This window comes from Ranitomeya imitator, chromosome 4 (genome assembly GCF_032444005.1).
Source record: "Ranitomeya imitator isolate aRanImi1 chromosome 4, aRanImi1.pri, whole genome shotgun sequence".
Lineage (NCBI taxonomy): Eukaryota > Metazoa > Chordata > Amphibia > Anura > Dendrobatidae > Ranitomeya > Ranitomeya imitator.
In genome coordinates this window covers 600,369,671-600,513,849 of record NC_091285.1, presented here as the reverse complement: position 1 = coordinate 600,513,849, position 144,179 = coordinate 600,369,671, and the positions used below count along the sequence as shown (strand labels likewise).

Here is a 144,179-nt window from a genome sequence, read left to right as displayed (position 1 = left end):
GCTGCCTGTTACAGAACCCCCCAGCACCAAGAATATGTTATGCTATATATATATATTATGTGTAATAGGTTCCATGTGAAATGCATCAGTCCACAGGCTGCATCCCTGGGCAGAGAGGACAAGATATGCCCCTTCTGTCCTCCCCCACCTTTGTAATTTCCCCAGTAAATACCAGTAGGCTCCGGCCCCCTGCAGCTATTATAATGTATGTCTGGCCTGTTTTTTCTATTGGCCTGCCCTGTGTCTCTGTGTTATATACTCTGTGTGCTGTAAATAAAGTGTGTTCTTTTAGGCCATGTTCACACAGTGCGTTTTTTACTGCGGAACCGCAGCGGTTTTGCCGCTGCGGTTCCGCAGCTGTTTTCCATGCAGGGTACATAACAATGTAACCCTATGGAAAACAGTCACTGCTGGGCACATGATCCGTAATTTCGTTTAAAAAGTCGCGCAGAATAGCTGCGGCAAAAAAGAAGGAGCATGTCACTTCTTTTTCCTGAACCGCAGCGGTTCTGCACCCATAGACCTCCATTGTGAGGTCAAAATCGCAGTAAAACCCGCAGATCAAAAATATATCTGCGGGTTTTACTGCGATTTGATGTGCAGAACCGCTGCAGCAGGAAGTGCGGGGGAGCGGGCGGAAGTGCGTGGGCGGAGTGTGGCTGCCCCCCCGTGCTCCGATCCCGCCCCCCCGTGCTCCGATGCCCCCCCCCCGTGCTCCGATGCCCCCCCGTGCTCCGATGCCCCCCCCCCAGTGCTCCGATGCCCCCCCCGTGCCCTAATCTCCCCCCCTTATACTTACCCGGTGTCCGTCCGGCCGTCTCCTCCCTGGGCGCCGCCATCTTGCAAAATGGCGGGCGCATGTGCAGTGCGCCCGCCGAATCTGCCGGCTGGCAGATTCGCTCCAAAGTGCATTTTGATCACTGAGATATAACCTATCTCAGTGATCAAAATAAAAAAATAGTAAATGACACCCCCCCCCACTTTGTCACCCCCATTGGTAGGGACAATAAAAAAATTAAGAATTTTTTTTTTTTTCACTAAGGTTAGAATAGGGGTAGGGGTAGGGTTAGGGTTAGGGTTAGGGTTAGGGTTAGGGTTAGGGGTAGGGTATTTTCAGCCATTTTAGCCCTAAAAAGCTTCCTAGGAAACACACAGTCTCTGCATAGAAAACTGCATAAAAAAAGGATAAAAAAATGCATCAAAAAACGCATCAAAAAAGGACAAAAAAAGGACCAAAAAAAGGACCTGCGTTTTCTGCCAAGAGCTGCAGTTTTTAAAAAAAACTGTCCTGAAAAAAAAAGGATGGAAATCCTGAACGTGTGAACATACCCTTAGACTGGAAATACCTGGAGTAGCAGTCAGCTTTTATATGCTCCCATGTTATCAAGAAATCCTAGCCAGCGTCCTTCATTCAGAATCCAGCAAAAGCAGAATGGACCTCCTGAAACACGGGGGGTGCTGAAAGAGGTACTACAGCACAGTAGACCCCGTTACACTGGTGGCAGACAGCGGGATGTGATACCCCTTCTACAGGAGGAAAGGAATGAATGGAAGACAACTACCAGAAGTTAAAGAGGACTACACTAAAAGATCTGGTGGAAGCCCGAGGGTTAATCGCCAGCAACAAAACAAAAGCAGATTTGATAGCAGCCATCATGTAACACGACAGTGCAGCGCCCCCCAATGTGAACGTGGAGGAGACTGAATTCCAGAGGGAGGTAAAGAACAGACTGGCATCCTATGGCCCAAACCCTGCAGTAGAGATCATACGAGAGGTGATGGCTGATGTGCGTACTGATCTGAAGGAAAAGATGGCCGAGCGGACCAGGATAGAGCTAGCCAAGATGGAGATGGCAGAGCGGACCAAAGTGGAGCTGGCCAAGATGGAGATGGCAGAGCGGAGAGAGGAGAGTCAGCGAGCAAGGGGAGCTCTGGCCCCCGACCAGGTACCTTCAACAGTAAGCCACAAAAAGATCCATTATAATGCCTTCCGACAGTTGGGGGAGGCAGAGGAAGACATTGATGGCTTTCTGCAGGACTTTGAGCGGCAGTGTGTCCTTCATCAAGTGAAGCCGGAGGAACGGGTTCAAATTCTGGCCAGCAAGCTGACAAGCCGGGCAGCGGACGCCTATCGCACGGTACCTGATGAGGACTGTATGGACTATGAGCGGATCAAAGAAGTGATCTTGGCCCGGTATGCACTGGCACCAGAGGCATACCACCAAAAGTTCCGCGGACTTATAAAACGAGTAACCGATACCCATGCTGAATGGGCCTGTAAATTACGGCGGTCACTGCTACAGTGGGTACAAGGGAGCCAAGCAACCACTAAGGAGAACGTCCTCCAGCTCTTCGTTAGAACGATTCTTTAATGGACTAAACCCCGAGACACAGGAATGGCTTCGGGACAGGCGGCCAATGACTCTTGAGGAAGCCACTCGTCTGGCCGATGAACATCATGACGCCAGGAGGCCTCAGTTGTCAGGATCAAAGATAGTCACTAGGGGTCCGCCCATGGACCTGGAGGGCCCCAAACCACCGAAGATTGTAGGGGGACCAGCTAGAAACCCGGCCTACCACAGTTCCCCTGGGGCGCGATGCCACACCTGCCGTCAGCTGGGCCACCTGCAAAGACAATGTCCCAACCGGACTCAGCATACCCAGTGGCCAAAGGCGGGAACAGCTACCTTCCGCCAGGCCGCTGTACACTGCTACCAAGGCGAAGCTGACCCGGCATTGGGGGCTACAACTAACCAAGGGGTGGAAGACATGGAGGAAGTGCTGCATGAAGTAGACCCCGTGCAGGCAGCACAGGCAGATAATCGACAACAGCATCGACAGGTCGTGTGGGTTAATGGGAAACGCATGCAGGGACTAAGAGATTCTGGAGCAACATTGACCCTTGTGAAGCCTCATCTCGTCCGGGACCAAGAGAAGACGGACCGGACAGTGGCAGTCCGTGTAGCAGGGGGAGCCATACATCGACTGCCCACTTCCAGGATTCACCTGAACTGGGGAGTTGGGGAGGGCCTTGTTGAGGTTGGCTTGATGGAGGATTTGCCTGCAGACGTTTTGCTGGGAAATGACTTGGGGCCCATGTTGTCTGCCTTCTCGGTTGCCCCTCTGGCTGAGACATATCCTGTGACCACCCGGAGACAAGCTCGAGCTGCGGAGGCGGAATCACACTCAGAGGAGGCCCAGGTAAGACATCCCAGCCCTACACATATTCCCATAGCCATACACATTTCTTGGGCCACCCCAGATGAATTTAAGAGGGAGTTACTTGAGGATCCTTCATTGGGGGGATATCGTGGGAAGGCACAGGAAGGGAGAGGGGTACTGGAAGGGGAACAGTTTATATGGAAGCATGGACTCCTCTGTCGGATCACAGAGCAGCACCACACAGGGACGAGCCCCACTATAAAACGACAGCTGGTAGTTCCCAAGAAGTATAGGCAGGAGTTACTGCGAATCTCTCATGACATACCCTTGGCCGGGCACTTCGGCGTCAGTCGCACCAGGCATCGTCTGACACAAAACTTCTTTTGGCCGGGGGTAACCTATGATGTCCGTCAATACTGCCAGACCTGTGACAGTTGCCAGCGCATTGGCAAGAGGGGAGATCGATGCAAGGCCAAATTACGCCCCCTCCCCATTGTGGAGGAACCATTTAGCCGAGTAGCGGTTGATCTGATAGGGCCGTTAGCCAAACCCAGTCCGTCAGGGAAAAGGTACAGTCATGGCCAAAATTTTTGAGAATGACACCAAAATTATATTTTCACATGATCTGCTGCCCTCTGGTTTTTATTAGTGTTTGTCTGATGTTTATATCACATACAGAAATATAATTGCAATCATATTATGAGTACCAATAGGTTATATTGACAGTTAGAATGAGTTAATGCAGCAAGTCAATATTTGCAGTGTTGACCCTTCTTCAAGACCTCTGCAATTCTCCCAGCATGCTCTCAATCAACTTCTGGACCAAATCCTGACTGATAGCAGTCCATTATTGCATAATCAATGCTTGCATTTTGCCAGAATTTGTTGGTTTTTGTTTGTCCACCCGTCTCTTGATGATTGACCACAAGTTCTCAATGGGATTAAGATCTGGGGGGTTTCTAGGCCATGGACCCAAAATCTCTATGTTTTGTTCCATGAGCCATTTAGTTATCACCTTTGCTTTATGGCAAGGTGCTCCATCATGCTGGAAAAGGCATTGTTGGGCACCAAACTACTCTTGGACGGTTGGGAGAAGTTGCTCTTGGAGGACATTCTGGTACCATTCTTTATTCATGGCTGTGTTTTTAGGCAAGACTGTGAGTGAGCCGATTCCCTTGGCTCAGAAGCAACCCCACACATGAATGGTTTCAGGATGCTTTACAGTTGGCATGAGACAAGACTGGTGGTAGCGCTCACCTCTTCTCCGAATAAGCTGTTTTCCAGGTGTCACAAACAATCGAAAAGGGGATTCATCAGAGAAAATGACTTTGCCCCAGTCCTCAGCAGTCCACTCCCTGTACCTTTTGCAGAATATCAGTCGGTCCCTGATGTTTTTTATGGAGAGAAATGGCTTCTTTGCTGCCCTCCTTGAAACCAGGCCTTGCTCAAAGAGTCTCCGCCTCACAGTGCGTGCAGAAGCACTCACACCAGCCTGCTGCCATTCCTGAGCAAGCTCAGCACTGCTGGTAGTCCGATCCCGCAGCTGAAACAGTTTTAAGATACGGTCCTGGCGCTTGCTGGTCTTTCTTGGGCGCCATGGAGCCTTTTTGACAACAATGCAAGCTCTCTCCTTGAAGTTCTTGATGATGCGATAGATTGTTGACTGAGGTGCAATCTTTGTAACTGCGATACTCTTCCCTGTTAGGCCATTTTTGTGCAGTGCAATGATGGCTGCACGTGTTTCTTTACAGATAACCATGGTTAAATGAAGAGAAACAATGATACCAAGCACCAGCCTCCTTTTAAAGTGTCAAGTGATGTAATTCTTACTTAATCATGACTGATTGATCGCCAGCCCTGTCCTCATCAACACCCACACCTGTGTTAATGAATCAATCACTAAAACGATGTTAGCTGCTCCTTTTAAAGCAGGACTGCAATGATGTTGAAATGTGTTTTGGGGGTTAACCCCTTAGCGACCGCCGATACGCCTTTTAACGGCGGCCGCTGAGAGTACTTAAACCACAGCGCCGTTAATTAAAAAGTGAATAGCGCCCCCCAGAGTCGGATTTTCTCCGGGGTCTCGGCTGCCGAGGGTAGCCGAGACCCCAGATAACATGATTCGGGGGTTTTTTAACCCACCCCGCATTTGCGATCGCCGGTAATTAACCGTTTACCGGCGATCGCAAAAAAAAAAAAAAAAAGCGATCTCTTTTTAATTTCTCTGTCCTCCGATGTGATCGCACATTGGAGGACAGAGAAAAGGGGTCCCAGGTGGCCCCCCAATACTTACCTAGCTCCCCCGGTGCTCCTCATGTCTCCCGGTGGGCGCCGCCATCTTCAAAATGGCGGGCGCATGCGCAGTGCGCCCGCCGGCCGGCCCCGCGAGAATCTTTGGGGTCTCGGCTGCCGGGGGTAGCCGAGACCCTAACTGTTTACCGGCGACCGCAAAAAAAAAGTGAAGTGTAATTCTCTGTCCTCTGATGTGATCGCACATCAGAGGACAGAGAAATAGGGGGATTCGGGGACCCTACAATACTCACCTGTGTCCATGGATCCTCTTGCTGCTCCTCCTGGCCGCCGGCAGAAGAAAATGGCGGGCGCATGCGCAGTGCGCCCGCCATCTGTCTCCATCTGCCGGCCGGCAGGAGAACAGCAGTTGGGGCTAAAAGTAGGGTTAGGGGTAGGGTTAGGGCTAGGGGTAGGGTTAGGGCTAGGGGTAGGGTTAGGGTTGGGGCTAAATTTAGGGTTAGGGTTGGGGCTAAATTTAGGGTTAGGCTTCTTTCACACTTACGTCGGTACGGGGCCGTCGCAATGCGTCGGCCCGACATACCGACGCACGTTGTGAAAATTGTGCACAACGTCGGCAGCAGCTGTAGTTTTTCAACGCATCCGCTGCCCAATCTATGTCCTGGGGAGGAGGGGGCGGAGTTACGGCCACGCATGCGCGGTCAGAAATGGCGGATGCGACGTAAAAAAAAACGTTTTATTGAACTTTTTTTTGTGCCGACGGTCCGCCAAAACACAACTGATCCAGTGCACGACGGACGCGACGTGTGGCCATCCGTCACGATCCGTCGGCAATACAAGTCTATGGGCAAAAAACGCATCCTGCGGGCACATTTGCAGGATCCGTTTCTTGTCCAAAACGACGGATTGCGACGGAATGCCAAGCGACGCAAGTGTGAAAGTAGCCTTAGGGCTAGGGTTAGGGTTGGGGCTAAAGTTAGGGCTAGGGTTGGGGCTAAAGTTAGGGTTAGAGTTGGGATTAGGGTTAGGGTTTGGATTAGGGTTGGTATTAGGGTTAGGGTTGGCATTAGGGTTACGCTTGGGATTAGGGTTAGGTTTGGGATTAGGGTTGAGATTAGGATTAGGGGTGTGTTGGATTTAGGGTTTTGATTAGGGTTATGGTTAGGGTTGACATTAGGGTTGTTTTGGGGTAAGGGTTGTGATTATGGTTAGGGTTAGTGATTAGGATTATGGATCAGGTTGGGATTACGGTTAGGGGTGTGTTGGGGTTAGGGTTGGAGCTAGAATTGGGGGGTTTCCACTGTTTAGGTACATCAGGGGGTCTCCAAACACGACAGCCAATTTTGCGCTCAAAAAGTCAAATGGTGCTCCCTCCCTTCTGAGCTCTGCCGTGCGCCCAAACAGTGGGTTACCCCCACATATGGGGCATCAGCGTACTTGGGATAAATTGGACAACAACTTCTGGGGTCCAATTTCTCTTGTTACCCTTGTGAAAATAAAAACTTGGGGGCTACAAAATCTTTTTTGTGGAAAAATATATATATATATTTTTTTTATGACTCTGCATTATAAACTTCTGTGAAGCACTTGGGCATTCAAAGTTCTCACCACACATCTATATAAGTTCCTTGGGGGGTCTAGTTTCCAAAACGGGGTCACTTGTGGGGGGTTACTACTGTTTAGGTACATCAGGGGCTCTGCAAACGCAACATAACGCCCACAGACCATTCTATCTAAGTCTGCATTCCAAAATGGCGCTCCTTCCCTTCCGAGCTCTGCCGTGCGCCCAAACAGTGGTTTACCCCCACATATAGGGCATCAGCATACTCAGGATAAATTGGACAACAACTTTAGTGGTCCAATTTCTCCTGTTACCCTTGTGAAAATAAAAACTTGGGGGCTACAATATCTTTTTTGTGAAAAAAAAAATATTTTTTATTTTCACGACTCTGCATTCTAAACTTCTGTGAAGCACTTGGGCATTCAAAGTTCTCACCACACATCTAGATAAGTTCCTTGGGGGGTCTAGTTTCCAAAATGGGGTCACTTGTGGGGGGTTACTACAGTTTAGGTACATCAGGGGCTCTGCAATCGCAACATAATGACCACAGACCATTCTATCAAAGTCTGCATTCCAAAAAGGCGCTCCTTCCCTTCCGAGCTCTGCCGTGCGCCCAAACAGTGGTTTACCCCCACATATGGGGCATCAGCATACTCAGGATAAATTGGACAACAACTTTAGTGGTCCAATTTCTCTTGTTACCCTTGTGAAAATAAAAACTTGGGGGCTAAAAAATCTTTTTTGTGGAAAACTTTTTTATTTTATTTTCACGACTCTGCATTATAAACTTCTGTGAAGCACTTGGGCATTCAAGGTTCTCACCACACATCTAGATAAGTTCCATGGGGGGTCTAGTTTCCAAAATGGGGTCACTTGTGGGGGATTTATACTGTTTAGGCACATCAGGGGCTCTCCAAACGCGACATGGCGTCCGATCTCAATTCCAGCCAATTCTACATTGAAAAAAGTAAAACGGCACTCTTTCTCTTCCAAGCTCTGCGGTGCGCTCAAACAGTGGTTTACCCCCACATATTGGGTATCGACGTACTCAGGAGAAATTGCACAACAACTTTAGTGGTCTAATTTCTCCTGTTACCCTTGTGAAAATAAAAATTTGTGGGCAAAAAGATCATTTTTGTAGAAAAAAATGCAATTTTTTTTTTCACGGCTCTACGTTATAAACTTCTGTGAAGCACATGGGGGTTCAAAGTGCTCGCCACACATCTAGATAAGTTCCTTAAGGGGTCTAGTTTCCAAAATGGGGTCACTTGTGGGGGGTTACTACAGTTTAGGTACATCAGGGGCTCTGCAATCGCAACATAACGCCCACAGACCATTCTATCTAAGTCTTTATTCCAAAATGGCGCTCCTTCCCTTCCGAGCTCTGCCGTGCGCCCAAACAGTGGTTTACCCCCACATATGGGGCATCAGCATACTCAGGATAAATTGGACAACAACTTTAGTGGTCCAACTTCTCTTGTTACCCTTGTGAAAATAAAAACTTGGGGGCTAAAAAATCTTTTTTGTGGAAAAATTTTTTATTTTATTTTCACGACTCTGCATTATAAACTTCTGTGAAGCACTTGGGCATTCAAGGTTCTCACCACACATCTAGATAAGTTCCATGGGGGGTCTAGTTTCCAAAATGGGGTCACTTGTGGGGGATTTATACTGTTTAGGCACATCAGGGGCTCTCCAAACGCGACATGGCGTCCGATCTCAATTCCAGCCAATTCTACATTGAAAAAAGTAAAACGGCACTCTTTCTCTTCCAAGCTCTGCGGTGCGCCCAAACAGTGGTTTACCCCCACATATTGGGTATCGACGTACTCAGGAGAAATTGCACAACAACTTTAGTGGTCTAATTTCTCCTGTTACCCTTGTGAAAATAAAAATTTGTGGGCAAAAAGATCATTTTTGTAGAAAAAATGCAATTTTTTTTTTTTCACGGCTCTACGTTATAAACTTCTGTGAAGCACATGGGGGTTCAAAGTGCTCGCCACACGTCTAGATAAGTTCCTTAAGGGGTCTAGTTTCCAAAATGGTGTCACTTGTGGGGGGTTTCCACTGTTTAGGCACATCAGGGGCTCTCCAAACGCGACATGGCGTCCAATCTCAATTCCAGCCAATTCTGCATTGAAAAAGTAAAACGGCACTCCTTCTCTTCCAAGCTCTGCAGTGCGCCCTAACAGTGGTTTACCCCCACATATTGGGTATCAGCGTACTCAGGAGAAATTGCACAACAACTTTTATGGTCTAATTTCTCCTGTTACCCTTGTGAAAATAAAAATTTGTGGGCAAAAAGATCATTTTTGTGTAAACAAAAGCGATTTTTTATTTTCACGGCTCTACGTTATAAACTTCTGTGAAGCACTTGGGGGTTCAGAGTGCTCACCACACATCTAGATAAGTTCCTTAAGGAGTCTAGTTTCCAAAATGGTGTCACTTGAGGGGTTTCCACTGTTTAGGCACATCAGGGGCTCTCTAAACGTGACATGGCGTCCGATCTCAATTCCAGCCAATTCTGCATTGAAAAAGTCAAACGGCGCTCCTTCACTTCTAAGTTCTGCGGTGCGCCCAAAAAGTGGTTTACCCCCACATATGGGGTATTGGCGTATTCAGGAGAAATTGAATAACAAAATTTATGGTTACATTTCTGTTTTTACACTTGTGAAAATAAAAAAAATGGTTCTGAATTAAGATGTTTGCAAAAAAAAGTTAAATGTTCATTTTTTCCTTCCACATTGTTTCAGTTCCTGTGAAGCACGTAAAGGGTTAATAAACTTCTTGAATGTGGTTTTGAGAACCTTGAGGGGTGTAGTTTTTAGAATGGTGTCACACTTCATTATTTTCTATCATATAGACCCCTCAAAATGACTTCAAATGTGATGTGGTCCCTAAAAAAAAATGGTGTTGTAAAAATGAGAAATTGCTGGTCAACTTTTAACCCTTATAACTCCCTAACAAAAAAAAAAATTTGTTTCCAAAATTGTGCTGATGTAAAGTAGACATGTGAGAAATGTTATTTATTAACTATTTTTCGTGACATATCTCTCTGATTTAAGGGCATAAAAATTTCCGTTTTTTTCATAAATAATCGCAAGTAACATAGTAACATAGTAACATAGTTAGTAAGGCCGAAAAAAGACATTTGTCCATCCAGTTCAGCCTATATTCCATCATAATAAATTCCCAGATCTACGTCCTTCTACAGAACCTAATTGTATGATACAATATTGTTCTGCTCCAGGAAGACATCCAGGCCTCTCTTGAACCCCTCGACTGAGTTCGCCATCACCACCTCCTCAGGCAAGCAATTCCAGATTCTCACTGCCCTAACAGTAAAGAATCCTCTTCTATGTTGGTGGAAAAACCTTCTCTCCTCCAGACGCAAAGAATGCCCCCTTGTGCCCGTCACCTTCCTTGGTATAAACAGATCCTCAGCGAGATATTTGTATTGTCCCCTTATATACTTATACATGGTTATTAGATCGCCCCTCAGTCGTCTTTTTTCTAGACTAAATAATCCTAATTTCGCTAATCTATCTGGGTATTGTAGTTCTCCCATCCCCTTTATTAATTTTGTTGCCCTCCTTTGTACTCTCTCTAGTTCCATTATATCCTTCCTGAGCATCGGTGCCCAAAACTGGACACAGTACTCCATGTGCGGTCTAACTAGGGATTTGTACAGAGGCAGTATAATGCTCTCATCATGTGTATCCAGACCTCTTTTAATGCACCCCATGATCCTGTTTGCCTTGGCAGCTGCTGCCTGGCACTGGCTGCTCCAGGTAAGTTTATCATTAACTAGGATCCCCAAGTCCTTCTCCCTGTCAGATTTACCCAGTGGTTTCCCATTCGGTGTGTAATGGTGACATTGATTCCTTCTTCCCATGTGTATAACCTTACATTTATCATTGTTAAACCTCATCTGCCACCTTTCAGCCCAAGTTTCCAACTTATCCAGATCCATCTGTAGCAGAATACTATCTTCTCTTGTATTAACTGCTTTACATAGTTTTGTATCATCTGCAAATATCGATATTTTACTGTGTAAACCTTCTACCAGATCATTAATGAATATGTTGAAAAGAACAGGTCCCAATACTGACCCCTGCGGTACCCCACTGGTCACAGCGACCCAGTTAGAGACTATACCATTTATAACCACCATACCATTTTTGTGCTGACCGCAAAGCTATCTTTCCTATCCTCGGTCTATTGAGTAAGTCGGGCCTCACTTTGCTAAATCTATTTCATATCTGTGTTTGTATTTCATCTTTACTCACAGTCATTATATGTGGGGGGCTGCCTTTTCCTTTGGGGAATTTCTCTGAGGCAAGGTAGGCTTATTTTTCTATCTTCAGGGCTATTTAGTTTCTCAGGCTGTGCCGAGTTGCATAGGGAGCGTTAGGCGCAATCCACGGCTACCTCTAGTGTGGTGTGTTAGGATTAGGGATTGCGGTCAGCAGAGTTTCCACGTCTCAGAGCTTGTCCTATGTTTTTGGTAAATGTCAGGTCACCTTGTGTGCTCTGAACTTCAAGGTCCATTGTGGTTCTGAATTACCTGTTCATAACAGCCTACAGGAGCTGACCCAGGCTGTACGTGGGAATATGCAGGCGGCCCAGCGGCGCCAGCGCGTATGGTACGATCGGAGGGCCAGAGAGCGCACCTTGGAAATAGGGCAGAAGGTCCTGATGTTAGAGCCCACTAGGCAGAACAAGTTCCAAGCTGCTTGGCAGGGGCCCTACCAGGTAGTGGGGAAAATAGCCGACACCACCTATAATGTCGCCGATTGTGACGACCCCAGGGTTATCCGCATGTTCCACGTGAATATGCTGAAGCCCTATCGGGAGCGCCCTGAAGAGGTAGTGGCCATCTGTGCACCTGAAGCAGAGGATTTAGCCGGACTTCCCTTGCCTGATGTCTTTGGGGAGAGGACTCAGTCTAAAACATGGGACCAGGTACACTGGGGTGAAGACTTAGGTCCCCGGGAGAGACAGCAGGCGGAGGAGTTGTTGAGGCAGCGACAGAGGATGTTTTCGCGGAAACCCGGGTACACTCACCTGGCACAACACAAAGTTGAAACCCAGGATCAGACCCCCCTGCGACAACCCCCCTTCCGCGTCCCTGAGTCTGTACGAGAAGGGATGCGACAAGAGATACAAGAGATGTTGCATTTAGGGGTCATTGAAGAGTCAGATAGTCCCTGGGCATCCCCCATAGTGTTAGTGCCCAAGAAGGATGGGACTACATGGTTTTGTGTAGACTATCGTAAGCTCAATGAGAAAACAGTGACGGATGCGTATCCCATGTCGCGTGTGGATGACTTGTTAGACCGGCTGGCGGGGGCAAAGTATTTGACCACCATCGATCTATGCAAAGGCTACTGGCAGATTCCCCTTAGTCCTGATGCTATTCCCAAGTCGGCATTTGTCACCCCGTTTGGCTTATTCCAGTTTCGAGTTATGCCATTCGGGATGAAGACTGCCCCGGCGACCTTCCAGAGGCTGGCTGACCGGCTTCTGGATGGTCTCCAGGACTATGCGTGTGCCTACCTGGATGACATCGCCATCTACAGTGTGACATGGGAAGAGCATCTAAATCACCTAGAGACAGTATTAGACAGGATCCACCAGGCCGGAATCACCCTGAACCCAAACAAGTGTCACGTGGGCAAAGCAGAGGTTCAGTATTTAGGGCATTGGGTGGGAAGTGGGAAACAGAGACCAGAACCAGCCAAGATTGAGGCCATAGCCAAATGGCCCACCCCACGCACTAAAACACAGGTCATGGTGTTTCTAGGGACAGCGGGGTATTACAGGAAATTCGTTCCCAATTACAGCAGCGTGGCCAAGCCCCTCACTGATCTGACCCGTAAGAACCAACCCCACCAGGTAACCTGGACCCCAGAGTGTTCCGCCAGCTAAAGGACGCACTCACCAATACCCTTGTATTGGCCGCACCCGATCCAACTAAACGGTTCCTTGTTCACACAGACACTTCTATGTTTGGATTGGGGGCAGTACTAAGCCAAGTCAGGCCGGATGGCCAAGAACACCCGGTAGCTTACCTGAGTCGGAAACTACTGCCCCGTGAAGTGAGCTATGCGGCCATCGAGAAGGAGTGCCTGGCAATAGTAAGGGCACTCAAAAAGTTGCAACCATATTTGTATGGACGACAGTTTTCCCTCCTAACGGACCATAATCCCCTAGTCTGGCTTAATCGGGTCTCCGGAGACAACGCCAGATTACTGCGGTGGAGTTTAGCCCTACAACCTCTGGACTTCACCATCCACTACAGACCCGGCAAACAAAACGGTAATGCCGATGGACTAAGTCGACAAACGGAACTTGTACCAACCCCATAAACTTCGGTCATCCCCAAACCGATCCGTTAAGGATCAGACTGTGTATGCCGATTGCGTCGCTGAAAAGGGGAGCCGTGTTACAGAACCCCCAGCACCAAGAATATGTTATGCTATATATATATTATGTGTAATAGGTTCCATGTGAAATGCATCAATCCACAGGATGCATCCCTGGGCAGAGAGGACAAGATATGCCCCTTCTGTCCTCCCCCCACCTTTCTAATTTCCCCAGTAAATACCAGCAGGCTCCGGCCCCCTGTACCTATTGTAATGTAGGTATGGCCTGTTTTTTCTATTGGCCTGCCCTGTGTCTCTGTGTTATATACTCTGTGTGCTGTAAATAAAGTGTGTTCTTTTAGACTGGAAATACCTGGAGTAGCAATCAGCTTTTATATGCTCCCATGTAATCAAGAAATCCTAGCCAGCATCCTTCATTCAGAATCCAGCAAAAGCAGAATGGACCTCCTGAAACACAGGGGGTGCTGAAAGAGGTACTATAGCACAGTAGACCCCGTTACACTGCCGAACTGGGATCACTATCCTTGTGACCAGGGCACTTCAGATAGTCCAGACCCACAGACGGAACTGTAGCTTCCCCAACACAGTAATGGAGTGGCCAGTGCAGTCACCAGATCTGAACCCCATTGAGCTGTTGGAGCAGCTTGACCGTATGGTACGCAAAACTGCCAGGATAAGGCATTATCCAAGCATGCTCGTGTGCTAACCAAGTATCTTCAGTGTGCTAAAAAATATGTTCACGTCCTTGCGGCAGTTCGATAGCCACGACGCTTGCAAGGATAGCCTGTTTGTTAGGTAATCCCTGCATGTGTTGCTTCTGCATAATAGCCGCGAGCCATGCAGGTGCAGGGCCTCAAACCTATTAGAGCACGCCGAAGTCACTCAGCACCTGACCATGCTCGGATAACACCTTATTCACCTTATTCTCGCCTACTGTATTCTCACCCATCCCTTGTAGATTGTGAGCCTTCGCGGGCAGGGTCCTCTCTCCTCCTGTACCAGTTATGACTTGTATTGCTTAAGATTATTGTACTTGTTTCACTAGTAGGCAATACACGAAGAGCCACAGGTGGGAGAGAACGGGAATCATGTGCTTCCAACTTTGTTAATGAGTTTTCTGGGAGATCCCCTGATGTTATTGGAATTAAAAAATTTTGTGCTCAATGTTAATATAATGAAGCTGTTTTTCCACTAGTCAACTTATGGTGAGCCTGTACACACAGATATATATATGTATATATATATATATTTTTTCCTTCTTGGCTCATTGAACTTGAGTGGTATTTTCTTCTGTTGTAACCCATTCACTTTGATTTACTGAGGAATATAGACAAGATATATCCACTGTCTCGCCATTCTTCTTCTGAACAAACATTAGGAGCGAAGTGTGATCATAGAGTTTGTGGAAAATAAAAACCCAAATCAACCCATTTTACCTTAGCAGAGTTATACAAGAGGTTCACAGAGAAAAAGGGGACCCTGCTGAAAACCAGAACTAACCCTTGATTGGGTAAATCAGCATTTCCCCCTCAACTTCTCAAATCAATGGCGTAAAGTTTGAAAATTGCAAAATTTTAAAAATTTTCGCCATATTTCCGTTTTTTTCATAAATAATCGCAAGTAACATAGTAACATAGTAACATAGTTAGTAAGGCCGAAAAAAGACATTTGTCCATCCAGTTCAGCCTATATTCCATCATAATAAATTCCCAGATCTACGTCCTTCTACAGAACCTAATTGTATGATACAATATTGTTCTGCTCCAGGAAGACATCCAGGCCTCTCTTGAACCCCTCGACTGAGTTCGCCATCACCACCTCCTCAGGCAAGCAATTCCAGATTCTCACTGCCCTCACAGTAAAGAATCCTCTTCTATGTTGGTGGAAAAACCTTCTCTCCTCCAGACGCAAAGAATGCCCCCTTGTGCCCGTCACCTTCCTTGGTATAAACAGATCCTCAGCGAGATATTTGTATTGTCCCCTTATATACTTATACATGGTTATTAGATCGCCCCTCAGTCGTCTTTTTTCTAGACTAAATAATCCTAATTTCGCTAATCTATCTGGGTATTGTAGTTCTCCCATCCCCTTTATTAATTTTGTTGCCCTCCTTTGTACTCTCTCTAGTTCCATTATATCCTTCCTGAGCACCGGTGCCCAAAACTGGACACAGTACTCCATGTGCGGTCTAACTAGGGATTTGTACAGAGGCAGTATAATGCTCTCATCATGTGTATCCAGACCTCTTTTAATGCACCCCATGATCCTGTTTGCCTTGGCAGCTGCTGCCTGGCACTGGCTGCTCCAGGTAAGTTTATCATTAACTAGGATCCCCAAGTCCTTCTCCCTGTCAGATTTACCCAGTGGTTTCCCATTCAGTGTGTAATGGTGACATTGATTCCTTCTTCCCATGTGTACAACCTTACATTTATCATTGTTAAACCTCATCTGCCACCTTTCAGCCCAAGTTTCCAACTTATCCAGATCCATCTGTAGCAGAATACTATCTTCTCTTGTATTAACTGCTTTACATAGTTTTGTATCATCTGCAAATATCGATATTTTACTGTGTAAACCTTCTACCAGATCATTAATGAATATGTTGAAGAGAACAGGTCCCAATACTGACCCCTGCGGTACCCCACTGGTCACAGCGACCCAGTTAGAGACTATACCATTTATAACCACCCTCTGCTTTCTATCACTAAGCCAGTTACTAACCCATTTACACACAATTTCCCCCAGACCAAGCATTCTCATTTTGTGTACCAACCTCTTGTGCGGCACGGTATCAAACGCTTTGGAAAAATCGAGATATACCATGTCCAATGACTCACCGTGGCAGAAGTAATATCGAAGAAATGTTACCACTAACATGAAGTCCAATATGTCACGAAAAAACAGTCTCAGAATCAGCGGGATCCGTTGAAGCGTTCCAGAGTTATAACCTCATAAAGTGACAGTGGTCAGAATTGCAAAAATTGGCCTGGTCATTAAGTACCAAATTGGCTCTGTCACTAAGGGGTTAAAGTTCATTTTCTGGGCAAATATTGACTTTGCAAGTACAGTAATTGCTGTTAAGCTGATCACTCTGACATTCAGGAGTATATGCAAATTGCCTTTAGAAAAAATGAAGCAGTAGACTTTGGAAAAATTAATATTTGTCTCATTCTCAAATTTTTTGTCCATAACTGTATATATTGACAGTGGTAGATTATGCCACACGGTATCCAGGGGCGGTTGCGTTACCTAACATACTGGCAGAGACGGTGGCGGCTGCCCTGCTCCAGGTTTTCTCACGGGTTGGATTTCCCCGGGAGATTATCTCAGACCAGGGTACCCAGTTTACAGCAGAGGTGACCAACCAACTGTGGAAGCTGTGCGGCGTAAAGTCCATTAGAAGCGCCCCGTACCACCCGCAAACCAATGGGTTGTGTGAACGCTTTAACGGGACGTTAAAACAACTCATTGGGACTTTTACCAGGACCTACAGGGACTGGGAGAAATTCTTGCCTCACCTCCTGTTTGCATATCGAGAGGTGCCCCAAGAATCCACGGGGTTCTCCCCATTCGAACTGGTATACGGGAGACGGGTAAGGGGACACCTAGGCTTAGTGCTAGAACACTGGGAAGGGGAGGGCATCATAGAAGGGGTTCCTATTGTACCCTATGTGCTGGAATTCCGGGACCGCCTACTGTTGTGAATTCTGTGGCCAAGCTCCCTCCTGTGGTCGTGAGTGGTACTGCGGCTGGTTCTGTCTATGAGCTTCCTTTGGTGGATGAGAGTGGTACTGCGGCGTCTGAGTTTCCTTCCTCAGGTGATGAGGTTAGGTCGTTAGGTGCTGCTCTATTTAACTCCACCTGGTGCTTTGATCCTGGCCTCCAGTCAATGTTCTAGTATTGGTCTTGCTTCCTCCTGGATCGTTCCTGTGGCCTCTCTTTCCTGCATAAGCTAAGTTCTGCTTGTGTTATTTTTGCTTGCTATATTTTCTGTCCAGCTTGCTATATTGGTTTTTTCTTGCTTGCTGGAAGCTCTGAGACGCAGAGGGAGCACCTCCGTACCGTTAGTCGGTGCGGAGGGTCTTTTTGCCCCTCTGCGTGGTTGTTTGTAGGTTTTTGTGCTGACCGCAAAGCTATCTTTCCTATCCTCGGTCTATTGAGTAAGTCGGGCCTCACTTTGCTAAATCTATTTCATATCTGTGTTTGTATTTCATCTTTACTCACAGTCATATGTGGGGGGCTGCCTTTTCCTTTGGGGAATTTCTCTGAGGCAAGGTAGGCTTATTTTTCTATCTTCAGGGCTAGTTAGTTTCTCAGGCTGTGCCGAGTTGCATAGGGAGCGTTAGGCGCAATCCATGGCTACCTCTAGTGTGGTGTGTTAGGATTAGGGATTGCGGTCAGCAGAGTTTCCACGTCTCAGAGCTTGTCCTATGTTTTTGGTAAATGTCAGGTCACCTTGTGTGCTCTGAACTTCAAGGTCCATTGTGGTTCTGAATTACCTGTTCATAACAGCCTACAGGAGCTGACCCAGGCTGTACGTGGCAATATGCAGGCGACCCAGCGGCGCCAGCGCGTATGGTACGATCGGAGGGCCAGAGAGCGCACCTTGGAAATAGGGCAGAAGGTCCTGATGTTAGAGCCCACTAGGCAGAACAAGTTCCAAGCTGCTTGGCAGGGGCCATACCAGGTAGTGGGGAAAATAGCCGACACCACCTATAATGTCGCCGATTGTGACGACCCCAGGGTTATCCGCATGTTCCACGTGAATATGCTGAAGCCCTATCGGGAGCGCCCTGAAGAGGTAGTGGCCATCTGTGCACCTGAAGCAGAGGATTTAGCCGGACTTCCCTTGCCTGATGTCTTTGGGGAGAGGACTCAGTCTAAAACATGGGACCAGGTACACTGGGGTGAAGACTTAGGTCCCCGGGAGAGACAGCAGGCGGAGGAGTTGTTGAGGCAGCGACAGAGGATGTTTTCGCGGAAACCCGGGTACACTCACCTGGCACAACACAAAGTTGAAACCCAGGATCAGACCCCCCTGCGACAACCCCCCTTCCGCGTCCCTGAGTCTGTACGAGAAGGGATGCGACAAGAGATACAAGAGATGTTGCATTTAGGGGTCATTGAAGAGTCAGATAGTCCCTGGGCATCCCCCATAGTGTTAGTGCCCAAGAAGGATGGGACTACATGGTTTTGTGTAGACTATCGTAAGCTCAATGAGAAAACAGTGACGGATGCGTATCCCATGTCGCGTGTGGATGACTTGTTAGACCGGCTGGCGGGGGCAAAGTATTTGACCACCATCGATCTATGCAAAGGCTACTGGCAGATTCCCCTTAGTCCTGATGCTATTCCCAAGTCGGCATTTGTCACCCCGTTTGGCTTATTCCAGTTTCGAGTTATGCCATTCGGGATGAAGACTGCCCCGGCGACCTTCCAGAGGCTGGCTGACCGGCTTCTGGATGGTCTCCAGGACTATGCGTGTGCCTACCTGGATGACATCGCCATCTACAGTGTGACATGGGAAGAGCATCTAAATCACCTAGAGACAGTATTAGACAGGATCCACCAGGCCGGAATCACCCTGAACCCAAACAAGTGTCACGTGGGCAAAGCAGAGGTTCAGTATTTAGGGCATTGGGTGGGAAGTGGGAAACAGAGACCAGAACCAGCCAAGATTGAGGTCATAGCCAAATGGCCCACCCCACGCACTAAAACACAGGTCATGGTGTTTCTAGGGACAGCGGGGTATTACAGGAAATTCGTTCCCAATTACAGCAGCGTGGCCAAGCCCCTCACTGATCTGACCCGTAAGAACCAACCCCACCAGGTAACCTGGACCCCAGAGTGTTCCGCCAGCTAAAGGACGCACTCACCAATACCCCTGTATTGGCCGCACCCGATCCAACTAAACGGTTCCTTGTTCACACAGACACTTCTATGTTTGGATTGGGGGCAGTACTAAGCCAAGTCAGGCCGGATGGCCAAGAACACCCGGTAGCTTACCTGAGTCGGAAACTACTGCCCCGTGAAGTGAGCTATGCGGCCATCGAGAAGGAGTGCCTGGCAATAGTAAGGGCACTCAAAAAGTTGCAACCATATTTGTATGGACGACAGTTTTCCCTCCTAACGGACCATAATCCCCTAGTCTGGCTTAATCGGGTCTCCGGAGACAACGCCAGATTACTGCGGTGGAGTTTAGCCCTACAACCTCTGGACTTCACCATCCACTACAGACCCAGCAAACAAAACGGTAATGCCGATGGACTAAGTCGACAAACGGAACTTGTACCAACCCCATAAACTTCGGTCATCCCCAAACCGATCCGTTAAGGATCAGACTGTGTATGCTGATTGCGTCGCTGAAAAGGGGAGCCGTGTTACAGAACCCCCAGCACCAAGAATATGTTATGCTATATATATATTATGTGTAATAGGTTCCATGTGAAATGCATCAATCCACAGGATGCATCCCTGGGCAGAGAGGACAAGATATGCCCCTTCTGTCCTCCCCCCACCTTTGTAATTTCCCCAGTAAATACCAGCAGGCTCCGGCCCCCTGCACCTATTGTAATGTAGGTATGGCCTGTTTTTTCTATTGGCCTGCCCTGTGTCTCTGTGTTATATACTCTGTGTGCTGTAAATAAAGTGTGTTCTTTTAGACTGGAAATACCTGGAGTAGCAATCAGCTTTTATATGCTCCCATGTAATCAAGAAATCCTAGCCAGCATCCTTCATTCAGAATCCAGCAAAAGCAGAATGGACCTCCTGAAACACAGGGGGTGCTGAAAGAGGTACTATAGCACAGTAGACCCCGTTACACTGCCGAACTGGGATCACTATCCTTGTGACCAGGGCACTTCAGATAGTCCAGACCCACAGACGGAACTGTAGCTTCCCCAACACAGTAATGGAGTGGCCAGTGCAGTCACCAGATCTGAATCCCATTGAGCTGTTGGAGCAGCTTGACCGTACGGTACGCAAAACTGCCAGGATAAGGCATTATCCAAGCATGCTCGTGTGCTAACCAAGTATCTTCAGTGTGCTAAAAAATATGTTCACGTCCTTGCGGCAGTTCGATAGCCACGACGCTTGCAAGGATAGCCTGTTTGTTAGGTAATCCCTGCATGTGTTGCTTCTGCATAATAGCCGCGAGCCATGCAGGTGCAGGGCCTCAAACCTATTAGAGCACGCCGAAGTCACTCAGCACCTGACCATGCTCGGATAACACCTTATTCACCTTATTCTCGCCTACTGTATTCTCACCCATCCCTTGTAGATTGTGAGCCTTCGCGGGCAGGGTCCTCTCTCCTCCTGTACCAGTTATGACTTGTATTGCTTAAGATTATTGTACTTGTTTCACTAGTAGGCAATACACGAAGAGCCACAGGTGGGAGAGAACGGGAATCATGTGCTTCCAACTTTGTTAATGAATTTTCTGGGAGATCCCCTGATGTTATTGGAATTAAAAAATTTTGTGCTCAATGTTAATATAATGAAGCTGTTTTTCCACTAGTCAACTTATGGTGAGCCTGTACACACAGATATATATATGTATATATATATATATTTTTTCCTTCTTGGCTCATTGAACTTGAGTGGTATTTTCTTCTGTTGTAACCCATTCACTTTGATTTACTGAGGAATATAGACAAGATATATCCACTGTCTCGCCATTCTTCTTCTGAACAAACATTAGGAGCGAAGTGTGATCATAGAGTTTGTGGAAAATAAAAACCCAAATCAACCCATTTTACCTTAGCAGAGTTATACAAGAGGTTCACAGAGAAAAAGGGGACCCTGCTGAAAACCAGAACTAACCCTTGATTGGGTAAATCAGCATTTCCCCCTCAACTTCTCAAATCAATGGCGTAAACTAGCAGGGACTGGTGGTCATGTATCCAGAATGCCAGGGAGCTGCCACCGGAGACTATGCCTTGACCGGTATCTTTAAACAAAGTCAAGGACACTACAAATTAGTCTAAAACCATTGCTCCCTTTCAGTTGTTGGATTCTGAACAGTTCAGAAGTTGGCCATTGGGGTGCAAGGGCGTAAAATAGTAACTCTACAAATTTCCTCTAGTTCTGGGTTCCAAGAAGGTGAAATGTCTCTATGGCTGGTAGACCATTGCGATTCTATATAGGGTAGTTGTAAAGACATTACAGAAGAGTACACCAAAAGCTACAAAATTGTCATGTGTCTTGTGTGTTAAATCAAAACGCAGAGTTTGAGTGCAAAAAATAAATATAAAATTTATTGAAACACCCACAATATTTTAGTTATCAGGAATAATACATTTCACAAACCGGTTGCTTGTGAAAATTATAATAACATAATAAAAAAAAAATATTCATACTTGGAATTTTTTTTTTAGGCATCCTAAAATAAAATAAAAAAAAATTACAGAACACAATAATGGGAGCAAAAGTCAAGAAAAAAAAATACAAACGAAATGGAAAAAAATATACAAAATAAAATTATCAGCATCAATTTACCGTACTAATCATATCCGCAGTTTAATACACATTAATCCTAGAGCCTTCAGATATCGTAAAATCTACCATTCATCAGATCAACCCCCAAAAGAAACTGAAATTTTCAAGTAACCACAGTCACAAGTTGCGATATATTCAAGTGTGGCCTACAAGCCTAGCTCCATTGGAGAACGGTGTAGCCAGTGAATTTAAAGACATGAAATCAAATACATCAAACATCTATTTTCTAGCTAACTATACTGCATTCATTTCAAGAGGGTTTTTTTTTGTGTTTTTTATTCCCCCTATTCTGTTTAACCCTTTCCTGCCGAACAGATTCAAACACTGGAAAGAATGAATGCAAATACATAAATATAAAAAGCTGACAGAGTCATATCTAAAATGTACAAGTTTTCCATTTGACATTTATGCAGAATAAAAGGACAAACTTATTAAAAGCTGAATGCCTGTATCTGTAGAATGGTGTCTGGAGATGAATCCCTGAACTACTAGACTGTAATGGTGGCAAAAATCTATGTTCATAGTATTCCTGATAAGGTCACTGAAAAAGAAAAATAACTCCCAAGATGCATTTTGAACGCTACCAAGTAATACCCACATTTAAGATTTTTCATCGGTCCAACTAAGACGTGTACATCAACTGGTAATTATAGACTTAACAAAAATTTTCTAAGCACCATAAGCGTGACAGACATTAAAAGGGCAGTTTTTGTTCTTATTGGATTCCTGTTGTTCCCCTAATATATTAGAATTTTTTAAAATTATTATTTTAATTCCACCATAAGTTGCAATTAAAATAAAAAAATACATAAAAAATACAATATATAATTTATTATAAATATATAAATATATTTATATTATAATTTTTCATTGCTATTTTTTTTTAATATTTTAATTCCACCACATGTTGCCAGAGATATAGAAACTATATTGTGCCATTTTTTTTAATGATCCTTACAAGGGGGCGTGGCTCACAATTTTCTCTGGGGGCGGGTCTTCAGGCTGTTCTGCATTGTTATCCTGTAAACCACTCCCCCTTGGTGAAGATCAAAATAAATTGGCACTAAATAAAAAAGGCCCATATCTCTGGAACTGTACGGCAGGTAATAAAAGCAGAATACTCTGGGGAGGAGTGGGAATAAAATAAGAAAATGTGAACACCAAATTTTACTTTTTGTTATATGTGAATTGAATCATTAAAAATAAAAATGTTTCAAGCCATTAAAATAAGAGCGACTCAGGTCAAAAACTGTAATATCTGTTATAGGCAAAAAATAAATAAAATTGTAGCTCTATTGTAGGCAACTATGGCATGGAAATTGACATTCTCTTACTGAATATCACAGGGTTACATGCACTCATCATTGGGCTACTTGTAGCTTTTATGCACAAACTGCAGTGAGGTATATTTCAGAAAAACAAAAAAGATTATAGTAATTTCCTTGGAAAAAAAAATAGTCATTACAAATAAATTATGTGCACCCTTTTTCCTCCCAAAAATAAAACAAATAGCACCATATATAAAAAGAAAAAAATATTTATCACCAGAAGTCCAAACCCTATATTACTTAAGCATTATAACCAAATCGAGGAACATGACACTAATGATATTGTATTATAGAAAAAGATAAAAAGACAATGTGATACTCATACCAGTAAAAAAAAATCCATATCACTGTTAATGTACTGTACCTGAAATTACCGATTTTGCCTATTCACCAGTGCTGCAAATCTGTCCACCGTCACTAAAGCTGGCCAAACAATAAGAGCCATCTGAACCCATTAATATTGGTGAAGATGGCAGACAAAATAATATGCACGATTCCTCTCGACTGTCCTGACGGCAAACATTGGGGTTAAAAGAAAAAAGGATTAGGCATGTTGTGTTTCATCATACCCGATCCTTTGTTTCAGTGAGAGACAGGCCACAGCCAGAGCAGTCTCATGTCCGCTTATTGCTCTTATTCCATTAAAATAAACGTAAAAGAAACCAAATTGATTACCCAGTTATTAGACCATGATCTTGTGTGTATGACCAGCTGTACTGCAACAAAACTGGCAATTTAGTCCTGGAATTAGATGGCTTTTATTGCTCGACTCAAGGCATAAAATGTCATAAAAGTCAGTGGGGGGCACTAAAATGAAGAGGCAGAGGGGCTCAGATGAGTGCTGCTCTCCTCCCAGACTGGAGCCAGGGTTCTATATGTTTTATGGAGTCCTTCTTCAGTCTCAGATGAGAGCAGCAATGAGCTTAACTTTTCTGTCCCTCCGTTTTAGTAATCACTGCAGATATCAACACCCGGATTCCCACCTAACGCAAATTCTGAAATGTGGAAAGTTTTGTGACGCTGTAATTACATTTTAAATATCTTCACTTTTACATTTAAACTTTTAAAAACGAAATAATAAAATAAAAACCAAAAGACTAAAATTTGCTAACGCAATCTGAGAGTTGATTTAAAAAGATCCTTTGTTGAACAACTGCCACCTTGTCTCAATGAGAGTCTGTAGATACCAACAAAACCATCTGATGTGACTACTGAGGCCGGAGTCACATGCGAGAAACACATCCGGGTCTCGCATGTGAAAACCAAGCTCTGGCGCCGGCACTTCGGAGAGGAGCGTGCGGCCGCATAGCAACACATGGAGCCGCATGCTCCGCTCCCAAGTGCCGGCGCCAGAGCTTGCTTTTCACATGCGAGACACGGACGTGTTTCTCGCATGTGTGATTCCGGCCTCACTCGAAGAGCAAATAGTTCTAAAGGAATGGGATTGTAAGTTGCGTTCACACATCTACATGTCGCTGTCTGGGAAACACGGACCAATCAGGGGTCTCCTGACCCTAGCTCAACAGACAAATAGCCTGTCAAGTTTGGGTCAGGAGACCCGTGACCGATCTGTGAATCAGACCGCGACACCCTCATGTGAGAGTCCTACCTAAATCTGAAATACCAATGGAATTTGATATCAGGCCCATTCATACTGTGCGAAAACTTGGAGAAGTCTAGAAACAAAAATAAGATTTCTACCAGATTCTACTCCATATTGGCATTAAAAAAAAGAAACTTAAGGCCTAATGCGGTCAGTATTTTTGGTGTAAAGGGTTTGTACCAAGTTTGGACCACTGGGATCCCCATTGATCTCGAGAACAGGGCTTTTCACATCAACTCCATTTGATCACTATGGGACTGCCATAGATAGCTAAGCACAGCACTCATTTATCTCCAGCAGTCCAATAAAGGTGTGAATATGCTCAGCCTCTTACTTTCAGATGGGGCTCCCCAGAGTTCTCTTCTGAATCTGTGGGGATTCAATGGTCAGATCCCAGATATTGAGATGTTATCCCCCATCTTTGCAAAGTGGGTAATTTCCAAACTTGGTATAAAGCCTTCAAGAATGATCTATTACTGTGCAGTTAATATGGTCACTACAATATCGTTGTCCATTATCAGAGTAACTGAATAGAACTGGAGAGGACCATTCTGACATATGGAAGCCAACAAGTGTTCGAGTGGTTTGTCACACTAGACCTTAGAGAGTACATAGTTTACAACATCAAAGGGTCTAACTTGTTTGAGACATAAATGGAAGCAATGTCTGACAATTGTATTTACGTGAAATAAACTGGGGCAGAAATATAAAACCTAAACTTAAAACCTTAAAATGGCCTTATTGGATATAGTAAAGAAGAGCTATGACCACAAGTGTAACCTTAACCCACAAATCTCTAATTGTGCCCCAAACTGTCAATGCCTCAATTATAGGTCAGGTCAGAAGGACCTTTTGTGACGAATTCAAGATACAATGTCCAAGGACAACTGCTGTCTGCACCTCCGATCGCTATACCTCTGGATTTTTCATTAGCTAAATTTCTGCTAATCCAAATGTCTTGTTATGTCAAAAATATGAATGAATCAGAGAAAAACATTTGAGAAAAATTTCCCTTCCACCTTTTCTGTTCCCAATTTTGAGGACAGAAAAAACCCCAAAAGGTATGCTTGTATCACCTGAGAATGCAAGCTAGAAATTAAACGTGAGCGCTAATTGATACCATTCATTATCCAAGTGATAATTCAAAAAAATATTCCCGGTGACAGACAATTATAACTTAAAATTTGTTCTAGTCACTTTTTTTTTTTTTTATTTTAATTTAATTTTTTTTGTCCACTGACCTACATAATTCATACGGTGCTCCAATTTCACAAATAATTTACATTTGTAGATATATATTTTTATTAGATTAATTATAGGGCATCAAACACATGACGAGAGTGCTGACCAAAGAATTAGATTAACCAAATTTAGTGCAACCACCAACAAAATACAGACAGAAACATGACTAATTAGGATAGATTTAATACCGAAGACACGAGTGAAAGCAAAACTCCCAGCAGTTTCTCTCCAGACATTATTACAGTTACAGAGTCCAACCTTGAAGCATTACACTTATACAAAATGGATATCTATAGTCAACACGATATGGGTTTATTCATGTATATATTATATACATCATTGCATGCAAACAGTAGTTTGCCAGTGCTTTGAATTAGGGTTGGGGTAGGTGGGGCGGGATTGGAGGGGGGGGGGGGGGGGTCACATACATTATACATAGAATTCATAACACTATGAAGGTCCATTAGAAAGTTGTTTTTTTTCCATTTGCAGAATTGGGAAAATGCTGATTAGTAAAGAATATTTATAAAGTTGAGCTGCCAAGTTATGCATAGCACAGAGTATGATGTAGGCAGAGTCAACCCCGACCACATCCAGAACAATGGTCCTTCTCTGGTAGGAAAGGGTCAAAGCAAAGGCTGAGGTAGGACAGATGTAGTGTAATACACAGCCACAATATTTTTATATATATTTTTTTTTCCTGATCCAAAAATACGTACAATCTCAGTTTTTGTTCAAGTCTCTCTTGTCACTATGCATTAAAATCTTCAATGTTCGCTAGTAAGAAAAACTACAAGTGAAAGTCCTATGATTTTTATTTTATTTTATCTTATCATCAGGTATCGATTGACTTCAGCACCAGTGGAAAATGGGGGAAAATTAAAAAATACAGAGCTATATTTAGTAAAATAGGACAAAAAATACATCATAGACATATACAAGTGCATTACAGCACTAAATAAGCATCTTCCTCCACAGAAAGACGGCTCTTCCATACATTAGAAGTCTACATCTGCCGAGACCCCTAGCTGGCCACTTCATCAACCCGTTATTTATCAAGACATATAGTTATAATTAAGGCTGATCGCAGACGAGGTGTACAGTAGTACAGGCCATGTGGATTCAGTTACCAGTCTTTACATTAGGTGGTCATCAACAGATTCTTTTTATTCTAGAAAGGTATAAAAGGGAATCTGTCACCAGGTTGTTGCTATCCAATCTCAAAGCAGCATGATGTAGTGACAGAGACTCCGATTCCAGCGATGTATCACTTACTGGGTTGCTTCCTGCAGTTTTGATAAAATCACAGTTTTCTCTGCTGCAGATCTAGCAGTTCTCTGAATGCTGAGCTCTGTATAACCCCGCCCACACCACTGATTGGCAGCTGTGTACACAGTGCATAGACAGAACACTGCCAATCAGTGGTGGGGGCGGGGTTACACAGCACTCATGACTACAGAGAACAACATGGCAGCAGGTTTACTAGCCCTCTAGCGATAATCTCTTTTTGATAAAATCACTACCCGAGGCTGCTTAGTAACGGACATCGCCGAAATCAGGGGCCCTCTCTACATTATGCTGCTCTCAGAATAGGTGGCAAATACCTGGTAACAGATTCTCTTTAAATCCTAGAAATACATCGGGAGACACAAGTATAAGAAAACCCCTCTTATTCCGTTTTACCAATTTCATCAGGACAAATATATAGGCTTCACACAAAAAAAAGCTTTGGTGTAATGTTTTGCCATTATATATTTAAAGTTACAATTAACCTATGTACAGTTTACTGTCTCTTGTAATATAGACTGAATTAAAAAACACATGGGTTATTGCACAGCCGTACCGAATAAGAATTGTTGGTTATAAAATACATAATTTAATTTTTTACACAAGTCCATTTCATGGATAAGCAAGATTACATTCCAGATGAATAGCCCAGTAGTTAAAATAGCACCAAAATATTTCAAGCAGATTTGTTAGGTCTCATCATGAGGCCTGAAATAGGATATAGGGGGATAAATGCTGAGCTCAGAAATGTATACTTTTCTGATTGATTAGGTATTTTAAAAGGTAAATAGCTATTTAAATTCTGCCACGACTAGGCCCTGCGTGCACTCCCTGCTTCTAGACAAAGAATGAGTCCTCGTTCCCAGACCGATACAGAGAAAGCTTGCGAGTCCTGCTTCCCTCAAACACTGAAAGAAAGTTTCCTCCACCTACACAGAGAGAGTCCAGCTTCCTCCACCAACAGAGAGAGAGTCCGGCTTCCTCCACCAACACAGAGAGAGTCCGGCTTCCTCCACCAACACAGAGAGAGTCTGGCTTCCTCCACCTACACAGAGCGAGTCCGGCTTCTTCCACCTACACAGAGCGAGTCCGGCTTCCTCCACCTACACAAAGCGAGTTGAGCGTCCTCCACCTACACAGAGAGAGTCCGGCTTCCTCCACCTACACAGAGAGAGTCCGGCTTCCCCCACCTACACAGAGAGAGTCCAGCTTCCCCTACCTACACAGAGAGAGTCCGGCTTCCTCCACCTACACAGAGAGAGTCTGGCTTCCTCCACCTACACAGAGAGAGTCCGGCTTCTTCCACCTACACAGAGCGAGTCCGGCTTCTTCCACCTACACAGAGCGAGTCCGGCTTCCTCCACCTACACAAAGCGAGTTGAGCGTCCTCCACCTACACAGAGAGTCCGGCTTCCCCCACGTACACAGAGAGAGTCTGGCTTCCCCTACCTACACAGAGCGAGTCCGGCTTCCTCCACCTACAGAAAGCGAGTCCGGCTTCCTCCACCTACACAGAGAGAGTCTGGCTTCTTTCACCTACACAGAGCGAGTCCGGCTTCCTCCACCTACAGAAAGCAAGTCCGGCTTCCTCAACCTACAGAAAGCGAGTCCGGCTTCCTCCACCTACAGAAAGCGAGTCCGGCTTCCTCCACTCACACAGAGCGAGTCTGGCTTCCTCCACCTATACAGATTGAGTCCAGCTTCCCCCACCTACAAAGAAGAAGAGTCCGGTGTCTCCCACCCATACCCATTGACAGTTTTTCTGTAGGAGTTTTTAAAAAACGGGAAGAACAGTCAATCACTGCACAATTAGCTTCCTGTTCAGTTAGTATTTTAAAATAAAAATCTTTCTAAATGTTGGTGTGACTTACAAATCCTCAGAATATGGATTTCCTCACTTACTTATATACAAAGCCTGCGAGTCCTGCCCTCCCCGCCCGCTTAGCGAAAGGCTGTAAATCCAGCTTACCCCACTCAGACACCGTGATTTACCGCTCTCCCCATATATAAACTCACACAGAAAAATCTGCCAATCACTGAGCCGAGAAAACAGGACTCAAATGTAATTGGCCAAAGTTAAAGGGGTATTCCCATCTTGTACATATAGGGCATAACCACCAATCCCCGCATGGGAGATGCATATAACTAAAGAGTAGGGGGACCTGGTCACTTGCTGCTGTCAGTGAAGAGGTGGTCCAAGAACCCACACAATTTAATGTCAATTCTGACCACCTCTTGAGATGGCAGCATTAGTCAGGACCTCCTTGATCCCATCGATTGGATCTACATTTACTATATATTCATGCCATATTTTGTGGCTATGTACATGAATGTACAAGGTGGCAATATCAATTGAATAGCTTTTTACCTGAAAATAAGGAATCACGTTATAGAGAATGATAATCTGCTAGCTCAGTGCCTCCCCTTCTATCCTTTCTTCAGATCTTTGACCTGGCAAATCTTCTTTAAGAAACCTTTAACAAACAGTTCAATTAAGAATGCCTCTTTCATGACTGTTGGTAAAACTAGTGCACAGATACATGCCAAACGTGACCGCCACATTTCTACGACCGCATTTGATGCGGATACTACTGTTATAAAGAATATCGAAGACAGAGTTCGACATGTCTCTCTCTACAAAGTGTCTGTAGACCCGAACGCTTCCATTTTATGGCTACGTATATCCCTCCATCTTTACAGAGAGTCTCCTATCGTATCAGCATCCCCTTCCAAAAAGCGATACTCACAGGGATTAACAATTTCTTGGCACATGGGTATTTTATAAGGGCTATCTTGAATTTAAGAATAGAGTTCAAGTCTTGTGCACAGGTTGTGTCTAATATGGCGGGTAATCTGTTCATATGACTAGGGCCGAGATTCTATACCAGATACAGCCCATCGTCAGGAGAAGGCGCTATTGCTGTGAAATCCACATACCTTTTTTTCAAAATCTGGGCAAACCCAATAAGTTGTAGTAAAATGTTCTACTGAACTGTCCTATCCTAGTATCCGAAAAAAAGATTACTACATTATATGTTCATTTCATTAGGTGAAAATTTTATTAATTTCTTGTCCTTGCAATTCCTGGCTATAATTTTTCCCTATGTCTAATTATTGGATCAAACAGTGGATATTCTAAAGACATTTTGAATTTTTTTTTCCAAAAATAAAAACAAGAATAAATGACTTTTCTACCCAGATGAAAAGTGAAGAGTTTATTTTATACTGCAGTTGTCAAAAGGTAAAATTTATACAAGGTAAAAATGCAATGCAAAATTTCAAAAATGGAACCGATTGAATTTGGTCTTCCTCAACAAATACGTCTTGTGATGTCAGATTGTGTTGATAGACTTTACCTTTGTCCCCGGCCTGTGAAAAATGTACAATTATTCAATAACCTTAATATAGAGCTGCCCGGGAATATTGTGGGGGTAGAGTGGCATTCTCGTCTTTTTCTAATGGCTGCTCTAGACTGTAAAAACAGCGACAATTCTGTAGGTTACAAATTACAACTAAAATTATATATATATATATATATCATATATATATAAAAGCAGATATAGTAATTGGTAGGACGGCCACTTTGCATTAAATATTTTACGTCTATATACAATTCTCCCATAATTTTATGTATTTGCAGCAGGATAAAAAGTGCTTTAAAATCAAAATATAAAACGGGTGAAAAAAAAAAAAAAAAAGCTATTTACACACTGATGAATTTCAAAAATCTTACTACATGGAGTATAAGCTCCCATGCGTTATAACCTAATGTAATACGTGAAAAAAAAAATGACATAAAATATTAAACATTGAGTTAGATCTGAATTTACATTCCGCATGGAATTAACCGCCCGGTAGTTGAGGCAGTCAATAAAATAGGTGCAACTTTTTTTTTATTTATTTTTTTTTTAAATTCTCTCCGACATGACTTTGCAACGTTCATCCAATCTAGAGACTAATAATACATTTACCCTCTAAAAATCTAAATAGTCTTAATTCCACTACTTTCATAAAAATACTTTTTTTATTTTTATTATTTATTCATTCTTTTTAGCACCTGCTTTCTTCAGGCCAAAAAAATAGGTGTTGTGGTCATAGATATTCTATGTTGCAATCATTGTCCGCTTTGTAAGGAGATAAAAGCACCAAACAAACTCTTCTCAAACCCCCCAAAATATATATACCGTATATATATATATATATTAAAACACATTAAAAAAAAATTAAATTACAAAACCTGATTCAACACATTTACAGTAAAATAAAATAAAAAATAAATTTGGTGAGAATTTTTTAAAATAAAAACAATTCCTGGATTTTTGTGGTCTGCACGGCAGTGTTAGAATGATAAAAAAAAAATGAAAGAGAGAATGCCCAGAGCCTACCAGCACCATGTATGCCATCAAGTACAGACAAGAATGGTAGAATATTCACAGTTTTCATTGGACGCAAGATACAGCAGCCCTTTTGTCTACAACTACATTTTTACACTACTAAAACCTTTAAAAATTTTAATAGGAAGCTCTAAAAGAGGAAAAAAGGACCAGATGTGCTGCGATAAAAGACTCAAAAAACTCCAATTGTTATTCATTTTACTTATGGTGCAAAAAGTAGCAGCAAAAAGATTGTTAAAATCATAAAAAAGGTATTTTAAAAACAGGCTACGTCCCCCAATGGTCAAAAATAATGGGATTAAATAATAATTTTGAAGATTTAATTAAATATGGTTTCATATATATCACAAGGGTGGAGAGTTTACTTTAAATATATTTATAAAAAAAAAAGAATAATTTTAAAATGTTACATAAAAATGCTGCTTTAAATAATATATTGATTTCATATATTAAGTATTAAGCAGTCATCTTCTCCAACACATCTGTATTATGCTCTGTTCACGCTCACGTCGTGCTTTCTGGTCAACACAGAGCCATGTCGGCTACACCAGGGCCATTCTCAGATCCGTCAAAATGCCAGAAAGCCCGTCGGATGGATCCTATCAAGACTAGTGTGAACAGAGTCATGTACGGGGCCAAAATACGACTTCTGCTCGGCCGAGCAGAAGTTACGTCTAGATGCCAATGGTCTCCAATATTTCATGCCAAAAGGGTTACTGTATCTGTGGTGTAGCCCGCTGCTGTAGATACATCATGATTATCTCCTACGAGAGAGCTAGAAAAATCACTAGCGAGCATACTTTTTGGTGGCAAGTCAGCTATGATTTTTAGTAGCTTAGAAAACCTTTGCAGATGTGATTCAGCTATAAATTTTGCACCATTATTGTTCTATAAAATCCAATAAATAGATGTATGAATGCAAGTAAAAATCTTTCTTTTTTCTTTTCTTATTTTCGTGTATGTGTTCTAAAAGGATGCCAAGATATTCCTGTCATTTGTTTGTACAATTGTAGGTTAAAAAAATGCAGATATAAATCTTTAAGATTAATTGAAAAAAAAAAAATACAGTAATAGTTCTCTTGCGGATCAGTTCCTGGGAGATGTGTATAGATACAGGATCTCCCCTGTGGAACACAGGAGAAATAAAAGCACCAAAATAGCACCATATATTACAGTGCTGTCAAATAGCTGAGGTACAATGGCCACGATGGTAGCGGTTTTAATCTCATATCCAGCGACTGTATGGTCCCGTAACCTTGGTATAGGCGTAGGAAGATGAAGTGGTAAAAGAGTTTGTCAGAATAGGAGCTGCTTGTCGAGTTGGAATAGCATCCGTCTTTTCGACAGGTGGGGTCTCTGTAGTAGCAGCAGCACCACCCCACTTTCTTTTCTTGCCAAATCCTTTGACTTCCTGTTTAATCCCCAATCTAGCAGCTTCCTCCTGCCTTAGTCGTGCTCTTTCTGCCAATAGCTTCATTTTGGCTTCCCAAAGTGCCAGTCCGTGGTTAGGCTGGTTTAAGTTCTTGTGTTGGTAAAACACCAAGGAAATGCGGGTTGGATGACAGCGATTGGGCTTCTTTAGAGGTGTAGTGGCATGAAGCTCTCTCCGTGCACATTCTATAAGGACGGAGCCATGGGCCGGTGCTACAGCAACTCCTCCGATATTTTCATCGAGGAAATTGTGCTCACTGTCGGACCACACTTCTTCTTCATCCTCCTCTTTCTTTATTGGGGTATCATCTAGGTTATCATCTAGACTAAATGGATCCCAGGTATCTGTTTTCAAGGGGGTTGACGGAGTGGCTGGAGAAGCAAACATACTCCACGGCTTTCCTTGCATACTAGCACTAGGTGTCACGCTGCATCCATCACTACCAGCAACTGAATTCCAGAGCTTTTCCTGGAACATCTGGGTCTCCTTCATGGCACGTCCACCATTCCAGTTCTTCTCCTGAGTGTTTGCACAACCTTCACTGAGCTTGCATGAGCTCCAGACTTTTCCCGGAGTGTCAGAATCACGCTGAGTCCGAGTATCGATCCCATATATACCCCATTGCTTATTTGGTCCATGTAGGTTCTTCAAACCCAGGCTGCTTGATTGGACACCGTAATAATCTCTCTTATCCAGACCATTTGTTAAGCCGCTTTTCTCACTATTCATAAACAAATTTTGAAGACCTTCTGAATTTGTTCTATCAGAAGGCAGCAATGCCCCATTTGCTTTATACGGGATAGTCTGATCATTTTTCGGCATGGAAAGATTCAAAGCGGGACTCTGAGAAAGAGAATGGACACTAGGGGATCTCTGGAATGAATCGTGGTGCAGAAAGTCATTCATGGGTTCCTTCTTTATTACTTTGTTAAAACAGGAAGAATAGGGAGTGTTATCAATTGGAGCAGGTGTAGTCCGGTGGGGAGTATTTGCTGATTTTTGACTGTTTGCGTTATGGAGGTTGTACTGCTGCGCCATGTCTCCAGATCGCAAATAACTATGCTCAGATGACTCATTTCCATAAGCATGGTTCACACTTTCTGCTGTTGGTTGTATTTCAGATTTTTTGTCAAACACATTGCTCAGCCACCCAGCTGTTCTTGTGTCGTTGGAACCATAATTCATAAACTGAGAAGGGACCACAGGATTGTTGGATAAGCCATAATATCCAAAGGGAGGAAGAGCAAAATTTGAGTGATAGCCGTTTATAGAAGGCAAGTTAGGTGCTTGTGCATAGAAAGAATGGTAGGAGTAAACACTATTCATGCTGTAGGGATCAGAAGGTCTGCAGCTGCCCAGCACGGAGTAACTCTCAACAACGCCGTTTGCATTATACTTGTAGCTATTGTAGTGATTTGTTGGCTCCACTTTTATACAAGGCTTTACCTGTGGTTGCGGTGTACCTGTGGATGAATAAGTAATCACGTTAGTACGTTCTAGATAGAACCAAGTACTACTCATCAACGACTAGAATATTAAAATGTAGTTTACTGACATAGTCTGCAGCTCAAGTGTTCATGCTAACAGCAGTATTATAGGTCCAAAATATAAGGAACTGTCACATAGCACCCAAGGAGTCTGTATGGCCATACATTATGCCTTCATATGACATTTAAATTATAAAGTTTTTTGTGTCAAATTTATATGAAATCCAGCAGAAAAAAAATGTACAATAAGATCCATCTTAGAGGATTGGCCCACTACATTACCCGTGCCAACAAGCTAACCCAGGTGAAGATTGAGAAGATCCAAACAGCGTCAACTTGACCCATGAACACATGTGGTTAAAGGAGTTTTCCAACACGGATAGTTACGATTTATCTCAGGCTCAGACTCCATTTACAGCCATTGTTAATACTGCAGATCATTATTTGAATAGGAACTGATCTGCAGAACCGGCAGTGGCCACCACACAGCGTATGGAGCCTTGCTGTTCTGCGACATACACGGTTTACACCTGACCTAAGTGGGGGTGCCATGAGTCAGACCCTTAGTGATGGATATTGATGACGTATCCCAAGTATAGATCATCAATATCAAAGTGGTGGAAAATCCATTTAACTCATTTTTGACTTAAGATGTAATAGTACATCCTGTGTTGGGTCCCTGTGTACGAAGTGGGCTCAGGAGCTGAGCCCGCACCATACCAGGCAGATGCCAGCTGTGTTACATATTACTGCAACCTGTAGCTTGTAGTTTCACAACTTCAATGCTGCTGGTGGATATCAAGATCAGAGACAGTTAAATGATGAATACTAGTGATGAGCGAGTATACTCTTTGCTCGGGTTTTCCCGAGCACGCTCGGGTGATCTCCGAGCATTTGTTTAGTGTTGAGATTTAGTTTTTGTCACCTCAGCTGAATGATTTACAGCTACTAGCCAGCCTAAGTACATGTGGGGGTTGCCTGGTTGCTAGGGAATCCCCACATGTATTCAAGCTGGCTAATAGCTGTAAATCATTCAGCTGAGGTGAAGAAAACAATCTCCGAACACTAACAAATACTCGGAGGTCACCCGAGCGTGCTCGGGAAAACCCGAGCAACAAGTATTATGAATACCATAATGAATACCAATTTAGGGGGGACTGTTTCATTACCATGGCAACTTAGAGACCTGCTAAAGACCCCCGTAACTGGCATCTTGGTCCTCCACAGGATAAACTCCATAGGAGAAATGCAGAGTTGCTGATTCAAGGACTAAACAAATACAGTAAAAATACAAAAAAAATTCTAAATATATAGTGGACTCACTTATATACAGCACAGTCCCTTAGTATATAGTGTACTCAATTATATATAGCACAGTCCCTTAGTACATAGCATACTCACTTATGTATAGCACAGTCCCTTAGTATATTGTGTACTCACTTATGAATAGCAGTCCCTTAGTAAATAGTGTACTCACTTATGTATAGCACAGTCTCTTAGTACACAGTGCATAGTGTACTCACTTATGTATAGCACAGTCCCTTAGTATATAGTCTACTCACTTATGTATAGCACAGTCCCTTAGTATATCGTGTACCCACTTATTATGAATAGCATAGTCCCTTAATATATAGTGTATTCACTTTTTATGTATAGCACTGTCCCTCGTTGCATAGTTTCCTCTTTCATTTTGTATAACCCTGTCCTTCATTACGTACCTTCCTATAGTTATATATGGTTGTATATGGTTATATAGCTTCCTCTGCTGTTATGTACAGTGCTGGCTCATAGTGTATTCGTGTTATTTTTGTTATTCACAGCGCCCTCTTATTACCTAGTCCCCTCTCTTGTTAGATATAAAATGACTGCTGATGGAGAAGTTGGTGACCAGACGACAAGTCCATCAGCGCCTCCATTAGAAAAGAAGCTTTCCCATACTCCATCAGCAGTCATTGCATTATACATCTAACAAGACAGGATGGTACGTAACAGGGCCGGACTGGGACCAAAAAGCAGCCCTGGCACAAAAAATTCACCAGCCCACATACAATGAATTACATACACTTCATATAGTCACACACATCATACATGTACACAGCACACATGCTGGACAACACAAGCTCATTACATACACTTCATATAGTCACACAGACACACATCATACATGTACACAGCACACATACTGGACAACACAGGCTCATTACATACACCTGATATAGCCACACAGGCACATGCATCATACATGTACACAGCATACATACTGGACAACACAAGCTCATTACATACACCTGATATAGTCACACAGGTACACACATCATACATGTACTTAGTACACACGTGCTGTATAACAAAATGCTCTGCAGGTACACATATACACAGCACATGCATGCTGGACAAGTATATCACACACTACAGATACTGCACACAAAAGTATTACACACACACACTACAGATACCATACACACATGTATTACACACTCAGACTAGAGATAACACACACACACTACAGATACCTCATATACAAGTATTACACTACAGATACCGCACACACAAGAATTACACACATGTATTACACTCACAGACTACTGATGCCATACACACATGTATTACACACTCAGACTACAGATAACACACACAGGTATTACACACACACACACACTACAAATACCTCATACACAAGTATTACACAGACACACTACAGATACTGCACACAAGTATTACACACACACTACAGATACTGCACACACAAGTATTACACACACACTACTGATACCGCACACAAGTATTACACACTCACACGCTACAGATACCGCACACAAGTATTACATACACACACACACTACAGATACCGCACACAAGTATTACACACTCACACGCTACAGATACCGCACACAAGTATTACACACACACACACTACTGATACCGCACACAAGTATTACACACACACACACACACACTACTGATACCGCACACAAGTATTACACACACACACACTACAGATACCGCACACAAGTATTACACACACACTACTGATACCGCACACAAGTATTACACACTCACGCGCTACAGATACCACACACAAGTATTACACACACACACACTACTGATACCGCACACAAGTATTACACACACACACACTACAGATACCGCACACAAGTATTACACACACACACACACTACAGATACCGCACACAAGTATTACACACTCACACACTACAGATACCGCACACAAGTATTACACACACACACACACACTACAGATACCGCACACAAGTATTACACACACACACACACACACACTACAGATACCGCACACAAGTATTACACACTCACACACTACAGATACCGCACACAAGTATTACACACACACACACACTACAGATAAAATACACATACGCGCAAGTATTACTTACACACACACACTCTTCTGTAGTGCAGGGGAGGCTGATGTCCACGTGCAGCTCTTCAGGTTCTAGTGCTCACAGCAGCTCTGTCGTGGCACCTTCCCCGGTCTCTCCTTCTCTGCCGGGAAAGCATATCAGAGCAGGAGACGATGTCACCGTGCTTCCAGGGAGAGCTAGGGAAGCAGTTCCACAGGCAGGCATTACCTTTCAACTTGCGTGCTGCTGGCTCCACTGTGTTCTGATGCTGGTACTCGCCAGCGTCAGACAGAGAGAGGCAGGAGTCCTGTGCGTACTGCGGCGGCATTTTCAAACTTCTGAGTAGGTCCTGTGTGCGCACTCTCCTGCTTGCCTGCACGGACAGGGCAGCATCCGCGCGCACAATCACGGACAGGGGCCATGCTCACGCACTAACGGTGGTCGCCGCGGCCTTTGTCAGTGCGTGCAACGAGAGGGAGTGCGCACACAGGGCCTAGTCAAAGGTTTTAAAGGGCCGGTGGCCCATTTCATAGTTAAGAGCTGCCGGCCCACCGGGAATCTGTCCGGCTCGGCAGCTTAGCAATTCGGGCCTGGTATGTAATAAAGACAGGGCTCTATATAATTCGATATGTAAGGGACGATGCTGTACATAACAAGAGAGGGCACTGTGTATTAAGGGACGGCAATATACATAATAAAGGAGACTATGTAATATATATATATATGTGTGTGTGGCTATATGTATATGCAGATACATATATATGTAGCTTTGTCGCCATAAAAGGAGGGGGGACAGATACATTTCTTGCACAAGCGCCCCAAGCTGTCATTGTCTGCTCCTGTGCAACTTCACTGCACTTGGAAAACGGGCAAAAGATTCCATCACACTGAATGTTAATATAAATGGTGTCATTCAAGACTATCAACTTATTCCCCCTCCCCCACCCCCCCCAAAAAAAAAAAACATTCATCATACAGCAAAGTAGACGGAAATAAAGAATAAGGAGAAAAAAAGTTATGGCTCTCGGAAGAGGAGGGAACAAAAGAAACACAAAAGCGGAGAATCATCCTGTCCACAAAGGGTTATTTAAGGAATGGCAGGCCGCAGATGGATCCATCCTCCACCATACAGCACCATGTCCATGTGTACCCAGTTAGTGAACTTATAGGCCCCAATTCATCAAAGTGGTAACTGGTGTAAATCACTTTTGAAATGTCCCACATTTTTTGCACAATACGGAATTGTGCAAAAATGTTGCCATTTTCACGAATATTTCCAACAAATTGGGGCCACAGTGTACTTAAAATTCAGGAATAATATTGGCTATAAAAGATGGGTCAGGCAAACTGCCTACATTACCATTGTTAATAAATAGTGATGAGCAAACATGCTTGGATAAGGTGTTATCCACGCAACCTCGGGTGCCGAGTGTATTCGACTCGAAAAATATGTTCCAGTGCCCGCGGCTGCATGTCTCGTGGCCGTTACACAGCTGCCTAACAAATAGGCAATCCCTGCATGTGTTGAGGCTGTCGAACAGCCACGAGACATGCAGCCTTGGGAACACTAACATTTTTTGAGCCGAATACACTCAGCACGTTTGCTCATCACTACTAATAAACATAAAAAATAGAGTGGTCCTCAAAAGGGATTCTGTAAGCAGTTGTGACCCTGTAGGTAGGAGACCTGAATCGCAAGGTATACATAACGGTGTATGGCTTTATTATTGGCATAATCATGAAACCGAGGTTTTAATTCAATTACTGGAAGTGCTCTAAAGGCGGGGCCTACTGCCGATGTGCTCAGCTGCGAGGGCACAACTGCTCCTCAGGTGGTCTACTGTTTGAATGTGGCTGTGAGTAGCTTACAACCAGAAACACTTAGGAGTACTTGTGGGGGCACCGCGGAATAAAACCGCAAAGCCGATAAAACCTTACACCAAGGTATCACATCACCTTCATTTATAACCCCTTAAAGGGAACTGGTCACCAGGTTTGGCCAATGTAAGATACGGCCACCGCCATTCAGGGCCTATCTGCAGCATTCCATAATGCTGTAGATAAGTCCCCAATCCGACCTGAAAGATAATACAAATAAGTTATATTATACTCACCCGGGGGGGGGGGGGGTGGGGGGGTGGAAGAAAGGTCTTGGCGTTCCGGTCCGATGGGTGTCGCAGGTCCAGGTCCGGCACCTCCCATCTTGTGATCGCCGCCCTCCTGCTTGTTTCATGGCTTCCTGGCATCCCGCTCCTGAGGACAGAGCAAAGTACTGCAGTGCGCAGGCACCGGGAAAGGTCAGAGAGGCCCAGGGCCTGCGCACTGCAGTACATTGCTCTGCCCTCAACAAGGCAGATAAGTACGCCTGTGCAGGAGCACAATGCGGGGAAGCCATGAATCAAGCAGGAGGGTGGCATCGCAAGAACATGGGAGGCGCCGGACCCGGACCTGCGCCACCTATCGGGCCGGACCGCTCCCTGGGTGAGTATTATATAACTTATTTTTCTTATCTTTCAGGTCGGATCGGGGACTTATCTACAGCAATATAGAATGCTGTAGATAAGCCCTTAAAGGTGGTGGCCGTATCTTATGTTGGCCTAGCCTGGTGACAGGTTCGCTTTAAGGATACCAAAATTTTTAATTTCGGCCCTCTCTTTTTTTTTTTCCATCCCTTGTTCTAAAAGCCATAACTTTTGTTATTTTTCTGTTCACATAACAAAATGGGGACTTGTATTTTTGCAGGATGAAGTGTAGTTTTGAATGACATCATTCATATTACCTTACAATGTGCTAAAAAAAAAACTGGAAGAGACTCCAAGTGCGGTGAAATTAAGAAAAAAATGCAATTCCAACATTGTTTTTTAGGGTTTTGTTTTTTACAGAATTCATTGTGTGGTAAAAATTACCTGGCAACATGATTCTCCAGCTCCGTACGATTGAGACAATACCAAACTTACCCTTTTTTTGTAATATTTTTAATAATTTGTAAAAAAAAAAAAAAACCCACAGAAATCTATAAAATAACACGAGTGTCAATCTCAGATCTGTAACTTTAGTTTTTCATTGAACCAGCTGTTAGAAAGCTAATTTTGTGTGTACTGAAATTATGGTTTTATTGATACCATTTTGGGGTTCCTAAGTCAGTCTGGCTACTTTTTAATTGTATTTTTCAGTGAAGTGCAGTGACCGAAAAATGGTAATTTTGCATATTTTTTAGCGTTTTATGTGTGGATAAATAATTTTATATTTTCATAGATTGTGCTTTTTCAAACACAACATCAAATAAATTAAAAAAAATGAAATTTGTTTTTACATGGGAAAGAGGGGCGATTTAAAAAATTATATATATTTAATTTTTTACTTTAGTCCCACCCCCACGGGACTGGAAACTATGATCGCTCAATTGCTTATACTATATAATGGAATACTACAGGATTGCGGTATATAGTGAAATTGCGGTTCTCCCATGTATCTCACCCTATGGCAGAGCTTCTGAGAAGGACTGAGATAACAGCGACAGTGGTTTTCAAGAGAATCCTGGATGTTGTAGTAACCTATCAGCCCCCCGCCATTGTGTTGTGCATTTTACTTAAAAGCCCCTGTTAGAGATTGACAAGGTAATTTAAATGGTTAACAGCCACAGACAAAACTCTGCTCTGGACACAGATACCTTCACAAGGGGTCCAAGCTTGAAGTTACAGGGGCATGCAGCAGTCCTCCGCGGCCACTGTCATAGGGGGCTCAGGGGTGCCAATAATGTAGTCAGAGATTAACAGTGATGTTTTAATTGCAATGATCGAAGTAAGCTCTAGTTGCTGAAGTTACAGGCAGATCATGGCTACGTATCAAAGCTGGCATCTGCCTGGTACGACGCAGGCTCAGCTCCTGAGCCAGCTACAAACTTTGGCTATGAACCTACATTTTCATTATAGGTCACTAAGCATTGGTGTAAATCGATTAGCAGGATCTGGCCATCAGAAATGTCTATAATCTGTGACTGCCTCCTACCTTCTGGCATCTGCGGATCTTCTTTTAGCTAGCTGTCCTGGCGCATAGTCATTGCGGAGGTTTAACCCACATGATGTCATGCCAGGCCGGCTAATCAAAAGAAGAGCTCCTGATCCTGGGTGGATGGAGGCAGTTCTCAAGGTTCCCGCCATGGTCACAGAATACTGTCCTAGCAGCTGAACTGGGTCCTCCAAATCAATTAGCACTGACTGCAATCACAGGTCACCAAGGAGTTACCCATGGAAGTGTTAGCAATCATGTCTGTACATTAATGCTCCCTGACTCATTACACACCTGGGTTTTGCTGGTTTGCTGGTGTTTCTAATGGCTCCTGCTTGGTTTTATCTGGAGTGGTCAGTTTCTCTTTCTGAAGCTTTTTCTTCTCAGCCGCCGCCTTTTTGGCCTCCAGCTGCCTCTGCCTACAGGATTTGGCAGGTTCAGAAAGCTTGCGAACTTCACGGGGAAAAGACGTTAGCACCTGTATTCCCCCTTTTCTGATCTTTTCATTTTGGCCTTCCTCACTCTCAAACTCGTCTGTAGTGTCGACCTTGTAAAGTGGCAGCACATGGAGTTGTTCATCTTCAGCGATCTTACCAACCATCCTGTTGTCCTCCTTTGTTAGGGTGCAGACCTAAATGCCAAAAGGTGACATCGTTTTAGACAACATCTCACAAACCATCTTCTCAAGTAAATCATCTCACATTGCTTAGGCTACGTTCACATTAGCGTCGGGTCGCCGTTGCGTCGGCGACGCACGGAAAAACACGCGCAAACGCGCGCAAAAACGCGCGCGTTTTGCGACGCGTGCGTCGTTTTTGACGAAAATCGGACGCACAGAAAATGCTACATGTAGCGTTTTCTTGCGTCCGACGCTAGCGTCGGAAACGACGCACGTGGCGAAAAACGCCACCAAAACAACGCACGCGTCCCCTATGTTAAACATAGGGGCGCGTCGCCGCTGCGTCGCCGACGCAACAGCGACGCACATTAGCGTAACGCTAATGTGAACGTAGCCTTAGTTTTGCATTATATTAATTTTCAACAAGCCATAGCACTTGTGTTTAGACTTGCATTTAAGAAGTTAAAGGGAATCTGTCGCCAGGATTTTGCCACATAATCTGAGTAGAGACAGAGACCTCGATTCCAGTGATGTGTCACTTATTGGGCTGCACTGTAGTTTTGAAACACTGCTTTATGAGCAGAGACCACCAATATAGGACTAGCAAACCTTCCACCAAGTAGTCCTCCATAGCATAAACGGTGTATAAGACCAACCTCTCCACTGGCTGGCAGCTTTCTGCCTATGCATGGTTTACATAGAAAGCTGCCAATTAGTAGTGTGGGCATTCACATAACTGGTAGATCTGCAGCAGATGAAACACTAATTTTATCAAAAGAAGGATGCTGGTCTGAAAGGCGCGTCGGGATACGTGCCCACACCCATATGGTACACCACCAGGTAACATGGATTTTTTTATGTACTTCGTAACTTTTCACTTGAATGGCACTTATCTATGGTTAGTCATCAGTCCTGTGCATCTTGCATAGTCATATCTTCCATATGTATCTTCCATATGTTCCTGGGTCCAATTATTATTCTAGATCACAGTATATATTCAATATCCATATAAGAATAATAATTATTGTAGTACTGTGATACTTACCATTACTATCAGTACAAGATCCATCACTCAACTGAGACAGCCCTGACCAAAATCACTAATGACCTACTTACAGCCAAAGGTAAAGGACAATACTCTGTACTCCTCCTTCTAGACCTGTCCTCTGCTTTTGACACCGTTGACCACTGCCTCCTACTACAGATTCTCTCCTCCTTTGGCATCCTGGATCTCTTCATACCTTTCCAACCGCACATTCAGCGTCTCCCACTCCAAAACTACCTCCTCATCCCACCCTCTCTCTGTTGGAGTCCCCCAAGGCTCTGTTCTAGGACCCCTACTCTTCTCAATCTATACACTTGGCCTGAGACAACTCAAAGTCCCATGGATTCCAGTACCACCTTTATGCTGATGACACTCAGATCTACCTCTCTGGCCCAGAAGTCACCTCTCTGCTGTCCAGAATCCCGGAGTGTCTATCAGCCATATCCTCCTCCTTCTCCTCTCGCTTCCTCAAACTCAATGTGGACAAATCTGAACTCCAGCTCATAGATCTTCCATACCTGATCTATCTATCGCAATTAACGACATCATGCTTTCCCCCGTACCAGAAGTCCGTTGCCTCGGAGTAACCCTTGACTATGCCCTGTCCTTCAAACCGCACATCCAAGCTCTTTCCACCTCCTGTTGCCTCCAGCTCAAAAATATCTCCAGAATCCATCCTTTCCTCATGCATCAATCTACTAAAATGCTTGTGCATGCCCTCATCATCTCCCGCCTTGACTACTGCAACATCCTTTTCTGTGGCCTCAGTGCTAACACCCTTGCACCTCTCCAGTCCATCCTTAACTCTGCTGCCAGACTAATTCATCTCTCTCCTCGATACTCCTCCGCTTCCCCCCTCTGCAAATCTCTTCACTGGCTCCCATTCCCTCAGTGTATCCAGTTCAAATTACTAATACTGACCTAAAAAATATTTAGAATTGAAAGTCCTCAGGGGTTGATACCTTTTAATGGCTAACTGAAAAGATGGTAACAAATTGCAAGCTTTCGAGACTACACAGGTCTCTTCATCAGGCAAAGACTAAAATAAATTCTGAAGACTCACATACAGTATTTATGCACAACATAGCACAGAAAGAAAAACCATGGATAAGACAGGTGACATGAAGCAGAGTTACCATGAGTGATAAACCGTTATGTCCATAAATATTGGACCAGTTCTTAGATAAGGATTGTTTTATTGTCCTCTGATTGGGGTCTGGTTCTGTTGTGATGACCCCTCATAGTCTGAGGGGCAAGTTCCTTAGTTGATGTAAAAAGACATAAATCCATGCGACACATTCATTCCTCCACTAAGGCTGTCAAAGGTCGTCATCAGTTTATATTCCCATACTCTTCTGTCTCTCTTAGATTTGTCGCTACCATTTAACACAAGTAATTTCATGTCCATATGATTATGATTTGGGAGACAAAAATGTATTGCCACAGGTAGATCCATTCTTTTGTTCTCTTATTGTGTGGCGGTGAGAATTCATTCTTGTTCTAAGCTTTTGCCCTGTCTCCCCCACATACAGACCCCCAGTTGGACATTTAGTACAAATAATTAAGTACACCACATTAGAAGTGTCGCAGCTGAAAGTACCTGGTATCTTGTAGTCCTGATGTGAATTGGGAATCTTTATCTTGTCCGTGGACATTATAAATGGGCAGGTTTTAAATTTTTTCTGATTGCAAGGAAAGGTACCTGCAGCTGTTGGAGAGGACATGGAGCTCTTGACAATGCTGCTTCTTAGATTTGGGGCTGCCTAAAACACAGTAGTGGGGGGTCTGGAAAAATGGATTGTAATTGAGCATCTTTTTGTAGTAAAGGTTGTAATTTCCGTGCAGCTCCCCCCCTTAGCACCTCCAGATTTGGATTATAGGTAACTACTACAGGTACTCGTATATTTTCTTCTTTAGCTTTGTAATGTAGCAGGTGATTCCTTGATATTCTGGTGGCTCTTGTAATCTGGTTTTCAATTGTTCTTGGATGGTAGTCCTGATTCAAAAAGGTCTTTCTGAGGCGACCAAGTTGTTCATCCCTATCCATTGGGTTGGAACATATACGATTGTATCTGATGGCTTGGCTGTAGACAATGGAGTTTTTTATGTGTTTTGGATGGAAACTGTCCCATTTAAGGTATGTTGGACCTTCGATTGGCTTCTTATACAGGGATGTCTCTATTTTATTGTTCTGCAGCTTAATGATGGTGTCCAAAAGGTTAATTTCAGTACAGGAGTAGTTGAGTGTCAAGTTGATGGTAGGATGAAATTGATTAAACTGTTCATGGAACGTCGATAGCTGCGGCTCAGACACCGTCCAGATGATTAAAATGTCATCAATGTAGCGGTAGTACGCCAGAGGCCTGATGGGGCATGAGGACAAAAAGTCGCCTTCATGCTTGGCCATGAAAAGATTTGCATACTGTGGGGCCATTTTACTTCCCATTGCCGTGCCAGTCTCCTGTAGATAGATCTTCTTGTCAAATTCAAAGTAATTGTGGGTGAGGATGAATTTTATAAGTTTCATCACAGAATTTGCATCAGTCCCTGTGTTTTCCAGGGACTACAGGAGACTGGCAAAGCAATGGGAAGTAAAATGGCCCCACAGTATGCAAACCTTCTCATGGCCAAGCTTGAAAGCGACTTTTTGTACTCATGTTCCATCAGGCCTCTGGCGTACTACCTCTACATTGATGACATTTTAATCATCTGGACGGAGTCTGAGCCACAGCTAAAGACGTTCCATGAACAGTTTAATCAATTTCATCCTACCATCAACTTGACACTCAACTACTCCTGTACTGAAATTAACCTTTTGGACACCATCATTAAGCTGCAGAACAATAAAATAGAGACATCCCTGTATAAGAAGCCAATCGAAGGTCCAACATACCTTAAATGGGACAGTTTCCATCCAAAACACATAAAAAACTCCATTGTCTACAGCCAAGCCATCAGATACAATCGTATATGTTCCAACCCAATGGATAGGGATGAACACCTTGGTCACCTCAGAGAGACCTTTTTGAATCAGGGCTACCATCCAAGAACAATGGAAAACCAGATTACAAGAGCCACCAGAATATCAAGGAATCACCTGCTACATTACAAAGCTAAAGAAGAAAATAACCGGGTACCTCTAGTGGTTACCTACAATCCAAATCTGGAGGTGCAAAGTGGAGCTGCACGGAAATTACAACCTTTACTACAAAAAGATGCTCAATTACAATCCATTTTTCCAGACCCCCAACTACTGTGTTTTAGGCAGCCCCAAATCTAAGAAGCATCATTGTCAAGAGCTCCATGTCCTCTCCAACAGCTGTAGGTACCTTTCCTTGCAATCAGAAAAAATGTAAATCCTGTCCATTTATAATGACCACGGACAAGATAAAGATCCCCAATTCACATCAGGACTACAATATACCAGGTACTTTCAGCTGCGTCACTTCTAATGTGGTGTACTTAATTATTTGTACTAAATGTCCAACTGGGGGTCTGTATGTGGGGGAGACAGGGCAAAAGCTTAGAACAAGAATGAATTCTCACCGCCACACAATAAGAGAAAAAAAATGGATCTACCTGTGGCAATACATTTTTGTCTCCCAAATCAATCATATGGACATGAAATTACTTGTGTTAAATGGTAGCGTCAAATCTAAGAGAGACAGAAGAGTATGGGAATATAAACGGATGATGACCTTTGACAGTCTTAATGCAGGAATGAATGTGTCGCACGGATTTATGTCTTTTTACATCAACTAAGGCTACTTTCACACTTGCGTACCGACGCACGTTGTGAAAGAAATGAACAACGGGGGCAGCGGATGCAGTTTTTCAACGCATCCGCTGCCCCATTGTAATGTCCGGGGAGGAAGGGGTGGAGTTTCGGCCGCGCATGCGCGGTCGAAAATGGCGGACTTGACGCACAAATAAACGTCACATGTAACTTTTTTTGTGCCGAGGGTCCGCCAAAACACGACGCATCAGTCGCATGATGGATGCGACGTGTGGCCATACGTCGCAATGCGTAGCTAATGCAAGTCTATGGAGAAAAAACGCATCCTGCGGGCACATTTGCAGAATGCGTTTTTTCTCCAAAACGACGCATTGCGACGTACGTTACACAACGCAAGTGTGAAAGTAGCCTAAGGAACTTGCCCCTCAGACTATGAGGGGTCATCACAACAGAACCAGACCCCAATCAGAGGACAATAAAACATTCCTTATCTAAGAATTGGTCCAATATTTATGGACATAACTGTTTATCACTCACTCACTGTCTTTCACTAGGGGGACTTGTCAGGGAGTCACAAAAACACTGAACTTTAGGAAGGCAAAGTTTGACCAGCTTAGAGATGCCCTTAATCTGGTAGACTGGGACAATATCCTCAGAAATAAGAATACAGATAATAAATGGGAAATGTTTAAGAACATCCTAAATAGGCAGTGTAAGCGGTTTATACCTTGTGGGAATAAAAGGACTAGAAATAGGAAAAACCCAATGTGGTTAAACAAAGAAGTAAGACAGGCAATTAACAGTAAAAAGAAAGCATTTGCACTACTAAAGCAGGATGGCACGATTGAAGCTCTAAAAAAACTATAGGGAGAAAAATACTTTATCTAAAAAACTAATTAAAGCTGCCAAAAAGGAAACAGAGAAGCACATTGCTAAGGAGAGTAAAACTAATCCCAAACTGTTCTTCAACTATATCAATAGTAAAAGAATAAAAACTGAAAACGTAGGCCCCTTAAAAAATAGTGAGGAAAGAATGGTTGTAGATGACGAGGAAAAAGCTAACATATTAAACACCTTCTTCTCCACGGTATTCACGGTGGAAAATGAAATGCTAGGTGAAATCCCAAGAAACAATGAAAACCCTATATTAAGGGTCACCAATCTAACCCAAGAAGAGGTGCGAAACCGGCTAAATAAGATTAAAATAGATAAATCTCCGGGTCCGGATGGCATACACCCACGAGTACTAAGAGAACTAAGTAATGTAATAGATAAACCATTATTTCTTATTTTTAGGGACTCTATAGCGACAGGGTCTGTTCTGCAGGACTGGCGCATAGCAAATGTGGTGCCAATATTCAAAAAGGGCTCTAAAAGTGAACCTGGAAATTATAGGCCAGTAAGTCTAACCTCTATTGTTGGTAAAATATTTGAAGGGTTTCTGAGGGATGTTATTCTGGATTATCTCAATGAGAATAACTGTTTAACTCCATATCAGCATGGGTTTATGAGGAATCGCTCCTGTCAAACCAATCTAATCAGTTTTTATGAAGAGGTAAGCTATAGACTGGACCACGGTGAGTCATTGGACGTGGTATATCTCGATTTTTCCAAAGCGTTTGATACAGTGCCACACAAGAGGTTGGTACACAAAATGAGAATGCTTGGTCTGGGGGAAAATGTGTGTAAATGGGTTAGCAACTGGCTTAGTGATAGAAAGCAGAGGGTGGTTATAAATGGTATAGTCTCTAACTGGGTCGCTGTGACCAGTGGGGTACCGCAGGGGTCAGTATTGGGACCTGTTCTCTTCAACATATTCATTAATGATCTGGTAGAAAGTTTACACAGTAAAATATCGATATTTGCAGATGATACAAAACTATGTAAAGCAGTTAATACAAGAGAAGATAGTATTCTGCTACAGATGGATCTGGATAAGTTGGAAACTTGGGCTGAAAGGTGGCAGATGAGGTTTAACAATGATAAATGTAAGGTTATACACATGGGAAGAAGGAATCAATATCACCATTACACACTGAATGGGAAACCACTGGGTAAATCTGACAGGGAGAAGGACTTGGGGATCCTAGTTAATGATAAACTTACCTGGAGCAGCCAGTGCCAGGCAGCAGCTGCCAAGGCAAACAGGATCATGGGGTGCATTAAAAGAGGTCTGGATACACATGATGAGAGCATTATACTGCCTCTGTACAAATCCCTAGTTAGACCGCACATGGAGTACTGTGTCCAGTTTTGGGCACCGGTGCTCAGGAAGGATATAATGGAACGAGAGAGAGTACAAAGGAGGGCAACAAAATTAATAAAGGGGATGGGAGAACTACAATACCCAGATAGATTAGCGAAATTAGGATTATTTAGTCTAGAAAAAAGACGACTGAGGGGCGATCTAATAACCATGTATAAGTATATAAGGGGACAATACAAATATCTCGCTGAGGATCTCTTTATACCAAGGAAGGTGACGGGCACAAGGGGGCATTCTTTGCGTCTGGAGGAGAGAAGGTTTTTCCACCAACATAGAAGAGGATTCTTTACTGTTAGGGCAGTGAGAATCTGGAATTGCTTGCCTGAGGAGGTGGTGATGGCGAACTCAGTCGAGGGGTTCAAGAGAGGCCTGGATGTCTTCCTGGAGCAGAACAATATTGTATCATACAATTATTAGGTTCTGTAGAAGGACGTAGATCTGGGGATTTATTATGATGGAATATAGGCTGAACTGGATGGACAAATGTCTTTTTTCGGCCTTACTAACTATGTTACTATGTAATTCTGCTTCATGTCACCTGTCTTATCCATGGTTTTTTTTTTCTGTGCTATGTTGTGCATAAATATGTGATTCTTCAGAATTTCTTTTAGTCTTTGCCTGATGAAGAGATCGGAGTAGTCTCGAAAGCTTGCAATTTGTTACCATCTTTTCAGTTAGCCATTAAAAGGTATCAACCACTGAGGACTCTCAATCTAATATATAATTGCCTAGAATACTACTTCCTGCAATTTGTGCCAAGTTCCGTGGCTTTGTCCGGAGCTAATGTCCGGAGCTAATGTCCGGAGCTAATGTCCGGAGCTAAGTGACGTCAACAGTGTCCAGTGTCTGATTGGTTGCCGCCTGCTGCGAGCGACCAATCAGAAACGTGCCGTACTGTGACACACTCCGCCCGCCATTTTGGTGTGATTTTTGAATTTTTACCTCACAGCAAGTTTCTACTGCGTGGAGGCGGGCCCAGTGACGTTGCTCTTCAAGCTCCTGCCGAATTTCGTCAAAAAAATGATAATACCATTTACCAAAACTATATATATTTAGTTGTGAAGTGGCTCAGTGACATTTTCACACCAATTTTGAACTTTTGTTTGGTGTTTTCTCCATATACTGCCTATTATTTTTGTTCTTTCTTACTATTATTTATTAATTGTATTATTCTTACATTTGAATAAATAAAGTATATATGGATTCTAGACTCCCGATTCTTTAGAATCGGGCTGCCATCTAGTTCTAAATATTTGTCTATCTACTGGCTAACTCGGTACCAAGATAAAGATCTTTCCTGTAGAACACTGATCTACAAAGCCATCCATAACCTGTCTCCTCCATATATCTCTGAACTAATCACCAGATATCTTCCCTCACAATCTCCGGTCCTCCAAAGACCTCCTTCTCTCCTCCACACTTATCCGCTCCTCAACCAACCGCCTCCAAGACTTCTCCAGAATATTCCCCATCTTCTGGAATTCTTTGCCCCAACACGTCCGACTATCAACCACATTCAGATCCTTCAAACGGAACCTGAAAACCCATCTCTTCAGGAAAGCCTACCGCCTGCACTGACCTTGCTGTCTCCTCACCACTACCGAAGCTACCGCCTCACCAACACCGGAGCTCCTACAACCCTTAACCTACTGTCTCCATCCCCACCATTCTGTAGAATGTAAGTCAGCAAGGGCAGGGTCCTCGTTCCTCTGTATCAGTCTGTCATTGTTAGTTTGATTACTGTAAGTGATATCTGTAACTTGTATGTAACCTCTTCTCATGTACAGCACCATGGAATCAATGGTGCTATATAACTAATAATAATATTAATAATAATACCATCTATCCCATTTGTATGGCCCATGTTTTCACCAGTTGAGATATATTTGATCTACTACTTGTACCTACATGCATGCTGTACTGTTTTTATTATTATTTTAATCTTCTATGTGTATTTTCTACTTTTACATGTGTGGGCACCCTCTGTAGTTGTGCCCCCATTGTTCACCATTTGGTTTAATAAAGGTGTTTTACATTCAAGCCTTGCGGCCTACACTTTGTGACCTCTATTCGGTTTTCTCTTTTTGGTTTTCACCAATTTCCGGTTGGTCTACCGTTTTTCCACTTACCGCACATATGTCATGAATATTTACCACTACAGTTATGTATTAACGATATCCAAATAATAACGGGTAATGATATATATGTACTGAGTGTGTTCAGTTTGTTATGCCATCTTAGCTTTACGCCTATGCACAGTTTACATAGAAAGCTGCCAATCAGTAGTGTGGGCATTCACATAACTGGTAGATCTGCAGCAGATGAAACACTAATTTTATCAAAAGTGCAGCAAGCAGACCAGTAAGCAATACATTGCAAGAATTATTGTGTCTGCCTTTACATCATACTGCTCTAAGGCGGAGTAGAAAAAACCTGGGGACAGATTTGCTTTAAGGGATATCTAACTCGTCAGACTGGCCCACAGGGGGACCAGTGAATCCTCTGGTGGGCTCCTGCACTGGCACTGCAGCTCCTCACCTATGGAACAGTACACCAGGCTTCTTTGCCTTCTCCAGTCAGCTGACTGCTCACTGCAGAAAGTCAGGTACCAAATCAAACAGTGAATGACTGAATGGTTGCAGTCAGTGTTATGACTGCTTTCTGCTCTCCTCATCCCCTCCATCTCTGACTCAATAGCACATGTGACCAAAGCAGCTGTGCAAGGGTAGAACTATTGCTTGGGGAGGAGAAGATGTGCAAGATCCAAGAGAGCCCAAATAATAATACCTTAACTTGTGAAGTTCCTATGCAGCACAGCATGAATAGGCAATGGTAGCAATAAAAAAAAAAAAAAAAGTCCACTCGACCCGCAAAAACTAACCCTCACATATGACGGATAGCCGAAATATGAAAAAATTATAGCTATCAAAATATGGGGATGCAAAAACTTATTTTTGCAATAAAAAAGCACTTTTAGAGTGTGATAGCATCCAAAACATAAAAACCCGATATAAATCTGGTATCGCTGTAATCGCACCGACACGAAGGATAAAGTCGCCTAATTACTTATACCACACGAAAAACAACGTAAGAAATAAATAAGACCAATTATTCACCTGCTGTTGATCTTTTCATTCTGCCTCCCAAAGAGGCTTGGCTCTGGGGTTTTCGTGTAAATACATGATTTAGACAGAACAAATGGCAGGAGATTCCCTATAATGAGGCAGATGGGGACACTGTGGACACTATCCAGGGGTGTCCGTCTTTTTAGGTGCGCATAAAAAGCACAGTCCGCCAGTTTTGTGCACTTCTGAAAAGAAGGAGACAGCTAAACAGAAGCCAGACTGAGCCTAGAGTAACTCTGCCGCCACACTATAGTGAATGGATCTCTCGGAGATCTCATCTGAATCGCGTCATTCCGAGATAAAGATGGAACCCCCCCAAGTAAGTGCTCAGTGTAAAGCGCAGGATAAATGTGATCCCAAACGTTATGTAAAATGTTCCCAAAAAAAGCTTCAACTCAATCCACACAAAAAAAGCAAGTCCCCACTCAGGTCCATCACCTGTTAAAGGAAATACAGGATACACGTTACTGGTAGTACAAAGGCTCTGGAAAAGTGAAATGGCTCCTCGCCCCTATAAAGAAATTCAGCAAATTCTGTGCTCCCAAATCTAAATGCCCCCTTTCTTCTGAGCCCCACGGTGTGCCCAAGCCACATTTTGAATCCAAATGTTTGGCGTTTCTGTAGTGATGAGAGCCTGCCTAGTTTACGGGTGCATGCCTCCAGAAGCATGAGCTGGGAACTACCACTTACTGGTCACTACAATGGCACTTTGCAATCTTCACTCAGCAACATCCACTACTGCTTGTTTTTGGAAAACACTCAGTCAAAATAGTCAGTACACCTTTAGATAAATTCCCAAAAGGGTATCATTTCCAAAATGTGGTCACTTGAGGGGGAGATTCTGCTCTTCTAGCACTTAGGGGCTCTGTGTATGGAGTCTGCAAACTACTCCAGGAAGCAAATAGCGCTCCTTCCTTAGAGTCTCGCCGAATGGCTAAACCACATATGGGGTATTTCTACATTCAGCAGAAATTTGAACAAATTTTGGTGCCTTTTTTACCCACTTCCCTGTGTTAAAATGTAAAATCTGGGGCTAAAACAAAGTTTTATAATTATTTTTTCAACACTGCTCAATGGTATAAAATTCTGGGACACACCTGCGGTGTCAATATGATCACTGCATATCTAGATGAATTTATTGAGAGGTGTAGTTTGTAAAATTAGGTCACTTATTGGGGGATTCTGCTGTTCTGGCACCACAGGGGCTCTGCCAATGTGACATGGCAACCTCAAACCAGTCCAGCAAATTCTGCACTCTAATAGAACGCCTCTTCCCTTCTGAGCTTTGCACTGTGCCTCAAAAGTAGTTTACAACCACATATGGGGTTTCTGTGTACCCAGGAAAAATTGCACAACAAATTTTGGGGTCCATTTTCTCCTATTAGCCTTGTGAAAAAGGAAAAGTATTGGGAATAAACATTTTTGTACGAAAAAATATTTTTTTTTCATTTTCACATTTCAACGTTGTAAAATTCTGTGAAGCACCTGTGGGTTTAAGGTGCTCACAACACATCTAGATAAATTCCCTGAGGGGTCTAGATTCCAAAATGGTGTCACTTGTGGGGAGTTGCCATTGTTTCGTTACATCAGGGGCTCTCCAAACAATTCATGGCATCTGCTAATTATTCCAGCAAATTTTACATTCAAAAAGTCAAACGGTGCTCCTTTCTTTCCGAGCCCTGCCAGGCAACCAAACAGTAGCTTTACCCCATATATGGGTATCGGCATGCTCAGGAGAAACTGCACAACAAATTTTGGAGTCCATTTTCTCTGTTACCCTTGTAAAAATTAATTCCACATTCCAGTAATTCCTGTGAAGCACCTGAAGGCTTAGTAAACTTCTTGAATCCCTTAACCCCCGGAGGTAGTTTCATTTTTGCTTTTTCACTTTTTGCTCCCCTCTTTCCAGAGCCATACCTTTTTTTATTTTTCAGTCAATATGGCCATGTGAGGGCTTGTTTTTTTGCAGGACGAGTTGTACTTTTGAACGACACCATTGGTTTTAACATATCGTGTACTGGAAAACGGGAAAAAATTCCAAGTGCGGTAAAAATGCAAAAAAGTGCAATCCCACAGTTTTTTTTTTTTTTACCATGTTCACTAAATGCTAAGACTGACCTGCAATTATGATTCTCAAGGTCAGTACTAGTTCATAGACACCAAACATGTCTAGGTTTTTTTTTTTCATCTAAGTGGTGAAAAAAAATTTCAAAGTTTGTTTAAAAAAAAGAAAAAAATGGTGCCATTTTCCGATACATAGCGTCTTCATTTTTCGTGATCTTGGGTTGAGTGTGGGCTTACTTTTTGCATGCTGAGCTGACGTGTTTAATTATACCATTTTGGTGCAGATACAATTTTTTGATCTGCCGTTATTTCATTTTTACTTTTTTTCTCGTTACGCCATTTAGCAATCGGTTAGTAATTAGCGATTCTGAACGCCAAATGTGTGTATGTTTGATTTTTTTTAGTATTGTTTTATTTTGAATGGGGAAAAAAGGGGGTGATTTGAACTTTTATATATTTTTCCAAATTTTTTTTTTTTTTTTTTTTTTACTTTTGACATGCTTTAATAGTGTCCATGGGAAACTAAAAGCTGCCATAATCCGATCAGCTCTGCTACATACAGGCGATGATCAGATCGCCTGTATGTAGCAGAATTGCTCATTCGCTATGAGCGCTGACCACCGGGTGGCGCTCATATCAATCTGGCAGTGTCAAACATAGAAGTCTGCTGGAGACCTCTGGTTGTCATGCCAACTCATCGGCAACTCACGTTCATGTGACATGGGCGCCAATGGGCGGGATCTCCGGAGCGCTTGCCGGAAGCACAAGTTAAACGGCGCTGTCAAAGATTGACAACGGCATTTAATTAGATAACAGCTGCGGGTGGATTGCGATTCCACCTGCGGCTGTTAGAGGCATATGTCAGCTATTCAAAACAGCTGACATGTGCCAAAAAAAACATGGGCTCAGCGCCGGAGCCCATATCACACATGTACATACATATACACACACACACACGTGTGTGTGTGAGTGTGTGAGCTTTATTACTGAGTTCTGTGCATATAGCCTATGCAGGGAGAAGGCAGACAGAACTTTATAACTTAACTACATGACTGTAAATAAGATTTTGTGCCATGTATCAGAAATGAATCTATATATCCATATTTTGCAACCATTTAGAAAATAGGACCAAAAAAAAAATGCACTAAATATTAATGGGACGCTCACAAATGATGAACTTACCACAGTGCAGCCATTGTAGAGGTTGTGCTGGTCTTTATGTGCATGAGCACAAAAATCCATACATGCTGTAACACCGGAGAATGGCCGCCCTTCTTCCAAGCCGAGCCTGCAATCTATTGCGATTTCCTCATTGTTAACCTAAGAAACACAATAACATCTCCCTTTAATTTGCAGTACTTAATTTAAAGATGCTGTTCAAAATTGTAAAAGTTTTATCAATATGGTATGTAGAGAAAACTAAAAAATATGGTCTCGTTCAACTACAGTGACAAATACATACAAAATGGAGGCACTGTGGATGCTATGAGGACTTACTGAAACGTTTATACAGAAATCATGAAGGTACTGTGTGTTTCTCAGTTTTGGAGGCACTGGCTGGATCAGTGTCATGGGGTACTATACCTTCATCTGTGACTCCCAGGTGGACATACCTGATTATGGTAAGCCTGTGGAGCAAGCTTTTTGTAAACTGGAGCAACCCTAGTAGCCAGATCTTGAAAGTTATCTTTAAGACCGTCCTCCTACAAAAAAAAAAAAAGGAATAAGGAAAATAATCAGTATAATTCTTGATAAAATGCAAATATTAGTCAATGTTAAAGTATGCATCTACCAACTTGAGGGAATTGTGTCACCATTTTTTTATTTTTAATTAAACGTTTTTATTTTTCTTTTCTGTAACTGGGGGTAGTCTTTTATATTTGTTGGTCTGTGTCATTGCACTACACTTACTGACAGCAAATGCGGCATACAATGGGCATGGGAGACTTAGGTCTGTCTCGGACCTCATCTCCTATGGCTGTAAATATGTGCATCGTGCCCGCTCTTTGGCATGCGAAGGTCACAGTTGGGGCGAGTATGTACTTGGGGAGAGAACGGAGGACCAAGCTTCATTCAACTTCTGGCGTCCAGGACTTCTAAGGGGAAGAAAAGCACCTCTAGTGTGGTGAAGGTACATCCAGGGTCCGCAGCGTGGAGCACGTCTTGTGTGGTGAAAGTACATACAGCGTCCGCAGCGAGGAGCACATCTAGTGTGGTTAAAAAACTTCCAGGGTCCACAGCATGAAGCGCATCTATTGTGGTGAAAGTACAGCCAGGGGCAGCAGTGTGGAACACCCCCGTGAACCAACAACACCATGGCGTTGCTTCCATTTGTGAGGAGCGCAGAAAGTGACATCAGACACTTGAATCACAGTGCAGTCAACAACAAATGGCACTGCCCTGTGATTTAAGAAAGGTTTACCTCACCATCACTCCCAACTTTTGCCAACACTCAAAAGGAGAGGGGAGGAGAGGAGTAGCATAACACCAGTGGGTGTAATTGCTGCAATCGTAATACTATATAGCACTACTGTTGCTTTTCTTGGCAAAGTTGAGCAGCTGCTCCCTTTAATGTTCAACAGTAGAAGATGTGAAAAATTAAAATAATTTTTCATATTTTCAACAAGTTAAAAAAGTAAAACACTTGCCACTCATATAACTATTTTTTCTGGGGGTAACAGATTCTCTTTTAGCCATGGGGACTGTATCGAGGAGACAGCAGATGGCGCTGCCTTGTTTGTTACTATTGCATCGTATGAAGTTCTTGGTTTGTGTGCATCAGTTCTTCCCTGTATCTTCCATGTTGTGATGATGCAGATAATGGTTGCTGTGCAAGCCAAGTATAAAAGTTCATTCACTAACATGATTCTGCTGAAATCTACAATATTACCCTCTTTTATACACAATATGTATATCATGTCCAAACAAAAGAGCCTACCTCTTTAGGATGATCTCCAACAAGTCGAAACTTCCTTGGAGTTTGGCTTCGAGCATACTTGCATCCGTTGAAATACATGCTCCACGAACAACCAAAGGAGAAAGAAGCTCCGCAGGTGTTGGGATCCTTACCTTGGCACGCACAAGTTCGGCTGAAAAAGACATTGTATAATTTACATGGTGAGCACCCTATATATTTAAAAATATACCATTACGTTTTCATGCTCCTACTGTTCCAGGTCTTTCATACACTGGTCTGGGAATGTCAGTTTTACAGCTCAAGCAATGTCGCAAACATTTCTGATACATGTATTTCATTCTATTAACTCACTCATTGTTCAGGCCACATCTTCTAGAGGTTGGGTTTCCAAATTTGGTGATGGTTTCTGTGATCCGGTCATATAACTTATCTCCCATGGAACGAGGGATTCCCTCCCAAGCCATGATTAATATGATTATGACGGCGTTCTCGCAATGGTGGCCAGCTCGGTGTCGAACCAAACACAGCAGCTTCTCTTCCTCATCTTGTCGGCGGATGACCTAAAAGGCAGAAAATTCTAGACTAGTTAGATTTTGAACTATGTGCTTAAGAGTGCCTGCTTTATTTTCAGACATGGGTTATCAAATTAACAATAGGGATACTGTCATAGCTCGGTTTTGAGATTTGTTGCTCCGTGATCAGTTCCTATGTCTGCTGAGCTATTGCCCCTCTTCCCAGTCCAAATGCTGATGGTTTCAATTGTTTCTGTTCTCCCTTCTTAGTTTGCTCCTCATTTTTCCATTTTGCTCTGCCCTACTACATTCTGGGTGGGTTTTATATGTTCACCCTTCACTGCATTTCCTTGCTAGTTATACCTCTTGGTGGATGTGTGTTCAGGAGTTCCAGCCCTTCAGCCAAGTGGTTTATCTTTCTTGATAAACTCCAGTTGTTTTCTTGCAGTGAGTCGGTTTTCTTCCCCTCCCAGCACCTTTTCCTTTTTACCACTGTTATATTTCTAGAATGTTATTATACCTGTTACTTTTATTTTTGGTTCTCCTTAGCTTTCCCTCTCTACCCTAAAGGGTCACTTTTTGTGACGTAGCAACGATATCGTTAACGAAATCGTTATGCGTGACAGCGACCAACGATCAGGCCCCTGCTGGGAGATCTTTGGTCGCTGGGGAAAGTCCAGGACTTTATTTCGTCGCTGGATCACCCGCTGACATCGCTGAATCGGCGTGTGTGATGCCGATTCAGTGATGTCTTCACTGGTAACCAGGGTAAACATCGGGTTACTAAGCGCAGGGCCGCGCTTAGTAACCCGATGTTTACCCTGGTTACCATTGTAAAAGTAAAAAAAAAAAAAAAAAACACTACATACTTCCATTCCTGTCACGTTCCTCAGTGTCAGCTTCCCTGCGTCCCCCAGTGTCAGCGCCGGCCGGCCGTAAAGCAAAGCACAGCGGTGACGTCACCGCTCTGCTTTCCGGCCAGCGCGCTTACACAGTGCAGGGAAGCCGAGGCCGGGGGACGCGACAGGAATTTAAGTATGTAGTGTTTTTTTTTTTACTTTTACAATGGTAACCAGGGTAAACATCGGGTTACTAAGCGCGGCCCTGCGCTTAGTAACCCGATGTTTACCCTGGTTACCCGGGGACTTCTGTCTGTGTGACAGCTCTCCAGTGACCAAACAGCAATGCTGCAGCGATCGGCATCGTTGTCTAGATCGCTGCAGCGTCGCTTAATGTGACGGTACCTTAAATGAGTGTGTTTTAGCTTCTCACCCAGTGTTATTGTACCTTACTACACACTTTCCTTTCCCCTTGTTGACAGTGTGTTGTGGCCTCCCCTCCAGTGCCTCAGGAGGTATGAAAAACCCCTCCACAGCCTTTTAGAGAGTTAGGCCCAAGGTGGTGTTTTTAGTTGTGCGGCTAGGCCTTTTCTAGTCTGTACAGGTACCAGCTGGGTGTAGTTGCGGAGTTTCCCATGTGTGAGTGTGTACACGTTCATAACAGATAACCACTGGAACCTTTGTAGGGATACTGTGGTTATGGGAGTTTTCGATCCAGACAACCCCTTCATATGAATGGTTAATCAGCCACCTAAAATCTCTCACTATGCTATACAATTAAAGAAAAAATTACCTCACCAATGCACCCCTGATCCCATTTAAACAATTTCCAGGTCCCTCGCCAGTCTCAGTTCTTCATGCTCCACTGACACACAGTGTCAACAAGGACTTATGAGGTTGCCACTGCAGCCAGTGATTGACTGCAGTGGTCATATGTCAGCTTCAACAAGTCATGAGAAAGACCCAGGAAGATTTGACCAGGATCCACAGATCAGTTTATTGTTTAGAATTCTGTGACCTTTGTGAAAAACTTTAGGTTGCTGGACAACTGTTTTAATGGATCACAAAGAGGGATCTATAAGCTATGGAACAGAGTCACTTACACTTTAATGAGCGGCTACTTGTGGGTAAATGAGCAGCTTATTGAAACCTTCCCAGGCTATATGCTGAGGGGGTCTTCGGATGAAGAGCTGCAGCTCTCCTAATAAAGAGGCGGATTCTGTCATGAGGCGGCTCATCCTACAATTTACTTCATTTTTTTTTGTAGATATTTGGAATTTTAAAGGGATTGCAAATATCTTGAATACCGTTTCTACATTTTAATTATATGGTACAGAAACCCTTTGCAATGAATGAAAGTGCTATTCATTCTTTCATATTTCACCAAAATGTAGACTTCTTAGACAGAGCAGATATCAGCAACATTCAGGAAGGTTTCATCTCATTCATATTTGTGGTGACACTGGCCGCTCACAGCCCCAGTCTATAAATATTGCTATAAACAGGCTTGTCCTCGGTTCACCTCTATCCTACATACGAATGTCTGCTTCCTGCTGTTGAGGAACAACATCCTTTATCAGAAAGCGCAAAGGGGAAAAACCGAGGAGGAAGGTGGCGCTCAATGTCAAGAACAAAAGGAGGAAAGGATCATATATAAACATACACAAATACATACACTGCGCCATATCTGCTGACTACAGTTGAGAGGTGGCGTGCCGAATATCTGTCAGTCTAAGAGACGTGAATGGAGTGGTGGTTAAACACGGCCATTACCACTCCATTTACAAGCGACTTTGGGACCCTCTGTCTAGTGAACAGTGCAGAAGTAGCAGTCAGAGCCCCATTAAATTATTGATTTTTCAATATTTCATGAAAAAACTAACGGAGCAATGAATAAGCATTCCAGAACAAATGTCTAAAATTAATTTGATGGTAGGTGCCATCATCATAGAAGATATAGAAAAACTGACTGAACAGCAATCTAGTCTGAACTGGTGCATAACCAAAAAAGGTGCCATCATCAAATAGATGAAAACATGAACTAAACGCTCAATAAGAACAGGAGGTTCATCTGTCAGAAAAGAAAACTTTTGGTCAAATATGAATATGTGCAATCACCTACCCATTTAGCAATGGGGCAACCCCTGGAGCTCTTCCCTTCTTTTCCTGTGTAAATGACTTTTTCAATGCGGATAGCATTCCCTTTCTCTCCATACCTGAAAAGAATAACAACAACTGCATAAATAAAAAAAACATTATTATATGTAAGCTAATTAACTCTCAGGGAGAAAAAAAAATCATTAAGAAAACACAAAACCTTTGCAATTCTCGCAAGCAAGTAGTGATAACCCATGAGCCAAACAGGGTTAACTGTCAGCAAAACCTTGCCCCGTCCTACTTACCTTTCCTCCATTAATTCTCTAATTGAGGCTACAGTTGGTCCAGATCCAAGGTGAGTGTAATACGGTCCTTCATCCTTCTCATTAATTTGTTCTGCAAAGAAATAGGACACTGATCATGAGGAAGCCCTCCAAGAGCACCAGCGATGGCAGACACCAGCCTTAAAGGGACACTGTCACCTGAATTTGGAGGGAACAATCTTCAGCCATGGAGGTGGGGTTTTTGGGTGTTTGATTCACCCTTTCCTTACCCGCTGGCTGCAATATTGGATTGAAGTTCATTCTCTGTCCTCCGTAGTACATGCCTGCACAAGGCAAGATTGCACAGCGCAGGCGTGTACTATGGAGGACAGAGAATGAACTTCAATCCAATATTGCAGCCAGCGGGTAAGGAAAGGGTGAATCAAACACCCAAAAACCCCGCCCCTATGGCTGAAGATTGTTCCCTCCAAATTCAGGTGACAGTGTCCCTTTAAAAATAGACGAACAATAAAAAGGTATTTTATGGATACTTATTTTTTTAACAAATAAATAAATTACATATACATTTATATATATATATATATATATATATATATATATATATATACATACATATATATATATATATATATATATATATATATATACATATACATACATATATATACATACATATATATATATATATATATATATATATATATATATATATATATATATATATATATATATATATATATATATATATATATATATATATATATATATATATATATATATATATATATATATATATATATATATATATATATATATATATGTACTAGATGGCAGCCCGATTCTAAAGAATCGGAGTCTAGAATCCATATATACTTTATTTATTCAAATGTAAGAATAATACAATTAATAAATAATAGTAAGAAAGAACAAAAATAATAGGCAGTATATGGAGAAAACACCAAACAAAAGTTCAAAATTGGTGTGAAAATGTCACTGAACCACCTCACAACTAAATATATATAGTTTTGGTAAATGGTATTATAATTTTTTTGACGAAATTCGGCAGGAGCTTGAAGAGCAACGTCACTGGGCCCGCCTCCACGCAGTAGAAACTTGCTGTGAGGTAAAAATTCAAAAATCACACCAAAATGGCGGGCGGAGTGGGTCACAGTACGGCACGTTTCTGATTGGTCGCTCGCAGCAGGCGGCAACCAATCAGACACTGGACACTGTTGACGTCACTTATCTCCGGACATTAGCTCCGGACAAAGCCACGGAAGTTGGCACAAATTGCAGGAAGTAGTATTCTAGGCAATTATATATTGGATAAATAAATATATATACACATATATATATATATATATATATATATATATATATATATGTATATATATATATATGTGTATATATATATATATATATATATATATATATATATATATATATATATATATATATATATATATATATATATATATTTATTTATCCAATATATAATTGCCTAGAATACTACTTCCTGCAATTTGTGCCAACTTCCGTGGCTTTGTCCGGAGCTAATGTCCGGAGCTAATGTCCGGAGCTAATGTCCGGAGATAAGTGACGTCAACAGTGTCCAGTGTCTGATTGGTTGCCGCCTGCTGCGAGCGACCAATCAGAAACGTGCCGTACTGTGACACACTCCGCCCGCCATTTTGGTGTGATTTTTGAATTTTTACCTCACAGCAAGTTTCTACTGCGTGGAGGCGGGCCCAGTGACGTTGCTCTTCAAGCTCCTGCCGAATTTCGTCAAAAAAATGATAATACCATTTACCAAAACTATATATATTTAGTTGTGAAGTGGTTCAGTGACATTTTCACACCAATTTTGAACTTTTGTTTGGCGTTTTCTCCATATACTGCCTATTATTTTTGTTCTTTCTTACTATTATTTATTAATTGTATTATTCTTACATTTGAATAAATAAAGTATATATGGATTCTAGACTCCGATTCTTTAGAATCGGGCTGCCATCTAGTACATATATATACATATATACACACACACATATACACACACGCTGGCTGGGAGCGTCACTCTGTCCGGAGCCTTTATAGACTGCGCAAGCGCCGGCGCAGTCTGGACCCCACAGAGTGACGCTCCACAGAGTGACGCTCCCAGGAGATCGCGGTATGCGTAAACACTGAACGCACACCGCGATCTCCAAAGGAGAGGCAGGGACCGTGGACGCGCCAGGAGGGTAAGTATTATATTCACCTGTCCCCCGTTCCAGCGCTGCATGCGGCTCCGTGTTCCGGGTCCTCTGCCTGTGACGTTCACAGTTCAGAGGGTGCGATGACGCGCTTAATGCGTGCCGCCCTCTGACTGAACAGTCACAGCCAGAGGAGCCGGAACACGGAGCGGCGTGCAGCGCTGGATCACGGCCAGGTGAATATAGCAAGTGCTGGGGGACGTGAGCTAGCGGCGATACCGGCACCTGACCCCCACAATGCACCGGTGTCCCCGCCTGCTCAGGCCCCCGAGCACTCGGCGCCCAGCGACGATAGGCGAGTATGGTATTTTTTTTATATAGCAGCAGCATACAATGGAGCATCTTATGGGGGCCATCAACCCTAATGGAGCAGTGTACGGGGGCATATACAATGGAGCATCTTATGGGGGCCATCAACCATAATGGAGCAGTGTACGGGGGCATATAATATGGAGCATCTTATGGGGGCCATAAACCTTTATGGAGCAGTGTACGGGGCATATACTATGGAGCATCTTATGGAGCCGTAAACCTTTATGGAGCAGTGTACGGGGCATATACTATGGGGCATCTTATGGGGGCCATAAACCTTTATGGAGCAGCGTATGGGGCATATGGATGGGAGCAGCAAATTACAGAACGGTGGCGCAGGATGGGAGCAGCACATGATAGAATAGGGCAGCACATGACAGAACGGGGGTGCAGGATGGCAGTAGCATGACAGAACGGGGGCGCAGGATGGCAGCAGCACATGACAGAACGGGGGTACAGGATGGAGCAGCACATGACAGATCGGGGGCGCAGGATGGAAGCAGCACATGACAGGATGGGGGAGCAGGATGGGAGCAGCAAATGACAGAATGGAGGCGCAGGATGGGTGCAGCACATGTTAGAATGGGGGCGCAGGATGGGAGCAGCACATGACAGAATGGGGGCGCAGGATGGGTGCAGCACATGACAGAATGGGGACGCAGGATGGTGCAGCACATACCAGGATGGAGACCATATACCAATATAAATGCTCGCCACCCGGGCGTAGAATGGGTTCAATAGTATATATATATATATATATATATATATATATATATATATATATATATATATATATATATATATATATATATATATATATATATAATTGCCTAGAATACTACTTCCTGCAATTTGTGCCAACTTCCGTGGCTTTGTCCGGAGCTAATGTCCGGAGCCAATGTGCGGAGATAATGTCCGGAGCTAATGTCCGGAGATAAGTGACGTAAACAGTGTCCAGTGTCTGATTGGTTGCCGCCTGCTGCGAGCGACCAATCAGAAACGTGCCGTACTGTGACACACTCCGCCCGCCATTTTGGTGTGATTTTTGAATTTTTACCTCACAGCAAGTTTCTACTGCGTGGAGGCGGGCCCAGTGACGTTGCTCTTCAAGCTCCTGCCGAATTTCGTCAAAAAAATGATAATACCATTTACCAAAACTATATATATTTAGTTGTGAAGTGGTTCAGTGACATTTTCACACCAATTTTGAACTTTTGTTTGGTGTTTTCTCCATATACTGCCTATTATTTTTGTTCTTTCTTACTATTATTTATTAATTGTATTATTCTTACATTTGAATAAATAAAGTATATATGGATTCTAGACTCCCGATTCTTTAGAATCGGGCTGCTATCTAGTATATATATATATATATATATATATATATATATATATATATATATATATATATATATATATATATATATATATATATATATATATATATATTAATATTAGTCCAGCTTGGTTTTCCACAGATCAGCGACATTATTTTACATATTTTGGTGGTTACCCCAAGTAAAAAAAAAAATTGCAATCTTCATTCCCTTCCATTTTGAAAAGTCCCTAATATGCTGGATGTGAAATCTGTGTCCAGGATGCTGTGGTCTTAAAGGAGGTGGTCCCGAAATCACAAAGCGGTATTGTTTCAATGTACACACATTTATTCACGTGTACCAATATAACCCATTTTTTAAATATTCCCCATTTTGCACACATCACCCCTCTCCCGTGGATGCCCCTCCATGCTCCATCTACCCTTCAGTTGCCTTTGGTTCTGCCCTGTAGCTCTGGGGGTCCTGGCCCATGCTGCACAGTGCAGGCTCACTCTCCGCTGGCATCCTGCCAGGATAGCTCAGCTTCTACTGTAATGTATTATGTCACGGATAGAGGATAGAGCCTCCTTTACAGTGCAGAGCGCATAGCAGGAAGCAGCCATGTGTGTGTGCTGGTAACAGATGTACTGCAAGATAAGGATCTGTATAGAAGGGCTGGGGGGAAAAATACTGCAGGAGGGCTAGGTATATAGAGGAGCTGTGTGGAGAGATATATTGCAGGATGGGGCTGAATACAGAGGATTGAAGAGACATATACTGCTGTGTATTGGGGTTCAGGTAAGCTGAGCTGTGTTTGTTGCCCACTGCTGAGAGATCAGTGACGTGAAAATTCAAATGCTGCTCTATTGATGCGTATGACAGAGGAAAAGCTTCTGCTACACGCATCAACAGCAGGAAACAAGCACAACTATGCACTGTCGTTATGGAGGGGTGCAGGACAGTTGGGTTTTGCTATATCCAGCTCCAGCAGACAAAAATCACACAGCAGCTATACTGATGTAGATGGCAGGAGATACAATCTGATAGCAAATGCGCTGTATAGGAGCAGAGAGAGCACAGAAGTATAAGGTGAATTACTCACAGAGATGGGGGAACAGTCATGAGCATGCCGGAGAAGAAACAAGACCTGCTGATTTTTAGAACCAAAATTAACATCCATTATTATTATAGCGCCATTTATTCCATTTGAAATGTAAAAGTTCCTATATTGTTGATGATGTCCATAATTTTGTTTCACAAGTCTATGCCTCAGTCCTATAGAAATCCATTCGTTTGGTCCTGCACTTTCAGATCTCCGGCCTCTACCCCTTTTTTACTCCCTTGCCACCAGCCTCCTGTCACTGACTAACGGGGTTACTCTATGTGACCTGCTCCCGCCTGAGATCTCGCGCAAGTGACGTTGTATGCCCAGATTGATAGTCCAGCTCTCGAACGTCATCAGGACCTTCCTGTGCATGCCCCAACCCTGAGGATGACGGCACTTGCATAAAATTTCAGGTGGGGAATAAGGTCCCAGAGAAGAGTGACCCATCAATCACTGACAGGAGGCCGGCGGCAGGCGGCCAATAGGGGAGATGTATTTCTATCAAATGGAGCCACAAACAAAGGTCATCAACATTATAGGGTTTTCATATGAATCACGTTGGTTTGGGGTTTAAAAACCTTCTGACCTGTTCTTTGAACTCATCATCTCCTTATTTTCTTATTAGATATGTAATAGCTTGTGCTGACAGGTTCTAAAGCCGGGTTAAGACAAGTATGAAAAGTCATCCATATTTCATCCAGAACACTCAGATGATTTTCATCCACATTTTCACCCGTGTACTCATTTTTTACGCTCATGTTGCATCCGATTTTATACATCAACAGCTTAAAACCTACATGATCAAATGCAGTTTCCTAGGTCATAGTGGTAATGTATCAGAAAATATTGGATGCAATTCGGATGATCCGAAAATCTGAAAAGAATAGTGCTGAACGCTTTGATTTTTTTTTACCACAAGGACAATTGCTCCATGTGAAATATGGTCATCTGAACAGCCATAAGGGCTCATTCACATGAACGTATAATACAGATGTGTGCGGTCAGGTTAAAAATCGGACAGCACACAGAGGTGTAATCCAACAGTGCCGTTTAGACAACAGTCTTTTCACATGGACCGAGTACCTAGAAGAATTGATGGTTTGATGCGGTTTTGAAGGCCCTTGTGGGTTGGTGGTTTGAAAGGTGGTCACACAAAAGTACGCATTTGATTTAGGAGATAACATTTTGTTCCTTCACTTTGATTTTGATAATTAATAAAGATAAATTAACATTTTTATTTTTTAAAGCATTCTTACTATTGTTTTCCACATCTGTGTAACCCGTTTGCACAACAGTGTGTGTGTGGGTTTGTGTATACGCACACGTGCTTTAGAATATAAACCACCCATTACTATCCTCTTTACAGTATGCCCACTCCTCGTACAGCTGCCACCCAAGTATGTTACTGGTACACAAGGTCGTGTATGATCACATGCAGAATTGATTACTTTGTGGAATCTGCTGAACTTCCATAATGAGTTATTGATCACGGGTTTACCGAGCTCGCCGTCCTTGTAACAATCCTACGATGAACGCCCCGGGCATTGGATCTCCTCAGAGTAGTCAGGTGGACATCTTAGATCAGATTACACCACACTTTGATGACACAGCGGCAGCATTGCAAAGATATTTTACAGAAACGCCTGTAAATGCTTACATGATAGTCTGCTTACTTTAGCGATAAAGGTTTCCTACGATCTATTACAATCTATAAGTCAATTGATGTTATGGACCTACAAAAGCAAAATAAGTAAGGGCTCAGTAGTGTGCAAAGTATAGGCCAAGGAGATGATCTCTGTGGTTTTATTGGAAACACTCATTCTGGTTGTGCAAGTTTATATAAAATAGTAGGGCAGCTGGGGGACTTTAAACCACCCGCAACAACCTTGCCAGACCATCAGCTAAGGAAACACTCTAGGCAGAAGTTCTACACTGTGCCATTTCCAGTGCACGGCCTTGGGGGGCACATGACCTCTCGCTCTGGTGTTTTTGAATCCATGTGACAGACCCCATCCCTTTAGACCCTGCCCTATACAGAAGACAGACTGTATCCATTGTTCCTGGAGTGGCTTTTTTTGTATCTTACACTATGGTACAACTATACCTCCTTCTTGCATAGTCAGGGTCGTTAAGGTGCTAGTACACTGCGAAAAGGAAGGAGGGATTCCAGCTTCATCAATTGCAAAAAAGTTTATTCCAGTAAAATGGTTTCCATAATCACAGTGGATAGAGCAACGCGTTTCGGACCCAGGCCTGCGTTCTTTGTCACAGCTGTGTTCTTTGTGAGCTCTGACAAGGAACGCAGGCTTGCGTTCAAAATGCTTGGTGTATCCACTGAGATTATGGAATCCATTTTAGGCCCCTTTCACACATCAGTTTTTTGCTGTCAGTCACAATCCGTTGGCTCCACAGATCGACAGATCCGTCGCAGATTGTGAAAAACTGATGAGACTGATCCGTTTTTTGGACGGATCCTACTGGCGGATCTGGCTAATTGGATCGGAGCATGCTCAGTTAAAAACAGATCCGGCGCCATAGGCTTCCATTCTAGCAAACGGATATGTCGCTGTCTGCTTTTTCGACAGACACAAAAAACGTTACTTTGTCCGTTGTCTCCAGCCAAACAATTTTCGACGGATCCGGCAAACGACGGATGAAACGTGAGGCCATCTGTCGCAATCCGTTGCTAATACAAGTCTGTGTGAAAAAAGCGGATCAGGCGGCATCAGTCGCTGGATCCGTTTTTTTTTTTTCAAAATTCGACGGATTGCGACTGATGGCAAAAAACTGATGTGTGAAAGGGGCCTTACTCGAATAAACTTTTGCAACTGATGAAGCCAGAATCCCTCCTTCCACTTTGCATTCAACTACAAATGGTCCCTCAAGTTCCGTGCTTAAGGATGTCTCAGCTGGAGAAATCCCTTATTTTTGGATAGACTCTTACACTGTACAGATATCCTGAATAAGTGTTACTACAAATGCTCGTTTCGCAATAATCAGGCATTGTAAATAGTCTGATGATCACGCAACGGACGACCAAAATGTGTAGGGTAAATCAGTCTTTTGGTTGGTTAAAAGATAATTGTCCTCAGAAGCACATCATCCTGACCACTTTTGTGTGATCTGTTAGCACTTCCAGTCAGCTGGAGGAAATCCAGCTTTAGTAGTGATGCTGGCATGCGTGATTCTTGGCTGCCAAGGCCAGCGATTGGCTGCAGTGGTCACAAAAATTACATAATTTAACAAGTAAGAGGACTGATGGAGACAACTCAAGCAGCATCGGATTAGAAAGCCGTGCTATGGCTCATTTATTAGGTTATGATCACAAAGTCTATTTTTTTTTTCATTTGTGGTTTTTGTATAGCACCAACATATGCCTTAGCGCTTCACAAACAATTTTTTAGTTCCTATGGGGCCTGCTAACCAAATTGTCTATTAGAACATCTTTGGAGGGTGGAAGAAAACCAGAATACCTGGTTCCATGGAAAATATACCAACTCCATGGACGACGTTGTCCTTGGTCGAATAGTGAAATGAGGACCCAAGCGTTAAAAGGCAACTATGCCAATTACTGAGCCACTGCGCTACTAGGAAAATGACAAGTCCTGGAAAACCCCTTTACACTTGCAGAACTAGGAGTTAATTTGAAACACCCAAAACCCATCATCTCATAAGGATTGATATGTTTACAGCATATCCGTCTTTGACGACCCTACACAAAAGCCTTATGTGCCTCCCAAGAAGTAACGAGGGAATTGTCAGAGGATGAGGTTAAAAACTAGTATATAAAAAGTCACTCTGGCAAAAATTTGTTAGCAAGTCTAAAAATGCCCATACGCTATACAGAGGTCTTGTCTGAACCTCTCCACAGGCAAACAGCCAGTGGCGTACCATTCAGCCTGCGCATCGGAGTAACTATATTGTGCTGGCTGGCTGGAGCCTCCGTCCACATGCGGCATCGAGGAACTGGGGCTAGGCGAGTTTGTTTGTCAGTACTTGTGAGTGTGGGGGCTGTGCGGGCCATAATATTGTATGTAGGGGGTCTGTCAGGGCCATGATACTGTGTGGGGGGAATCATACTGTGTATGGCTGACTGTGGTGGCATCATAGTTTTCTAAGGTCTCTAAACTGTTCATGTGGTGAATACGGGATAGAGTGGGGAGAACAAATACAGTGTTCCTACAATACACGCATTCTGCTTTGATGCTCAATAATTTCAATGTACACCCCTTTTCCCCACTAATGATATTGAAGACTTAATATATACTCTCGCACCCCTCCAATCTATTCTAAACCCTGCTGCCCGACTAATCCACCTGTCCCCCCGCTATTCCCCGGCCTCTCCCCTCTGTCAATTCCTTCACTGGCTCTCTATTACCCAGAGACTCCAGTACAAAACCCTAACCATGACGTACAAAGCCATCCACAACCTGTCTCCTCCATACATCTGTGACCTCGTCTCCTGGTACTTTCCTGCACGCAACCTCCGATCCTCACAAGATCTCCTTCTCTACTCCCCTCTTATCTCCTCTTCCCACAATCGCATACAAGATTTCTCTCGTGCATCACCCCTACTCTGGAACCCTCTACCCCAACACACCAGACTCTCACCTACCATGGAAATCTTCAAAAAAACCTGAAGACCCACCTCTTCTGACAAGCCTATAACCTGCAGTAACCACCGATAGACCAAACCACTGCATGACCAGCTCTATCCTCACCTACTGTATCCTCACCCATCCCTTGTAGATTGTGAGCCCTCGCGGGCAGGGTCCTCTCTCCTCCTGTACCAGTCGTAACTTGTATTGTTTAAGATTATTGTACTTGTTTATTATGTATACCCCTCCTCACATGTAAAGCGCCATGGAATAAAAGGCACTATACTAATAAAAATAATAATAATAAATAATATACTGACCGGACAAACTTTATGATTGCATACTCACTCCAAGCTTCAAAATGGTTAGAGAACTTATTTTCCTGAGGACGATCGCGACCGGAGTGATTTTTTTTTATATGTGCAGACACGATAGGGTTACTAATCAATTATATAAAAAAATGTAAGCAAGTGACACAAAGCGCCAGAGATAAAACTCTCCTACCATCCACATCACAGCAGCTAGGAGGCATTTAGTTTTTTCCCTTGACAAGGCCAATAACAGTGATAAATTGTACTGTGGAGCAGAAAGCAGCAATGCAGATAGATTATGTTCTGCCCCCTCGGCTGCTGCAAGAATGTCTTACAGAGAGCAGATGTCGTTACTGCAGCATTCCTGGGAAGAAAACTGGTCACGGACGGTCTTACACTCAGTCACACCCTTCATGCGGACAGACCATTATAGTAACATAGGCTCAAGTTCAAGGTTACAATATACAGGTCCTTCTCAAAAAATTAGCATATAGTGTTAAATTTCATTATTTACCATAATGTAATGATTACAATTAAACTTTCATATATTATAGATTCATTATCCACCAACTGAAATTTGTCAGGTCTTTTATTGTTTTAATACTGATGATTTTGGCATACAACTCCTGATAACCCAAAAAACCTGTCTCAATAAATTAGCATATCAAGAAAAGGTTCTCTAAACGACCTATTACCCTAATCTTATGAATCAACTAATTAACTCTAAACACATGCAAAAGATACCTGAGGCTTTTATAAACTCCCTGCCTGGTTCATTACTCAAAACCCCCATCATGGGTAAGACTAGCGACCTGACAGATGTCAAGAAGGCCATCATTGACACCCTCAAGCAAGAGGGTAAGACCCAGAAAGAAATTTCTCAACAAATAGGCTGTTCCCAGAGTGCTGTATCAAGGCACCTCAATGGTAAGTCTGTTGGAAGGAAACAATGTGGCAGAAAACGCTGTACAACGAGAAGAGGAGACCGGACCCTGAGGAAGATTGTGGAGAAGGACCGATTCCAGACCTTGGGGAACCTGAGGAAGCAGTGGACTGAGTCTGGTGTGGAAACATCCAGAGCCACCGTGCACAGGCGTGTGCAGGAAATGGGCTACAGGTGCCGCATTCCCCAGGTAAAGCCACTTTTGAGCTACAGAGAAGCAGCACTGGACTGTTGCTAAGTGGTCCCAAGTACTTTTTTCTGATGAAAGCAAATTTTGCATGTCATTCGGAAATCAAGGTGCCAGAGTCTGGAGGAAGACTGGGGAGAAGGAAATGCCAAAATGCCTGAAGTCCAGTGTCAAGTACCCACAGTCAGTGATGGTGTGGGGTGCCATGTCAGCTGCTGGTGTTGGTCCACTGTGTTTCATCAAGGGCAGGGTCAATGCAGCTAGCTATCAGGAGATTTTGGAGCACTTCATGCTTCCATCGGCTGAAATGCTTTATGGAGATGAAGATTTCATTTTTCAGCACGACCTGGCACCTGCTCACAGTGCCAAAACCACTGGTAAATGGTTTACTGACCATGGTATTACTGTGCTCAATTGGCCTGCCAACTCTCCTGACCTGAACCCCATAGAGAATCTGTGGGATATTGTGAAGAGAAAGTTGAGAGACGCAAGACCCAACACTCTGGATGAGCTTAAGGCCGCTATTGAAGCATCCTGGGCCTCCATAACTTCTCAGCAGTGTCACAGGCTGATTGCCTCCATGCCACGCCGCATTGAAGCAGTCATTTCTGCCAAAGGATTCCCGACCAAGTATTGAGTGCATAACTGAACATTATTATTTGTTGGTTTTTTTGTTTGTTATTAAAAAACACTTTTATTTGATTGGATAGGTGAAATATGCTAATTTATTGAGACAGGTTTTTTGGGTTATCAGGAGTTGTATGCCAAAATCATCAGTATTAAAACAATAAAAGACCTGACAAATTTCAGTTGGTGGATAATGAATCTATAATATATGAAAGTTTAATTGTAATCATTACATTATGGTAAATAATGAAATTTAACACTATATGCTAATTTTTTGAGAAGGACCTGTATGTGGGGGAGAATAATCTCCCAAGCCTGGATTGTTCCCTGACCTTTCTTGTACTGCTGTATATGTATTTTTTTTAATTGACACATCTATAAAATTATACATCAAACGTGAAACGTCCAACCTTGAAGTTATAAAGTATCTGTGTATTAATTTATTAATAGACCGTTATATTAGCAGGAGCTTTAGTTCTCTGATGCAGAACTCCAGCTTCTACAGCCGCCACTAGGGGGAGCCACCTGCATACATGTAACTCAATTACAAGACATTTTGCTGTAAGCTGTCACATAGCTTTAGGGCTATCAAACTCCCATACAGAGAGGGCCAAAATTAAAAACTTGGACAAAGTCACGGGAAGGCCTTGGTATTTATTAAAAAAATGTCTACAATTGAGGAAGTTTTCCCTTGATCAAATATAGCGATGAACCTTTTCAAATGGAAACAAACTTTCCCATGAAGTAAAGTACATTTAAATTAACCAAACGGCCATAGCATTGGTATTTCGTCACAGGCAGAGGCGTACATAGATAATAATGGGGCCCATAGCAGAAGTTCTAATTGGGCCCCACCAAAAAAAAAAAAACCCACACACTAAATATTTGGTGGGGTCAGAGAAGAGCATATCTCACAACTTTGCTGCCCATACAAAGTAGCTTTCCTTCTTCTGAAGCCTCTAGATTGCTCTGTCATTGAACCCATAAAGTATGATACCAACAAGTGCCCCCAAACAGTATGATACCCCCACAGTGATTTCCTCCACTATACCTTTCATGTAACCCTACAGTGACCCCCCGCAAAGTATGGGGACCCCAACAGTATGATGCCCCAACTGTGATCCCCACACAGTCCTCCATACAGAATAATGGGCCTACCATTACGTTCCATACAGTTTAATGGGTCCCATGTTACCTTCCATCTATATATAAAAGTGTGTGTGTGTGTTTGTGTGTGTGTGTGTGTGTGTATAGATAGATAGATCTACTACATAATTGTCTAAGGGTCACTTCCGTCTTTCTGTCTGTCACGGATATTCATTGGTCGCGGCCTCTGTCTGTCATGGAAATCCAAGTCGCTGATTTTGCCACGACCAATCAGCTACGGGCACAGTCCGGAAGAAAATGGCCGCTCCTTCCTCCCCGCAGTCACTGCCCGGTACCCGCATATTCCCCTCCAGTCAGCGCTCACACAGGGTTAATGGCAGCGTTGACCGCGGTGTAATGTACTCGGTTAACGCTGCTATTAACCCTGTGTGACCAACTTTTTACTATTCATGCTGCCTATGCAGCATGAAAAATACAAATATCTAATGTTAAAAATAATTAAAAAAATGAAAAATAGTTACATGCTCGCCCTCGGTTGGCCCCCGGATCGAAACGACCGGTTACCGATGTTCCTCGCGACGCCCCGGTGACCGCTCCATGCATTGCGAGATGATGACGTACCGCTACGTCATCATCTCGCGAGACTGCAATGCACTCTTCAGACCGGAGCGCGCGAAGAGCATCGGTAACCGGCCGCTTCGATCCGGAAGGTGAATATGTAACTATTTTTTAGTTTAATTCTTTTTTAACCCCTTTACCCCCAAGGGTGGTTTGCACGTTAATGACCGGGCCAATTTTTACAATTCTGACCACTGTCCCTTTATGAGGTTATAACTCTGGAACGCTTCAACGGATCCCAGTGAATCTGACATTGTTTTCTCGTGACATATTGTACTTCATGACAATGGTAAAAATTCTTTGATAGTACCTGCGTTTATTTGTGAAAAAAACGGAAATTTGGCGAAAATTATGAAAATTTCGCAATTTTCCAACTTTGAATTTTTATGCAATTAAATCACAGATATATGTCACACAAAATACTTAATAAGTAACATTTCCCACATGTCTACTTTACATCAGCACAATTTTGGAACCAAAATTTTTTTTTCTTAGGGAGTTATAAGGGTGAAAATTTGACCAGCAATTTCTCATTTCTACAACACCATTTTTTTTTAGGGACCACATCTCATTTGAAGTCATTTTGAGGGGTCTATATGATAGAAAATACCCAAGTGTGACACCATTCTAAAAACTACACCCCTCAAGGTGCTTAAAACCACATTCAAGAAGTTTATTAACCCTTCTGGTGCTTCACAGGAATTTTTTGAATGTTTAAATAAAAATGAACATTTAACTTTTTTTCACAAAAAATTTAATTCAGCTCCAATTTGTTTTATTTTACCAAGGGTAACAGGAGAAAATGGACTGCAATCATTGTTGTACAATTTGTCCTGAGTACGCCAATACCCCACATGTGGGGGTAAACCACTGTTTGGGCGCATGGCACAGCTCGGAAGCGAAGGAGCGCCATTTGACTTTTCAATGCAAAATTGACAGGAATTGAGATGGGACACCATGTTTCGTTTGGAGAGCCCCTGATGTGCCTAAACATTGAAACCCCCCACAAGTGACACCATTTTGGAAAGTAGACCCCCTAAGGAACTTATATAGAGGTGTGGTGAGCTCTTTCACCCACCAAGTGCTTCACAGAAGTTTATAATGTAGAACCGTAAAAATAAAAAATCATATTTTTTCACACAAATTATCTTTTCGCCCCCAATTTTTTATTTTTCCAAGGGTAAGAGAAGAAATTGGACCCCAATAGTTGTTGTACAATTTGTCCTGAGTAAGCTGATATCCCATATGTGGGGGTAAACCACTGTTTGGGCGGATGGGAGAGCTCGGAAGGGAAGGAGCGCCGTTTGACTTTTCAATGCAAAATTGACAGGAATTGAGATGGGATGCCATGTTGCGTTTGGAAAGCCACTGATGTGCCTAAACATTGAAACCCCCCACAAGTGACACCATTTTGGAAAGTAGACCCCCTAAGGAACTTATCTAGAGGTGTGGTGAGCACTTTGACCCACCCAGTGCTTCACAGAAGTTTATAATGCAGAACCGTAAAAATAAAAAAATCATATTTTTTCACAAAAATTATCTTTTCGCCCCCAATTTTTTATTTTTCCAAGGGTAAGAGAAGAAATTGGACCCCAATAGTTGTTGTACAATTTGTCCTGAGTGCGCTGATACCCCATATGTGGGGGTAAACCACTGTTTGGGCGGATGGGAGAGCTCGGAAAGGAAGGAGCGCCGTTTGACTTTTCAATGCAAAATTAACAGGAATTGAGATGAGACGCCATGTTGCGTTTGCAGAGCCCCTAATGTACCTAAATAGTAGAAACCACTCACAAGTGACACCATTTTGGAAAGTAGACCCCCTAAGGAACTTATCTAGATGTGTGGTGAGCGCTTTGACCCACCAAGGGCTTCACAGAGGTTTATAATGGAGAGCCGTAAAAATAAAACAAAAATTTTTTCCCACAAAAATTATTTTTTAGCCCCCAGTTTTGTATTTTCCCGAGGGTAACAGGAGAAATTGGACCCAAAAATGTGTTGTCCAATTTGTCCTGAGTGCGCTGATACCCCATATGTGGGGGGAAACCACTGTTTGGGCGCATGGGAGGGCTCGGAAGGGAAGGAGTGCCATTTGAATGCAGACTTAGATGGAATGGTCTGCAGGCGTCACATTGCGTTTGCAGAGCCCCTAATGTACCTAAACAGTAGAAACCCCCCACAAGTGACACCATTTTGGAAAGTAGACCCCCTAAGGAACTTATCTAGATGTGTGGTGAGCGCTTTGACCCACCAAGGGCTTCACAGAGGTTTATAATGGAGAGCCGTAAAAATAAAACAAAATTTTTTTCCCACAAAAATTATTTTTTAGCCCCCAGTTTTGTATTTTCCCGAGGGTAACAGGAGAAATTGGACCCAAAAATGTGTTGTCCAATTTGTCCTGAGTGCGCTGATACCCCATATGTGGGGGGAAACCACTGTTTGGGCGCATGGGAGGGCTCGGAAGGGAAGGAGTGCCATTTGAATGCAGACTTAGATGGAATGGTCTGCAGGCGTCACATTGCGTTTGCAGAGCCCCTAATGTACCTAAACAGTAGAAACCCCCCACAAGTGACCCCATATTGGAAACTAGACCCCCCCGGGAACTTATCTAGATGTGTTGTGAGAACTTTGAACCCCAAGTGTTTCACTACAGTTTATAACGCAGAGCCGTAAAAATAAAAAATCTTTTTTTTCCCACAAAAATTATTTTTTAGCCCCCAGTTTTGTATTTTCCCAAGGGTAACAGGAGAAATTGGACCCCAACAGTTGTTGTCCTATTTGTCCTGAGTACGCTGATACCCCATATGTTGGGGTAAACCCCTGTTTGGGCACACGGGTGAGCTCGGAAGGAAAGAAGCACTGTTTTACTTTTTCAACGCAGAATTGGCTGGAATTGAGATCGGACGCCATGTCGCTTTTGGAGAGCCCCTGATGTGCCTAAACAGTGGAAACCCCCCAATTATAACTGAAACCCTAATCCAAACACTCCCCTAACCCTAATTCCAACGGTAACCCTAACCACACCTCTAACCCTGACACACCCCTAACCCTAATCCCAACCCTATTCCCAACTGTAAATGTAATCTAAACCCTAACTGTAACTTTAGCCCCAACCCTAACTGTAGCCCTAACCCTAGCCCTAACCCTAGCCCTAACCCTAGCCCCAACCCTAACCCTAGCCCTAACCCTAGCCCTAACCCTAGCCCTAACCCTAGCCCTAACCCTAGCCCTAACCCTAACCCTAGCCCTAACCCTAGCCCTAACCCTAACCCTAGCCCTAACCCTAACCCTAGCCCTAGCCCTAGCCCTAACCCTAGCCCTAACCCTAACACTAGCCCTAACCCTAGCCCTAACCCTAGCCCTAACCCTAGCCCTAATGGGAAAATGGAAATAAATACATTTTTTTATTTTTCCCTAACTAAGGGGGTGATGAAGGGGGGTTTGATTTACTTTTATAGCGGGTTTTTTAGCGGATTTTTATGATTGGCAGCCGTCACACACTGAAAGACGCTTTTTATTGCAAAAAATATTTTTTGCGTTACCACATTTTGAGAGCTATAATTTTTCCATATTTTGGTCCACACAGTCATGTGAGGTCTTGTTTTTTACGCGACGAGTTGACGTTTTTATTGGTAACATTTTCGGGCACGTGACATTTTTTGATCGCTTTTTATTCCGATTTTTGTGAGACAGAATGACCAAAAACCAGCTATTCATGAATTTCTTTTGGGGGAGGCGTTTATACCGTTCCGCGTTTGGTAAAATTGATAAAGCAGTTTTATTCTTCGGGTCAGTATGATTACAGCGACATCTCATTTATATCATTTTTTTATGTTTTGGCGCTTTTATACGATAAAAACTATTTTATAGAAAAAATAATTATTTTGGCATCGCTTTATTCTCAGGACTATAACTTTTTCATTTTTTTGCTGATGATGCTGTATGGTGGCTCGTTTTTTGCGGGACAAGATGACGCTTTCAGCGGTACCATGGTTGTTTATATCTGTCTTTTTGATCACGTGTTATTCCACTTTTTGTTCGGCGGTATGATAATAAAGCGTCGTTTTTTGCCTCGTTTTTTTTTTTTTTTTCTTACGGTGTTTACTGAAGGGGTTAACTAGTGTGCCAGTTTTATAGGGCGAGTCGATACGGACGCGGCGATACTAAATATGTGTACTTTTATTGTTTTTTTTTTTTTTTATTTAGATGAAGAAATGTATTTATGGGAATATTTTTTTTTTTTTTTCATTATTTAGGAATATTTTTTTTTAATTTTTTTTACACATTTGGAAAATTTTTTTTTTACTTTTTTACTTTGTCCCAGGGGGGGACATCACAGATCAGTGATCTGACAGTTTGCACAGCACTCTGTCAGATCACTGATCTGACATGCAGCAGTGCAGGCTTCACAGTGCCTGCTCTGAGCAGGCTCTGTGAAGCCACCTCCCTCCCTGCAGGACCCGGATCCGCGGCCATCTTGGATCCGGGACCTGGAGCAGGGAGGGAGGGCGGCAAGACCCTCGCAGCAACGCGATTACATCGCGTTGCTGCGGGGGTCTCAGGGAAGCCCGCAGGGAGCCCCCTCCCTGCGCGGTGCTTCCCAGCACCGCCGGCACATCGCGATCATCTTTGATCGCGGTGTGCCGGGGGTTAATGTGCCGGGGGCGGTCCGTGACCGCTCCTGGCACATAGTGCCGGATGTCAGCTGCGATAGGCAGCTGACACCCGGCCGCGATCGGCGCCGCTCCCCCCGTGAGCGCTGCCGATCGCATATGACGTACTATTGCGTCCTTGGGAAGTAGGGCCCACCCCCCATGGACGCAATAGTACGTCTGATGGCAGAAAGGGGTTAAACAGGGATATGGTGCATACTACGTGACTGGCCAATATACTACGTGGCTGGGCAATATACTACGTGGCTCTGTGCTGTATACTACGTGACTGAGCAATATACTACGTGGCTGGGCAATATACTATGTGGCTACATGTCTGTGCTGTATACTATGTGGCTCTGTGCTGTATACTACGTGACTGGGCAATACACTACGTGGTTGGGCAATATACTACGTTGACATATTCTAGAATACCCGATGCGTTAGAATCGGGCCACCATCTAGTGTGTGTGTGTGTGTGTGTGTGTGTGTGTGTGTGTGTGTGTGTGTGTGTGTGTGTGTGTGTGTGTGTGTGTGTGTGTGTGTGTGTGTATGTATATATATATATATATCTATCTATCTATCTATCTATCACACCCACTCCACATTGTCCCAACCCATCACTAAGCATCTTTCATTTCACCAGAGCTGTTTATGAGAGGCTAAGCTGTGATTGGTTGCTATGAGCAGCAGTGTTCCTTATAGACAGTTGTGGGAAATGAGGCCTATAATTCTTATCATTTCTATGGTGTTATCGTCCTTCTGTAAAGCTGGAAATAACACAATTTATCACCATGCCGACACAGACCACCATCATACACAAACTGCAAGGGGAGCCCAGAATCAGGAACTTCTCTTTGTCTGGCATGAAGCATCTCATTAACTTCAAACTTCAAACACAGATTAAAAAAAGAAACACAAGACGGATTTCTCCAGCCCACATAATATAATCGGTGTAACAGCGCCAACCTGACATTGTTGGCTCTGACGGGATGATGTGGGATATTAGGGGTAGTAGTCCGGTGACTCTGGCTGATGGGATGATGTGGGATATTAGGGGTAGTAGTCCAGTAGCTCTGGCTGACGGGATGATGTGGGATATTAGGGGTAGTAGTCCAGTGGCTCTGGCTGACGAGATGATGTGGGAAATCTGTTCATCTTTGCACCGTAAGGAAAAAAAAAAAATGTTGTTCACCAAAAGGCTCTTGAATGAGTTGAAAATAAAACACTGTTAATATTTGGGTAATCATTTAATTCATTTGTGTTGCAAATCTGTAGTGTTGAATATATGATTTGAAATTTTTTATGTGCAATATAATCATTATAATTTGTTATAACTAACCACAGTTAGTTACTATACCCGGGCAACACCGGGCTCTTCAGCTAGTATAGTATATAGTGCAAGGGGCCCACAGAGTCCTCCATACAATGTAAGGGACCCACACAGTCCTTCATATAGAGTAATGGGGCCCACATGTTCGGTCAATCCCGTTCAGCAGCCCATAAGGGAAACGTGGCACGAAGAGCATTTTACAAATGAGGCATTCCCGCCATGCCCTGTCCCGCCGCAGGCATTCCCGCCGTGCCCTGTCCTGCCGCAGATATTACCGCTGTACCTTGTCCTGCCGCAGGTATTCCCACCGTGCTCTGTCCCGCCGAAGGCATTCCCACCGTGCTCTGTCCAGCCGAAGGCATTCCCACCGTGCTCTGTCCCGCCGAAAGGCATTCCCACCGTGCTCTGTCCCGCCGAAAGGCATTCCCACCGTGCTCCCGTTTTCCTACTCTGGCGGATGGCGTCATGTAATATCTGCATCCAGCCTTGACATTCCATTGGAGTGAAAGGATCGGTGTTGCTTCGAATTGGACAGAATCATGAGCTGCCGATTTGCTGCAGATAACATAGTACTGCCTGTTTAACCCCTTCATGACCCAGCCTATTTTGACCTTAAAGACCTTGCCGTTTTTTGCAATTCTGACCAGTGTCCCTTTATGAGGTAATAACTCAGGAACGCTTCAACGGATCCTAGCGGTTCTGAGATTGTTTTTTCGTGACATATTGGGCTTCATGTTAGTGGTAAATTTAGGTCAATAAATTCTGCGTTTATTTGTGATAAAAACGGAAATTTGGCGAAAATTTTGAAAATTTCGCAATTTTCACATTTTGAATTTTTATTCTGTTAAACCAGAGAGATATGTGACACAAAATAGTTAATAAATAACATTTCCCCACATGTTTACTTTACATCAGCACAATTTTGGAAACAAATTTTTTTTTTGTTAGGAAGTTATAAGGGTTAAAATTTGACCAGCGATTTGTCATTTTTACAACGAAATATACAAAACCATTCTTTTTAGGGACCACCTCACATTTGAAGTCAGTTTGAGGGGTCTATATGGCTGAAAATACCCAAAAGTGACACCATTCTAAAAACTGCACCCCTCAAGGTACTCAAAACCACATTCAAGAAGTTTATTAACCCTTCAGGTGCTTCACAGCAGCAGAAGCAACATGGAAGGAAAAAATGAACATTTAACTTTTTAGTCACAAAAATTATCTTTTAGCAACAATTTTTTTATTTTCCCAATGGTAAAAGGAGAAACTGAACCACGAAAGTTGTTGTCCAATTTGTCCTGAGTACGCTGATACCTCATATGTGGGGGTAAACCACTGTTTGGGCGCACGGCAGGGCTTGGAAGGGAAGGAGCGCCATTTGACTTTTTGAATCAAAAATTGGCTCCACTCTTTAGCGGACACCATGTCACGTTTGGAGAGCCCCCGTGTGCCTAAAAATTGGAGCTCCCCCACAAGTGACCCCATTTTGGAAACTAGACGCCCCAAGGAACTTATCTAGATGCATAGTTAGCACTTTGAACCCCCAGGTGCTTCACAAATTGATCCGTAAAAATGAAAAAGTACTTTTTTTTTTTCACAAAAAAATTCTTTTAGCCTCAATTTTTTCATTTTCACATGGGCAACAGGATAAAATGGATCCTAAAATGTGTTGGGCAATTTCTCCTGAGTACACCAATACCTCACATGTGGGGGTAAACCACTGTTTGGGCACATGGTAAGGCTCGGAAGGGAAGGAGCGCTATTTGACTTTTTGAATGAAAAATTATTTCCATCGTTAGCGGACACCATGTCGCGTTTGGATAGCTCCTGTGTGCCTAAACATTGGAGCTCCCCCACAAGTGACCCCATTTTGGAAACTAGACCCCCCAAGGAACTTATCTAGATGCATATTGAGCACTAGGTGCTTCACAGAAGTTTATAACGCAGAGCCATGAAAATAAAAAATAATTTTTCTTTCCTCAAAAATGATTTTTTAGCCTGGAATTTCCTATTTTGCCAAGGATAATAGGAGAAATTGGACCCCAAATATTGTTGTCCAGTTTGTCCTGAGTACGCTGATACCCCATATGTGGGGGTAAACCACTGTTTGGGCGCACGGCAGGGCTCGGAAGGGATGGCACGCCATTTGGCTTTTTAAATGGAAAATTAGCTCCAATCATTAGCGGACACCATGTCACGTTTGGAGAGCCCCTGTGTGCCTAAACATTGGAGATCCCCCAGAAATGACACCATTTTGGAAACTAGACCCCCAAAGGAACTAATCTAGATGTGTGGTGAGGACTTTGAACCCCCAAGTGCTTCACAGAAGTTTATAACGCAGAGCCATAAAAATAAAAAATAAAAATTATTTTCTCAAAAATGATCTTTTAGCCTGCAATTTTTTATTTTCCCAAGGGTAACAGGAGAAATTTACCCCAAAAGTTGTCGTCCAGTTTCTCCTGAGTACGCTGATACCCCATATGTGGGGGTAAATCACTGTTTGGGCACATGCCGGGGCTCGGAAGTGAAGTAGTGACGTTTTGAAATGCAGACTTTGATGGAATGCTCTGTGGGCGTCAAGTTGCGTTTGCAGAGCCCCTGATGTGGCTTAACAGTAGAAACCCCCCACAAGTGACCCCATTTTGGAAACTAGACCCCCAAAGGAACTTATCTAGATGTGTGGTGAGCACTTTGAACCCCCAAGTGCTTCATAGAAGTTTATAATGCAGAGCCGTGAAAATAATAAATACGTTTTCTTTCCTCAAAAATAATTATTTAGCCCAGAATTTTTTATTTTCCCAAGGGTTACAGAAGAAATTGGACCCCAAAAGTTGTTGTCCAGTTTCTCCTGAGTACGCTGATACCCCATATGTGGGGGTAAATCACTGTTTGGGCACATGCCGAGGCTCGGAAGTGAAGTAGTGACGTTTTGAAATGCAGACTTTGATGGAATGCTCTGTGGGCGTCACGTTGCGTTTGCAGAGCCCCTGATGTGGCTTAACAGTAGAAACCCCCCACAAGTGACCGCATTTTGGAAACTAGACCCCGAAAGGAACTTATCTAGATGTGTGGTGAGCACTTTGAACCCCCAAGTGCTTCATAGAAGTTTATAATGCAGAGCCGTGAAAATAATAAATACGTTTTCTTTCCTCAAAAATAATTATTTAGCCCAGAATTTTTTAATTTTCCCAAGGGTAACAGGAGAAATTTGACCCCAATATTTGTTGTCCAGTTTCTCCCGAGTACGGTGATACCCCATATGTGGGGGTAAACTACTGTTTGGGCACACGTAGGGGCTCAGAAGGGAAATAGTGACTTTTGAAATGCAGACTTTGATGGAATGGTCTGCGGGTATCTAGATATGTGGTGAGCACTTTGAACCCCCAAGTGCTTCACAGACGTTTACAACGCAGAGCCGTGAAAATAAAAAATCATTTTTCTTTCCTCAAAAATTATGTTTTAGCAAGCATTTTTTTTGATTCACAAGGGTAACAGGAGAAATTGGACCCCAGTAATTGTTGCGCAGTTTGTCCTGAGTACACTGATACCCCATATGTGGGGGTAAACCACTGTTTGGGCACACGTCAGGGCTCGGAAGTGAGGGAGCACCATTTGACTTTTTGAATACGAGATTGGCTGGAATCAATGGTGGCGCCATGTTGCGTTTGGAGACCCCTGATGTGCCTAAACAGTGGAAACCCCTCAATTCTACCTCCAACACTAACCCCCCCACACCCCTAACCCTAATCCCAACTGTAGCCATAACCCTAATCACAACCCTAACCCCAACACACCCCTAACCACAACCCTAATTCCAATCCTAACCCTAAGGCTATGTGCCCACGTTGCGGATTCGTGTGAGATATTTCCGCACCATTTTTGAAAAATCGGCGGGTAAAAGGCACTGCGTTTTACCTGCGAATTTTCCGCGGATTTCCAGTGTTTTTTGTGCAGATTTCACCTGCGGATTCCTATTGAGGAACAGGTGTAAAACGCTGCGGAATCTGCACAAAGAATTGACATGCTGCGGAAAATACAACGCAGCGTTTCGGCGCGGTATTTTCCGCACCATGGGCACAGCGGATTTGGTTTTTCATATGTTTACATGGTACTGTAAACCTGATGGAACACTGCTGCGAATCCGCAGCGGCCGTGTGCACATAGCCTAATTCTAAAGGTATGTGCACACGCTGCGGAAAACGCTGCAGATCCGCAGCAGTTTCCCATGAGTTTACAGTTCAATGTAAACCTACGGGAAACAAAAATCGCTGTGCCCATGCTGCGGAAAAACTGCACGGAAACGCAGCGGTTTACATTCCGCAGCATGTCACTTCTTTGTGCGGATTCCGCAGCGGTTTTACAACTGCTCAAATAGAAAATCGCAGTTGTAAAACCGCAGTGAAATGCGCAGAAAAACCGCGGTAAATCCGCCATAAATCCGCAGCGGTTTAGCACTGCGGATTTACCAAATCCGCAGCGGAAAAATCCGCAGAGGACCAGAATACGTGTGCACATACCGAAACCCTAACCCTAACCCTAACCCTACCCCTAACCCTACCCCTACCCCTAGCCCTAACCCTAACCCTAACCCTATTCTAACATTAGTGGAAAAAAAAAAATTTCTTTATTTTTTTATTGTCCCTACCTATGGGGGTGACAAAGGGGGGGGGCCTTTATTTTTTTTTTTTTATTTTGATCACTGAGATATAATCTATCTCAGTGATCAAAATGCACTTTGGAACGAATCTGCCGGCCGATTCGGCGGGCGCACTGCGCATGCGCCCGCCATTTTGGAAGATGGCGGCGCCCAGGGAGAAGACGGACGGGACCCCGGCTGGATCGGTAAGTATGATGGGGTGGGGGGGGACCACGGGGGGGGGGGGGGAATCGGAGCGCGGGAGGGGTGGAACGGAGCACGGGGGGCGTGGAAAGGAGCACGGGGGGGCTGGAACGGAGCACGGGGGGTGGAACGGAGCACCGGGGGGTGTGGATCGGAGTGCAGGGGGGGTGATTGGAGCACGGGGGGGTGATTGGAGCACGGGGGGGAGCGGACAAGAGCACGGGGGGGAGCGGAGCACTGGACGGAGGGGAGCCGGAGCAGTGTACCGGCCAGATCGGAGGGCTGGGGGGGCAATCGGTGGGGTGGGGTGGGGGCACATTAGTATTTCCAGCCATGGCCGATGATATTTCAGCATCGGCCATGGCTGGATTGTAATATTTCACCCGTTATAATAGGTGAAATATTACAAATCGCTCTGATTGGCTGTTGAAAGTGAAACTGCCAATCAGAGCGATCGTAGCCACGAGGGGGTGAAGCCACCCCCCCTGGGCTAAACTACCACTCCCCCTGTCCCTGCAGATCGGGTGAAATGGGAGTTAACCCTTTCACCCGATCTGCAGGGACGCGATCTTTCCATGACGCCACATAGGCGTCATGGGTCGGATTGGCACCGACTTTCATGACGCCTACGTGGCGTCATGGGTCGGGAAGGGGTTAAGAGCAGTGCCAGCAGCAGAACTGAGGAGTAGATCTGGTAGGACAGCACTGGCATTTGTTATTTTTAAAGCACCCTAGAGTCAGTAAAAAAAAGTTTTTGTTTTTTTAAATAGTGGACAACCCCTTTAAGTCTTCATAAAAGATGTGAAAGAAAATGTTTCCATGACTGATGACGACAATGTTTCCGCTTTGCAATGTGAAGGTATATAATGACATTACACGAGGGCGATTTTCTTCTGCTCACTCATGTACTATAGATAGCGGTATCTAGTCATAGGACGCACCATCACACATTTTAGTTGTGGGAGAACGTCTACTTTCAGCAGATTTTCCAGATGACTGAGTATAGAAGAACACCTCAGATAATGTGATTCAAAGTACGGAAACGTACGCTGTGCACATGGCATAACGTCACAACATGATTGTGGTGCAGACATAGGTGTATGATAAATGCCCTGCCTCTTATACACTTACTAGCTACTATAGTAGTTGTGAGGATGATATGTGGTGACCACTGAACTAACCTGACTTCTGTAAGGCAGGATTGTGAGATTTAGTGCTGGCAGGTACAGCTTCAGCTCCCTCCTGAACCACTGGACCTTGACTTGCTCACCACCCATAGTGTATTGGTGACTTCACCCCGGTTTAGTCCTGCTGACAATCCCTTATCAGCCTTTGACTGATAGCGTGGCCCTTGCCTGGTAATAAAACTCTAAGCTCCTCCAGGAGGGACAACTTCCGTATTGCTCACTATTGGTATCCTGACATTGGGCTGCTATAGAGGTGCCAACATCAGCCTCTTCCGCTTTATTGTTCCTGTATTTGGAGAAGAAAAGTAACAATACCTTTGGGTTTTTTTATCCGTGCACACCAACAGTTTGCTGCCCAAACCACGAGCAGAAGGAAATCAGAGCCTGGCTGCATGATAGCAGCCACGTATATTATTCACAGGAGCGCCACAACTTCATCCTTACAGACATCAGCACCACTGTCCCCTTTGGGGCTCACAATCTAAATTGTATGTCTAAATCAGTATGTCTGAGTGTGGGAGAACCGGAAAACCTGGAGGAAATCCACGGAAATACGGGGAGAACATACAAACTCCTTGCAGATGTTGTCCTTGGTGGGATTTGAACCCAGGGCCAGGACCACAGCGGGGAAAAGCAACAGAGCTATTCAATTACAAATCCAAGAAAAAGTGAATGATTCGCATGGTCCTAATCCTTATGATAAACCCCATGGTTGAAAGGAAAGGCTGTATTCTACATATACACGGATATTTAAAAAAAAACACATTGCAATACACAGAATCTAAACAATATAAAGAATGTGTTTATCTGCGATCGGAAAAAACGGTCAGAGAAAAAAAAATTAAATATTCCTCAGTAACGGATGATCAGAAGTGACAGAACACGGTTGATCTTGAAAATACTTAAATATGTAGGGAAAATATCCTGAGTATTACAGACGACTTGTGGTGTGGAGTCGCCGCCCGACCGTTGGCTGACAAATACATGTGGTAAAGAGGCGGCGGACGTTACTAAGCAACCGGGGACGCCAGTACTGATACGTAAGAGGAGCTAGCGGACAATTTTAACCCCTTGGATGGTTTCCTGGCTACGGTTATGCACAGGGAAGCTACAAATTGTTATCTTGCGATTCAAGAACTTGGTCTTTTTTTAACCCTTTGTAAATCCTATATCTTCACCTAACAGCTTTCTAAATCAATTTTCGCTCTACCAGTCTATTCACTCGAAAGATTGTCCTGCTACAAAAGGGCCAAAAAAGCATTAAACAAAAAGAGGAAAAATTAGTGATTCGTAACCCATTCACCACCACTCCTGTTCTGATGCTTCCCAGATTCCTGCTGGTCTCTGGTCCCTCTCGACACACAGGGCACAAAAGGCTATTCCCAGCGCATAGAGAGGGAAGACGTAGGGAATGGATAAGTATCAACTTTTACGTACTGATCCTTAAAAAAAAAAAAAAAAAAAAAAACACACAAAACAGATAAGTTACAGTAATAAGACCCTCCAGTTGTAGTTTTTCGCTCTCCTACAATTAGGACTGTGACATTCCACAATATCCATGCATATAATGCGGTACTGTTTAATATCGTGTTGAAAATCTGGGTGGGGATTTCCTCTTTTTCAAGACATCATAAGTAGGGAGATAACATCAGGAGCTACCGAATTCCACGAGTTCCTTAAATAGCGCAGGAGAATGGTCCGTGTACAGTACATGTTCTTTGTCTATGGATTCTGGAGCAATGTTTCTCATTTTGTATTCCTATTAGGATATTCTTGCTTAGAATATCCACCAATGTTCTATACAATCCACTTTTAAAATGGAAAGCCGCCTAGTATCTTTAACCCCATGAGATCAGTCATTCTCATCAAGGAAGCCTTGGACATACACATTTCCCTTTAGCATCTGCTATAAATAAAAAGGACAACCATGCGATACATGAATTGGCTGGGCCCCTTAAAGCATCACTACATTCGGTTTGTTTATTTAAGGGGGGTCTAACTTCTATGTGATCCAAATATCTCAATTGTGAAAATGGAATGGAGTCGGAGTAGCGAGACATCCGCTATCTACTGTTACAGTGGCCGTCTGAGGATCAATGATCGGCTACACGTAAGCCGGCTGTTTAATAGCCTGTTTAGACAAACTGACCACACTTCCATGCGCACAGAACGAGCTTTAATACGATCATCCTGTGCACATAGAGTATCACCGTTCTCGGCAGCTCAGGATGAATTGCTGACGAAAGTGATGATCTTATAAGCTTAAAAATAATTTCGTCCTACAAACAAGTGGTTTGGATTTGTTTCTTAGCCGATTAGTGGCATGTGGATCATTGGGAAACAAGCGTTCCTATAAACTCGTCCTCCCACTTTTCGTCCAGTGTAAATGACTCCCCATGTCTAGGACTACACAAGACATTGTGCGGCTTTTGAACTTTTTTAGCAATTTTTCAATGTTAATACCAAATTACGGCTGAAGTGTACAGCAGTGCATGCAACACTAAGTATTATTCTGGACGACAGACAGATCCATAGTTAAAATTGGAACGCTGGCTATAAAAGTCTCCATTAACAGCCTAAGTGAGGTCATACACCTTAAAAATCCCATATACATTATTTTGAAGTTAAGGGGATTGTCCAAGAACAAACATCAGATAGGTGGGGGTCCGACAATTAGCACGTCCTCCGATCAGCTCCGGTGGCTTCTGGACGTAAACACTTTGGATGGGGCAGCATATTTAATGTGTAGCGGCAGCTGCTAGATACTGCACAACAGCTCCTATTCTTTTGATAGGAGCCGCTCGGCAGTGCCCACCAGCAGCCGCTACACAAAGAATGCAGCTAGGTCTGGTCTAAAGTGTTTACATCTGGCAATTAGGGGATAAAATAACAGCTGATCTATTGGGGGTCTTGTGCGACAGACCATCATGATCTGATATTTCTGAGTTATCCGATGGCTAGGTCATCAACATGTTATGCCCAGACAAGCCCTTTAGATGAAATAGCCAATTCGGTCCATAATGAAGGATCATTAGTTGGACTGATTAAATATCCATTGTTCATTTTAACAAATAAATGTTCACAGTCGTTCAAAGCCAGTCAGGTATGTTGATTCCCCCCCCCCCCCCAATTAACATGACAGGTGGAATGTATATGTATAATTTGGGCAACCAACAATTGATTGTCCTATGAACAGAACTAGTATTGGGGAAAAAAATGATGCAATTTTACTCATGCCACTATCTCCCACCAACCCAAATATTGGCTGGTTGCTCTGTAATGTCATTGGGCATCTGTGGAAATAGAACAATGCTATTGCTCACGTCATCTGAAGTGTGTATGGGGCCATTTTACAAAGAGTGTTCACTTGTTGCCCCATTTTCATCAAATGTCTATGACCAGCTTTAGGTCTATGGCCCCCTATTCCCAACCTCCCCTATACACATGAACACTTGGCTCAGTTGAGCATGCATGTGTTCTCAACAGGGGAAGGAGGAATAAGCCAATGACAAACCCCTGGGAGTGACTTGTCTTCTGTGCATGTTGGAGCACCTCATTCCCAATCCTGCATCCCCTTCTACAATTGCCTTTGGGGGCAGTTTTGAACACCCTAAACACATAAGATTGTCGTCTGTACCTATAATGGTAGCTCATCTAAAAAAAAAAAAAAAAAAAAAAAAAAAAACTACAAGAAGATGCTCTAGAGACTTTCAGACAGAAAAGCACCACAACAACAAGGTGATGCAATTGCTGGTAAATCTTGCAGCGATGCACGTGGTGCTGCTGTCCAAGTCATCAATATTAAGAGGTCCAACATAATCACCCAATGATTTACTTTTCAACATCTGCAGTTTACAACGATTCCTTACTACAAGTAATGTCCATTTATGTTAAGCCCCACTTATCAAATGTTTCATTTTTGTGTAATTTTTGGATATTGTGGAACAGTAATAAAGCATTGATTTTGATGTGTATTTGTCATCTTGCCCAGTGGATAATTTTTTATCTTTACATATCAAGAAACTTTTGTACTTACCCACACAGTTGCATGTTGGGAATTCAGATTGAGCCCTTTTAGCTGGAGTGTCCAATAAACTCTTGGTTGGTGAAGTCAAGTAGTTTAATGGAGATTCTAAAAACCCACTGAGAGACGGATTAAAAGACAGTTCACTTTTTGTAGGCGTTGCATCATGTTGATTTTCCTCTGAGTAGAAACATGTGGTAGATACCACTGTGATAGCACCAGAAGACTCAATTTTGACCTGCTTTGGAGATTTTGATGAGAACACTCCTTGAAAATTCTGAGATATGTCCTGCCCTAAGGGCATGGTAGAATTTGGACCCGTCAGGGATTGAGGAGGGTAGGAGAGTTTTGCCTGCGACTCGAAAGAGTTTGCTGGTTTGGCAGGACTTGCACCATTTTGAGAAGACACCTCGGTACCAGGGAGTGGGAAGTCATCACCAAACTCTGCTTCAAACTGCCTAATCAGATCTTCAAATTTATCATCAATTAGATTTTGAACAGAAGCTTGACACGTGTTGGCCTGTTGAGAGTCACTTTGACCAGAGCTAGAGCCGGTGTCGTCAACAGAAGAAGTGGTATTCATATTTTTTGGACCAAAACTGTTGTTTTGAGGAATACCAAGTGGTAAGCCATTGCCCTGCCCATCATTAGATTGATTTACAGCGCACGTTTCCTGAGTGTTTAATGTAAATCTGTTGTCAAGAGTAACCTGTAAGCCAGGCTGTGATATAAGCACCTTTGACTTGTCATTGGAAAGAGATCGGTCAACTTTTTCATTTGGTTGGCTCTCTTCCTGCAAAAGTTGGTGAAATTCCTCTATTTTAATTTGGCTGAGTGGTAAGAAGAGAGCTTGGCCCTCTTTTTGCCTGGGCTTTTTTATCTGTATTTGTTTACGAGGGGCTTTTATTTTCGGCTCAGCTTGTTTTTGTTTTTGTGATGGCGATTGCCCTCGTTTCTTCCTTTCCTTTGCTGGCTTCTCTGTGGTCTTTGGGACCTTTTGTGCGTTTGGGACCCACCAGTTTTGTTGTTCTTCTGAACCTTCCTGTACAGGGTGCGAGTCTATGAAGAGGTTGCGTTTATGGTGAAGATGTTGCTGTAATGCAGCCTGTGTACTCCTATGGAAATCTGAATCTTGCAACGACTGAAATAGCTGCTGATCTGGTGACAGTTTGTAAGGAGTAGATGTTGGGGTTTCTTTCTTAACAGAGCTTTGTTTTGACTTTTTTACTTTGGGGGTTATGGATTCAGGTCCCTTAAAAACAGACTTAATATAATCATCTGCATTCCCAAGCAACTGCTTCAACCCACTCATGGGATCTGAAGGGGTTTTACGTTGCTCTGGACCTTGAACCCATTGCTGCATAAATTCTGATTTGTTTGGAGTGGATGCCTCGTTTTGCAGCATAGGAGTGCCATGGGACCGTTTTTCTGGAATGTATTGTCCTTCTTGATAACTAGGTGTTTTATTTTGATCCCAAGTAGTTTGTCTGGTGGGTTGAGATATAGGAAGTGCATTATTACCAGTGTACATTTGGGATTGCGGATTCTGGAAAAAATCATTGCAGGACATGGGTAATAACTGCCCTTGGTCGCCCGTTGCAGGTGGATAATGCGTTAGGCGTTCATGGGAAGGTAAATGTGTTTGCGAAGGGCCATTAGGGCAATCCTTGTTTGTTTGTGGAAGTGCAGAAGATAATTGTGTAAGCGCTTCAATGGCAATTGCAGTTTGCAAACTTATATTTTTCTCTTTTGCAATGCTCCATGCATTCTGAGAAAAGGGAAGGGACCCAGAAGGGCATTTCGTAATTTTATTTTCTAATGCAAGCACCCGTTCTTTAGAATAGTTCTTTTCTACCAACTCTCTGCTGACGTGACCCATAGGGTTGTGTGAGCCATCCTGATGGTTATTAACTGCAGACTTTATTTTGTTCTCAAGCCATTCCAAGTAATCTGGACATTCGGGGCCATCACAGTTACAGTTAGGGGGTTTCATGCCATGTTTTGCAAGTTCCAGAGCAGTTTTTAGAGTATTTATATCTTCTGGACAAGGTGGAGGTTTATTTTGTGGAAGGCTGGAGCTTTCTCTATTCATCTCATAATTGAACTTTTCATACAGCTGCCTTGAAACCATAGATGGAGTCCCTGATGCTGGTAACCCATAGGACATTGCCTCGGCTACAGCAGAGAATGCTACTAGGTTTTTGGCATCTTCTAAATTGGAAATGTTAGCAGCAGAGTGATTATGGATGTGAGCATTTTCCCAATTAATCTTTTCACTAGGCTCTTGCGGAGTATGAGTATTGCCTAACCATGGGTTTGCATCCATTAATAACCGGTTGCCCAAATCTTCACATCCCTTATTCAGTAGCACTTGGTCACATGCCTGTGTCACCCTTCCTTCTTCAACAGGATTGATTGGCCCCGTTTCCATTTGGTCTGTTTTGGGTCCATCAACCAAAACACTTTCTGAACAGTTCTAAAGAAAGACAAAAAGTTGAAAAAATAAAATTAACACTTCATGTAATACTAGTACACCATTAAGGCAACTTTATAGACTATGATGTATTTAAACTTAACAACATGCTTTATATTCAGATTTATAAACCAAATTTCATAGGTCTATGTGCCAATGAAAGCTACATAAGCAAAGTATCCTTAATAGTGGAGAGGCTGATATGGTATAGCCGGGTGATGCAAATATTCACTTTGGTTATTAGTCACAAGACTGAAGTTGCTCAGTCATAGATTTCATGATCTTAACCGGAAAATGTGATCGTTAAAAAACCATTTCACTTATTCAGTATGTTGCACTCCCACTACTGCTACCATTCATTCAGTTCTTGTATTCTCACAGTCAAACCCCCTACGCACAGACACAATTTACACGTATTACTGATGGGTTATTGAGCAGAATCTGTATTTGTCAAGACGTGCTCCGGGGGCAACAACCAATATTCACAATAGAGCCGTCTGCCCGGGATTACTAATTGGGGCGAGTCTCTCACCTACACACAGCGGAGGCTTATATTTCGTGGGTTATTCCAAAATGTAATTTACAAGTTGCCAGTGACTAATATTTATGAAGTCACTCCGATATTAGAGCATCAATACTTAAACCCACGTTGTATACGTCCAAGGATGTATGAAGACATTTCTATTCAGTTTGGGGACTGAATTTAGCCTAGTTAAAGAAAATCCGTCAGTAGGATAAACTCTATAAAGCTGTCTATATGGAAAATAGATCATAAAAATAAAGTTTATTAGTTGTACATAAAAAGATAAAAAATATATTTTAAAATTGTGGAAGAAGAATTGAATAAGATAGCAGACATATCAAATCAGTGAATAAATTCATAGCGGCAGGAAATATAATTATGAACAGATGAACTGCACATATCAATTAAAAAAGTAGCATAAAAGAGAGAAAAAAAGAGTAATGTGTAAATCAAGACCCCAGGACCCCGACACACGTATCGCCCTTGGCTTTCTCAAGAAGTGAATGGGGTAGCGATTAGCAGACATCATGTATACTATCTCAACCAAACAAAATTCAGACAATAAATAGAGAACAAAGTGTGTCAGCACAAAACAAATGATTGGCTGAAAAGAGGAATTAATGAATGTGTTCCAAGCTGAAAAATAAACATGTGACAAAAAGAAAACATTTCATAGGGAAAAACCACAAGACATTGCTTAAAAAAAAATACAACCGCTGATGCGTTCCAGCGTGGAATGCACATCGAAATGAAAATTAAGACGGTCATCGACTGCAAATGACAAACATTTACAACTACAGGGCACCAATTGCTATCTCAGACTTACTTAATCCACTGTCTTCCTATTGTCTATAGTTGAGAACTTTTCTGGGGAAGGCTGAAGACTAAAAAACAGATGGAGTATCTCATCGTCAAATACCCCACAGTGGCTACATTTTATATGTTGCCCAAAATACCCAATGCCTTACGTCCTCCCAGTCATCCGATCGTCTCAGGTAACAACATCTGTGAACCGATTTGTAAATTAAATCGACCACATCATTCTTCCCATAGTAGAAACTCCGCCTTCATACTTTTAAACATAACAATGATGGCTTACTTAAAGTTGATGGGCTACATCTGGAAGATGTTCTGGTACTAGTAACCTGTGACATCGAGTCCTTCTATACATCTACACTACACAAGGGCGGCCTAAAGGCCATTAAAAATAATTTATTGCCATGTCCAACTGTGATGGTGAGTTCAATACCCTGATCATGGCATTACTGGATTTAATGTCTGAATTTTGATTGGATGAGATAGTATACATATAATGTCTGCTAATCACTACCCCATTCACTCCTTGAGAAAGCCAAGAGCAAAACGCACATCAAGTCCAGCGGTCTTGATTTACACGTTCTTCCCGCTTTATGGTACGTTTTTAAATGGATATGTGCAGTTAATCTGTTTATAAATTACGTGACCTGCCTCTACGAACTTATTCACCGATTTCATGTGTCTGGTATATATTATTTGTATGGAAAAATTCTATTGAGAATACAACATTATTATTATTTGATAAACCCCTCCCACACATTTTTGATACGTTTGTTGTGAACTTTCTAATTCTTGTATGTACTACTCCCCCAATTTGTTGTTTTATTTATCTTTATGCACTAATAAAATTATATTTTTATGATATTCTTATCTTTCCTTTGTAGTTATTCATTCCCTTTTCTTTGGTGTTGTATACCAGATTTTTATGTGAATACCTAGCTAAATAAAGGACATACACCATGATATAAGAAAATGTATTTCTAGGTCTATAGGGACATGTACAGTACAGACCAAAAGTTTGGACACACCTTCTCAGTTAAAGATTTTTCTGTATTTTCATGACTATGAAAGTTGTACATTCACACTGAAAGCATCAAAACTATGAATTAACACATGTGAAATTATATATTTAACAAAAAAGTGTGAAACAACTGAAATTATGTCTTATGTTCTAGGTTGTTCAAAGTAGCCACCTTTTGCTTTGATGACTGCTTTGCACACTCTTGGCATTCTCTTGATGAGCTTCAAGAGGTAGTCACCGGGAATGGTCTTCCAACAATCTTGAAGGAGTTCCCAGAGATGCTTAGCATTTGTTGGCCCCTTTTGCCTTCACTCTGCGGTCCAGCTCACCCCATACCATCTCGATTGGGTTCAGGTCTGGTGACTGTGGAGGCCAGGTCATCTGGCTTATTCACTCTCCTTCTTGGTCAAATAGCCCTTACACAGCCTGGAGGTGTGTTTGGGGTCATGGTCCTGTTGAAAAATAAATGATGGTCCAACTAAACGCAAACCAGATGGAATAGCATGCCACTGCAAGATGCTGTGGTAGCCATGCTGGTTCAGTATGCCTTCAATTTTGAATAAATCCCTAACAGCATCACCAGCAAAGCACCCCCACACCATCACACCTCCTCCTCCATGCTTCACTGTGGGAACCAAGCATGTAGAGTCCATCCGTTCACCTTTTCTGTGTCGCACAAAGGCACGATGGTTGGAACTAAAGATCTCAAATTTGGACTCATCAGACCAAAGCACAGATTTCCACTGGTCTAATGTCCATTCCTTGTGTTCTTTAGCCCAAACAAGTCTTCTGCTTGTTGCCTGTCCTTAGCAGTGGTTTCCTAGCAGCTATTTTACCCTGAAGGCCTACTGCACAAAGTCTCCTCTTAACAGTTGTTGTAGAGATGTGTCTGCTGCTAGAACTCTGTGTGGCAATGACCTGGTCTCTAATCTGAGCTGCTGTTAACCTGCAGTTTCTGAGGCTCGTGACTCAGAATAAACTTATCCTCAGAAGCAGAGGTGACTCTTGGTCTTCCTTTCCTGGGGCGGTCCTCAAGTGAGCTGGTTTCTTTGTAGCACTTGATGGTGTTTGCCACTGCACTTGGGGACACTTTCAAAGTTTCCCAATTTTTCGGACTGACCTTCATTTCTTAAAGTAATGATGGCCACTCTTTCTTTACTTAGCTGCTTTCTTCTTGCCATTATACAAATTCTAACAGTCTATTCAGAAGGACTATCAGCTGTGTATCCACCAGACTTCTGCACAACACAACTGATGGTCCCAACCCCATTTATAAGGCAAGAAATCCCACTTATTAAACCTGACAAGAGATAGTCATCAAGAGAATGCCAAGAGTTTGCAAAGCAGTCAAAGCGGAAGGTGGCTACTTTGAAGAACTGAGAATATAAGAATTTCAGTTTCACACTTTTTTGCTAAGTATATAATTCCATATGTGTTAATTCATAGTTTTAATGCTTTCAGGTGTGAATGTACAATTTTCATAGTCATGAAAATACAGAAAAATTTTAAATGAGAAGGTGTGTCCAAACTTTTGGTCTGTACTGTAGGTCATAGAAAGTTAAATAAAATTATACCTTGATTACGGTGATCTGATGTCTTATTCCAGCTAAATCCACATTTTTCTTAATATGTAAATGAGCTGTTAAGCTCTATGGACCGGACACAGATCTTGCTGACAATCTGCCCTCAGAGTTACTAGTGTGAGACATGTAAATCAGGAGAGCAGACTGTCAGTCATTACATGTCTCACACTGGTATCGCTCATTTTGTTTAGCTTCCCATGTCCTACATGCCCATATAGACATCTTAGGAGGGTTGATCTTAATGACAAATTCACTTTAACAATTAACTTGCTTTTTAGACAACTTCATCATTCCCTATGGTCCGGTAAACTGTCCATTTGAGGTTTCTGCACTCTGCTGTATTAATGCTCAGCTTTATTTGGAGCCATAAAAGAGCTCCTAGTATAGTGCATAAGGTCACTATTTCATCTTCACCTCATTACTTTCAGGGGACAATTTCCCTGAATGCACAACGTCAGCACCCCGTGTAGCCTCTGTGGCAGAATATGAAGGCTGTGCAGCTCCAAACTGATCTGTATGTACCACCATGAGCCTTTACCCTACCATAAATACAGATATGGCTGGTTAAAAAAACAACAGACTTTCCACTGATAACGGATTTACCTACGGCCTTCACCAAAATGAAGTAGTGGGCAAGTTCAGAATTTCTGTGCAATTCAACAGACCCACTTAAAACAGAAGACCCGCCAGATGCTGAACTACAATTTTGTAGGCCATTCTTAATATATGGTATTTAACGTGAATTACAGTAAGCGTAGAGACATTTTGCATCATCTCAACTTATGGCCAAACTTCTATGGGATTTTAAGTATACAGTATATAGCCTTTATGGCTATAGGATATCCGTATCAATCCATTGTGTTCGTTAGGCTAGGGTCACATTGCGTTAGTGCAATCCGTTTAGCGCTAGCAGATTGCGCTAACGCAATGTTTTTACCGGGCCCGCGTTCCGGGTTCGCGGTAACGTCCCCGCTCTCGCAGATCCCCGATCTGCGAGAGCGGGGAACGGACCGCGGGCGCGCCTCGGACGCTGCAAGCAGCGTCCGCGGCGCGCCACAAAACACCGGCGCGTCGCTAGCGCGTGCCAAACATGGCACGCGTTAGTGCTGCGCGTTCCCATTGCCGTGAATGGGCGCGCTAATGGACACGTTGCACGGCGTTAATTTCGCCGTGCAGCGCTGTCCGTTAGCGCGTTCCCATTAACGCAATGGGAACCTAGCCTTATAAGCAAAGGACTGACTGAACATGACAGCTGTAATCTTACTTTAAAAACCTCTGGTGGAGACCAACATCATTTTAGGTTCTTTGCACTATGATCAGGCATTACATTCAGCGGGCCCGTTACATACAGCCCACCAAAGTCCGCCCCTAACGTATTCAACTGTACACCTATAGCACACTATCACCTCCTATTTAAAAGCGTTGTCCATCTATAAATATAAAGAAACGAAAAGTTGGTTTCTGTGGTTTACACTAAAAAGCGATTAAAAATACTAAACGTACCACAATTAAAGGGTACCGTATTTCTAATCTTTTCCAGTTTGGTAGTTCGGACGAGCGGTATAGTTGAGCCGCTGCCCGGAAATGAGCACTTTCAGGTACTGCAAGCATAGGCAGATTTGCACAGGGGCTCTGAAGTTGGCTCTGTTCATGGATTCGGCCAACTTCAGAGCAGTCGTTTTAAGTTCTATAGCAAAGAGCTTGCAAGCGCTGCTCTTCTTTCCTAATCCTGGACCTCAGAAATTACACTTTTACCTCAGTTTGATACAGGGAAGAACTTCCTTCCCTTCCAGAGTCAGTAAGGTGGTAGCTGATGGATTCATCTCAACAGCTAAACCATCAACCTTCTTTACTGGCTGATCCAGCAGATCCAGAACCAGAAAGGGGCTGGCCTAGCTATTGAAATGCACAAGTCCGCCAGTCTCATTGAAGCGCATTACCTACTCATGAAGTGGGTGGAAATGCTCTCTTATTTTGAAACAAAGTCAGAAGTGATATATCTAAGAGAAAGTTCAGGTGGTATCAACAAAATGTATTAGCGGATTTTGTCGAATTTTCACTTTTAACACATTACAGGAACTTTTTCTATAGCTAGACAAAGCCTTTAATTTTTTATATGATACACTTTATTTTTCTTTTATACAGTTGCTAGTGTACAACAGTTGGGGCGAGGTTTACTGAGGTCTATCTGCTGTTTGCCAAAATTACACTTGCCAATGATCACCTATGAACACCTTAAAAAACATGTAGGTAGCATATACACAAAATGTAAAGCCTATCTCTAAGGAAACACTTTCTCTCTGATATATTCATACATTATGCATATACACAACATTTTACAATCCAAAATTGTACCAAAGACCTCCACACATGGTTCACAAAGCCAAGAAGTTAAAGGTCTGTCCAACTAGTGGATGCAACATATGCCTAATCTGTTGGGCCAAAATCAGGGCCTAATACTTAACGCGATTATAAAAGGTAATAAATGGATGTAGTGACCTTGTGGATGGTCACCTTAAACATGCCCATCAGATGCGGTTTCCATTGACTGTACATAATATATTATCCATTAGCCAATTATGGAGATGATCAGTCTAAAATGGAGGCAACGGCAAAATTAGAATTAGAGAAAAGAATTTTTGAAAATCCATTTTGATATTGGTTAATACTCATCATATTAGTATTATACTACATGACCTTCCCTATGAAAGAATAAAAAAAAACTATTAAAAAGATTACTGGGATCTTATTACATATGGCTGCAGAAATAACGGGTTGCCCATTTCTGAACCTGCACAGGGTTAAGTAGGACGTCTTTTTCTCCCGCTACACAGCCCGGCTTTGTGAGCCAATAAAATCCCACACCAGCCATCACACTCCATCATTTGCTGCCCCTTTGTCTGCTGCAGAGGAACACAATGAAATCCAGGCTTGTACCAATGCCTCGAATCTCCCCAAAACCTCCTCTAAGCAACCTTCTCCTCTAGGAGCACACACACAAAACAGTCCCGCATTGTGTCCCAGGAATTAAGTCCTCTGGAAGGAGAATATGCACTGTACATAACGCCGCTCATCATAATGGGACTTGCATACAATATATCCTTTTTTTAAACATCCTATACATCAATATAATCCCCCAGAGAGTATTGCATGCTAATACTCGGAATGTAAAATTTAGGTAAAAAATTGTGGACAATAAATACAGACCTACTAAAACCTCCGATGCAAAGGGAGGGAAAAGAGAAGGGGAGGTAGGGGGGATAATAGAGAAAATCAAATGCAATCTCATTATAGCACCATGAGCACCGAGCTGTAACCCCTGGGAACATGCAGATGACATTTTCCATCACATTTGAGATTTCGAGACCCCGATTTACGACACAATATCTACAGCAGAGGCTGATGCCAATTAAAACCTAATGAACAAAGAGCCGGTGAAACCCTAAGGATCCATTTGCAATTAAACGTATCAATAATCACATATTCAAAGCGCATGATCATCGGCGTCATCAACCCCTTCCTTTAACCCTTTCACAGAATACCCGTAATTTGCTAAACTTGAGAATACACTATGTAATCAGATCGATCAAGCACAGTTCCTAGAAATCGAGTAAGCAAAAAAGAAATAATAGGACACACTTACATTGGAAAGATCCGGTAAGGGGAAAAAAAATAAAAACGAACGAAGAAAAAGCTGTAACCGTAAAAATGAGGAAGCACAAGAAAGAAGTCCTGGGGCTTTAAAGGACGTGAGAGTAGAAGTGGTGAGCAGGAAGCGGCTTAGCGATTCAGCCTACACACACCTCACCCTCCCCCCTCCTAACAGCTGTAGGGGCCATTAGCCCTGTCAAACAGCACACGTACATTCTGCATACAGCACAGAGACTCGCTCTGCAGAAAACTACCCAGAGAATGGTGGCGGAAAAACACACAGGCGCTTCTTCTCTCCATGGACAACCGCTATATGGCAACAGAGTCAAATGCCGCATTCTGTGTCGCCCCGGTGGCCTTGTCGGTTGACTCCGCTCATTTATAGAAACAGAGTAAGGCCACAAATATTTTATCTCTCTAGCTTTTTTTTTTCTCCGAGTACGCTTGCTAGCGGGAAAAGAATAGCAGTTTTTCTCCGATCTTCCGAAACGGTTGGCTCTTTTAGTATTTCGTTTCACTTCTCCTTGGCATAGGGCGCGGAAAGGCAGTGAGAGCTCCCATTCTTTTCCTGCTCTTAGTCCCAATCTCCCCGCATGATGTAATCTGGAGAGCAGCGACAGATAAAGCGGAGTCCACCCTTCCACGGCTGCGTAAAACTGTCCGCCAATCAGAGGCCGGGCATCGCTTACATAGCGCAAAGAGCCATACTTTCTACTAGGATGCTGCCACAATTACGGCTTCTGTCCAGCGGTGGAATTGCGGATTCTTATGCCACGCTCTTCTCAAAAGGACAGCGTACTTAAAATAAAAAAAGAAAAACACTGAATACGAAGAGGTAAGTACACCCAGCCTGCAGAATTTGGAGTTCATCACTCTATGACCGATAAAAAAAAATTTAACATCCACCGAGCTGAAAGTAAACTAGTCGAAAGGGCACCGCCAACATGTTAAATCTGCGGAATACCTTGTACACACCATTCTTTATCCATCGATCAACCTTGTAGAGACATCTCCAACCTTTATCCAATCGATAACACAAATTTACTAGCGGAATGTACCGAGCACCTGCATGGGGACCTTTGGATGGCTTTTACGCTTTGTGATTAAAAAATTTTTGATCAAATAGTTCATGTTTTTACGTGTATAGCAATAATGGAATTCATGTATTTATTCATTGGTGTGTACTGACACCAAAGTGTATGTATACATATCTGTATATTGGCAACAGAATATTTGTGCACATTCATATTCATAGAATAATTTAAAAAAAGTGTGCCGTCCCTCGTTTTTTTAAAGGGAACTTGTCATGTTGTATATGTAGACAGATCCATGGACAACATGGTATAGAGAAGGAAAAGCTGAGCAGAATGATATATAGGTTTGTTGGAAAAGATTCAGTATAACTGGTATTTATTCAATGAGATCTGTCACTTTTGTATGCATGCGAGTCTGGCGGGCGGCCCTACTAGTGATTGTGCATGCAGAGAGCAGTCAGTCACTCATACAAGGAAGACTCAATAATAAGGACCGCCCACTGGACTCATGCATACAAACTGTGATTGCTATTAATAAAATACAACCAATACTAAAATGTTTCCCACAAAAATGTTTATCAATGTGATCAGCTCCTATAACATTCTGCCTGCAGATCAGATGCCATTTTCAACCATGTTCCCTTTAAGTGGGAAATCTTTATCCACTGAAAGAAAACACAACCCAGGCCAAAGTATGGTGCCAATTGTTGTTGGCAATGGTTAGGAAGCAATGAAACGTTATCCAACTTTAGTTTATGGCGCAGAAATGGTTTGTGTGTACAAAGGGTAGTATATGTCCTATTCAGCAAATCCAAGAAATGTATAGGAAAGTGCTAAACAAACCATATCTTGCAATTAAACCATAAAAATCACACTCTATTCTTTTACCCATATACACAAAGACAATGATGTTGTTTAGTGTTGGCGAAGACAAAAAAAACAAAACAAACACCTTGGTTGTCTTCTCGGCAAATTACAAATGACCATGGTGATGCTGACTGGTTATGAAGTCTATGCTCAAAATATGTTAGGAAGAAGAGGCTGTAGGCCAGTCTAAAGAAGTGCGTTTTTAGGGAACGCATAAAACTGTATGAATTGGGAATTGAATTGTCCTGGGTAGTGCATTCCAGAGAACTGGTGCAGCTTTTGAGAAGTCGGAGACGGGAGTGGGAGATTATTGAGGATGCTATTCTTAGGTCATTAGCTGAACGGAGGGTACTGATAAGGTAATAGACAGATGAGGAATGAGATTAGAAGGTGGGGTTCCTCCAGTGATGATCTTTTAAACTTTTAAAATCCAAAACTTGTTCAAAGAAATATACAAAAACCTCACTAAATAAGAATTTAAAAAAAAAATTACTTCACTATTCAAATTATTCTCATATATCACTGTTTCTTTAAATGGAAGATTGACTGGACGAGTCTTTCCTGTTTTTCGCAGGACATTTCTGTATAATGTCAACATGTTCTTGAAATGTGACATTCCAGTTCTCCATAGCATCAAACCGAAAACCTCCTGAGCATATACGCTGTCCCCCGTCACTGTGTAGCGTATGTAATTCTCGGATTTTAGATTCACTTTACGACCACAATTTATAATTCATGAAACAAACGTAACGTTACTTCTACAGCAGTATCGCGTCGGTGGGGATTTGTTGTGTCCCACTGGAAATAGCTAACCCTCGAGTGATGACACCAGCATGTAATCCATTAAATTGGGTAAAATATTGTAACTATTCCAAACAGTAAAATACCATCTTCTCCCATTTCTGGTCAGCGCGATTAATATAAATCACGTACTGCCCACATCACGGAGAAAAAGAATATGTAAAGGTCAAGTCGAAAAAGACAAAACAGTCCACAAGAGGATTTTGGGTGTACATTTCGTTCTGATTCTAGATCAGAGGACTCACAGCGCACATGCTGGAAGTCATCTATTCGCTGCCGGTTGCACTATTAGGCTTACGCGCTTCGGATCCATGAGAAGCTCCGATGAGGGCGGGGACCAACGTGTTGTCATACAACTGCACGTGCTCCTGCATTACACATGGCCAGAATTCATCAACCCAGGAGAAAAAGGACGAGTACCAGATTCAACTACAGCACATAGATCTGACACTGGAGAATGGAAAAATGGAGGAGGAGAAAAAAAATGAAGCAAACAAAGGAGGATTTCAGTAGATTTAGTCCTGGAGCTCCAGCAGGCACAAGTAAGTGTTTTGGATGATAGTAATTCTTGGAATCGCTTCATTTACAGACTGATTTGCCGCTCAGAAAAACCAAGATTTCGAAAAAAAATTCAGTTCTAATTTCAACCATCTTTTATCGTCCGGATTCTGATTTTATGGGTTATAGTTTAACAGCCTTGGCATTCCAAGGGTAAAAGAGTAACTTCCAAAGTTTATTCAGTCGCAACTTCCCTACAGGAACCTTTAGAGGGTAATACAAGACTAGTCAATTATTAACCCTTCTTCTCTCGGACTTGCACCCTTTAATTATCTGCAAATTTAAAGCGAACTAACAAGGTAGTGATGAATTGGAAAATCTCTAACTGGCATATACATAGACCAGTGCCAAAAATAAAAGTATCTTCTCGCTTCGTCTCAGACTGAAAGTAGAAAGTTGCTCAGAATTGAAGAAATTAATTTTCTTGCAGGATGTCACGTGTGGTAACCATTAGATCACATTGTACATCTCGACATCTCAAATTCAAAGGCGATACAAAATGAACGGAAACAAGGAGGCCGACTACTGGAGCACTTCCACTGGTTGGTTCAAGTCTGAGGAGTCTATATCTCTGGTTGGACAGATCCACTGCAATGCATCTGGTGACATTGGTGGAGAAAAAGTAGCTTTTCTGTAATAAATACAGCACTAGTAGACTGATACACACCCATACCGTAGCACAGAGTTGATGTTATGCTGGATACAATGGGGGAAATCAAATCCTCATGTAGTCTCTACCAGTTCATGATACAGAACTCCATATGCTGTAGACACACATCTTAGGTTTGTGCATGAGATCTAAGGGTTTAGTATAAACTCAAAAGTGGTGACTCCATTGGAGTCCAGTCTCATTTGTGTCTTTAGCAACAAGAGTGCTAAACGAATGTAAAATGCAGCTCCATCTTTCAAAGATTGTCCGACACCGAATACATCTTTTAAAAGGATTGTGCCAAGTCCCTTATCGCGGCTGTCAGCTACCCTCAGCAGTTCAGTTTGCTTGCTCAATGTCTACTCCAAGCAGGCCGGTTATTACCTATCCCTATTCCCTACCTGCCTTTTATACCTAGTGTCAATCTCTGTTGGCACAGAACGGTCACAAACCACTCCATCTAGTAATTCAGCGGCTTCCAACAACATCACATAGGCAGAGCAGCGGCTTCATATCTTATCTGCTCTGTTGACGTTGCGTGATTGCGTCATCATGCTCATTGAGCGCTAGCTGTCAATCGGCTTGATGTCAGAAGTCAAGCTCAATCGACAGAACAGCCCAAAATAAGAACTGCTGTGTTGGCAGAACCGGAAGGTGACCTGCCTTTTAGCTTTTAGGCCCATAGTACCATAAAATAAACTGGTCCTGGAGAATCCCTTTAAGTAAATTTGTAAATAAATTATAATACTGAATATACACAGTTCAAACCTGCGCATTCAATTCTTCTGGCTTCAGAGCTCATATTGAGGCTTGCCTTGCTGGCTCAATGTCTGAAGATCTTGCTGTGGCGATATGCAATCTGTAAGCATTAAATAGTAAATCACAGAGGAAAACTAACTGCTCACTGAATCATGGGAGCTCGGATTTTAGGAATGTGTTTGATAATGCGCTTCTCAACTGTTACCCACGGTCAACTTTTTGTGCAGACTGTACATTGAATTCGAGGTGCCTATCCTCGTGTGTTACTATGGATTGGTAGTTGCTCTGAATCTTAAGAATATTTATTCTAACATTCATAATGGGAAGGATTAAAAGTTAAATCATTGTCCATATGAGCATGTGAACAGTACATGTCTATCAGACTAGTTGCTGTCTTAGCAGCCGTTACCCCAATTATTTGGAACATAATAGTTGTCAAGACAGGCTCACTGGTGCAGAAATTGGTTACACAGTGACCGGACTTGCGAAATGCTAGATGTTGAGGCAAAGCTTCTGACACCAAGGCAAACTGAAACTCCTTTATGTAGGCATACACCAAATAGTCAAACATTTAATCTAATGACAGGTGTAGGAAATAATGGCCAAGCCTAAAGATCTAAGGCACCTCGACAAGGTCCAGATTGTGATGGCCAAACAGGGTCAAAAGCATCTCCATAAAAAGGAGCTGAGGTTTGTTAACAGTATGAAATAATTTATACCCATCAAAGATATCCATCCATGGAAGGAACAACTGGAGAATGTGACAGGGGTCACAGCTGCTCAAAGTTCATGGATGCGAAGATTAGTCCATCTGGTCCAATCTCGCACAAGGACAGTTTTCCCATAAAAAAATGGGATCCCTGGCAACAAGCAAAATAGGGACCTGTCATTTATAGACCTTTCAAAATGTATTACACCCAAAGAAAAATGCATAATGTACAGTATATCAAAACTATTTCAACTGTAGCTTCTTAAAAAGCTGTAGAAACCATATGTTTAAAAAGATGGGAAAACTAAGACAAAAAAAGGGGGATTACAGCAGAGAATTACCGTATTTTACATTCCTAGGTGGTCAAAAACATTGAAGGGATTAGTGTTCTATACATGCTGGTTATGAGATTGCCGCCCTCAGGGACACCTGGTCAATTGCCATTTTACAACCTGCTTAAACAGATCTTGATCTCAGAGCTAAGTTTTGGTATCAAACTGCCCCAAACTTGTTCCCGTGCCCATGCTGACCCCTGCCAAGGTGACTACAATGCATAACTTAGCATCAAACCTGGACTATGGAGTAATAAAATAAGGTGGCCTGATCTGATGGATCATGATTTCATTTACAACATGTGGAGAGCTGGGTAAGTGTGCACCGATTACCTGGGGAAGAGAAGGCACCAGCTAGCACTTTAGGAAGAAGACAAGCTGGCAGAAGCAGTGTGATGCTCTGGACAATGTTCCGCTGGGAGAACTGGAGTCCTTGCATTAATTTGATACAAATTACCTACACATTGTACAGACCAAGTACAACCCTTCATGGAAACATATTCCCAAACAAAATGGTTTAAAGAAGTACTCCCATCAAAGTTTTTATCCTCTTAATATATTGTAGTCATCATATTATACAGCACTGTGTACTTACAATTGCTCATTTTGCCTTTCTACCCAGCTAATTCTTTTCTTTTCTCTGCTCTATATAGAAACAGGAAGTCTCTTGTCCCTGCATTTAATGTATCATCCCCGTCTACAACTCCTGACCCAGCTGCTCCCTCCTCCCCCTGCCAGGGACATTGGCAGTGATGACTCATGCATGGAAAATGGACCTCCTGTTTCTACATAGAGCTTTAAAAAGAACCTGTCACACACCCCCCCCCCCCCTTGGCGTTTTTAACTAAAAGAGCCACCTTGTGCAGCACTAATGCTGCATTCTGTCAATGTGGCTCTTTTATTTGGGGTCCCTTCCAATGCTGCAATATTCGTTTTTTAATTAGCCTGCCACACCTGTAGTCTGTCCGGGGGGCATGTATTTTCCACCCGGACACAAACACCTCCTAGCCATCCCTCAGCCCCTCCGTGCGCCACCTCCTCTGTCTTCATTAAGGTCCCCGGCGCCGGTGCTGTAAGTTCCTTTTTCAGGCATGCGCAGTTTGCGCTGCGCTTCGACTCCCATCACATGATGGGGACTTACAGCGCAGGCGCCGGGGACGTTAATGAAGACAGAGGTGGCGGCGCCCAGAGGGGCTGAGGGATGGCGTTTGTGTCCGGGGGGGAAAAGACGTGCCCCCCGGACAGACTAGCAGAGTTGGAAGGGACCCCAAATAAAAAAAAAAGAGTCACCTTGACAGAATCAGCATTAGTGCTGCACAAGATGGCTCTTTTAGTTAAAAACGACAGGGGGAATGACAGGTTCCCTTTAAAGAACTCAGCTAGTCCGTTTTTAATCACATGATGTCATAGACCTAATGGAAAAGAGAAGAATTATTATTATGGGTAGAATGAGCAATTGTAAGTAGACAGTGCTATGATGACTGCAATATATGAAGAAGATAAACACTGATGGGAGGAGGAGTGTTTCCTTAAGGATACATTTATACAGACATGTGACAAGTCCGTGTGCTGTCTGGTTCTTTTTGCCTTTCATTGATGTATTCTTAAGAGTCAATGGATAAAAAAAAGTTTAGAAAGCATCTGATTCAGTGGGGAAAAAAACATTAGGAAAAAAATGGATGCAAATCAGAGGCAATATAATAATAATCTTTATTTTTATGTAGCGCTATCATATTCCACAGAGCTTTACAGTTTGCACATTATCATCGCTGTCACGATGGGGCTCACAATCTAGATTCCCTATCAGTATGTCTTCGGAGTGTGGGAGGAAACCGGAGTACCTGGAGGAAACCCACGCAAACACGGGGAGAACATACAAACTCCTTGCAGATGTTGTCCTTGGTGGGATTTGAACTCAGGACTCCAGCGCTACAAGGCTGCAGTGCTAACCACTGAGCCACTGTGCTGCTCCAAAATTGAGGACGTGGGAAAAATGATCAGTTTCTCACGAATGTATAAATTGACATGGACGTATGAATGAGGCGGAACAAGACAGTTTAAGGTGTTGTCTCTTACATCTTTATGTCAAAAGATGGGATCCTACACAATATTAGGCTTCATGTTTAATGTAATGGATGGTTAACAACCAAGGGCTATCTCAAGAGAACAACGGTATTCTAAGGCTTTACTCTCCATATATACAGAAGACAGATTGTCATTGTGCATGGATATGTTTAGCTGTAAAACATTAGTGTATATAACATAATAATGAAGAAATACACAAATCCATGTATGCACCTTTCTACCCAGGACCATAAAACCTCAATAAAGTCACCATTCTACCACAAGGAAGAAAGAGAAAAACAAAGCCAGCAACCTTTGCTCTCCTAGAGATATGGCTAGTCAGCAAATGTCTTTTGTGATGGACTCGATATTCATACATCAGCCTCCTGCCCTGCAGCCACTCCACCTGCTCAGAAAACTGCGTTACAGGATGCTCAACTAGCCCAGGCCATAGGATTACCTTGACATAGCTTTGCCAATGTTTTATTTTGCCTTCGAGAATACTAAACTTTAAGGTGTGACCGCCTATAAATTCTCTTTGTCTCTTTAAATGAACTTGCTCTCCCCCTACGGAGCCACACCTGTTCATACAGACCGGTTGGGCAGGTCTACCTGTGCTGCGAGCGCATGCATGATCTGTGCTCTTCAGCTGTCTTCTCTTTAAAAGCCAGCTGATCTAGAATGAGATTTTAAACAGTTTTCCAGGCAAAAAAAGAACAAAAATCACCTTTAAAATAGTAAATTCGCTTTTCTAAAGTCCTAACCACATGCTTCCGATTCCGCGCTTGACACAGGACAGCATTTCCTGAGAAGTGTGTAAAGGAAAGGGGGGCTGAGTGCTGACTGCTTGCTTCAATAACTAAGTCACTGCCCTCATCAGTCACTCCAAAAAATAGAGAATGGGGCTGGCTTAGCTATGGTCATGAGCAAAAAATGCTGTTTTGGTGTCAAGCAGAAGATTTGCAGAAAATCTGCAGAAAATCAGCTGAGACCTGGGATAGAGCAGCTACTTGACATTGTGGCACTAATAGAAAGTAATCCATCATCAAATTATACACGAAGCCAGAGACTGATTGGTCATTTGTGGTATGTGATATGGTGTTGCCCAAAATGAAAACAATCACAACATAAGTGAATGACAACAAGTCCTTCAGATTGAGATACAAGATGACTTGAGCCCCTTCTTCCTATTTTCAGAAAGATCCTTAGTTCGTAAAACATAAGATGGGTGAGATTGGGAAGTGTGAAGAATACACCATCCTTATCTAGGATTCTTTCCAGCATTTTCTTAACATGAAAAATGTACTGTGAATTAACGTATCACTCCACTCTTGTTAAAAACCCAAGAGCGCCATTGTAAACCGCTTTGCCAGTCTTGCCACCAAGTGAGAAGAATACTTTCCTATCAATTAGAAGAAGCTTGGTTCAGTAGAGCCTAGTAGAGTCTCTTGTGGCCATGAAGATGATAACATGTGGCCACATTCACATTATGGTCAAGTTAAGAAGACCCAACTTCATTATTGAAGCAGTGAAACTCTTGCTGGATATAGAACAATTCTTGACAAAGTAAACATGGCTGTAGACATTACATGAATATCAGCCAAACTTGACAATTTCAACAAAACTGTCTGACCACCTATTGTATATGGTGGTGATCTAATGTTTCTGTGCAGCAGATTGTGGAGAAAAGAAAATTGGGACAAGTTGGATTTAAACATGGTCAATCCATTATTCTCAAAAGAAGATAGGCCACTTCCAGGTGTGTCCTAAGCTGCCCTTATACCTGTCAACTGTAGCCGTTAAAAAAAACAGACAATCAGCAATATACCAGCCAATCAGCAGTCATTTAATAGGGTATATGGATAACTTAAAAGGAACCTGGTACGTCATTTTTAGCATCTAAACTGTCCCCAGTGCGTTGTTATTAATGCAATGTGCATCACGAACATGTTTTTTTATTAAAAATGGCGCTATAATTATGTGCAAAAAGAACTTTATATAGCTAGATCGTACCTGCTCATTTAGTCATAGGGATGTGTGCTTCATTTTGTTCAGGCACGGTTGTCGCGGCCCATGCAATTTGAATGATGTTTCCGGGGTTGTGACGACATCCCTCTTATCCGCCTTGCAATCCTGAGTTTCAGCAGTGTATCATGGTGCCCCATTTGCACAGTGTCGAGCGGGGAAACTCGCTTGGAAACCTGCTCATCACGGCACATGCGCTCCTCCACGATACACAATGCGCAAGCACGGGATTTCAAAGCGGTTTCAAGTGACGTTGGCGCAACCCTGGGAACATCATTCAAATTGCATGGGCGGCGACAACCATGACTGAACGAAATGAAGTACACCTCTATGACTAAATGAGCAGGTACAATCTAACTATATAATGTGTTTTTTGCACATGATTATAGCGCAGTTTTAATGAAAAAACTTATTAGTGATGCAATGAGGACAATTTAGATGCTAAAAATGACATGACTGGTTCCCTTTAAGTAATTTTTGTAAGCAGTAGAAAAATGGCAAAGTTTCCAACTGAGAGAAGATCCCATTTACCTCTTCTTTAGACAACTCCAGAAACATTGCACGCCATGGTAGAATATTTAGACCATGCAGGCTGCTCACAGTAGCACAAGCAACATGTGGCCTCGTGTTGTGTTGAAAAATGTCTCTTGGGACAGTTTGGAGAAATGGCCTTAACACCAGTTCCACAAGAAATTCAAAGTTACACGGAGTTGTAAGTATACCTGGAGCGAAGACTAGAGGGGTCCTAGTACCATATATTATGTTACCCTACACGATTATCCCCGAAGTAGGACTGGTGTGATGTTCCCTCATGAAGGCCTCTTCATGGCGTTGCCCAAGCTGTCTCCTCAGATTCAAAGAATATCGTGTAGTGATTCATTATGTAGTGCAAGTGAAATTAGATGTCACTTACCATTCCAAAGGCGTCAAACAATGTACAAACAAACCATCAGAAGGCGTTTGCATGACATTAGACAAGAGACAAAACGTCCAGCTACAGGTGTGCCATTGAACACGCGCCACAGCTCTCAAAGGTTAGCTTGGTTCACGGCAACATGGCAGTAGAGGTGTATTCTCTTCAGTGAGGAGTTCCATTTATGTCTTAGACATAATGCTGTACATTGGATCACATAGGCAACACCATAAAAAGGCTTTCATGTGAGAACATGATAGTGTCCCAGGAGCCATATTTCACCATAGCACGAGGCCTTCTGTTGCTCATGCTACTGTGAGCAGCATGCATGGCCAAAATGTGCTACCATGGCCTTCAGCATCTTCACTTGTCTCCCATTGAGCCCATCTTGGACATCCTTAGTTAGCAATTGCAATGGAAGCAGTCAACACTAGATTTTGAGGATTTGCACGCCCATGTGCATTCAGCATGGCAGACCATTCCTCAGACAACCATTAAATAACCTCATTAATAGCAGTCAATATGTGCAAGTGCAGGGATTTCTGAACGTGACACTCACTTACTTGAAAACTGTGACACAATTTTCTCTTGACTTGCATATTATTATTAACAAATCTATCCATACTGAGAGTTCCACAATGCCTTGACTTTTTCTTCTTGGAGTTGCAATTTTAATGTTGAGGTGTGTAGAAAGAATATATGTAAGATACTGGAGTATGTTACAACTCCAGTTTTAGAAGAGGTAAAAAAAAAAACCACATTCAAGAGGTAAGAACACTACCATCGAATGGGAGAAAAATAAAACAGATCTTTCAGGATTATGTATTAATTTTTTTTTCTTTTTTAAAGTCGTCAATATAATAAATGTACGAATATGGTGTGACCTTTTCTGTAACTGTCCCTTTCACAGATTAATACTTGGCAGCAGAAGACGGAGCACAACTACCTGACTTTTCATATCCTTGCATCTCAGAGGTGGGGTCAAATGGCTCATTATTTGCCATTAGGCATCTGCATGAAGGTGTAGACACCTTGGTGCTGTTCAGACTCGTCCTGTGCTATAGACCGTACTAAGCAGTGAGACAGTTGCTGTGTTTTCCCAGCCCTAGAGACACAACTGCTGCACCTTCCTAGTGGAGGAAGAGAATAGGCTAGGCCGACATTGAGACCAAGTATAACGATCCCGCAAAGTCAGTAGACAACCCCAGTTGGAGCTGAATTTAGAGCCAGTTGCAATTAGAGTCAATTCTTTGTGGGACAATTCATGAATATCTCAATCCACTTTATTGGTAATTTATCAGGGGTGTACACATGTTCTGTATGGTCACAGAGTGGGCCCAAGGAACCCAGTTCGATATTGGTTTCTAATATTCTATTTACAAAGTCGGATCGAGTAACAAAGGAATAGCAATGCAAGATTGTTCTACTATTTTCCTATACAGTAGAAACTAGACAATACGCTAACAAAACAATTATGCATTCGATTTATTCGATTTGGCACTTACAGGAAATTGTGGTATTTGCCCCTTCCTGCAATTTCTGACCTTAAACGGTTAAAGTCAAGTGCAAAGCATATAAATGAGACCAAGGCGTAGTTTTAGTAGCGCAACGTAAGAAATGGTATTAACATTATCATTTCCATCCTGTACAGCACAAAGGCCAGATAGGAGCCTAAATGTCGGCGCGTCGCTCCCCTGACTTGCGGAGAGCACTATTGATTATACCGGTACGTTGCATAACGCCGTGGACGCTGCAGCGACACAACTTTTTCTCAGCTATTATCTTTTCGCAAGCGGTGGAGCTCATTCTGCAGGCGGTCATAGTTTTGTTCCTACAGTAAATGTGTGCAAGCGGGAAATGCGTGTTCTCCGACGATGTGACGTGTGAGGGATGTAATGTTTGTAAACTAAAGAGACACGTGACTTGGGGATCTATGACTCCGCCAGAGACGAGGAAAGCGAGATGTGCCTGCCAGGAGAGGGGCGGTGAGGAGAGGTTTCCTAGAAAGAAGATGAGGCCCCGTGGTTTCCGCACGGAAGGGAAAAGCAGCAAACAGGTATGCGCTACAGCTAATTTTAAATGTTCGGCCTATTTCTGGTGCCACCTGTTGAAGGCATTAACCCCTTACACATGTCGGCAGGGTATTTAATCCCTAGCGGTGAGGATTCTATTATATGTGCCACGAAGCAAGCCATGAGCGAATGTAGTCCTGTAGTCTGGCTACGATCTCATGGAAGGTTTGCCTCGGCATGCGATTCATATATGTGCCCCTCTTTTACGCTCTTCCTGTACTATATATACTACTACACATAAACCACAACTACTCGCAGCTGAAAGTGAAAACAGACTCCCCGGTGTCAACGTGACATACGCGGTTACAACCCGCATAGATTTACGGTCCAGTGAACGCTCTTGGCTTGGTCATATATTCATAGGGTACTTAGTTTTTGCCATTAACTGTGCCCAGTATCGAATACCGCCATCAGATCGGAGACATAAAAGTATAGTACAGGAAAGTAACTGATGTGTAGTCCTTACAGGGGTGCTGTGAGGTAAAGGCGTGATGAAGTAATGAGCGGTATGCGTGAGCAAATAGTAGAGTAATCATAGAGATGAATGGAATTCTACCTGGCGCTACTTGTCCCGCTCTGTTTGTGAGTGGAGCTCCACATGTAATGCAAACAGAGGGGTAACCACCAATTCTGCAAATATGAGCAGGCGCGATCAGCGATAGCATGCACAATGCCGAGTCAACATTGCATATTCTAGGAGGCGGCACGGGTGATAATCTGAAAAGCAGAATCCCACCCATGACGCTTTAAAAGCAATTTTTTTCCTCAAACAGGGAAAACCCCAAACTCGCCGTTTTACCATTTTGTTTAAAACTTTTGCATAAGTGGATACGGACCGCTCACACAACACGTGTTCACGATAGACACCGAACGTCACGCCACAGTTAAAGGGACACACATTCCAGCCTACTTGGCACAGACACAACACACACTTCCCTTTTTCAACAACGAGTTTAAAAACCTTGTACAAATACAAAATAAACCCCAATATGCAGACAGTAGAAAGTGAAACATTAAATGCAAAAGGTAATGACACCCCCCCTTTTCCTTTACCACCAAGTCACTGTACACATTATATATTCTTAACAATAGATCTCTACAACCTTTAGGATCAGTTTGTCGTTAGACATATTCTGTAACGTGAACATGCAAGATGTGAATGAAGGGGTTAACCTGTACTTACCGTCACAGTCGGCACTTGCCCATTCGGTGGTATTTTGGAGCTGTCCTTTACAACCTGTAAAGAAAAATAATAATAATTTAAAAAATACATAAATAAAAATTATGTAAAGTTTGGTCCAGGCATGTTGTGGTATCACAGGCGAGATGTCGTACCCCTCACACACTGCGTCTGGGAGAAGGGATCCTTGGCTGGGTGCCGGCTGCAATGATATTTAAATGATAGGTTTAGCCGGCTAACCCAAACCACGATCTCTAGGCGTCCTTGGCAAATGTGAACGACGGACAAAACAATAACCTTTTGTTTTAAAGGATCTGGCGTCAGTATAGAAAACACGGATGATTACCAGCAGCCATTTTAGGTCTGCTCCTATAAAGACACTGGTGCATTGGCTTTTTTTTTTATGAACTCCCTCCCTCTCTCTTCTGCCAGACACTGGGATCATTATCATAAGACAGAGTTCTTAGTACCTCTCCTACCCCCAACACATGATATGTGACATGCTCCCTCCCTCACTTGCAGTAGTAGGGAGACCAAGGCACATAGAGGGTGGGGAGTGGGTGGGGGCTGGGTGCTGTAATGCTGGATTTTTTTTCAGATCTTAACAGGGCAAGCAGACCATGTGGTTTCTCTCCCAGCAATTCGAGGCTGCTGGAATCTGCGGACTGGACTACAAGGAATGAATGACGGAGCTGTCAAATGGGTTTTTTAGCTACAGACATCAGTTTGGGCTCTTGTGCACGTACGTGCAGAATATGTTGTGCCTTTAACGCCAAAAGTATCCTTTTTCATATCATAGGATTTGCACTTACACAAGTGATTACCGGTATACCATTTGCCTTATTCAGTAATGTCATGGTGCAACACTACACGGATATGTACATGGCACACGCTATATCTATGGGCATAACCCATCCGTAGCCGTCACCGCACCTTGACAATTTTACCAAAATCCTACTCATGCACCGCTTCCATCTACTACACTTACCCAGAATAAAGCAGTGAGATAAACCATATAACTTTTATGGGAGTTAACGGTATTATTATTATTTATTTATATAGCACCATTAATTCCATGGTGCTATACATTAGACGGGGTTACATCAAAATACAAATATCACTTACAGTAAACAAAACTAACAATGACAGACTGGTACAGAGGGAAGAGGACTCTGCCCTTGCGGGCTTACATTCTACAGTATGACAAAAGCGATGCGAAGGAGTTGATAGACCAGACTAGACTGTAGAAATGAGGCTATCCTCACTATAAAACTTTCTTCTGGAAGCAGGAGACGCCAATTCGCTACTAAAAGAGTTAACTTTTGTGGGTGGCGCGACCAAGCCTTAAACTCTCAGGCAGAGCAAGCTCTTTAAACTGCGGAAGTATGTAACCTGTGAACTGCCAATTCTGACAGCATGGCGTTTACAGGGTTAAGCCATATATTAAGAAAAACGAGAATAAAAAACAGGAAACCCCTCTGCAAAAGGATGTTCTGGGTGTGTTAGACAAGAAGCACCATCTTCTCCAGGAAGCCAAAAATATAGACTTGTGGCCATGTGTTCGCTGGCACGCTTTCCACATACCGTAAATGAATAGTCTCCGGAAGATCGGCTACACACACTCCAGACTTTTATCAATATGAAACTGAACGAGAAAGTCGGGATGACCTAAAATGAACCAAAGTCTAAAATGGAACCTGCTTGTAACGTTTCATGCATATGAATTGTGTGCGCCGGTTTCTTTAAAGGAGCGATGCAGGAACGTGGTAAGAACTTTCGCTAGTATCAACATATGCAAGAGCACGACCGCTTTAAGAATTTATTCGGTAGTAAGAGATCATGATGAAGTAGTGGGTCGGATTTCTCAAGCAACAACTACAACTGTAAAAAAGAAAAAAGGGACACAAGAAACATTTTTCTGAAACCTATTGAAGGGCTTGCCTTGGAAATCATTCGCCATGTATGACCTCTGCCGCTGAATAGGTAACATTGCAGAAAGTCCTCCTAACATGCGAGTTTGGATTTCAATTAAGTGAAATTTAAAACATGTGAACTGATGCCCTGATAGGGGTAACACATACCACACCTGATAAGCCTGTCCCAAACCCTGCCAGCTGTGGACTCGAGTCTACCAGGGAGTCACCCAGAGTAAACATGCCCATACACCATAGCAGGAGTTCACTTCTGGCCAAAAGCCATCTTTCGAAACTCCATCATACACATGAAAGTGCGGTTATGTGTGGCTCTATGAAGAGAGCAAGAGTTGAAATTGCAGGACTTTAGAGTAATGCCCGTAAGACCTTGATAGAAAGCACACCCTACTTTCTAGTTACAGAAAATAATTGTCCATGTCTGTCTGGCATGTCCAACTTAGCATGGACTTCTCTAATCTCAGGGGAATGTTGAATTTCTTTACAGTCAAGGAAAAGCTAACAGCCATAATATTTCAGAAAATCTATGACCCCTGTACACTTTCTGCATAATAAGATCCAACCACCTCTCACCATGGGCCAGTTGCCTTTATTCATCTTTTTTGGCAAACCTTATCCTTTTTACCCCCCAAACCCAACTGCCCAAATGTTAAACTGTTAATGTAAACGCTTTCCCCACCACTAGTAAAAGTCGTCATGACCCTCAGGATTCCAACAGGTTGAGTTTCAACAGTCTCCTTTTGTGCTGGCAGCTAATGAATGTATATGGACTCATTCAGGTATCAACCAAATATTCAAAATAGGTAATAGTGCTTTTCATGTAGTAGGTCTTCACAGATATACTTTGTTTAATCACGTTCAAGATCTTTGATACAGATTTCTCCACTTAAGTGAATCCACCAATATGAGCCAAAGTAAAATATCTGGCCTCCTTTATAGAGCCCCGAATGCAGATACGTCTATAGTTGTATATAGTCTTTAAAAGGAACCGGTCATCCGGTTACAGTTACTAACTGGTGCCAGCACATTAGGTCCCTCCTAACCATCCATTCCATGCGCTCTCCAGCATCTTGACATACAAAAGGATCTTTATTCATTGCCATTTTGTTTGGTATTTGACACCAAGCGGCCCTATGGGCGTATATGGACCAATCTCTGTGCCTTGTGTGAGCTCGCTAATCCGGCCCCATCAAATGCCAAACAAGGTCACTACAGGTGCTGAGGTTGGTCCTTACATGCCCAAGGGATGACTCTGTACCGAGTACCATGCAAGAGACCAATGAATAAAAGAGCACTTTTAGAGGTATGCTAGGATGCAGGGGCACACAGAATAGCACATTACCATCCTAATTAGGAGACAATTTACTGACAACAGTTTAATAAAGGGAAAACTGATGACAGGTTCGCTTTAAGTGAGGCAGAAGGCAGCCATTGATAAGATCCCTGTTACAGTAGATGCACTATTATAGACGGAGTTGAGTGAAATGTTAAAATATAATCCACATCAAGCTCTCTAATAAACATATAGTTTACAGAGTAAAAAAGTAAACAGTGGATACTTAGAATTTCTTAGAAAGTCTACTTTGTGTAGAGATGAGCAATTCCTGGCTGATGTGCTACTTGCTGACACTTGCCCTTCTAGGTTTCTGCAATTTTAAATAAAGCCTCAGCCTAAGTGCACACTTATCCAAAGGCAGCTGTACACAGGATCACTTGTTTGGTAGACCGCACCTTAACCCGACTGGACCACAAACATGCATGTGTGTCTGTCTGCCGTGGCTTAGGTGGGTTTTAGAGGGGTGTATTTCCATTGTGCTGTCCATGTGATTTACAGACAACACATAGACCAATCATAGCCCATGTCCTAGTGCCCATCAATGATTTTCCTCAAAAACTTTTGTCCATACTCCTTCTCAGGTCCCCCCGTGTTCCAAGTGCTTTCCAGACTAAACAAACTGTGCAAACGTGACAGGTCCGATTTTTCAATGGCCTTCTGAACGTGCATGGACTTAATTTATAAGGACAAATATAAAGAATATTGCCAATACCCTTTACCTGCAATAGAAACAAAAGCATTGGACATGCCGAAATTCAATATGACCAATTTGCTTCCCCCCACCAAAAAAAAAAATAAAAATATCTGCTGTTGTTGGAAAGTCAAAAGATGCTGATTTACATCAGATCTGTAGAAAATCCTGTTGAAATTACGTTGATGAGTAGCCAACTTTTTACTCCATCCAGTCTATTCAGAAAATGTCACCAGTAGTGGTCCAAAAGCTTAAACCTTGACTGATGACCAGAAAAAAAAAGGAGTCCCCCAATTGTACCTTTCATTAGCATTGTCAATGGCAGTTTCAAGCCTGAAGCTAAAATATTAACTGTCCGAACTTTCTACATGAAAAATGGAGAAACCCTTTCATCCACATCTTCTCCATTTCCCTAGTTTAACTTGCTAGACACAGACAAAAGATGGTCATACACCCTAGACTTCTGTCAACTGTACTTGGCTTGATCAGCCAACAGCATTCTTCTAGATTTGTCCCATTAACATGCAGGCTTGGTTCAATGTATTTTCAGTGGGAGAGAAATAAGCTACTGCCAGATACCTAAAACACATCCAAACCTATTTTTCCCCATTAGAAGATTAGCACATTTGGATGGCGTACATCTATGTATGGACATTAACACATCAGGCCTAAATGCAAGGGGAAAAAAAACATTGAGGCCACGATTTATCAAGATTAGAGTTGTTAACACTGGTCTTAATGAGGGGGTGTGCTGGAGTCAGATGCTCTTGATTCATGGACAGGCACATTCCTCAATGAATCAGGAGCATCTGACAAGTGGTGCTTGTCTCTCTTTGCTCCTCACCACAAATCTTATTCCAGCCCCTTGCTTCCATGAGTTTGACAGCCAAGGTCATCAAGGTCTCAATTTACGACCGCAGCTCTGCCCACTGTGTCAGAGTTGGGCAAAAATACAAAAAAACGCCATAACTCGCAAAATTTTAGCGCAGCTTCTCATTGTGCCAAACTTTTGTAACTTTTCAAAACTTTTTACATCTGAATTCTACAAGCATCAAACAGAACAGTGCACTAGGGGTATTTGATATACGCCCCACAAATATTTACAGCACATTCTTACCCAACAGATCAGAAAAATCATTTTGTAATTTTATTCTTCTGTGTATCCACCATAAGAATAAATGGATAATACAGAGATGCTTGATCAGATGCACCCCAAAATTATGAGTGACCACAAGAGTGCTGGCTATACTGATTGTTGTACTTCTCTACCCAGTAATACCAAACACTGCATTAATATGAAGGAAACAGAAGGTCACAGCAACTACAAGCAAAGCTTGAACACTTAAACTGAAACAATTCCTTGGAAATTAAGAGCCAGTATTACAGCACATGACCGCCATCCATGACTGGATGCACCGATCATGTGCCGGCTGCTGGTAAACAAACACCAGGAACAGTGCGTGAACTTCCGGGCTGGAGATGGTCAAACACTAAAGCTTTCAAGTGACTTTCCTAAAGATGTGTCATTCTCAATTGGTTAAGAAGATTTCCACTCTGGGTAACAAGGACATAAGTGAAAATGACAAATCACTGATCGATCAAGGTTTTGATCTGTTAGTAGGACTCAACACTTTCTGGACAGCAGCATACATCTATCTTTTCAAGAATACACAACAGCACCCAACACTGACTACATCGATATCAGGTCAAGTTTACGAAAATTTTGAAGAGGAGATGTGCACATGTAACTATATGCAGATCAGTACTATTAAAGAATCAGGTGGATTTCCATTTTGTCCCTTCTCTATGCTGACTACAGACTCTCAAGGATTAGATTTTGTGCCCAGTTTTTAAATATACCATTTCCTCTTTATGGTTTTAATCAGTAAAGACAAGTATTATAGAGTTCCTAAGTTTCCAGGAAAAATAACCAAAGTTCAATAATTCCTTGCCCTGGACATTATGTTTATATAACTTCCCATTGCCGAGTATCCACATTCAGGACGTGGTCCTGCTCGGCCCTTATTCACGTTGACACATCGTAAAGGTTTTAATACCAGAGGTCAGGACCATCCCGATTTGGGTACACCTTGACACTGGTGGGATTTAGGTTCTGGTAGTTCCACACAGGACAGCATTTCCTGTGCTGGCATGTGACCTGTTCTGTGCTTGACATGAGCTTGCTTGCTCACTAATTTATTTCAATGGCTAATCTAGCTCCCGTCTAAGGCTACGTTCACACGTTCAGTATTTGGTCAATATTTTACATCAGAATTTGTAAGCCAAAATCAGGAGTGGGACAATCAGAGGAAAAGTTGATAGAAACACGTCACCACCACTGAATTTTTCACTCACTCCTGGTTTTGGCTTACAAATACTGATGTAAAATACTGACTAAATACTGAACGTGGCCTTAAGCTTTAGTCACACTAAACGACTTACCAACGATCACGACCAGCGATACGACCTGGCCGTGATCGTTGGTAAGTCGTTGTGTGGTCGCTGGGGAGCTGTCCCACAGACAGCTCTCTCCAGCGACCAACGATCAGGGGAACGACTTCGGCATCGTTGAAACTGTCTTCAATGATGCCGAAGTCCCCCTGCAGCACCCGGGTAACCAGGGTAAACATCGGGTTACTAAGTGCAGGGCCACGCTTAGTAACCCGATATTTACCCTGGTTACCATTGTAAAAGTAAAAAAAAAAAAAACCACTACATGCTCACATTCTGATGTCTCTCACGTCCCCTGCCGGCGTCCACAGGGTTAAAACTGCTTTCGGCAAGAGCGCTGCTAATGCACGCGCTGCTGCCGCCGAGAGCTTCCCTGCACTGACTTGTCAGCGCTGGCAGTAACAGCGTGTGCTTTGCTTTACGGCCGGCGCTGACAAAGTCAGTGCAGGGAAGCTCTCGGCCAGAGCGCGTGCATTCGCAGCGCTCCTGCCGAAAGCAGTTTTAACCCTGTGGACGCCGGGGGACGTGACAGACATCAGAATGTGAGTATATACTGTTTGTTTTTTTAACTTTTACAATGGTAACCAGGGTAAATATCGGGTTACTAAGCCCGGCCCTGCGCTTAGTAACCCGATATTTACCCTGGTTACGAGTGAACACATCGCTGGATCGGCATCACACACGCCGATCCAGCGTTGACGGCGGGTGATCAGCGACCACAAAATGGTCCTGATCATTCCCCAACGACCTCCCAGCAGGGGCCTGATTGTTGGTCGCTGTCACACATAACGAGATTGTTAGCGGGACCGTTGCTACGTCACCAAAAGCGTGATGTTGCAACGATATCGTTATGTGTGACTCCAGCTTTAGTCTATACATTGGCATAGATAAAGAAATGATACAATTAGCCAGCTCCTTTTACACAGGGCACTGATGATATGCTGACACTTCTCTTGCAGCAAGGTGGTGGAGCTGCTGAAACCAGAGTTGGGCCCTTAAATTTAAAAGGGACTGTCAGCATATTTAAAGGGGCACTGTCAGCACTCGGTGCATCATGGAAGGCCAATCCTTTAAGTGCACATTCCCACTTACCGATACTTGTTTTCCCTCCATCTCCACCGTTCTCTGGCTCTATGAAGCCAGAGCTGTCAAAGAAGAGTAGGAAAACAACTAGGTGCAAAGGTGCATTTAAATATTTGGCCATGCAAAGGGTGCGAGGAGCGCCTGTACTTGGTTTGAAGAGTCAGTCTGTGCCAACAGTCCCATTAATGATCATTACACATTTGTTAATACAATGAAATTCTAAACCTTTGATTATTCTCAAGTGGACAAGACCTTTAGTCAACAGTTTCAGGACCAATATATCTACAATGACCGTAATCTGGACTGTCCTATAGTCTTCCTTCCAACACATTTGCCAATAGCATACAGTGGTGCCATGCAAGGATGTTTTCCATTGGTTCCACGGCTTAACTTGACTGCAAATGTTAACGTTTCTTAAAAAGACTCATTAATTCTATTCAGAGTAACACGAGACAACGACACATTGATGAATGGTTCCATTGTAAGAAAACGCTCAAGGGTATAAGCTCCCATAATACAATGAAGCTAAATATCTGAGGATTTGGTTCATGACGGTTTTCTAGAGATGACAGGAACTAGAGAAGTACCCCTAGATGAATGTTATATCACGTCTGATCGTTCATTCCTCATTTTCATGAATTTGGCATTGGTAACCTATGGAAAGCGTGTTCAAATAATTCTGAAATTAAGCTTTGAGATTAGATAGAAATTTCGTAAGCCATGCACCCTGCCTACAGGAGTAGTTGCTTAACTCTTACGGGCCCAAAAGCCTGCTGTGTGCTCCATTTATACTGGTGTCAGAGGATAAACTTTCCCAGTGGAATCCACCGGGAGCAGTGGCTGCTTTATTCTCTACGCTAATTAGCCATGTGCTCAAAATCTTTGTCGGCTATCCTCTACTGGAACACTTCCCGTAGCATGCCACTCTGACACCAGCAGTGAGCAGTGTAGTGAGGTTATTACTTACGGAGCCTGCAAACCCTAGGACGAAATCAATTGGAATTTCCAAATAGAATCTATGCAACATCGATTATAGGGTTGTAGATAGATGATCTTTCTAAAATGAGAGTTTTTTCAAAGTTCATAACTAGTTCCTAATTTATTCTTACTACACACTCAATGGAAAATTACTTTTAACAACAAATGTAGGCAATGTAACCACAGGGCCTTTAGTAATTCTGAGATTGGGTTCCTCCCATTCAATAATACATTTAGCAGCTGTACATGACATAAGTGTATCGTTATTTTTGGATCCTCACCACCTTCTTTTCTTCTCTATTAGATTAGATTTTCCAATTAGCAGCTTTGAAAATATTCATTGCTACTATTTTTTCATCACCCACATTGATCACCAATTACTACTCACCAATGGATATGGGCATCCTAGGATATTGCACCACATGCCAACTGCAATGCCTATTGTGAGGGTCCTGATATTCGTGCTTTCGGAGTAGATGCTAAATTGCATACCTTTTTAGCTCCCTTTAGACTAGTAGTTATATAGGGTGGCTTCTTTCACAATCTTGGTCATTAAAGTAGCAATGAGAAGTCTCCACATGTTAAATTGTTGGGCGTCGGGAGGCCATATGGAGCTCAGGAAGAGGTGACCATTACAAATGTTGTGTTTTATTTCTTTCATTAGCATGGAGAAGTAAATCAATTTGTGAAAACCACATATAATAGAGCAGCTCTGTCCAATACATACATGTACAAAAAAATAGATTTTTAACCTAAAGCTCTTGATCTCAGCCAGGAGTACTCAACAAGATTTCAAACTGAAATATAATTTTTGGACTGTATTTCCAGAAACATAAAATACATACTATTAGCGCTAAAAACCTAAACAAAGGAAATAGAAGAACATTTGCCAAATGTCACTTCACAACTTTAGGAGTTATTCAGCACCTTCACTCACTCACGACTACACCCAAGTCCAAACAACGTTGAGCCACTTCCAAAATACGGAGCTTGGGGCAGAAAGTTTAGATTGCGTAAAAGGAAACAGATGTTCATGTTTGGAATAATCACGTTCCCTCCTGAACCGCTCTGCCAGGGTAATGGCTGAGCCATTAGAAACACACTGGAAAAAAAAAAAAAAAAAAAAAAAAAACTTGAAAAGAAGTAGAGTGTAATTTAAAGATTTTCCATCTTCCAAAATGATGGCATATCTGTTGATGTGCCATCACTTTATCATCCCAGTTCCTAATCCTGATAAGAGAGGAGTGGCTGGTTTAGAGCTGTATCACCTTCATGGTCTTTCATAGCTAGGTGGCGCTCTACCACCCAGCAGTGCAGGGAACTGCAGTCAGCTTTATTAACTACCCATAGATTAAGCAATTCTCCCCTACTATTGGAACATTTCACGTGACATCTCCACATCTGACTGGCTTGGGACTCCATGACAACTTATTGCTTTCCAAGCTAGGTTAGCACTGAAATGTAACCAGACAAGAAATAAAGAACTGTGCTTCCAGCAAGCACACATCACTATGTCACAGTTGTCACATCATGACAATATGGAGTAAACAGGTACTGACAATTCTTAAAGAAGAGGGAATTAGAGGAACAGTCCTATTTTGCAGCATCGTCTTCTCAATCCAACCTCGTGCATCACACAGCTAGTCATCTGCTGCCCCTCCACCAGCAGAACACACAAGGAGGTCATTGTCCTGATTGTTACAGTGCTCTGTAGGTAACGCTGTGCAGCACGAGAAGTGTCCTTCAATCTATAAAGACACCCAAAATGTCCTTCATTACTATTAACAAAGGCAAGGAACCAAGAGTCTATTCACTGATTATACTTAGGCGTTTAGGGTGGAAACTAAGATATTTCGATATAATGAAGTCAGTGGAAATGAAGTACACTGCTCAAAAAAATAAAGGGAACACTAAAATCCCACATCCTAAATATCAATGAATGAAGTATTCCAGTTGGAATACAGTGGAAAATGAGATGTTACAGGCTGATCCAACTTCAGTGGAACTGCCTCAAGACAAGGAAATGATGCTCAGTAGTGTGTGTGGCCTCCATGTGCCTGTATGACCTCCCTACAATGCCTGGGCATGCTCCTGATGAGGCGGCGGATGGTCTCCTGAGGGATCTCCTCCCAGACCTGGACTAAAGCATCCGCCGACTCCTGGACAGTCTGTGGTGCAACGTGACGTTGGTGGATGGTGCGAGACATGATGTCCCAGATGTGTTCAATCTGATTCAGGTCTGAGGAACGGGCGGGCCAGTCCATAGCTTCAATACCATCATCTTGCAGGAACTGCTGACACACTACAGCCCCATGAGGTCTGGCATTGTCCTACATTAGGAGAAACTCAGGGCCAACCACACCAGCATATGGTCTCACAAGGGGTCTGAGGATCTCATCTCGGTACCTAATGGCAGTCAGGCTACCTCTGGCGAGCGCATGGAGGGCTGTGCGACCCTCCAAAGAAATGCCACCCCACACCATTACTGACCACTGCCAAACCGGTCATGCTGAAGGATGTTGTAGGCAGCAGACCGCACTCCACAGCATCTCCAGACTCTGTCACATGTGCTCAGTGTGAACCTGCTTTCATTTGTGGAGAGCACAGGGCGCCAGTGACGAATTTGCCAATCCTGGTGTTCTGTGGCAAATGCCAAGCATTCTGCACGTGTTGGGCTGCGAGCACAACCCCCATCTGTGGACGTCAGGCACTCAGACCATCCTCATGGAGTCGGTTTCTAAAGGTACCTTCACACTGAGCAACTTTACAACGAGAACGACAACGATCCGTGACGTTGCAGCGTCCTAGATAGCGATCTCGTTGTGTTTGACACGCAACAGCGATCAGGATCCTGCTGTGACATCGCTGGTCGTAGCTGAAAGTCCAGAACTTTATTTGGTCATCAGGTCGGAGTCATTCGTCATGTTTGACAGCAAAAGCAACGATGCCAGCAATGTTTTTTCACAAAGTTAACAACCAGCGAGAACAATAAGTACGTCGCTGGATCGCTCCTGCATTGTTCTGGAGTTGCTGTGTTTGACATCTCTACAGCGACCTAACAGCGACGCTCCAGCGATCTAGTTTAGGTCCGATCGTTGTCTATATCGCTGGAGCGTCGCTAAATGTGACGGTACCTTAACCATTTGTGCAGACACATGCACATTTGTGGCCTGCTGGAGGTCATGCAGGGCTCTGCCAGTGCTCCTCCTGTTCCTCCTTGCACAAAGGCTGAGGTTATATTCTGTTTAAGTGTTCCCTTTATTTTTTGAGCAGTGTATTTTACCCTAGAAACACAAGGGAGTGCAAAATTGGCAGGTTTTAGGGTACACTAAACCTAAAAGGATGCTGAAATACGCCGATAATAGATATAGATTTTTCTTGTATTATTCACATGGATAGCAATGGTTATCCAAATACAAGAATATGGTGATTGTGCTGGTCTGCAAGGATATCGCTTTGAAACAGGATGATGCAAATTATTTTCGTCCTTTCACGCATTTTTTTTTTTTTAACAGTCTAATAAAAGTGTCAACTTTATATACTATGCTATACATGATCATATTCATTAAACCAAAGCCCCCCCAGCATACACAATAGATGAAAGTTTTCCGAATCCCCCAATTTCGGCAGGACTCCCCAACCATCTGATGCGTTTGGGCACCATTTGACATGTGGTGGTGGCGTTGGGGGGGGGGGGGGGGCGGGGAGGGATGGGGTTTGGGGGGGGAGGGAAATCTAAAGGATAAGGTATTTGGAATTTCAACGCCTGGTACTTTTGTTTATAGTTGTAAACAGCTGGCGACAGAGCTGTCTGACAGCAGCTTTCTCTTTTCTCCCCTGTTGAATTATGAACACCAAGATGAGGTGTGCACTCATTTATATTGAAAATCCGAAGAGATAGCCATTTGCCAAATGATTGTTTAACCACGCCAGTAAGAAAAGCCATCGTGCCCCCAAAACACTATTATCCTGCAGATATAAGGTTAATGAAATGGCCGCCTTATGAAAGCAATGCTATTTGGAGGCAGCGGTTTTCAGTCATAGATGTGTACCTGGTTTGGCTACAGTCACTGCTCCGTATGCGGTGAGTAGCAGCAGTAAGCATGCCCCGTCACTTTGTTTGTCAGCTTGCTCTGCAGCGCATATGTGCAGAACAAGCTTACAGCCACCGGGACATGCTTACAGCCGCCACTCACTATGTACGGAGCAGCGACCTAAGCCGCGTTGTGCTCGCCCCTATGACTGAAAGCCGGCGGCTCTCAGGATGAATTAAGTTAATTAACTCCCGTTAGCCGCACATTCAGTTAGGTGGCCGGACAGCATTAACCTGCCCATATAGGGTTATTCTGAAAGGTAATAGCATTTGAGGACAGGACATGTTCCCTTTAAGGGGAGAAATTCTTCAATAGTTAATGTAAAAGGTGACATTTTATTATGAGCTGCATACGCTATTAAATCAACTTTCTTGAAGGACGTGATCACGAGAATATAAGGGCAGACTAATTTAAAAATGTTCCATATATGTACTGAACACTATAGTGTTCTATATAGGCTCTAAGAAATGGATGGATAAATCCATTCTCCTGGTATTACGCTTGCATATTGATTGTCAACTGGTTCCCAACGATCCACTGAAACGGTCTGCTGGTCATTCTGGTTTAGAATTTACAGAGAACTACCCAAAAACGTTAATGCTCCCCAAACCATGTGCAGCATAAATCCGGCTTCTGCATTGTAAACTTCCATGTTGTAGTCTGAAATGCTGCAGTGTTTCATCAATGGGGCCAGTGATGATGCGACTAGTCCAAAAGGCATGTTCTCGACGGTCTTTTCCCCCTTACCCACCCAACGTCACTGACAAGTCTCACCCTATTTACGGACAAATGGAGACCGTGCGGAAAAGTCAGCGGCCAAGGGGGGACAAGTCAACAGTGTAGAAGAGCAAATGGAGAAAAAGTCAGGGCGGGAACATGTCTTTTGAACTAGTCAAATCATCTCTGGCCATATTTTCAACTGTATTTTTCTCAGAAACTCAACGTTTCAGAGTAGAACAGATGTTTTTAATGCAGAAATTGTTTTCAGATTCATGCCGCCCATGGTTTAAGCAGCATGAATCATGTGACAGATCTCTTCTCACTTTCAGTTTCATTCCAACACGAGAAGCAATGGGAAACTGAATGGGAGAAGCTATAGATTAGATATTAGAAAAACGTTTCGACAGTGAGAATGATCAATGAGTGGAACAGACTGCCACAAGAGGTGGCGAGTTCTCCTTCCATGGAAGTCAAACAGGGACTGGATAGACATCAGTTTAGTGAATCCTGCACTGAGCAGGGAGTTGGACACGATGACCCTGGAGGTCCCTTCAACTCTAACAATCCATGATTCTTTAGTGGGATCTTTTTGATGGCAAAAGCCATCCATGAGTACTCCCAGTCTCTCCATTCCTCAGATTTCCAATTCTTTTGTTTCTTAGGCTTGCAAAGGCAGCTTTGTAATCTTAACTTTCCACAGTAGTTGAAAATGGACCAGGAATAACCTGAAGTCTTGGTGCTGATGTGACCAAATTCCACATTTTCATGTTTTCTAATGAGGTCTATGGAAGTTCTTAGTAATGCAACTTGAACCTCTTGGGGCCTATTGCAAAATCTGTAACTAGGACAACAACTACCATATATTATTTATGGAGCAGAGAGGAGGACGCCTCTGGGTGTACTCAGGCATCAGGCCCAGGGAGCAAGAGTTACCTCAGCACCCTTGGCTCTTCGTGACGGGCCACTAACCTTCCTTGCATGGAAAACTCCTGTTCTGCCCATTCCTCTGGTTATATATAATAGTGGCTTATTTCAAACTGAACGAGAAAAACGAATACAAGTCATTTTAACCCCAAACATGAAATTCGGGAGCGTCAGAGATGATGAATTTCCTTTGCTGGAGTCCCGTAAGATGTCTCTTCAGGAGACGGGGGGCAGATCGGTGGCGCAGAACAGAATGAAGAGTGAACTACTTCCTTATTCGCAGCGGAGCCTATTTCCCACAGCGTAACCTAGTGGGCCGAGGCTGAAAACTGCCCTGGAAGGTAACTCGAGGACATTGCTACTAGAAGGCTTATGAGTCATAGCTGCTGGTTTAGTTAAGCAGCAGCGTAGGGTCGGATGGTGGGAAAGCGGTGAACGTCATAGGTAAAAACACTCCATTCATGGGAAACGTAGAAAGGGATTTAAAGACGCCGGTACGCGCATGAGAGGTGGAAGTCCGATCGCTGACGAAATGCGACAAGCTGCAAATTTTTGACCACAGAGTCCATCGCCATATACTCCGAGGCGAAACGGTATGAGTAATATGGATGCCGATCGCAGCTTTTGAATGCATTAACGGATGATCATGAATCATTTGTGAAGAATACGGCCTTGATCACCACTCATTTTGAAGACTCAAGTAAGCATTTCTTAAAGACAGAACATACATTGTGGTAATTGTACGGCATAAATCATTTTACTGAAGCAGATCCAAACTGATGTCCTTATCTATACTCTTTGCCCTCTTGGCATCTGGCACAGGTATACATTTGTAGTCATTTGCACGGTCTGGAGGGCAAAAGGGCAAGCAGCTGCAGGCGGCCATGACAGAAAACTAGAACCCTGTGAAGACTGGGATGGTTTCAGTGTGTTTAGTGATCCAGCCAGATCCTGATCATAATGCTGCAGCAGAAAAGAAGTCTAAACAGACTACACAATAGGAGCAGTATGTTGCTGGCAGTGGGGGTGGGGGAGTTTAAAAAACCCAGCTGGCAGCCATAGGATATGGTTGCCTATACCACACGTCAGGAATCAATCCCTGTGAGGTGGGGGCAAGAAGGAGGAGTAGAAAGAGGGTGAAGGAGCGGGGGAGGGTGACGCACGGTCTCTTACAACCCCATACACAAAAGGGAGGCATGCCATGTAATTCTTAGGAAGGGTGTTCGCCAGTATTCAGACTACCACAGGAGGAAAAAAAGAGCAGGTACTAATAGGTGCTATAAACGTATTGAATCAGCTGAGTGGGTGTCAGGGGATGAGAGGGAAAAGCCTATTTCACACACCCATATACCACCCATGTGAGAAAATTTATGACCCTGCCGGGAGATAACAGGAGGGAGCAGATCAGTAGCAAGTATGGCCATGTCAGAGGGATTTAAAATACCACTTACACAGAAACCATTTTCCTCTAATGCACAATGTAAGAAACAAATGCAGCCGATCGTAAGGGCTCGGCACAGCGGAACTTGGGATGTCTTCAATCCCGCATGTTATCCATTATCTATTCATATAGCGCCAGCATATACCACAGCATCGCAACACGGAGCTGGCTTTTATCTATTCAGGGTCAACAGATTGCCGCCATCATCATCCCATTGTACCAGAACCCGAGGGATAAAATCTCATAAATCAGATTTACATACAGTAAATTTTCTACACTCCAACCCAGAATGCCATTCTTGCTCCAACGGTAATGATCCTAGTGAGTGAATCTCAATTATGACACAGTTAAGACGAGTAAACAGTGTAAATTCCATGATGGAGGCCAGCGGAACTCCATTTTGGCAGGAGAGAAAAAAATTTATGCAGTTTCTATCCTAGACAAATATCTGCATATATTTAAGAGCTCAGACATAATCTATTCAGACATTTGTATGAATTGGTGGGGGGGATGGGTCCTCCGTGTGAACTCAGCCTCAGGCCTTATTTAGACATTAGCAATTTTTCTCGTAAGCAAAAATTGTCCGATTTTCATCAGTGTTTTAGATCTGATCAGTGGCCGTCCGTGATTAAAAATAAAATTGTAAAGCTTATTTTTTACCCATTATAATGCTAAAATCGGGCACAAGGATGCCGGTGTATGCGGTCTGTGATTTTCATAGACTCACATGGGTAATTTTAATCAATGACCTGGATCCAAAAACGGACAAGTCTTCCACGACGCGTGGTAGGCAGAAGGACATGTGAACAGTTCCATAGATTACTTATAAAGTGTATGTGCTCTATGCATAAAAGACAGGGATATAAAAAAAGTTAGCGCTATATAAAAATAAAGATAGGACACGCACATGAAAAATGTACATCTAAAAGAATTACTTGCACCGCGACCATAGAAATGCATCTGTCACAATGGTTTCACATGAATATACATTCCGGTATAATAACAGATCAAGTGTCTAAACCGCGCAACAGCGCACATAGACCAGGAGACCGAATTCCTGACAGTGCCCAGAATTCATACATTAGGAAGGAAAGGATCAAACGGTATGAATCACTGAACGGAGGGTGTCAAGAAGAACTTCTCTGGACCTTTAAACATGAACCCCAGTGTTCTCTACCCCGCCCACTAAACAAGTTGAACCAATGAGAAGCAGGCGCCATCAGCTGGGAAGCGAGTATCAGTAGCGAGCGTGACAGGTTATCTGCAGCTCTCCTGTAACAGTGACATTTAACCCTGCTCTGGTGGTGCCCCGAAACGTATCTGAGAAGTCTCCGGAGGACACCACACAGCACTGTCTACTGTAGGCTGAAGCTCAGTAACATGCTCCCATATGGTCTAGCGGTTAGGATTCCTGGTTTTCACCCAGGCGGCCCGGGTTCGACTCCCGGTATGGGAACTACTGTTTTTTTTTTTGGAAGTTATCTAAGGACAGAAGATTTTTGTTGTTTTATCAATATTGAATTTATTACAGCTTCAATTACAAAACTTTTGCACGTCAACAGGATCAAGACTGTCATGAGCGACACTAATGCCCCACCACGGTCAATGAAAAAGAATAGAATGAGCTGCGACCTCTCACCTCTACTACTTTTATGGGCACCACTCGCTTCTTCTTCAGCTGTTCGCATTTTCTCATTTTGCAGATCTGGTGACTGGTATTCCGGTTCACACAGTTGTGACAGGCTCCGCAAGGTTCTTTCCTCAGACACGGCACACAGACCCCGCAACGCTTCCTCTTCTTTGTTGGCTGCTCCAAAAGTTCCATATTACTGCCACCGCTTCCAACAGAGCCTCGTGCACCGCCAATAACCGCTGTCTCCACCGGCAAGTCCACTGATTTTAGCCTCCGGAGGGATTCCCCGTTGTCGGAAAAATCATACACGTCTTGAGTCCCCATGTGAGGCAATGGGGCATGCTGGGTCTCCATAAGCACCGGACCAAAATTTTTCTAAAAAGCCTTAAAATCTCTAAAACACTGGTTTTGCCGAGGGCATGGGGCTACGCTGAGTGGCGTCTGCGGCAAAGGTTATCTAGTCCTGTGAACCAAAGTTACCCAACTTCTAAAAGTGATCCACAGTTTATGTCCCTTCATTTGGATGCGGACCTCTGTGAGAAGGGATCCTTACAGGGAATACCTTCCTAGAATCCAAAATTCTTCTTTTCCCAGCCCAGCGGACATATTCGGTGCAGGCGCGAGCGTGTCTTCTGGTGATTCCCCTTTCCCCCCTGACAGCTCATGGTGACTCAAGCAGTTGGAAACACTACGCTCTAGTGATCCGCCAGGATGGGGTTGTACCAGGACTTCCTGAAACTTTTCCTACAAAAAAAAAGGAGGGATATGTCAACACAACCGAAAAAGAAAATCAGCGGAGGACTGATGGGGGGAAAAAAAAAAATCTGTACAAGCATTGGTCCCAATATACGCCAATCTACGTAACAATTGGAGAAACCCATTATGGTAACTAGCCCGTTAACAACCATTAGTATAAAATAACGAGAATAGAAATACAACATTGCAACAATGGTAGCCACTTTACGCAACACAAGCGGCACACGTGATGACACAAATAAACCATTAGCGGCTGGGCGGAATATACAAAGTTCACAGTCACACCACACAAACTTTGTCTATGTATAAACACAAACTATATACATACAACTGTGTGCATAGAAACATACCCACATCCAGCAACACACACCAAGGGCCCAGCACAGACACTAATGGCTCATTATCAGTGACAGGACACAGCTCCCTGCTTGTCTTTGTTCTGGAGCTGGGACTGTACTAGCAGGTCGGCCCTCCCCCACCCCCTCCAACAAAGAGACCCCCTCCCACAATGTGCAGGGGGAAGAAGAAAAAAAAAGATACCCCCCTAGAATCACCCCTGCATACAAGCCATGCACCCCAGAGTCCTCCTAACCTCACAGTACAGGGATGCCTGCACAGGTGTCAGTGGAGTGGGGGGACAACCCACGTGTGGGCACAAGGCCAAATTGTACAGCTGCAGCAATATGTGCAGCAGGGCTCAGAAAGCTGTGACCATGGAGCCAAGTGCTGCACACCTCTGATCCCTCAGGAGTCTGCACCTAGCTCCAGATCCTGCTCAAGTCTGATGGAGGAGCACAGCCGGTGCATGGCAGCCCTCACTCACCTTGTGTGTGCCTCTCCGAGCCTTCAGCAAGCCGGCAGGAGGGGGAAGGGAGAAGCTCAGGGGCACAGATGTGGAGCAAACAAAAGGGAAGTGACTGAGAAATGCGAAAATGCGAAGTGGAGCAGCAGAGGATCCGGAGCGGTGACTGAAGAGGAGGAGGAAGAGGATGGGGGTCACAGGCAGAAAGGGAGGGAGCAGGTGCTGAGCACAGACACAGCAGAATGGGGTGAAGACGAGCAGAGATTTCTACCACAACACAGGGAACCCTAGACATTAGTAGTGCAGGCAGCCTGTGTGCTACTACATGATGTATATAGGCACCACTACCTTGTATACTGCATGTATACACTCCTCATGGTGGCCAGGGCTACAAAGGACTAGCCACAGTCACCACTAAGAGCAACCGCCACCGACTAATGTAAGAGTATGGCTGTGTGCACACGATGCAGACTTAGTGCAGATCTGCAGCGTTTTTTTTCTGCGCAGAAACGGAGATCCGCACTGTGATTAACAGTACAATGTGTACTGGTGCAGAAAAATCTGCGCAGAAACCCTGCGGATTTCAAAGAAGTGCATGTCACTTCTTTTGTGCGGTTCTGCAGCGTTTCTGCACCCCTCCATTAATAGAAATCCGCAGTGGTAAAATCTGCACAAAATCCGCATCAATTCTGCACAAAAAAAACGCACTAAAACCGCGTAAAAACCGCAGCTGCGGATTCTGCCAGGAGATGCGGATTTTTGTGCACAAAATTCTGCACCTCTTTTCTTACGTGTGCACATAGCCTAAGGTGAAATGTCATCGTGTAGCCACTGACATCACATGCTCGGACTATTGCGCCCACCTTTTCTTTATTTCGTGGCCAAATTATTAAGGAATCTATGAAAGCAGAGATGTAAGAAGCAAGATAGTGAAATAGAAATAAAGACAATTAGGCTGCCGTCACACTATCAGTATTTGGTCCGTATTTTACATCAGTATTTGTAAGCCAAAACCAGGAGTGGGTGATAAATCCAGAAGTGGTGCATATGTTTCTATTATACTTTTCCTCTATTTGTTCCACTCCTGGTTTTGGCTTACAGATACTGATGTAAAATACCGACCAAATACTGCTAGTGTGACGCCAGCCTTAGAAAAGAAGAATTGTAACCTTGACAATATGTATTATAGTTTGTCATGTTATGCTAACGGTGTGATGACATCACTCTAAGGCGGTGTGCACACAACATCTTTTTCAGGTGGATTATGCTTTGAATTCCCCCGGAAAAGAGCTCCAAAATAATAGGCATCATGTACAAGAATGTCAAAACTACATTCTATAAGGCCACGTTCACACATTCAGTATTTGGTGAGTTTTTTACCTCAGTATTTGTAAGACAAAACCAGGAGTGGGTGATAAATACAGAAGTGGTGACGTGTCTCTATTATACTTTTCCTCTGACTGTTCCTCACCTGGTTTTGGCTTAAGCTTTAGTCACACTAAATGATTTACCAACGATCACGATCAGCGATACGACCTGGCCGTGATCGTTGGTAAGTCGTTGTGTGGTCGCTGGGGAGCTGTCACACAGACAGCTCTCTCCAGCGACCAACGATCAGGGGAACGACTTCGGCATCATTGAAATTGTCTTCAACGATGTCGAAGTCCCCCTGCAGCACCCGGGTAACCAGGGTAAACATCGGGTTACTAAGTGCAGGGCCGCGCTTAGTAACCCGATATTTACCCTGGTTACCATTGTAAAAGTAAAAAAAAAAAAAAAACACTACATACTCACATTCTGATGTCTGTCACGTCCCCCGCCGGCGTCCACAGGGTTAAAACTGCTTTCAGCAGGAGCGCTGTTAATGCACGCGCTGCTGCTGAGAGTTTCCCTGCACTGACTGTGTCAGCACCAGCAGTAACAGCGGTGACGTCACCGCTGTGCTCTGCTTTACGGCCGGCGCTGACAGTCAGTGCAGGGAAGCTCTCGGCAGCAGCGCGTGCATTAACAGCGCTCCTGCTGAAAGCAGTTTTAACCCTGTGGACGCCGGGGGACGTGACAGACATCAGAATGTGAGTGTGTACTGTTTTTTTTTTTAACTTTTACAATGGTAACCAGAGTAAATATCGGGTTACTAAGCGCGGCCCTGCGCTTAGTAGCCCGATATTTACCCTGGTTACAAGTGAACACATCGCTGGATCGGCATCACACACGCCGATCCAGCGATGACAGCGGGTGATCAGCGACCAAAAAATGGTCCTGATCATTCCCCAACGACCAACGATCTCCCAGCAGGGGCCTGATCGTTGGTCGAATGTCACACATAACGAGATTGTTAGCGGGATCGTTGCTACGTCACCAAAAGCGTGACGTTGCAACGATATCGTTAACGATATCGTTATGTGTGACGTACCTTTACACATACTGAGGTAAAATACTGATGAAATACTGAGAGTGTGAACGTGAACAGTTTCAAGGTTCGGAAACCTGGAAGCAGTTAAAAGAAGTGACATGTTCACTCTTTGGGCAGCTTCGTTTTTAAAGCAGCATGTTTTATGTACTTGAAAATATATAGCACAGATGGCGGCAGCAGAGTTGCTGCAAGAACAACTCAAAAGACTCTTCTGGATAACTACCAATGGAGTTTACCTAAAGCATTTTCACCTTGGAAAACTCAGTGGTTCCTTCTGCCCATGTCTCCTTGTGCACATACCCTAATGCTAGGTTCACACTGCGTTAACAGCAGCCCGTTCAACACATACGTAACCGGCTGCTGTTTAACGCAAGTGCCGACTTGCCACATCGCTAGTGCAGATAGAGCATCTGCTAGCTCTATCTGCGCGAGCAGCGACGGACCCGGGAACGCTGCAGCCCGCGTTCCAGGGTCCGTCACTCAATGACGGCACATGGCTAGCGCACGCCCATTGTGGGCTTGCGCTAGCGATGCGTCCGACATAGAACTTAATGGCGGCGTTAATCGACTACGTTACACCGCGTTATGCCGCGGTGTAACGTAGTCTGTCTAACGGACTGCCAAAACGAAATGTGAACCCAGCCTAAGGGCTCTTTCACAAGTCAGTGTCTCCTGTAAGTGTGGTGATAGTTTTCACACGTACCAAAGACACTTACACACATAAATAGACCTATTCAAGTGAATAGGCCTGTGTACATGTCAGTGTGTTTCCACGGTCCGTGTTTCCGTGGGCAAAATAAGCTGACGTCCAATTTTTAACAGCAGCACGGGCCACAAAATGTTCCGCACACGCGTACACTGATGACACATGGATGACATCAGTGTGACACGTACTGGCACCTGGGAAGCAGTGATACAGTTAGCGCTGATTCCTGGCACCGGATACTGAACACAGCTCACATCACTGTCCACTGCTCGTGCTGCGATCAGCATGAGCAGGGGGGAATGTTGAGAGTTATATTCAGCTGATAACAGCGAGAGCTGGCAGTGGCTGTTGGCACTACTACTCACATCAGCCTATACCTGCTGCCGCTAATAACAGCAAGAGCAGGTGGTGGCTGATGGGAGTATTCAGCAGCCGCCACCTGCGCTCTAAATAAATAAAAAAAGGGCGTAGGTTCCCCTGTATTTTTGATAACCAGCCATGCAATACTGACAGCTGTGGACTGCAACCCTCAGCTGTCAGCTTTAGAAAGGCTGGTTATCAAGAATAGTGGGGTCCCAACGCCATATTTTTAGTTACTTAAATAATTTAAAGAAAAACAGCATGGGGACCCCACATTTTTGACAACCAATTTCGCTAAATCAGGCAGCTGGGGGCTGGTATTCTCAGGCTGGTAAGGGGCCATGGATATTGGCCTCTCCCCCACACCCCAGCCTTAAAATAGCAGATTAGATGCATCATTTCTGGCACTTTGCCCACCTCTTCCCACTTGCTCTGTATCTGTTGCAAGTGGGGTTTATATTTGTGGGGTTGATGTCACCTTTCTATTGTCTGGTGACATCAAGCCCACGGCTTAGTAATGGAAAGACATCTATAAGACACCCTTCCATTACTAATCCTATAGTTATTGTACATGGTAACTAAAGACACAGCCAGAATAAAGTCCTTTATTTGAAATAAAATAAAATACACTTTTGCTTTTTCATTTAAAAATAAGAAACACAGTTGCACTCACCTAACGCCTAATTCCATTGAATCCCTCATCTGCTGTAATAAATAGAAAATAAAAAAAACAACCATATCCCTCACCTCTCCATCGTTCTGTTCCACACCGTAATCCATGTCTGGGGATAAATAGATAACAACCTGGACAGTGCCAAGATGCGACCATCCAGGCTGAGAACCACTGGTGAATGAGCTACTGCGAGCGAGCGCAGCATCAGTGAGCAGTGATGACGGTCTGTGGCCAGCTTAAAGGTACTGTCTCAACTTGGCCACCAGCTTCCTGCTTTGCAGGAGGCAGTGACTGCCTGAAGATTAATAGTTTGGACCAGTGGCATGGTATCACTGATGGTCTGAATTCTGCACTCTCGCTTGCTGCTAGTAGAGGCAGTATTGCTTCTGCAGCATGGGCGAAACACATGGGCACAGAGACTGGTCGAATCCAGCAATCCAACCAACTTTGGAGAGCTCAAGAAGGCTCTAAAGCATAGAGACTGCTAACAACACGCACGCCTTTATTTATTTATTATGCATTACTTATATAGCGCTATCTTATTGTGCAGCGCTTTACACACATTGTCATCGCTGTCCCCAATGAGGCTCACAATCTAAATTCCCTATCAGTATGTCTTTGGAATATGGGAGGAAACAGGAGGAAACCCATGCAAAGACAGGGAGAACATACAAACTCCTTGCAGATGTTATCCTGAGTGAGATTTGAACCAAGGACCCCAGCGCTGCAATTCTAACCACTGAACCACCATGCCGCCCATTAAAGGGAACCTGTCAACAGTTTTTCCAAATGTAACCTATGGCCACCACCTTTCAGCCCCATGTGACAGCATTCTATAATGCAGCACATGTTACTCCAATTCGCCATGCGAGGCAAAAAAAAGACATTTTATTAAACTCACAGGGCCGTCTGATGAGCACAATTTCAGCATTTTTACTTAGTGGTGTCATTTAGAGGGCGCACCAAATTGTCACTGTACAAGCTGTACACTAACTACTTTACATTGTATAAGTGTCATGTCTTCAATATTACCCCATGAAAAGATATAATAAAATATTTACAAAATTGTGAGGGTGTACTAACTTTTGTGATGTACTGTACATGCCCATTGATCAAAGCACAAACTAAAAAAAAATAGGGAACAAAAACCATCATTGGCCAACAGCATATCCTTTTATATAGTATTCAAAACCTGTGTGACCCAGGTAATTCCCACCTAAACCTAATAACTGGTTGTGCCACGTTTGGCAGCAACTATTGAAACAAAGGAAACCATCTGCAAGGAATTTGTATGTTCTCCCTGTACTTGCGTGGGTTTTCTCCGGGTTCTCTGGTTTCCTCCAACTCTCCCGATATGGAATTTAAATTGTGAGCCTCAATGGAGATAGCGATGATAATATCTGTAAAGTGCTGTGGTACATGATGGTGCTGTATAACAGAGTACAAAATGAATGAACGAAACTTAGAATCATTTGAGATTAGTCTTTTATATCACTCTGGAGCAATTTTGGGCCACTCTTTGCAGACTTGTTTTCATTTCAGCTATACTGGAAAGTTTTCAAGCATGAAATCCACCATTTCGTCAGACTCTCCCTGTTTGATGCGGGCTCAGCGCCGGAGCCCGCACCTTTCTGGCACATGTCAGCTGATTTATACAGCTGACATGTGCCTGCAATAGCCGTGAATGGAATTGCGATCCACTCGCAGCTAGTTAAATGCGGCTTTCAATCTCTGACAGCGGCATTTAACTCACGCTTACCGGAAGCTCGTCCTTTACCCCGCCCATTGGTGACCCTGTCACGGGATCACGGTAACCGATGGATTGGCATGACAACCAGAGGTCTGAAGCAGATCTCTATGGTTGTCTTAGGGTATGTGTCCACGTTCAGGATTGCATCAGGATTTGGTCAGGATTTTATGTCAGTTTTTGTAAGCCAAAACCAGGAGTGGCTGATAAATACAGAAGTGGTGCATATGTTTCTATTATACTTTTCCTCTAATTGTTCCACTCCTGGTTTTGGCTTACAAATACTGACATAAAATCCTGACCAAATCCTGATGCAATCCTGAACGTGGACACATACCCTTAGCCAGATTGCTATGAGCGCTGACTGGTGGTTGGCGCTGAAAGCAAGTGAGCATTTCTGCTACACACAGGCAATCTGTACATCGCCTGTGTGTAGCAGAGGCCATCAAAGTACTATAGCTTCTAGTCTCCCATGGAGACTATTGAAGCATGCAAAAAGTAAAAAAAAAAGTTTAAAAAAATGTAAAAAAATGAAAAATATATAAAAGTTTAAATTAGCTCCTATTCAAAATAAAACAATAAAAAAAATCAAATATACGCATATTTGCTACCACCACACTCAGAATCACCCGATGTATTAATATAGAAAAATAATTAACCCGATCGCTAAACGACGTAATGAAAAAAAATTAAAAACCCCAGAAATACGTTTTTTTGGTTGCCGCTACATTGCAATAAAATGCAATAACAGGCAATCAAAAGATCATATTTGCACCAAAATGGTATTAATAAAAACATCAGCTCAGCGCACAAAACATAAGCCCTCACCCAACCCCAGTTCACGAAAAATGGAGAGGCCACAGGTCTTGAAAAATGGCGCCATTTTTTTATTTTAACGTATTTTGGAAAATTTTTTCACCACTTAAATAAAAAAGAGCCTAGACATGTTTGATGTCTGTGACCAAACTTAAATGTATTTTATTGGATTTTCTGTGCTATACCAATACTAAGTGGCAAGTATTTGTGAAATGTAAAGGAAATAATACATATTTTTTTTTAAATATATTAAAAATATAAATCTGAAAATTGTGACTTTCATTTGTATTCAGCCCCCCTGACTCAATACCTTGTAGGTCCAACTTTCGCTGCTGTCAAGATTACACCATACACAGCGTCCTAAGGATGCTGTGAGTGACAGCTCAAATATCAAAGGACTGACCGTCACTTCCAAACAGAAAACAGGTGTGCACAGGTGCTTACTAAGAGTAGCCATCTCCATACATGACCAACAAATAAAGTAGCACTCTGTAGCGCTATAGCATGTAAACATGAAATATATGAAATTTAAACTGCATTAATGCTCTAGATAATAGGAAAAAACAAATATACTTAGCATATAATTTGGCCAATTCATGAATGCCCAGAAACCTTTGGACGTGGGAACCAATCCTAATGTGATTCCTCTCCTGGGCTAATAGCCTATATTTATATGGGTAGTAATTACCAAATTTTTACCTAAGAAGGTATGAAATGACGCAAAGGATAATGATAAAACAATTTTTTATTAACATAATGTTAAAAACAAATTATTTAGTATAAAACAGACAAATTTTATACTAAATAATTTGTTTTTAACATTATGTTAATAAAAAATTGTTTTACCAGTATCCTTTGCGTCACTTCATACCTTCTTAGGTAAAAATTTGGTAATTACCGTATATACTCGAGTATAAGCCGACCCGAGTATAAGCCGACCCCCCTAATTTTGCCACAAAAAACTGGGAAAACTTATTGACTCGAGTATAAGCCTAGGGTAGAAAATGCAGCATTTACCGGTGAATTTCAAAAATAAAAATAGATGCTCCATACCGTTCATTATTGCCCCATAGATGCTCCATATACAACTGTGCTATATAGAATGCTCTGCACCGTTGATTATGGCCCCATAGATGCTCCTTATAATGCTGTGCCCCATATATGCTCTGCACCTTTGATTATGGCCCCATAGATGCTCCTTATAATGCTGTGCCCCTTATATGCTCTGCACCTTTGATTATGGCCCCATAGGTGCTCCTTATAATGCTGTGCCCCATATATGCTCTGCACCTTTATGGCCCCATAGGTGCTCCTTATAATGCTGTGCTCCTTATATGCTCTGCACCTTTATGGCCCCATAGGTGCTCCTTATAATGCTGTGCCCCATATATGCTCTGCACCTTTATGGCCCCATAGGTGCTCCTTATAATGCTGTGCCCCATATATGCTCTGCACCTTTATGGCCCCATAGATGCTCCTTATAATGCTGTGCCCCTTATATGCTCTGCACCTTTATGGCCCCATAGGTGCTCCTTATAATGCTGTGCCCCTTATATGCTCTGCACCTTTATGGCCCCATAGGTGCTCCTTATAATGCTGTGCCCCATTTATGCTCTGCACCTTTATGGCCCCATAGGTGCTCCTTATAATGCTGTGCCCCTTATATGCTCTGCACCTTTATGGCCCCATAGGTGCTCCTTAGAATGCTGCTGGTGCTGCCATAAAAAATAAAAAAAATCACATACTCACCTCTCTTCTCAGGACGCCGGCGCTTTCAATAATTACCTGCTCCTCTGCGGCTCCGTCTCCAGCACTGACGCTCAGCAGAGGGCGCGCACTGACTACGTCACAGCGCCCTCTAACCTGAGCGTCATTGCTAGAGGACGCTGCAGACGGAGCCGTACTGGAGCGAGGAGAAGGTAATTATAGCGCTGCGCTCCCCTTACCTGCTGCGGCGCGGTCCCTGCAGTCCCTGGCTTCTCCGGCGCTGCAGCTTCTTCCTGTAATTGAGCGGTCACATGGCACCGATCATTTACAGCAATGAATATGCGGCTCCTCCCCTATGGGGGTGGAGCTGCCTATTAATTTCTGTAATGAGCGGTGCCATGTGACCGCTCAGTACAGGAAGAATCTGCAGCGCCGGAGAAGCCAGGGACTGCAGGGACCGCGCTGGGAGCAGGTAAGTATGATTACACAGCCCCCGCTCCCCCTCCCCTGCTGACACCCGGGTATATGACTCGAGTATAAGCCGAGAGGGGGACTTTCAGCCCAAAAAAATGGGCTGAAAATCTCGGCTTATACTCGAGTATATACGGTACGTATATCTGAAGTGCTTTTGCCAATTAAATGTCGGATCATGGGACTAACAAATTTATATGGGTTGGCAGGATCCTGCTGTGATTAAAACCAACATATTTTGGTCAGAGAGCCTATGCATACAAATATCAAAAGACTGACCATCACTTCCAAACAGAAAACTGGTGTGCACACCACTATTAAGAGTAGCTATCTCCATATATTACTAACAAATAAGCATACTGTATTTAGCTCCATACATCTTCCCATTCAACTCTGACCAGCTTTCATGTCCCTGCTTAAGAACAGCTACCCCATAGCATGATGCTGACACCACCATGTTTAACGGTGGGCATAGTGTTTTCTGAGTGATGTGCAGTGTTTGTTTTCCACCACACATAGCGTTGTGCATTTAGCCCAAAAAGTGCTACTTTGCTGCCATCTACCATAGCACCTTCTTCCACATGCTAGTTGTGTCCTCTACATGACATGTGGAAAAGGGTGCTCTGGTCAGATGAGATCAAAGTGGAACTTTTTGAGCTAAATGCAAAACGCCATGTGTGGCGGAAAATTAACACTGCATATCACCATGAAAACACCATCTCCACTGTTAAGCATGGCGGTGGCAACATCCTGTTGTGGGGATACTTTTCTTCACCAGGGACAGGGAAGCTGATCAGAGTTGATGGGAAGATGTATGAAGCTAAATACAGGGCAATCCTGGAGGAATACCTGTTAAAAGTTGCAAAAGGCTTGAGACTGGGATGTAGGTTCCCTTTCCATCAGGACAATTACCATAAATACACTGCCAGATCTACAATGGAATGGTTTATATCAAAGCCTACTCATGTGTGAATAAAACAGCCACAGTCCAGAACTAAATACCATTGAGAATCTGTGATAAGACTTGAAAATTGCTGCTCACAGATGCCTCTGTCCAATACCGCTTAGCTATAGCTAGTTTGTAAGTAAGAATGGGCAAAAATGTCAGCCTCTAGATGTGAAAACTAGTAGAGACAGATCCCAAAAAAAACTTGCACCAGTTCTACAAAGTATTGACTCAGCTCATGAAGGGGGGTGAATACAAATGCACATTACAATTTTTTAGATTTATATTTTCAAAATATTTTGAAAACCATTTATCATTTGGTTTATTTTTTTACAAATACCTGCTACTTTGTGTTGGTACATTACATAAAACCCCAATAAAATACATTTAAGTTTGTGGGTGTAACAGGAAAAATTGTAAAGTATGGTAAAATGAAAGGTGTTACTCAAAACTACTTGTCTGGCAAAAAAGTAAGCCCTCATATGGCTATGAAATGGAAATATTAAAAAAAGTTTTGGGAAAAAAATGGAAAAAAATGAAA

At 43.1% G+C, this 144,179-nt stretch overlaps 1 protein-coding gene and 1 non-coding gene across 4 annotated transcripts; one reads left to right on the top strand and one right to left on the bottom strand.

Annotated features, from left to right (window-relative positions):
- Positions 1-32,672: 32,672 nt before the first annotated feature.
- Positions 32,673-133,879, bottom strand: TET3 (tet methylcytosine dioxygenase 3). 3 transcript variants are annotated; one of them, XM_069766514.1, is made up of 12 exons: positions 133,821-133,879; positions 132,248-132,985; positions 114,963-115,016; positions 90,942-93,405; positions 61,545-61,635; positions 61,265-61,358; positions 58,143-58,351; positions 57,813-57,963; positions 56,488-56,577; positions 56,057-56,194; positions 42,314-42,650; positions 32,673-34,607 (listed from the first exon to the last, which is right to left on the bottom strand). In XM_069766514.1, the coding sequence occupies exons 2-12, from the start codon at positions 132,593-132,595 to the stop codon at positions 32,938-32,940; spliced, it is 5,646 nt and encodes a 1,881-aa protein (XP_069622615.1). In that variant the 5' UTR covers positions 132,596-132,985; positions 133,821-133,879; the 3' UTR covers positions 32,673-32,937. The 3 variants fall into 3 exon arrangements, with proteins under 3 accessions (XP_069622615.1, XP_069622616.1, XP_069622617.1); XM_069766515.1 differs by lacking the exons at positions 132,248-132,985; positions 133,821-133,879 and adding an exon at positions 115,115-115,396; XM_069766516.1 differs by lacking the exons at positions 114,963-115,016; positions 132,248-132,985; positions 133,821-133,879 and adding an exon at positions 100,989-101,591.
- Positions 131,993-132,064, top strand: TRNAE-UUC (transfer RNA glutamic acid (anticodon UUC)). Its single transcript has one exon. It is a non-coding gene; the product is annotated as a tRNA-Glu (tRNA).
- Positions 133,880-144,179: the final 10,300 nt, after the last annotated feature.

Coding starts and splice junctions, on each gene's coding strand:
- TET3 (XM_069766514.1), bottom strand. CDS start 132,595: ATGGAGACCCAGCATGCCCCATTGCCTCACATGGGGACTCAAGACGTG. Junction 58,352..61,264: donor GTTGCCCCATTGCTAAATGG/GTAGGTGATTGC, acceptor TCTGCCTTTTAG/GTCATCCGCCGACAAGATGA. Junction 34,608..42,313: donor AGCAAACCAGCAAAACCCAG/GTGTGTAATGAG, acceptor ATTCATCCACAG/GTACACCGCAACCACAGGTA.